Raw genomic sequence first — 144179 nt, 5'->3', positions numbered from 1 at the left:
TCGCCACAGAGGTACTGCACCTTCTCCTAAGGTGTGGTGCCCCACCGTCTGGGTAAGTTGGGAGCTCCTTTCCAGACTCCAACACTCGCACCCCACACAACAGGGTAGTTCTGCACAACCACATAGCGGCTCTGTACTTATAGAGTTGCAGAGCACCTTTGGTGGTTCCCTGCTTGAAACACTGGACGTGCTGGGAGGTGGGTGGAGTTAGAATACATAAAAGACTGGGAAGGTTTAGAATTCGAGTTCAGTCTGCAGAGGTCAGTCTGACGGGAGGTCAGGAAGTAAGGAAGCCACTCGGAGAGGAGTGGGGATCCCTGGAAGAAGGGATGGAGGAAGGAGTGCTGCAGCTGCCTCAGTGACCTGAGCCAGCTGGCACGGGAAAGGAGAGAAAGGAGAAAGACGTAGAACTGTAACCTAAGCATCCATAAGAAAGAGAGTCAAGTACGGAACGAAGGAGTAGAGAACAGAGAGGAGAAGTGGGTTGGAAGAGGAACACTGCCTATAGGTTCTCAGCGCAAGGCCGGGGCCCGGTCCCCGAGGTTGTTTGGACACTTATGGTTCTGCAGCAGACACCGGTGGAGTAGTTGGCTGTAAATTCATTACTCCCATCCAAGACTTGAGGCACAACAGCAACACAGATAGAGAGCCGGGAGTGAGGCGTCCCCGAAGCAGGCTACAGCTGTCTGCCGTGCAAGTAGAGTTCTAGGAACAACTCTTAGGAGGCATTCCAGGGTTACTAAGTACTGGAGTGCTTCACACCACAAGGCGCATTGGCGGAGTCATTCAGGAAGGTACATGTTGGCGGAGTGTTGGAGAGGAGAGCCCTGACTTGCCCGGGAGGTTGATTGAGTCTTTACCCCGGAGGACACGGCGTGGAGGCACCACGAACTGAGTAAAGCTTTGAAACTGCAAGCTCTGGTGTCCTCCATTTATTTGTGCGCTAACATCTGGGTACCAGCATCCATACCATCCTGCGCCTCTCCTGATCCATAGCACCTACACTGCCCTGGGACTACAGCTCCACCTGTGGGGAGCTACACCATCTTTGCTGCACCACACCATCAGTCCCGGCGAATCTGCATGCAGGGTGGGCTTAACACCTCCCTTGCCAAACACCACAGGTGGCGTCATGAACTATTCACATAAACTACATTAAAAACCACCATTGATTTGGGCGCCCAGGGCCATGGACCAGGTCACCGCTGCTGTGACACATCCCCCTGACACCAGCCCGGTACCGAGTACCCCAGTAGATACACCTTCTACCTTGTTTTACAGTACCATATAGCTGGTGGTATGTTGGGTACATTTTCACAAAAATGAGGAAGTATGGTGGAAGACGCCATGGAAGTGGGCGGGGGTTGCCAGCTGGTCCCGATGGTGGTGGTGGTGGTGTTGCATCTGTTGGTAGCGGCAAAAGCACAATAGCACCTAAGGCAGGAGGTGTTGAGCCTGCGTCATCGTCTGGCTCCACAAGGCCTCAAAGGCTCTCTTTTCTGGGAGTAGGTAAACCACTTTTAAAGCCTGAGCTTCAGGAACAAGTTTTGGCTTACATTGCTGGTACAGCCTTCTGCTCTCTCGCCTCCTCTTCTGAAGTTTCAAAAAATAAAAGCACTAAGTCGTCAGTGGAGGCTCCTGGTCAGGAGCAACACCTTTCCTTGTGTCCTTCACCCCTACCACACTACCAATTACTCCATGGAGCTCTTTTCACATACCATGCCTGGGTTAGCAAGTCAAATCATGAATTCCCCAGTCCAAGATGAATCTGACATGGAGTGTGGGTGGCCAGCCAGGGCAGTGGGGTTAATCGGTACCGGGCCGGTGTCTCAGAGGGATGTGTCATGTTGGTGGTGATGACACGTTCCGTGGCCCTGGGCGTCCATGCAAAGGGGTGAATAGCGTTTATAGGTGAATGATACGTGACGCCACCTGTGGTTTCTGATCAGATTGATCCACGCTGCAGTGTCGCTTCTCTGGGACAGATGTTGTGGTGCAGCTAAGATGTAGAAGCCCTGCACAGGTAGGGCCATAGTCACAGGGCAGATGAAAGAGTTGGTAGATGGTGTGCAATGCAGGATGTAGCAGAGCCGTGCACCAGGCGCAGGAGAAAGATGACAGACACAGTCGTGCAGTTCCTTTACCTGTACTTGGTAAGTGCCGTCCAGGACCCAGAGTGCAGATGGAGAAGGAGTTGGTCAGCCTGGAAGCAAATTAGGAATTCTCTCTCTGCAGATAGGTAGTGTGGCCTCCGTTCTAGCGCTTATCTGAGGTACTCGCAGTACTGAGTTCACTGAAGTTCCCCCTGTTGACTCTCTTTTGGAACTTTCTCGTATGGCAGGCAGCCATAGCCTTTTCCTTCTGGCTCACACACGTCGCTGCTGGGGCCTCCGAGCCTTAGTTGGGAACAGAGCATTTACAGCTGCTACTTCCTCCGGTTTCTGCTGCAGGACCGTCAGTGTCCCTACAAACTCGGAGTCCTGAATCCCGACCATGCGCTCCAGCTAGGAGTGAGCCTTAACTCTGCTCATCCTCCAGCTCCCCTTCTCACGTCCACACACTTCCCCTTCCCTTCACAGACTGCCCTAACTTACTTCCTCCCGACCACAGAGAGCAGCTCCTCAGCAATCAGGTTCAGAGGTCTCCCTGCTGGCCTGGAGTGGGAACTGTGTGGTGTGTTGGTTTAACTGCTAGAGAGATCCTTCGTTGCTCCCAAGCATGACATCACACTCCCTAGGAGGAAGGGAATGCCATGGTGGCGACCGTACTCCTGGGGGCGCCACAAGTGCACTGATGCCCAGCCACTGCTAGATGATTCTGCTGGTACATTGACCCAGACCACTACATTCCCCTCGCACTCTACACAACCAGAATCTGACCCTGATGAAACTTAGGTTCCCCTTCCCGCATACTATACCACCTTACACGGTAACAAAGAGGAAGGTGCAGATGAAAGTGCAGGTTCCTTGAGCGGGTGGGGGGGGCATACTCATGGGCGACGGCACTGGCCCCTCATAGTACGCAAAAGTGTCTCTGCCGGTGGGAGGGCCCACCCGCCGTCAGACACCCCGCTGTACTATGAGGGGCCCTGTGCCAGTGCCGACGCCAAAGAGTGGGCCCCCCTGCTTGCTCAGGATCACAGCACTTGCAAAGTTGAAATACTTACCTCTCCCTGCTCCACCGCCGTGACATCTTCCGCGTTTCCTGACAGTGACATTCTGGTCAGAGAGCGCGATGACATCACGTCTGTATGCCCTCTGCCTAAACTGTCCAAATGCAGTGAGATGGAAGATGGGGAAGACGAGGAGTCCAGACTAGTACAGGGATTCCCTAGCGAGGTGACTTAATTGTTTTCAACGTTGGGACAGCTATTTTTGCGGAGCACTATACTCTGGAGAATGATATATGAGGCCCACCATACACTGGAGCATTCCAAAGGTGGACATCAGACACTGGAGCAGCATTTACAGGGCCCATTATGCACTGGAGCATTAGAAATGGGGCCCATTATATATGGAGCATTATTTGGGCCCATAAGACAGTGGAGCTTCATCCATGGAGCCCACCATATACTGTAGCATTATGTGGAGCTCATCATATACTTTTTCAAACATTATATGGGACCAATGATTCTGTATGGAGAAATATATATGGGCCTCATTAGTCTGTATAGCGCACTATGCGGTGGCCATAATACTGTATGGAGTAATATACTGTCCGATTTTGGAGCTATTGGAGAATTTAAAATGGATATCAGTCATGAGATGTAAGAAGTGAAGTATTTTTCATTGTACTATACCGCTTATTTCTCTGCCGTATCAGAGGATCATGAATTGTGGCATGTGTTAAAAGAGCCCAGTGACACTCTTTGGCCCAGGGCCCACGAAAATCTGGAGCCGGGCCCACCAAAATCTGGAGCCAGCCCTACCCCCCCCCACAACTTTAGCCTAATAACCCCCAGTTTTCAATGCCTAACTATTATTATAAAGTAAATTAAGGTTGACAAGCTTAAGTAATAAGAATTGATGTTTTGGGCATTAAAATGGGCACTGTAGGTGTGTTTCCTGTCCTCCACTCACTGCCGACTTTTTTTCCCCATTGACTTGTATTGGGTTTCGTGTTTCAGTCGGCCTTCGACTTTTCACGATAATTGGCCGATTTCGTTCGACCCGACTTTTGAGAAAGTCGGGTATCATGAAACCCGGCTCGACCCGAAAAAAGGCAAAGTCGCTCATCTCTAGTCATCACATGAGGCTCTCTTTTACATCATTGCTTTCAACCGTATCGGTGGGGAAGGGGCACTGGCACCAAGCCACCCTGACTCACGGGCCACGTAGCAGCTACGTGGTCTGCCAATACTGTTGAATGTACGATGTAAGGATATTAGGTTTAGCATATGAGATAGGAAATAATTAATGATAGAACTAGCCCAGTGGGTGGGCACTATTGTTGATAAAAAGGGGACACTTCCTGATAGAGAGAGTTCACAACGAGTTAGTGAAGTGCATAGGGAAGGTCAAGTCCACGTGCGGTGGGCTACTAGCAACAGCATGTGTCACTTATTCCAGGCAGTGGGAGGCGTTACTGGGATCCCGAGCAATCGTTTCTGTCATATCCAGAGCCTAAGTTCTGGCATAGAAGCTGGTAGACACATCGTTTCCTCTGGCATACAGTGTAAGGTGGTCAGGGACCTACCGCATAGACGGAAAGTGTTGGCCTGTACCAGGAGCACTGCCAAAGTGGATGAGAAATTCCTGAGACTGACAGAATCAGTGGGCTTGGGGGCATTGCCGGATGAGCTAACAAAAGAACTTGTATTAAGGAGAAAGGAAACGTGAATTGCTGTGCCCTATCCCACCTGTCACCACCTAATGAACTTGAACAGTAAATGTTTGACTGTTGAAAAAAACTTGGTGTTCCCTGAATTGTCTGTGGCGGCTCCTGAGGATGGAAGCCTGGAGGCAGCGGAGGACTGTGGCCTACAAGTGTGGTGTGAAACACCCTAAACCCTACAGCACACTGGGACTGGAACACAGCTTGTCTGTAAAAGTGCCAGAGCGAAACCGGACAGCGGCTCGGTCATGACTACCGCTCTGCAGCACTTTGCAGTCCCACAGGAGTCCATGGGGTCATAAAAAAAATGTTCTCAGAAATATCTCTTTTGACTATGTTTTTGAGGCATCCATTAAAAAAAATGATTGTGTATAAAGAACGGGCACCGATGACTGGTTTTGGAAGTTATAGCAGAACCTTAAAATATTTACTATTCATCCTAGTCTTTCTAGACAAGTCCCTAGTGAGATTCCTAGAGGCTGATGAAGGCCAATATGATTTCAGACTGAGAAAATATTTTTGACTTTAGGCTAACGTGGCTTGTGTCCTAGTCCCACTCCTTCCTTGCTCCCAAAGATATATCCATCCGTGGTTGGCAGTAAGACTTCATGTTAGTACATTAGGTCTAATAATACAGCCAGCAGTCGAAGAGAGATGAAATTATGACACCACATCTTTTCTGGGATCTCAATGTATTCTTGCCTAGGAGGACAACAACGTTCCATTTTAATCCTGTATTCTTTGGCTGCCGGTGAAAATGTTGGCTAGAAATTCAGTATGTACGGTAAATTCCTAAACAAACCTTAATGTATATTCATTTTCTGCTAGATTTTGTTTAGGAAAAACATTTCCTCTGAGTCCGTCTGTTAGGAATTGTTTATGTTCTCATTATTCTCAATGCTCAGCTGCTCATGGACGGCTCCATGCATTTTTTACATATGATGAAGCAGCTGAATCCAATTCATTCTATCACTTTCCTATCCTGCTGTTTTACATGGTCAAGGTAACAAAGACCCCAGGAAAACTATTCAGTTTCCTCAAGTATATGATGTTTTCGCAAATTAGTATCTCAAGAGTTAAAGTACTTGGGTAATCCCTAGGTTTTAAAGGGTTCATTAACCTCCTTGATCAACTGCAATCAATGGGAAAATATGGCATCAAGTGTGGAAATTCACTGCAGAGCCTCCACTGAAGAAATTAAGTATTACCCAGTGTCCCATTAAATCAATGGGTTGTCTGTGTAATGCATGAGAGGACAAGTCCTCCAGAGTAGGAGACGCTCTTTATAACCACTCTTCACTCTAACTACACAATGGCCAACACTTACTCCATACCAATGTAGAGCTGTAGCTGTGTTTACCTTCATCCAAGGCAAAAGGCTGACTGCCCCCTATTCTTCCCATTAACTACACTCCTGACCTATGAGCAGTTCCCCAGTGTAGAATACTAGTATAGAATTAGCAATGTTAGTATTACATTTCTTAAAGGGAAAATGTCATTATAAATAACGCTGTTAACCTGCAGATACGGGGTTAATCTGCAGGTTTATACTCACCGAGGTGGGCGGTCCGGTCCGATGGGTGTTGCGGTCCGGTCCGACGCCTCCCTTCTTCATGCGATGCAGTCCTCTTCTCCCGTCCTGAAATGGCTCCGGCGCAGGCTCATTGCTCTGCCATGTTGAGGGCAGAGCAGAATTCTGCAGTGTGCAGGCGCCAGACCTCTCCCGACGCCTGCGCACTGCAGGTCTCTGCTCTGCCCTCAACATGGCAGAGCAATGCGCCTGCACCGGAGCCATTTCAGGACGGGAGAAGAGGACGTCATCGCATGAAGAAGGGAGGCGCCGGACGGAACGGCGACACCCATCGGACCGGACCGCCCACCTTGGTGAGTATAATATAACGTGTTTTTCTTCTCTTTCAGGATACATCGGAATGCTGTAGATAAGCCCCCAATGTCTATGCCGGCAGCTGAAAGGCCAAAAAAAGGGTGACAGATTCCCTTTAAGTTATGTTTCCCATTGATCACATAGAAGCGCATGTGAAGTGACACCTATCACTTTTTTATAGCAATGTAGTAATCGTAGGCACGCGGGATGCAGTGACGAGACAGGAGACGAGATGAACTTAAGATGCATCTTTTATATATATGCCTATGGGGCTATCTCGAGCAACCAAACAAGCTAACAATAGTTATCCTCACAGGGATCAAAACAAGAATACACTGGTAACACGAACACGACTAACCCGGTAAAGACCGGTCACTATAGGGCCACGGTATGGCCAAGTACAGGTCCTGAGTATTAACTACAACGTGTCACTTATCCTCTCAGGCGATCGGCAGAGTGGTGGTCGGTGATGCTTTGACGTTTCAGCCGCTGGGCCCAGCCGACAAAGATCTGGCGAAAGACTTCGGGCGTTCCCACGCCCAGATGAAGTGGGGGCACAGCAGGCCCCTGGAGAGTTCCTCTGTGTTGCACCTCCGGCAGAGGCGGGACGGCGTTGCCCTGGGACCAGAAGGTGTAGGCCGCAGCCACAAGCTGGGGACGGGCAGTGGCAGCCGCAGGTGACGGCGAACAGTCCACAGCCGTGGGCCGGAGCCGAGCTGCCGGGGCTGCGGGCGGCAGCGGACAGGCCGCAACCGCAGGCTGGATCAAAGCGGTGGCGACCGCAGGCAGCAGCGGACAGGCCGCAGCCGCGGGCTGGAGTCGGGCGGTGGCGGTCGCGGGTGGCAGCGGACAGGCTGCAGCCGCGGGCATCAGAGGACAGGCCGCAGCCGCGGGCTGGAGTTGGGCAGTGGCGGCTGTGAGGAGCACGGTTGGACGGTGTCTCTCTGCTGGACAGCTCGGTGCCATCACCCTTCTGTCTGCGGTGAGTCTCCCTTCAGTCTCTCCAGTCGCTACTCTCCCCTTCTTGCTCCGGCTCTCACTCTGGCTCTCTGGCGCCCTCTAGCTTCATTGCTCCTTCTCTCCTGCTCCGTCGACTGCCCTCTGCTGGCGTCCTCAGCCCCTTTTATACTGGCTCCACCTCCAACCTTTCTAGAACTCTGTGTTCCGCCTCCTAATTATGTCCCCCGAAAACAGTCCCCCTAGGAGCCTTGGTGACAGTCGCCTTGGTTCCGGCCCGGTTACACAGCGGGGACTCCTCCTCCTACAGCACAACACAACAGCAGGTAGAAGAATCAGATTTAGTTAAAACCAGAAGTTTGCATATACTATATAAAAAGACACATATGCATGTTTTTCTCAATATCTGAAATGAAATCAGAATAAACCTTTCCAGTTTTAGGTCTATTAGGATTTCCATAATTATTAATATTTTCCCAAATGACAGAATAATGAGAGAGAGAGAGAGAGAGAGAGAGAATGTTTTAACCCCTTAGTTATGAAGCTAAATTTTTTAAATCTGACCAGTGTCACTTTTTGTGGTAATAACTCTGGAATGCTTTAACAAATCCCAGTGATTTAGAGACACATTGTACTTTATGATAATGGTAAATTTAGGTCAATACGTTTTGTTTTTATTTATAAAAAATATCACAAATTTGAGAAAAATGTTGAAAAATTATCAATTTTCAAACTTTGAATGATTATCCCTTTAATCCAGATAGTCATACCACACAAAAACATTCATAATTAACATTTTCCGCATGTCTGCTTTAGATCAGCACCATTTGTAAAATGTTCTTTTATTTTGTTAACATTTTAGGAGGTTTAAAAATGTAGCAGTAATTTTTAATTTTATCAAGGAAATTTATCAAATTTATTTTTTTTTCGGGACGTATCCAGGTTTAAACTGACTTTGGGGGTCCTATATATTGGAAAAACCCCAAAAGTTATACCATTTTAAAAACAAAACCCCCTGACATATTGAAAACTGCAGCCAGGTAGTTTATTAGCCTTTCAGGTGATTTTCAGAAATTTATGCAAAGTGACATGACAGAAATGAAAAAGTGTATCTTTACCACCTAAATGTCGCTGACTTCTGAACAGGTTACAACAGCCGTCAGACTCTAAGGCCACTATTTGGTCCTGAATTGCCATGGCAATCATCAGGAACACACAATCATGATTTTAGGGTACGGATGGGGATAAAGAGGAAGTCCCCACACTCTGTTAACTATTTATATGATGTTGCCACTATTGACAGCAGCATCTAAGGGGTTAAACATATATGGACAGTGCAAACACTGATCGTGGCTGATGCAGTAAGTTGTCAACTATAGTGTGCAGCCGACAGCTGCTGGATTGTCACCTGTATGGGGATGCTATTCTCTTATATCTCACGTCAGTTAAAAGACGTATTGGCGGTCATTAAGGGGTTAAGACATTTTTATTACTTACTGCAAAGTCAAAAAGTTTACATACATTAAGATTACTATACCTTTAAACAATTCTGGACTGCCTAAATGGTGATGTCCTTTGTTTGGAAGCTTCTGATTTTTTTGGCAACATTTGAGTTAATTAGAGACAAAATAGATGGTATCATGAGAAAAGAAGATTATGTGGCAATACTGAAGCAACATCTCTAGACATCAGCCAGGAAGTTAAAGCGTGGGCAGAAATGGGTCTTCCAAATGGACAATGACTCGAAGCATATTGACAAAATGGTAACCAAATGGCTTAAAGATAACAAAGTCAATGTTTTGGAGTGGCCATCAGAAAACCCTGATCTCAATCCTATTGAAAATTTATGGGCAAAGCTGAAAAGGCGACCTACAAACCTGGATCAGTTACACCAGTTTTGTCAGGAGGAATGGGCCCAAATTTCGACCAACTATTGTGAGAAGTTTGTGGAAGGATATCCGAAACGTTTGACCCAAGTTATTCAAGTTAAAAGGCAATGCTACCAAATACTAATGAAATGTATGTAAGCTTTTGACTTTGCAGTAATAAAATTGCTTTTATTATTATTATACATTTTTATAGCGCCATTTATTCCATGGCGCTTTACATGTGAAAAGGGGCAAATATAGACAAGTACAATAAACATGAGCAATATAAGACACACATAAGTACAGATGGAGAGAGGACCCGGCCCGCGAGGGCTTACATTCTACAGGGGAAAACATTCTCTCTCAGATTTATTTGTCAAATATTAATAACTAGCTGAAGAGCCCGGCATTGCCCTGGCATAGTAACTAACTGTGGTTAGTTATAACAAATTATAATGATTATCCTCCATCCCATAGTCCAGTGCCCATATACCCATCATACATTTCCTCCATCCCATAGTCCCATGCCCATATACCCATCATACATATCTGCCATCCCATAGTCCTATGCCCATATACCCATCATACATATCCTCCATCCCATAGTCCCGTGCCCAAATATCCATCATACATATCCGCCATCCCATAGTCCCGTGCCCATATATCCATCATACATATCCGCCATCCCATAGTCCCGTGCCCATATACCCATCATACATTTCCTCCATCCCATTGTCCCGTGCCCATATACCCATCATACTTATCCTCCATCGCATAGTCCAGTGCCCATATACCCATCATGCATATCCTCCATCCCATAGTCCCGTGCCCATATTTTACTGGAGGTATGATGTTCCTTTTATGAAATGCTGTGTTACTTCTATGCCAGATGTAATGGGAAATAAACATTCCAAAAAGTTCAACTTTTGTCTAATCAGTCCACAGAGTATTCTCCCAAAAGTCTTTGGGACCATCTGGCAAAACTAAGATGCATCTTTGGAATGCTCTCCAGGGCCTTGGGGTACTTGGTACTGGGTCACTTCTTAAAGGGGCAGTGTCACGGCAGCGGTGAACGGGTCCGTGGTCTTGGGTGTCCAATAAAAGGGGATATTTACAAAGGAAAAATAAAGAGTTTGTAAAGTGTTCGTGATGCCATCTGTGGTGTCTGATCAGAGGTGACCAGCGCTGCAGGGCAGATCCTCTGGAACTGATGGTGATGCAGCAGAGTTGGTATAGCTCTCCACAGGCAGAGCTTTGTCCCAGGGCAGTTATAGTAATGAAGATGTTGTGTTTGAGGATGATAGATGTAGCAGAATTGGATAGATGATGCAGGAATAACTAGGGGACACAACAGAGTAAGTTTCCTTTACCTTTTACTGAGCATGTAGGTACAGTCCAGGGCTCAGGGTTCAGATGGTTCTGGAGACGGTCAGCCCGAAAGCAATGTGGGAATCTCCTTATTCAGGTGGGTTGTGAGGCCTCCTCTCTAGCGCTATCCTCTGAGGTACTTGCTGCTGTGAACTCTATTCAAGTTCCTCTCTCTGTCTGCTACTTAGGTAGAACTCCACTCGAATGACAGGCAGCTGTAGACTGCTTCAGGGAACGCTCCTATATGGTGTCTCTGGCTCACACGGGCTGCTATGTCATTGAGTCTCAGTTGGGGACAGAAGATCTGTGGTCTTCTGTCCTCCAGATGCTGCTGTAGGGACTTTAGTACCCACACAGCCTCGGACTCCGGCGTTCAAGCCTGGGGGTGTGCTCCTCTATGGCTCCTGTCCCCAGCTTTTGTCCGCACATCCTCTCTCTTCCCTGTTCAGATACTAACTCCTCACTAACGTCCTGCTTCTGACCAGAGAGAGCAGCTCCCCTAAAGTCAGGTTTAGAGCTCCCCATGCAAGCCTAGAGCAGGAACTGTGTTGTATGCTGGAACTACCTGATAAAGGGATCCCTTCTTTGCTTCCAGGCATGACATTCCTCTCCCCTGGAGGGAGGCAAGGCCACTGTGGCAACCAAACTCCTGGGGTGCCACATCTTTATGTTCTCATTGCTCAAAGGTGGTTTATGTCTTGAAACTCTGCCATGCAGGCCATTTTTGACCAGTTTCTTTCTTATGCTGGAGTCATTAACAATGACCTTAACTGAGGCAAGTGAGTAACTTTGGATGTTGTTGTGGGATCTTTTGTGATCTCTTGGATGAGTCATCACTGCGCTCTTCGGGCAATTTTGGTCATCTGGCCACTCCTGGCCAAGTTCATCATTGTTCCATGTTTTTGCCATTTGTGGATAATGGCTCTAAATGTGGTTTGCTGAAGTCCCAAAACTTTAGAAGTGGCTTTATAACATTTTCCAGACTGATAGATCTCAATAACTTTGTGTTTCATTTAGTCCAGAATTTATTTGGATCGTGGCACAATGTCTAGCTTTTGAGGATCTTTTGTACTTCACTTTGTCAGGCACGTCTTGTTTAAAGGGAATCTGTCACCCCATTTTAGCCCTACAGTATAAGCTGCGGCCACCGACATCAGGGGCTTATCTACAGCATTCTGTAATGCTGTAGATAAGCCCCCCGATGTAACCTGAGATATCAAAAACAAGTTAGATTATACTCACCCTGGCATCCGGTCCGGTCCGATGTGTGTCGCCCTGTTGAGGGCAGAGTAAAGTACTGCAGTGCACAGGCGCCGGACCTCTCTGACCTTTCCCGGCGCCTGCGCACTGCAGTACTTTACTCTGCCCTCAACAAGGCAGATAAAGTACGCCTTCGCAGGAGCCGCGGCAGAAGTAAGAAGGAAAACAGCATCGTATGAAGATGGGAGGCGCCGGACCGGACCGCGACAACCACCGCACCCACACCCGCCCCCCCCGGTGAGTATAATCTAACTCGTTTTTCTTATCTTTCAGGTTACATCTGGGGCTTATCTACAGCATTACAGAATGCTGCCGGCACCACCCTGATGGTGGTGCCGGCAGCTGATTGGGCTAAAATGGGGAGACAGATTCCCTTTAACTGATTTCTATTTAATTGATTTCTTGATTGAGAACAGGTCTGGCAGTAATGAGGTCTGAGTGTGGCTTGGAAGCTGGAACTTAGCCTCCCAAAGATGTGATAAATCACAGTTATTTTGTCACGGCTGCGGCCGCAGACGTGGCCCAGCAGGCGCCTCCATGCTGACGGCACGGGGCAGGCGTCCCCCGGGGACGCAATATGGACCCTCTATACCACAGAGGGGGACCTGGGCCTACCCGAACTAAGGAAGGGCAGCAACCGGGATTCTGTGGCAGCTGAGCATGTGGACAAGGACACGTAGGACTTGATGACACCGCACAACTTCAGGTATAAATAAAGTAAAGTTTACGTAAAGTCACAGTACATAGACAAAACCAGGATACACGAGGTCATCAGGACACACGAGGTCATCAGGATACACGAGGTCATCAGGACATCAGGATACTCGAGGTCATCCAGATGCAGGCAGGACATCAGGGTCACCCACAGGACATCAGAGTCACCGGCAGACATCAGACGGGAGTCGTTTGGTTCTGGACATCCAACATGACCTACAGGCACCACTGCAGTCATCCAGCTCCAGGCTCCAGGCAGCGGTCATCAGGTTCCAGACTGCGGTCATCAGGCTCCAGGCATTGGACCTAGGAAGGAACTCAAGCGTGATGGTACTAACACCGCAGGATTGCTGGGCCTGCATGGAGCGAGCACCACATGATAGTCAGAGCACAGCATAATAGATGCCCAGCAGGAACACCGGTTGCAAGAGTCTCAGAGTCACAGGGTGCGGAGCTCCAAACAGAGGGATTCCAGGAACATAACACAGCAGACAGTTCAGACATAGGCAGGTAAGGGAAAGGTACAGGATCGAGTATTCAAGCCTGGATACACCGCCTCCAGGCCAGGGCGAATTTAGACAGGGTCAGGTACATGACAGGTACAGGATCAGGGTTTCAGGCCCGAATATACCGCCTCCGGGGTAGGGCGAGGGAACAGGACAAAGCAGGAATCAAGGCAGGGAATTTGGTACCATAACCGAGACAGACGAGGTCCAGAGACACAGACACAAGACACACATGGCAACGTCCAGGAGCTTTGTGAGTAGCTCTGGCCCCGCCCATAGGGCAGGTAAGTTTATAAAGGAGCTGCCCCTCAGCAATTGGCTGGGGACAGCATTTCAAGTACACACACTAACCCTGATAAAAGCAGGGAAGATGTGGCTGCGCACGCCCTAAGCACACACAGAAACCATTGCAGCACAATCAGTGGAGGAACTGCAGCCTAGAGCACCTGGCATTGTCTGCAAGCCTAGACACACATGGAAAGTCATGCACCAGCTGCAAGTGACCTCACAACCCGCGGACAGCTTCCACAGTGGTGACCAGGGACCGCACATGTGAATGGTCAAGCAGCAGAGCAAAGACCTAACACCACATGTGCAGCTACGCAGCAGAGCAGGGAACTGAGCAGGCTCCACACAGGTAAAAGACAGCAGTAACCCAGCTCAATTAGGGGGAAAGGAGTAAGGGGTTAAAGCAAAAAATATGCATTGTCACACCGACAATCAAATACAAACAGAATGGCGTGACATATTTATGTTTAAGGGGGAATCACTTTTTCACACTGGGCCCTGTAGGTTTGGATTTCTTTTTCCCTTAATAATAAATAAAGATATTAATTTAAAAAACTGCATTTTGTGCTTACTTGTGTTGTTTTTTCTAATATTTACATTTGTTTGGTAATCTGAAACATTTACGTGTGACAAATAGGTAAAAGAACAGGAAATCAGGAAGGGGCAGACACTATTTCACACAACTGTATATAATAGTGTTTATATGGTATACAATTTGTGTAAAATTGCCTTTATTATATGTTGTGTAAGTAACATTGTTTACATAGTGGTTGTAATCATGTATATGTACAGTATTTAGTATGTACAGTTGTGGCCAAAAGTATTGACACCCCTGCAATTCTGTCAGATAATACTCAGTTTCTTCCTGAAAATGATTGCAAACACAAATTCTTTGGTATTATTATCTTCATTTAATTTTTCTTAAATGAAAAAACACAAAAAGAATTGTCCTAAAGCCAAATTGGATATAATTCCACACCAAACAAAAAAAAAAAAGAGGGTGGACAAAAGTATTGGCACTGTTCGAAAAATCATGTGATGCTTCTCTATTTTGTGTAATTAACAGCACCTGTAACTTACCTGTGGCACCTAACAGGTGTTGGCAATAACTAAATCACACTTGCAGCCAGTTGACATGGATTAAAGTTGACTCAACCTCTGTCCTGTGTCCTTGTGTGTACCACATTGAGCATGGAGAAAAGAAAGAAGACCAAAGAACTGTCTGAGAATGTCATGGCACCGGCTCCCGCTCCTCCTATTTACCTGCTTCTCAGCGCCTCCCCGCGCCCGGCCTCCGGCTCCCTCGGCGTCGGGCATGAGCACACAGCGCGCGGCCTCCTGGGTAAGGTGACGCACTGGCCCCGCCCCCAACATGGCGGCGCCCACCGCTACTTATGCCCGGCGCCTGCTCAGTTAAGACGCCTGATTGTCTTATGCGGTGACGCTGTCTGCTGCAGTGCTCTCTGCGTCCTCAGGCCCTTTCTCTTCCTCTGTCCATGCTTGCTAGCACCTTGGTTCTGCCTGTTCCACTGCCTGCTGGTTCTCAGTCTGTCTCTCCTGTACTCTGCCCTCCCAGTCTCCCTAGGGCTTTCCCTCCTCGGTCCTGCCTCTTGCTTTCCCCCTCTCCATCTCGGTTATCTGCAGTGCTACATCTTGTGCTTCTCTACCGTTACAGCCTCCGGTCCTGTGCTCCTCCGGCTCTCCGGTCCTGTACCCCACTGGGTCCCTGCCTTGCCCAGTGGCCTGCCTGTTGTCCACATCTGTGCCTGCTTCCTATTGCCTCAGTCCTCCCTTTGGTTCCGGCAGTTGCGGCTCTATCCCCTGGAGGCCTGTCCCTAACACTCCCTGTATAGGGGTGGTCCTCACCTGGGCACTCACCTTCGGGGGCTCTGGAGTCATGACCCAGAGGGTCCACTTTCAGGTGCTCCTTTAATTTCTCTCAACACCGTAACAGCACAATCAGGCCATGGACCCCGCTGGAGCCTCGGCCGCGCAGAAGGACTTAGTTTTCCTTCGGGAGAATCTGACGCGCATGATGTCCTTCATGAAAACTATGGACTCACGCCTGTCCACTCTCCAGTCCTCTGATCCCGGAAACGCCGCCCAGTTGGCTGGCTTGGAACAGGAATTGGCGCAGCAGCGTGACACCCAGTCGCATATCCTCAGCTACATGGCCTCGGTGGATGGGCGGTTGCTCGCTCTGCACTCGGCCGCATCTGCTCCCCCACCCGCTAGTTCCCATCCCCCTCCACGGTTGGCCAAACCACCCCGATATAGCGGAGACGCCAAGTTATGTCGAGGTTTTTTAAATCAGTGCCGTCTCCATTTTGAACTGCTGCCCCAGCAGTATCCCACTGACCGAGCCAAAGTGGCCTTCATCATCTCTCATCTTGAGGGGGACGCCTTGCCTTGGGTCAATCCGCTCTGGGAACGTGATGACCCAGTAGTTACTCAGCTTTCTGTTTTTTTGGATACGTTTCGTCGAGTTTTCGACGAACCGGGCCGTTTAGCCTCCACCACTGAGGCTTTATTTAACCTATGTCAGGGTTCTTTAACGGTGGGCCAGTATGCTATCCAGTTCAGAACTCTCTCCTCAGACCTAGGTTGGAATAATGAGGCCTTGGTGGGGGCCTTCTGGCGAGGCCTCTCTAGTCGTATAAAGGATGAGCTCGCTGGTCGTGACACCCCAACGGCTCTCGAGGATTTGATCTCGTTGGCTACGCGAATTGACCTCCGCTTTCAAGAGCATGCTAGGGAGAGAAGGGCCTCTTGTCCATTTTCTTCTGTCCGCAAGCCACCCAGTCCTCGACCTAGGAGTCTCCCTGCACCTCCGGCACCCGAACCTATGCAGGTGGATCGCCTAAAGCTCTCTGACCAGCGTCGCAGGGAGAGGAGCCTCCATGGTCAATGTTTCTACTGCGGTAGCGGCTCCCATCTCATCCGAACCTGTCCGGAACGTCCGGAAAACATCTCCGCCTAGGCCAGGTAAGAGAGGCCTCCCTAGGTGTATATGATACCTCTCTCCCCCTCACTTTGTCTGTCCTCTTACATGTTGGTGGGAAGCGTGCTTCCCTGGTGGCCTATCTGGACTCGGGTGCCGCCGGGAATTTCATTAGGCTAGACAAGGTTAATAAGCTTTCTGTTCCCGTGAGGGCTTTGCAAAAACCGCAAGTTCTCGCCTCCGTAGATGGTCGACCCCTGCTAGAAACGGTTACTCTAGTTACTCACGAAGTAGAATTGCAAGTAGGAGCGCTGCACAAGGAAAAGAATACGTTTTACATCTTAGCAGGCATTTCTCACCCTATCCTGCTTGGGCTTCCTTGGCTGCGGCTCCACGAGCCCACCTTAGATTGGCATAATGGCAACGTCTTGTGCTGGGGGGAGTCTTGTCGGGCTCGGTGTCTGCTGTCGGTGCATCCCGTAGGTGACCCCGTCCTTCCCTTGTCCCCCAGGGATTGCCATCGGTGTACCATGATTTTTTTGGATGTTTTTGACAAAAAAGAGCCTGAGACTCTTCCTCCACACCGTCCCTACGACTGCCCCATCGAGCTTGTTCCTGGTACCATTCCGCCCTGTGGTAGGATTTATCCTCTCTCTCCGGCAGAGACCCAAGCCATGTCTGAGTACATCCAGGACAACTTGGCCAGGGGCTTCATTCAGAAATCTTTGTCCCCTGCAGGAGCAGGCTTCTTTTTCATAAAAAAGAAAGATGGGTCTCTGCGCCCGTGCATCGACTATCGTGGCTTAAACCGTATCACGGTGAAGAATAAATATCCACTACCACTCATCTCTGAACTTTTTGATCGCTTGAAAGGGGCGCGTGTTTTCACCAACCTTGATCTTCGAGGGGCCTATAACCTGGTTCGCATACGCTCCGGGACGAGTGGAAGACTGCGTTTAACACACGCGATGGACACTACGAGTATCTAGTTATGCCCTTTGGGCTTTGCAATGCATCGGCAGTATTCCAAGAACTCGTTAATGATGTCTTTTGAGATCTCCTTTACTCCTGTGTCGTGGTCTACCTTGACGACATCTTGGTCTTCTCCCCTGATCTGGCCACACATCGCCGAGACGTCCGCCAAGTCCTTCTACGTCTCAGAGAAAACCATCTATTTGCCAAGTTGGAGAAATGCCTCTTTGAGCAAACTTCATTGCCTTTTCTTGGTTTTAATGTTTCGAACTCAGGTCTCGAGATGTACCCTGAGAAAGTCTCAGCAGTTCTCAATTGGCCGCGTCCATCCGGAGTCAAGGCAATTTGGCGTTTTTTGGGTTTTGCCAATTATTATAGGCAATTAATTCCTCATTTTTCTTCCTTGACTAAACCCATCTCAGCTCTTGTCCGCAAAGGGGCAGATTCCAATCATTGGCCCTCTGAAGCTGAAGTAGCCTTCGCAACCCTGAAGCAAGAATTCGCTAAGTCTCCGGTACTTCATCGCCCGGATGCCAGCAGGCCATTCATCCTCGAGGTGGACGCATCCTCGGTGGGAGTTGGAGCAGTTCTCCTGCAGAAATCCTCCTCGGGCCGCACTCTTACTTGTGGATTCTTTTCGAAGACTTTCTCCGCTCCCGAACATAACTATGCAGTTGGAGATAGAGAACTCTTAGCCATAAAGATGGCTCTTGAGGAATGGTGCCATCTTCTCGAGGATGCTCTCCACCCATTCATCATTTTTACGGATCACAAGAATTTGGCCTATCTTCAGTCCACAAAGAGACTCAGCCCTCGACAGGCCAGATGGTCACTGTTTTTCAAGAGATTTGACTTTGAGCTCCATTTCTGACCCGGGGAGAAGAACATCAAGGCGGATGCTCTTTCACGGTCCTTCCTGTCTGTTGACAAGGAGGAGGGTCCAAACCATCTCATTGACCCTGCCAAGATCCTTACTGTAGCCCCTGTAAGCCTGGTCTCCCCACCATCTGGTAAGACCTTTGTTCGGAGTGGAGATCGATTAAAAGTCTTACGCTGGAGTCACTCTTCAAGATTCTCTGGACATGCCGGAATTAACAAGACTCTCTCGCTTGTCTCCCGCCATTACTGGTGGCCTTCGCTTCGCAAGGATGTTCGAGACTTTATTGTCTCCTGTCCTTCTTGCGCCCAGAACAAGGTTCCCCGGCATGCTCCCGCGGGACTCCTGCATCCGTTATCAGTACCTGCAACCCCATGGACTCATATTGCTATGGATTTCATCACTAACTTGCCTCCTTTCCAAAATGGCCCACTTCATCGCTCTGCCAGGTCTACCTACCGCTCCCGAATTGGCGAAGATCTTTTTGCGTCACATTTTTCGCCTTCATGGTTTTCCTCAACATATTGCCTCGGATCGAGGAGTCCAATTTACCTCCCGCTTTTGGCGAGCTCTCTGCGGATTACTGAAGATAACATTGGATTTCTCCTCAGCCTATCACCCTCAGTCGAATGGTCAAGTCGAGCGAGTCAACCAAGCCTTAACATCTTACCTTCGCCACTTTTCCAATGCTCATCACGACGACTGGGTCTCTCTCCTTCCTTGGGCAGAATTTGCCTACAACCACCATCCAAGTGAAGCCTCTTCCAAATCTCCTTTTTGTGGTTTTCGGTCAACACCCCGGCATTCCTCTTGCCGTGTCCCCCACCTCGGGTGTGCCGGCAGCAGATTCCTTGTCCATAGACTTCTCTCAGATTTGGAGGGAGACCAAAAAGGCCCTTGATAGTGCCAGCCTCAGAATGAAACGATATGCCGATAGGAGACGGATAGACCTTTCCCCGTATCACCCTGGGGATAAAGTTTGGTTAGCTTCTCAATATATCAGGTTGAAAATTCCCTCTTACAAGTTAGGTCCACGTTACATTGGTCCCTTTGAGGTCGTAAGCTGGATCAACAACGTGGCCTACAAGTTAAAATTACCCGCCTCACTAAAGATTCCCAACACCTTCCATGTATCTCTCCTTAAGCCAGCCGTGTTTAACCACTTTTATTCTGCACCTCCTCAAACCTCCCAACCATGTAGCGCGGATAATACATTTGAGGTGCGGGATATTTTGGCTAGAAAGACTGTTAAAGGGAAAACTCTGTTTTTGGTGGATTGGAAGGGCTTTGGTCCTGAGGAAAGATCATGGGAACCCCAGGAGAATATTGATGCTTCCCACATCATGAGACGGTTCCTCTCCAACATTAGGAGGAGGGGGCGTAAAGAGGGGGGTACTGTCATGGCACCGGCTCCCGCTCCTCCTATTTACCTCTCTGCATGCTCTGCCCGGCGCGCTCCTGCTTCTCGGCGCCTCCCCGCGCCCAGCCTCCGGCTCCCTCGGCGTCAGGCACGAGCACACAGCGCACGGCCTCCTGGGTAAGGTGACACGCTGGCCCCGCCCCAAACATGGCGGCGCCCACCACTGCTTATGCCCGGCGCCTGCTCAGGTAAGACGCCTGATTGTCTTATGCGGTGACGCTGTCTGCTGCAGTGCTCTCTGCATCCTCAGGCCCTTTATCTTCCTCTGTCCGTGCCTGCTAGCGCCTTGGTTCTGCCTGTTCCACTGCCTGCTGGTTCTCAGTCTGTCTCTCCTGTACTCTGCTCTCCCAGTCTCCCTAGGGCTTTCCCTCCTCGGTCCTGCCTCTTGCTTTCCTCATCTCCGTCTCGGTTATCTGCAGTGCTACATCTTGTGCTTCTCTACCATTACAGCCTCCGGTCCTGTGCTCCTCCGGCTCTCCGGTCCTGTACCCAACTGGGTCCCTGCCTTGCCCAGTGGCCTGCCTGTCGTCCACGTCTGTGCCTGCTTCCTATTGCCTCAGTCATCCCTTTGGTTCCGGCAGTTGCGGCTCTATCCCCTGGAGGCCTGTCCCTAACACTCCCTGTATAGGGGGTGGTCCTCACCTGGGCACTCGCCTTCGGGGGCTCTGGAGTCGTGATCCAGAGGGTCCACTTTCAGGTGCTCCTTTATTTTCTCTCAACACCGTAACAGCGGACTTGAGAAACCAAATTGTGAGGAAGCATGAGCAATCTCAAGGCTACAAGTCCATCTCAATAGACCTGAATGTTCCTGTGTCTACCGTGCGCAGTGTCATCAAGAAGTTTAAAGCCCATGGCACTGTGGCTAACCTCCCTAGATGTCGACGGAAAAGAAAAATTGACAAGAGATTTCAACGCAAGATTGTGCGGATGTTGGATGAAGAACCTCGACTAACATCCAAACAAGTTCAAGTTGCCCTGCAGTCCGAGGGTACAACAGTGTCAACCCGTACTATCCGTCGGCATCTGAATGAAAAGGGACTTTATGGTAGGAGACCCAGGAAGACCCCACTTCTTACCCCGAGACATAAAAAAGCCAGGCTGGAATTTGCCAAAACTTACCTGAAAAAGCCTAAAACGTTTTGGAAGAATGTTCTCTGGTCAGATGAGACAAAAGTAGAGCTTTTTGGGCAAAGGCATCAACATAGAGTTTACAGGAGAAAAAAAGAGGCATTCAAAGAAAAGAACTCGGTCCCTACAGTCAAACATGGCGGAGGTTCCCTGATGTTTTGGGGTTGCTTTGCTGCCTCTGGCACTGGACTGCTTGACCATGTGCATGGCTTTATGAAGTCTGAAGACTACCAACAAATTTTGCAGCATTATGTAGGGCCCAGTGTGAGAAAGATGGGTCTCCCTCAGAGGTCATGGGTCTTCCAGCAGCTCAATGGCCCAAAACACACTTAAAAAAGCACTAGAAAATGGTTTGAGAGAAAGCACTGGAGACTTCTAAGGTGGCCAGCAATGAGTCCAGACCTGAATCCTGAATCCCATAGAACACCTGTGGAGAGATCTAAGAATGGCAGTTTGGAGAAGGCACCCTTCAAATATCAGGGACCTGGAGCAGTTTGCCAAAGAAGAATGGTCTAAAATTCCAGCAGAGCATTGTAAGAAACTCATTAATGGTTACCGGAAGCGGTTGGTTGCAGTTATTTTGGCTAAAGGTTGTGCAACCAAGTATTAGGTTGAGGGTGTCAATACTTTTGTCTGGCCCATTTTTGGAGTTTTGTGTGAAATGATCAATGTTTTGCTTTTTGCTTCATTCTCTTTTGTGTTTTTTCATTTAAGACAAATTAAATAAAGTTAATAATACCAAAGAATTTGTGTTTGCAATCATTTTCAGGAAGAAACTGAGTATTATCTGACAGAATTGCAGGGGTGTCAATACTTTTGGCCACAACTGTATGTACATGAGTGCATGTGGATATACTAAATATGATTCTTGGTATCTATGGTCAGGCCTGGGATTCATGATCTGTCCTTCCTAACAGATTCCCCATTTGTCATTGCTATAGTTAACTGCCTGCCCCTGTTAAATAATCATGGTATGACATGCATTCTGAACTTTATGTGCTAAGGGGAGCATGAAGAAACTTTCAAGAGCGGAGGACCATGTGCCCTATACAACGCAGCTAGACGTGCATTACGGTATTGGGTTCTTTGGTTTTTCAAAGTGCAGGGTGCTGTTATATGCAACCAAGTAATCACAAAATTTGTTACCAGAAGTATATTAACCCCTTCCCGACCTGTGACACAGCGTATGCGTCATGAAAGTCGGTGCCAATCCGACAAATGCTGTGTCATGAATTGATTGTGTTCCTGCGGGTCAGGTGACCGGGGTCAATGAAAGGTCACCCAACCCGCAGGGACAGGAAGTCTTGTACTTCACCCCGGGGGGGTGGCTTTGCCCCCTCATGGCTACGAAAGTGAAACAGCCAATCAGAGCAATTGTAATATTTCACCAATGATATTTGATGAAATATTACAATCCAGTCATGGCCGATGCTGCAATATCATCGACCAAGGCTGGAGACCATGATCTGCCTCCCTCACCGACTGACGAGGGTGATCTGCCCTCCGCTCCCCCCATCTTCCAAAATGGCAGGCGCATACGCAGTGCACCCGCTGAATCTGCCGGCCGGCAGATTCATTCATTCATTCATTCCAGGTACATTTTGATCACTGTGATAAACCCTATCACAGTGACCAAAATAAAAAAAAGTAAATAAACGTCCCCATTTATCACCCCCATAGGTAGGCAAAAATAATGAAATAAAGAAAATATATTTGTCAAGACTGCGGCCGTGGCCCAGCAGGCTCCTCCACGCCGACGGCAAGGGGCGAGCATCCCCCAGGGTCGCAATATGGACCCTCTATACCACAGAGATGGACCCGAGCATACCCAAACTAGGGAAGGGCAGCGACCGGGAATCTGTGGCAGCTGAGCATGTGGACAAAGAAGAAGACACGTAGGACTTGATAGCACCGCACAACTTCAGGTATAAAGAACGTAAAGTTTACTAAAGTAAAGTCACACAGTACATAGCCGAAACAGGGCTATGCCAGGCTCCCGATTCCACACCTCCCAGAAGGGTACCACCCATCGGACCCCAAGGCACCAACGAATCACCGAGGCACAGATAGGAGGGACATCGGGACACAGGCAGGACATAAGGGTACATGAGGACATCAGGACACAGGCTGGACATCAGGACATCAGGACACAGGCTGGACATCAAGACATCAGGATACAGGCTGGACATCAGGACACAGACTGGACATCAGGACATCAGAGTCACCGGCAGACATCAGACAGGAGTCGTTCGGTTCCGGACATCCGACACGACCTACTGGCACCAATGCAGTCATCAAGCTCCAGGCAGCGGTCATCAGGTTCCAGACTGCGGTCGTCAGGCTCCGGGCATCGGACCTAGGAAGGAACTCAAGCATGATGGTGCTAGAACCGCAGGATTGCTGGAGAACCGCAGGATTGCTGGGCCTGCATGGATCTAGCACCGCATGGTAGTCAGTTTACTAAAGTAAAGTCACACAGTACATAGACGAAACAGGGCTACGCCAGGCTCCCGATTCCACACCTCCCAGAAGGGTACCACCCAGTGGACCCCAAGGCACCAACGGATCACCGAGCCACAGATAGTTGGGACATCGGAACACAGGCAGGACATAAGGGTACATGAGGACATCAGGACATAGGCTGGACATCAGGACATCAGGACACAGGCTGGACATCAGGACATCAGGACACAGGCTGGACATCAGGACATCAGGACACAGGTTGGACATCAGGACATCAGGACACAGGCTGGACATCAGTACATCAGGACACAGGCTGAACATCTGGACACAGGCTGGACATCAGGACATCAGAGTCACCGGCAGACATCAGACAGGAGTCGTTCTGTTCTGGACATCCGACACGACCTACAGGCACCAATGCAGTCATCAAGCTCCAGGCAGGTCATCAGGTTCCAGACTGCAGTCGTCAGGCTCCGGGCATCGGACCTAGGAAGGAACTCAAGCGTGATGGTGCTAGAACTGCAGGATTGCTGGGCCTGCATGGAGCTAGCACCGCATGGTAGTCAGAGCACAGGGTAGTAAATACTCAGCAGGAACACCGGTTACAAGAGACTCAGAGTCACTGGGTGCAAGGCTCCAGACACAGAGGGATTTCAGAAACATAACAGCAGACACAGTTTAGACAGGGTCAGGTACAGGACAGGTACAGGATCAAGCATTCAGGCCTGGATATACTGACTCCAGGGCAGGGCGCAGGAAAAGGACAAAGCATGAATCAAGGCAGGGACTTTGGTACCAAAGCAGAGACAGGAGAGGTCCAGGGACACAGACACAAAACACACATGGCAAAGTTCAGGAGCTTTGTGAGTGGCTCTGGCAACGCCCAGCAGGGAAGGAGAAGTTTATAAAGGAGCTGCCCCTCAGCAATTGGCTGGGGACAGCATTTCAAGTACACACACTAACCCTGATAAAAGCAGGGGAGGTGTGGCTGTGCACGCCCTAAGCACAAACAGAAACTATTACTGCACAGTCAGTGCAGGAACTGAGGTTTAGAGCACCTGGCAGCATCTGCAAGCCTAGACACACATGGAAAGTCATGCACCAGCTGCAAATGATCTCGCAACCCGTGGACAGCTTCCACAGCGGCAACCAGGGACCGCAAATGCGGATGGTCAAGCAGCAGGGGAAAGACCTGGCAACACATGCACGGCTACACAGCACAGCAGGGAACTGAGCAGGCTCCACACAGGTAACAGCCAATAGTATCCCAGCTCAATTAGGGGGAAAGGAGCAAAGGGTTAAAAGCAAAGACATGCATTGTCACGCCGGCAACCAAGTACAGACAGAACGGCATGACAATATTTATTTTTATTTTTCCATTAGGGTTAGGGTTAGGGTTAGAACTAGGGTTAGGGTTGGAATTAGGGTTAGGGTTAGGGTTGGAATTAGGGTTAGTTTTAGGGTTGGAATTAGGGTTAGGGTTAGTGTTAGAATTAGGGTTAGGGTTGGAATTAGGGTTAGGGTTAGAATTAGGTTTAGGGTTAAAGTTAAGGTTAGGTGCTATGAATGGGTCACCGAGGAGAATAGCAGGACCAGGCTAAGCCACCAGAAAACCACAGAGGTTGGTAACTAAGTGGATTGCAGACCCCTGATCCTATCCACACAACTAGCAGTAGCCCTGGAGCATACCTACGATGCCCTAGATGCCTCAGCACAGCCGGAGAGCTAACGCGGCCTAAAGCAAGAAAGGTGAAATCTAAACTGCCCCGGAGTAGACCCCAAAGGAATAGATAGCCCCCAAACATATATTGCCGGTGAGACAAGATGAAAACATAAACGCAGGCAGAAAAATAGACTGAGCAAATGATGGGGCCCAAACTGACTAGACAGGACAGGAAAGGAAAGACACTGTCTGCAATCACGCAAAAAACCCTGAAAAATCCAACACGCCTGATGCACAAAAAAACACTGAAGTCACACGACTTCACCCCCACTATATCAGCACTCTGGTTTATACTGAAAGCAAAGCAAAAAGACCAATATAACAGGGGACAGAGCAAACTGACACAAGCAGTAACATATGGGCGGTGATCCAGCACAGCCCCAGCAGGAGCAAGCTGACCCGCACAAAGCAGAGATAGACAAAACCAGGTCAAATGCAAAAAGATTAGCAAATGAACCACTTAGCTGAACCATGCAGGAACAGAGCAGGAGACATCAGACCTCAGAAGGCACAGGAAGAAAATCACCATCAGGGATTGAAGGAAGTCAGCTGTCTTAAATACACCAGTCAGAAACCCCAGATCTCCAATCGTCATCATCATTATCAGGTGGCAAGCCTCTATCAATCTGACCAGCTCCACTACCTCCAGTAACCACCAGAGGGAGCCCAGAAAGAGAACTCGCAACACCTCTGTCAATCTGACCAGCTCCACTACCTTCAGTAACCACCAGAGGGAGCCCAGAAAGAGAATTCACAACAGTACCCCCCCCTTGAGGAGGGGTCACCAAATCCTCATCCACACCACCAGGCCGTTCAGGATGGGCCCGGTGAAAAGCACGAACCAATCTCTCGGCATGAATGTCAGAAGCAGAGACCCAAGAATTATCCTCCTGGCCATAACTGGTATGGACGGTGGAGCACGCTATATATATATAAATAAAGCTTGTTCGCCGCCCGGGGTCCACCGTGCGGTAGGTGTAGAAACCGCTGCTAGAGAGGCAGAGCACAATGGCGGTAGTGTGCACAGGATTGTAACTGCACCCAGTGTACTAAAGCAAGCTCTGTTAAAGTCACAGAGCTGCAAGCTTTAAAGCATACAAAACCGCTGAGTCTGTTCTAGGTCACAGACTTCAGCGGAGCAGACACGGTATTTAAAAGTCACAGGAGTAGCCTTAGACGTCAGGACTAAGGAGGAAAAAAAGTCTCGCCTACCGACTCACAGTCAGACCATTGCGGGGCGCTGTCTTCCTGGGAAGCAGCGAGTAGATGGTGACAACCGCATATGGACTCTTGAGCCAGACATGTCTCAGAAATGGCACGAGACACCTCTATGGGTTCGGGAGGTAGAACCTCTGGCTCGGGCAGGTCCAGAGGCTCAAAAAACTTGGGAGCCGGAGTACCGCTCCATACCACGCTCCGAAAAACGGAGGTCAATATGGAAGGAGATAGAGATTAGCTCCTCCAAAGTGGTAGGGATCTCTCTAGTGGAGAGAGCATCCTTCATGTGCTCAGCTAACCCTCTCCAAAAAACTGAGATCAGTGCCTTGTCAGACCACTCTATCTCAGACTACAGTGTCCGAAAACGGATGGCGTATTGACTCACTGAGAGTGATCCCTGAGACAAGGCGAGCAGTTGGAGAGAGGTATCGTGTGTAACCCGTGGACCGAGAAACACCTGCTTGATAGCTGTTAGCAGATTAGCTGCAGTCCGAACATCTGGGTCACCACGCTTCCATAGCGGCATAGCCCATTCCAGCGCCTTGCCCGACAGTAGGGATATAATAAAGGCCACCTTGGCCCGCTCTGTAGGGAATTGTGCAGCCAGCAGCTCCAGGTGAATCGAGCACTGGCTGATAAAACCCCTGCAGGAGGCGCCAGACTGCAACCGCAGCGCAGCGGGAACTGAGCCGCAGGAAAAGCACCGCTATGCTGCAAGCGCGATGCAGGACGCTTAGCTGCTGGAAAGATGGAGCTTGTGCGCGCTGGCGCTAGTGCAGATACTGACTGCATACCACACACTCACACAGACGTATTATCAGAGGGAAGGGGTTTCTTAATGAGTCAGTCACCAGTCCAAGCATCCATCACCATACACACAGCAGCAGTAAGAAAATACTAGAGCATGGCGGAACAGCTATGCACACTTTTTATAGCGTACAGGACCTTCCGGAAATCTCCAGAGCCCAGAGCAGAACCAATGAAATCAGGAGCAGGACCTGAGCACCTGACTCCTGAACTCCAATAAGAGCTCATCCCGTGAGCATGCTCAGAAGCTGGGAAAAAGGACTTAGCCTCTGGAGATAAATGTCAGAATCTGTGTACCTGCATAGGCATAGAAGGACCCAGATTCCTAACAATAACCCTTTCACTTGACCAAGTACTGGAGTCTCCGTCTAGCCAAACGAGAATCCAATATCTTCTCTACCTCGTACTCCAAATTACCTTTAACCAATACAGGGTCACGAGGTGCCGCCATGGGAACTACTGACTCCACAAACCTCTTCAACAAAGATTTATGAAAAATGTTATGAATCTTAAACGTAACTGGAAGAGCCAAATGGAAAGAAACGGAGTTAAGGATTTCCAAAATCTTGTAAGAACCAATGAATCTTGGCTTTAATTTTGGAGACGCAACCTTCATAGGAATATTTTTTGAAGACAACCAAACCATATCACCCACTTTAAACCGGGGACCAATGGTCCTATGCCGGTTGGAAAACCGTTGGGCTTTTTCCTGAGAGTGGGACAACTTATCCACTACTTGGTCCCAAATCTGCTGCATTCTCTCTACCACAGAATCCACACTTGGGCAGGCCAAAGATTCCACCTGCCCTGAAGAAAATCGAGGTTGAAACCCAAAGTTACAGAAAAAAGGCGACATCAAAGTGGCAGAACTAGCCCTATTGTTTAGCGCGAATTCGGCCAAGGGCAAAAATGAAACCCAGTCATCCTGATCAGCAGATATGAAACATCTCAAATAGGATTCCAAAGTCTGATTTGTTCTCTCAGTCTGCCCATTGGTCTGAGGATGAAATGCAGAGGAGAAAGATAACTGATTTCCCAGTTTGGAACAAAAAGCTTTCCAAAATCTGGAAACAAACTGGACTCCTCTGTCCGACACAATGTTCTCAGGAATCCCGTGCAAACAAACCACCTGTTGTAACAACAAGGGCACCAACTCAGAAGAAGATGGCAACTTTGGCAGTGGTACAAGATGGACCATCTTAAGGCCCCTTTACATTTAGCGATGCACCAGCGATCAGACCAGAGATCCGACCCAGTCAGGATCGCTGGTGCATCGCTAAATGATCGCTAGTGAGCTTTCACACCTGGAGATCTCACAGCGATGCAGCAGGGACGCAGCGCACGATACTCACCTTTCACACACAGCGATCCTGACGTCCTCCCGCCCGCCTCCACGCGTCGCTCGTCGGCGCCAGCAGGAAGGCCAGCAGGAAGCGGACGACGAGAAATGGAGCCGGACATTCTTGCGCGATCAGCGATGGACAGCGGGGGAGCCAGTCGGAGGTAAGTATCACACATAGCGATATCGCTAGCGATATCGCTATAACGTCACAAAATCGGTGACGTTATAGCGATATCGCTAGCGATATCGGTGACGTTATAGCGATATCGCTAGCGATATCGCTATGTGTAAAACCCCCTTTAGAAAATCTATCACAGATCACCCAGATAACAGTCATTCTCTGAGAGACAGGAAGATCAGAAATAAAATCCATTGAGATATAGGTCCATGGCCTCCTGGGCACCGGCAGGGGCATCAACAAACCACTAGAATGAGAACACGGCTTGGACCGAGAACAAGTCCCACAGGACTGCACAAAATTCCTGACATCACGAGATAAGGCAGGCCACCAAAAGACAGACTCACCAAATCTCTGGTACCAAAAATATCAGGATGACCAGCCAACGGGGAGCAATGCATTTCAGACATTACTCTTTTCCTCCACTGGTCAGGGACATACAATTTTCCCATAGGGCAACGTTCAGGTTTGTCCTCCTGAAATTCCTCCAGGGCACATCTCAAATTGGGTGAGATGATGGAAAGAACTACACCCTCATTTAGAATGGTAGCAGGCTCAGTCACATCAAGAGAATCCGCAAAGAAACTCCTAGAAAGGGCGTCCGCCTTAACATTCTTAGTGCCCGGAAGAAAAGAGACCACAAAATTAAAACGCGTGAAAAACAAGGCCCACCTAGACTGTCTAGGATTCAAGTGTTTGGCTGATTCAAGATAAATCAAGTTCTTGTAGTCGGTGAGGACCACAACTTGATGTCTAGCTCCCTCCAACCAATGTCTCCACTCTTCAAATGCCCATTTCATGGCCAACAATTCCTGAATCCCCATGTCATAGTTACATTCAGATGGGGAAAATTTTCGAGAAAAGAAGGCACAGGGATTCATCTTAGAAGTCAACGGATCGCTTTGGGACAAAACGGCTCCTGCACCAATCTCAGAATCATCTACCTCCACCTGAAATGGGAGTGAGATATCAGGTTGCCGTAGAACCGGAGCAGAAGTGAATCTCCGCTTAAGCTCCTGAAATGCCAAGACTGCCTCTGGGGACCAATTCACCACATCAGCAACAAATCAGTCAGTGGTTTAACAATACCAGAAAAATTACTTATAAATGTACGGTAGAAACTAGCAAAACCCAAAAACTTCTGGAGAGCCTTCAAAGAAGTGGGCTGAATCCAATCATAAATGGCCTGTAACTTGGCCAGGTCCATTTCAATAGCAGACTGGGACAAAATGAATCCCAAAAAAGAAATCCTCTGTACACCAAAGAGACACTTCGATCCCTTAACATACAGAGAATTTTCCCTCAAAATCCGGAACACAGTCCGGACATGTTCCACATGAGAATCCCAATCACTGGAAAAGATCAAAATATCATCCAGATAAATGATCAAAAACTTATCCACAAAGTCCTAGAAAATATCGTTCATAAAAGATTGGAAGACAGAAGGGGCTTTAGTGAGCCCAAAAGGCATCACCAGGTACTCAAAATGTCCCTCTGGGGTATTAAACGCCATCTTCCATTCATCCCCGTGCTTGAAGCGAATAAGATTATACGCCCCCCTGAGGTCAAGTTTGGTAAACCAACAGGCACTTTTAACTCTGGAAAATAAATCAGAAATCAGGGGTAACGGGTACTGATATTTAACAGTGATTTTGTTAAGGGAATGATAAACAATACATGGCCTTAATGAGCCATCTTTCTTGGCCACAAAAAAAAACCCCAGCAACTAAAGGTGAAGAGGATGGTCTAATATGACCCTTTTCCAACAACTACTTGATATAAGATCGCATAGCATCATGTTTGGGTACCGATAAGATGAAAATACGACCCTTGGGAAATTTACACCCGGGCATCAACTCAATTGCACAGTCATAACTCCTATGAGGAGGCAAAGACGCAGACTTACTCTCACTAAATACAGTGGTGGCCAAAATTATTGGCACCCCTGCAATTCTGTCAGATAATACTCATTTTCTTCCTGAAAATGATTGCAATCACAAATTCTTTGGTATTATTATCTTCATTTAATTTGATTGCAAGGAAAAAACACAAAAGAGAATGAAGCAAAAATCAAATCATTGAACATTTCACACAAAACTCCAAAAATGGGCCAGACAAAAGTATTGGCACCCTCAGCCTAATACTTGGTTGCACAACCTTTAGCCAAAATAACTGCCAACAACCGCTTCTGGTAACCATCAATGAGTTTCTTACAATGCTCTGCTGGAATTTTAGACCATTCTTCTTTGGCAAACTGCTCCAGGTCCCTGATATTTGAAGGGTGCCTTCTCCAAACTGCCATTTTTAGATCTCTCCACAGGTGTTCTATGGGATTCAGGTCTGAACTCATTGCTGGCCACCTTAGAAGTCTCCAGTGCTTTCTCTCAAACCATTTTCTAGTGCTTTTTGAAGTGTGTTTTGGGTCATTGTCCTGCTGGAAGACCCATGACCTCTGAGGGAGACCCATCTTTCTCACACTGGGCCCTACATTATGCTGCAAAATTTGTTGGTAGTCTTCAGACTTCATAAAGCCATGCACACGGTCAAGCAGTCCAGTGCCAGAGGCAGCAAAGCAACCCCAAAACATCAGGGAACCTCCGCCATGTTTGACTGTAGGGACTGTGTTCTTTTCTTTGAATGCCTCTTTTTTTTTCCTGTAAACTCTATGTTGATGCCTTTTCCCAAAAAGCTCTACTTTTGTCTCATCTGACCAGAGAACATTCTTCCAAAACGTTTTAGGCTTTTTCAGGGAAGTTTTGGCAAACTCCAGCCTGGCTTTTTTATGTCTCGGGGTAAGAAGTGGGGTCTTCCTGGGTCTCCTACCATACAGTCCCTTTTCATTCAGATGCCGACGGATAGTACGGGTTGACACTGTTGTACCCTCGGACTGCAGGGCAGCTTGAACTTGTTTGGATGTTAGTCGAGGTTCTTTATCCACTATCCGCACAATCTTGCGTTGAAATCTCTTGTCAATTTTTATTTTCCGTCCACATCTAGGGAGGTTAGCCACAGTGCCATGGGCTTTAAACTTCTTGATGACACTGTGCACGGTAGACACAGGAACATTCAGGTCTTTGGAGATGGACTTGTAGCCTTGAGATTGCTCATGCTTCCTCACAATTTGGTTTCTCAAGTCCTCAGACAGTTCTTTGGTCTTCTTTCTTTTCTCCATGCTCAATGTGGTACACGCAAGGACACAGGACAGAGGTTGAGTCAACTTTAATGCATGTCTACTGGCTGCAAGTGTGATTTAGTTATTGCCAACACCTGTTAGGTGCCATAGGTAAGTTACAGGTGCTGTTAATTACACAAATTAGAGAAGCATCACATGATTTTTCAAACAGTGCCAATACTTTTGTCCACCCCTTTTTTATGTTTGGTGTGGAATTATATCCAATTGGGCTTTAGGACAATTCTTTTTTGTTTTTTTCATTTAAGACAAATTAAATGAAGAAAATAATACCAAAGAATTTGTGATTGCAATCGTTTTCAGGAAGAAAATGAGTATTATCTGACAGAATTGCAGGGGTGCCAATACTTTTGGCCACCACTGTACATCAGAAAAATCAGACAAATAGTCAGAAATATCTTGAGACTGGGGAGAGGTGGAGAAAATAGAAGTGTCCCTAAGAGCACATTGACAATCCCAACTCACCACAGATAAAGATTTCCAGTCCAAAACAGGATTATGAGTTTGCAACCAAGGAAAACCCAGAACAGGGCGCAGGAAAAGGACAAAGCATGAATCAAGGCAGGGACTTTGGTACCAAAGCAGAGACAGGAGAGGTCCAGGGACACAGACACAAAACACACATGGCAAAGTTCAGGAGCTTTGTGAGTGGCTCTGGCAATGCCCAGCAGGGAAGGAGAAGTTTATAAAGGAGCTGCCCCTCAGCAATTGGCTGGGGACAGCATTTCAAGTACACACACTAACCCTGATAAAAGCAGGGGAGGTGTGGCTGTGCACGCCCTAAGCACAAACAGAAACTATTACTGCACAGTCAGTGCAGGAACTGAGGTTTAGAGCACCTGGCAGCATCTGCAAGCCTAGACACACATGGAAAGTCATGCACCAGCTGCAAATGATCTCGCAACCCGTGGACAGCTTCCACAGCGGCAACCAGGGACCGCAAATGCGGATGGTCAAGCAGCAGAGGAAAGACCTGGCAACACATGCACGGCTACACAGCACAGCAGGGAACTGAGCAGGCTCCACACAGGTAACAGCCAATAGTATCCCAGCTCAATTAGGGGGAAAGGAGCAAAGGGTTAAAAGCAAAGACATGCATTGTCACGCCGGCAACCAAGTACAGACAGAACGGCATGACAATATTTATTTTTATTTTTCCATTAGGGTTAGGGTTAGGGTTAGAACTAGGGTTAGGGTTGGAATTAGGGTTAGGGTTAGGGTTGGAATTAGGGTTAGTTTTAGGGTTGGAATTAGGGTTAGGGTTAGTGTTAGAATTAGGGTTAGGGTTGGAATTAGGGTTAGGGTTAGAATTAGGTTTAGGGTTAAAGTTAAGGTTAGGTGTTATGAATGGGTCACCGAGGAGAATAGCAGGACCAGGCTAAGCCACCAGAAAACCACAGAGGTTGGTAACTAAGTGGATTGCAGACCCCTGATCCTATCCACACAACTAGCAGTAGCCATGGAGCATACCTACGATGCCCTAGATGCCTCAGCACAGCCGGAGAGCTAACTCGGCCTAAAGCAAGAAAGGTGAAATCTAAACTGCCCCGGAGTAGACCCCAAAGGAATAGATAGCCCCCAAACATATATTGCCGGTGAGACAAGATGAAAACATAAACGCAGGCAGAAAAATAGACTGAGCAAATGATGGGGCCCAAACTGACTAGACAGGACAGGAAAGGAAAGACACTGTCTGCAATCACACAAAAAAAACGGAAAAATCCAACACGCCTGATGCACAAAAAAACACTGAAGTCACACGACTTCGCCCCCACTATATCAGCACTCTGGTTTATACTGAAAGCAAAGCAAAAAGACCAATATAACAGGGGACAGAGCAAACTGACACAAGCAGTAACATATGGGCGGTGATCCAGCACAGCCCCAGCAGGAGCAAGCTGACCCGCACAAAGCAGAGATAGACAAAACCAGGTCAAATGCAAAAAGATTAGCAAATGAACCACTTAGCTGAACCATGCAGGAACAGAGCAGGAGACATCAGACCTCAGAAGGCACAGGAAGAAAATCACCATCAGGGATTGAAGGAAGTCAGCTGTCTTAAATACACCAGTCAGAAACCCCAGATCTCCAATCGTCATCATCATTATCAGGTGGCAAGCCTCTATCAATCTGACCAGCTCCACTACCTCCAGTAACCACCAGAGGGAGCCCAGAAAGAGAACTCGCAACACCTCTGTCAATCTGACCAGCTCCACTACCTTCAGTAACCACCAGAGGGAGCCCAGAAAGAGAATTCACAACAGTACCCCCCCCTTGAGGAGGGGTCACCAAATCCTCATCCACACCACCAGGCCGTTCAGGATGGGCCCGGTGAAAAGCACGAACCAATCTCTCGGCATGAATGTCAGAAGCAGAGACCCAAGAATTATCCTCCTGGCCATAACTAGTATGGACGGTGGAGCACGCTATATATATATATAAATAAAGCTTGTTCGCCGCCCGGGGTCCACCGTGCGGTAGGTGTAGAAACCGCTGCTAGAGAGGCAGAGCACAAAGACGGTAGTGTGCACAGGATTGTAACTGCACCCAGTGTACTAAAGCAAGCTCTGTTAAAGTCACAGAGCTGCAAGCTTTAAAGCATACAAAACCGCTGAGTCTGTTCTAGGTCACAGACTTCAGCGGAGCAGACACGGTATTTAAAAGTCACAGGAGTAGCCTTAGACGTCAGGACTAAGGAGGAAAAAAAGTCTCGCCTACCGACTCACAGACAGACCATTGCGGGGCGCTGTCTTCCTGGGAAGCAGCGAGTAGATGGTGACAACCGCATATGGACTCTTGAGCCAGACATGTCTCAGAAATGGCACGAGACACCTCTATGGGTTCGGGAGGTAGAACCTCTGGCTCGGGCAGGTCCAGAGGCTCAAAAAATTTGGGAGCCGGAGTACCGCTCCATACCACGCTCCGAAAAACGGAGGTCAATTACGGAAGGAGATAGAGATTAGCTCTAGTGGAGAGAGCATCCTTCATGTGCTCAGCTAACCCTCTCCAAAAAACTGAGATCAGTGCCTTGTCAGACCACTCTATCTCAGACGACAGTGTCCGAAAACGGATGGCGTATTGACTCACTGAGAGTGATCCCTGAGACAAGGCGAGCAGTTGGAGAGAGGTATCGTGTGTAACCCGTGGACCGAGAAACACCTGCTTGATAGCTGTTAGCAGATTAGCTGCAGTCCGAACATCTGGGTCACCACGCTTCCATAGCGGCATAGCCCATTCCAGCGCCTTGCCCGACAGTAGGGATATAATAAAGGCCACCTTGGCCCGCTCTGTAGGGAATTGTGCAGCCAGCAGCTCCAGGTGAATCGAGCACTGGCTGATAAAACCCCTGCAGGAGGCGCCAGACTGCAACCGCAGCGCAGCGGGAACTGAGCCGCAGGAAAAGCACAGCTATGCTGCAAGCGCGATGCAGGACGCTTAGCTGCTGGAAAGATGGAGCTTGTGCATGCTGGCGCTAGTGCAGATACTGACTGCATACCACACACTCACACAGATGTATTATCAGAGGGAAGGGGTTTCTTACTGAGTCAGTCACCAGTCCAAGCATCCATCACCATACACACAGCAGCAGTAAGAAAATACTAGAGCATGGCGGAACAGCTATGCACACTTTTTATAGCGTACGGGACCTTCCGGAAATCTCCAGAGCCCAGAGCAGAACCAATGAAATCAGGTGCAGGACCTGAGCACCTGACTCCTGAACTCCAATAAGAGCTCATCCCGTGAGCATGCTCAGAAGCTGGGAAAAAGGACTTAGCCTCTGGAGATAAATGTCAGAATCTGTGTGCCTGCATAGGCATAGAAGGACCCAGATTCCTAACAATAACCCTTTCACTTGACCAAGTACTGGAGTCTCCGTCTAGCCAAATGAGAATCCAATATCTTCTCTACCTCGTACTCCAAATTACCTTTAACCAATACAGGGTCACGAGGTGCCGCCATGGGAACTACTGACTCCACAAACCTCTTCAACAAAGATTTATGAAAAATGTTATGAATCTTAAACGTAACTGGAAGAGCCAAATGGAAAGAAACGGAGTTAAGGATTTCCAAAATCTTGTAAGAACCAATGAATCTTGGGCAGGCCAAAGATTCCACCTGCCCTGAAGAAAATCGAGGTTGAAACCCAAAGTTACAGAAAAAAGGCGACATCAAAGTGGCAAAACTAGCCCTATTGTTTAGCGCGAATTCGGCCAAGGGCAAAAATGAAACCCAGTCATCCTGATCAGCAGATATGAAACATCTCAGATAGGATTCCAAAGTCTGATTTGTTCTCTCAGTCTGCCCATTGGTCTGAGGATGAAATGCAGAGGAGAAAGATAACTGATTTCCCAGTTTGGAACAAAAAGCTTTCCAAAATCTGGAAACAAACTGGACTCCTCTGTCCGACACAATGTTCTCAGGAATCCCGTGCAAACAAACCACCTGTTGTAACAACAAGGGCACCAACTCAGAAGAAGATGGCAACTTTGGCAGTGGTACAAGATGGACCATCTTAAGGCCCCTTTACATTTAGCGATGCACCAGCGATCAGACCAGAGATCCGACCCAGTCAGGATCGCTGGTGCATCGCTAAATGATCGCTAGTGAGCTTTCACACCTGGAGATCTCACAGCGATGCAGCAGGGACGCAGCGCACGATACTCACCTTTCACACACAGCGATCCTGACGTCCTCCCGCCCGCCTCCACGCGTCGCTCGTCGGCGCCAGCAGGAAGGCCAGCAGGAAGCGGACGACGAGAAATGGAGCCGGACATTCTTGCGCGATCAGCGATGGACAGCGGGGGAGCCAGTCGGAGGTAAGTATCACACATAGCGATATCGCTAGCGATATCGCTATAACGTCACAAAATCGGTGACGTTATAGCGATATCGCTAGCGATATCGTTATGTGTAAAACCCCCTTTAGAAAATCTATCACAGATCACCCAGATAACAGTCATTCTCTGAGAGACAGGAAGATCAGAAATAAAATCCATTGAGATATAGGTCCATGGCCTCCTGGGCACCGGCAGGGGCATCAACAAACCACTAGAATGAGAACACGGCTTGGACCGAGAACAAGTCCCACAGGACTGCACAAAATTCCTGACATCACGAGATAAGGCAGGCCACCAAAAGACAGACTCACCAAATCTCTGGTACCAAAAATATCAGGATGACCAGCCAACGGGGAGCAATGCATTTCAGACATTACTCTTTTCCTCCACTGGTCAGGGACATACAATTTTCTCATAGGACAACGTTCAGGTTTGTCCTCCTGAAATTCCTCCAGGGCACATCTCAAATTGGGTGAGATGATGGAAAGAACTACACCCTCATTTAGAATGGTAGCAGGCTCAGTCACATCAAGAGAATCCGCAAAGAAACTCCTAGAAAGGGCGTCCGCCTTAACATTCTTAGTGCCCGGAAGAAAAGAGACCACAAAATTAAAACGCGTGAAAAACAAGGCCCACCTAGACTGTCTAGGATTCAAGTGTTTGGCTGATTCAAGATAAATCAAGTTCTTGTAGTCGGTGAGGACCACAACTTGATGTCTAGCTCCCTCCAACCAATGTCTCCACTCTTCAAATGCCCATTTCATGGCCAACAATTCCTGAATCCCCATGTCATAGTTACATTCAGATGGGGAAAATTTTCGAGAAAAGAAGGCACAGGGATTCATCTTAGAAGTCAACGGATCGCTTTGGGACAAAACGGCTCCTGCACCAATCTCAGAATCATCTACCTCCACCTGAAATGGGAGTGAGATATCAGGTTGCCGTAGAACCGGAGCAGAAGTGAATCTCCGCTTAAGCTCCTGAAATGCCAAGACTGCCTCTGGGGACCAATTCACCACATCAGCAACAAATCAGTCAGTGGTTTAACAATACCAGAAAAATTACTTATAAATGTACGGTAGAAACTAGCAAAACCCAAAAACTTCTGGAGAGCCTTCAAAGAAGTGGGCTGAATCCAATCATAAATGGCCTGTAACTTGGCCAGGTCCATTTCAATAGCAGACTGGGACAAAATGAATCCCAAAAAAGAAATCCTCTGTACGCCAAAGAGACACTTCGATCCCTTAACATACAGAGAATTTTCCCTCAAAATCCGGAACACAGTCCGGACATGTTCCACATGAGAATCCCAATCACTGGAAAAGATCAAAATATCATCCAGATAAATGATCAAAAACTTATCCACAAAGTCCTAGAAAATATCGTTCATAAAAGATTGGAAGACAGAAGGGGCTTTAGTGAGCCCAAAAGGCATCACCAGGTACTCAAAATGTCCCTCTGGGGTATTAAACGCCATCTTCCATTCATCCCCGTGCTTGAAGCGAATAAGATTATACGCCCCCCTGAGGTCAAGTTTGGTAAACCAACAGGCACTTTTAACTCTGGAAAATAAATCAGAAATCAGGGGTAACGGGTACTGATATTTAACAGTGATTTTGTTAAGGGAATGATAAACAATACATGGCCTTAATGAGCCATCTTTCTTGGCCACAAAAAACCCCCCAGCAACTAAAGGTGAAGAGGATGGTCTAATATGACCCTTCTCCAACAACTACTTGATATAAGATCGCATAGCATCATGTTTGGGTACCGATAAGATGAAAATACGACCCTTGGGAAATTTACACCCGGGCATCAACTCAATTGCACAGTCATAACTCCTATGAGGAGGCAAAGACGCAGACTTACTCTCACTAAATACAGTGGTGGCCAAAATTATTGGCACCCCTGCAATTCTGTCAGATAATACTCATTTTCTTCCTGAAAATGATTGCAATCACAAATTCTTTGGTATTATTATCTTCATTTAATTTGATTGCAAGGAAAAAACACAAAAGAGAATGAAGCAAAAATCAAATCATTGAACATTTCACACAAAACTCCAAAAATGGGCCAGACAAAAGTATTGGCACCCTCAGCCTAATACTTGGTTGCACAACCTTTAGCCAAAATAACTGCCAACAACCGCTTCTGGTAACCATCAATGAGTTTCTTACAATGCTCTGCTGGAATTTTAGACCATTCTTCTTTGGCAAACTGCTCCAGGTCCCTGATATTTGAAGGGTGCCTTCTCCAAACTGCCATTTTTAGATCTCTCCACAGGTGTTCTATGGGATTCAGGTCTGGACTCATTGCTGGCCACCTTAGAAGTCTCCAGTGCTTTCTCTCAAACCATTTTCTAGTGCTTTTTGAAGTGTGTTTTGGGTCATTGTCCTGCTGGAAGACCCATGACCTCTGAGGGAGACCCATCTTTCTCACACTGGGCCCTACATTATGCTGCAAAATTTGTTGGTAGTCTTCAGACTTCATAAAGCCATGCACACGGTCAAGCAGTCCAGTGCCAGAGGCAGCAAAGCAACCCCAAAACATCAGGGAACCTCCGCCATGTTTGACTGTAGGGACTGTGTTCTTTTCTTTGAATGCCTCTTTTTTTTTCCTGTAAACTCTATGTTGATGCCTTTTCCCAAAAAGCTCTACTTTTGTCTCATCTGACCAGAGAACATTCTTCCAAAACGTTTTAGGCTTTTTCAGGGAAGTTTTGGCAAACTCCAGCCTGGCTTTTTTATGTCTCGGGGTAAGAAGTGGGGTCTTCCTGGGTCTCCTACCATACAGTCCCTTTTCATTCAGATGCCGACGGAGAGTACGGGTTGACACTGTTGTACCCTCGGACTGCAGGGCAGCTTGAACTTGTTTGGATGTTAGTCGAGGTTCTTTATCCACCATCCGCACAATCTTGCGTTGAAATCTCTTGTCAATTTTTCTTTTCCGTCCACATCTAGGGAGGTTAGCCACAGTGCCATGGGCTTTAAACTTCTTGATGACACTGTGCACGGTAGACACAGGAACATTCAGGTCTTTGGAGATGGACTTGTAGCCTTGAGATTGCTCATGCTTCCTCACAATTTGGTTTCTCAAGTCCTCAGACAGTTCTTTGGTCTTCTTTCTTTTCTACATGCTCAATGTGGTACACGCAAGGACACAGGACAGAGGTTGAGTCAACTTTAATGCATGTCTACTGGCTGCAAGTGTGATTTAGTTATTGCCAACACCTGTTAGGTGCCACAGGTAAGTTACAGGTGCTGTTAATTACACAAATTAGAGAAGCATCACATGATTTTTCAAACAGTGCCAATACTTTTGTCCACCCCTTTTTTATGTTTGGTGTGGAATTATATCCAATTGGGCTTTAGGACAATTCTTTTTTGTTTTTTTCATTTAAGACAAATTAAATGAAGAAAATAATACCAAAGAATTTGTGATTGCAATCGTTTTCAGGAAGAAAATGAGTATTATCTGACAGAATTGCAGGGGTGCCAATACTTTTGGCCACCACTGTACATCAGAAAAATCAGACAAATAGTCAGAAATATCTTGAGACTGGGGAGAGGTGGAGAAAATAGGAGTGTCCCTAAGAGCACATTGACAATCCCAACTCACCACAGATAAAGATTTCCAGTCCAAAACAGGATTATGAGTTTGCAACCAAGGAAAACCCAGAACAATAGTATCATGCAAATTGTGCAACACCAAAAATTTACAATTCTCTTGTTGGTCCAGGGCGACCCGCATTATCACCTGGATCCAAAACTGGGGTTTATTCTCCGCTAAAGGAGTAGCATCAATACCCCTCAAAGGGATAGGAGTCCGCAGGGGTATCATGGGAAATCCACAACGTTTGGCAAAGTCAAAATCCATCAGATTCAAAGCTGCTCCTGAATCAACAAAAGCCTTAGCGGAAAATGTAGATAAGGAGCAGATCAAGGTAATCGCCAAAAGGAACTTAGGCTGTACACTGCCCACCGCAAATGCGTGTGCAAAACGCTTTTCTCATTTAGGGCAGACAGAAATAGTATGAAAGGCGTCCCCACAGAAAAAACACAACTTATTACGCCTTCTAAACTCCTGATGTTGCACCCTAGACAAAACCCTATCGCATTGCATGGGTTCAGAAGTTTGTTCGAAAGGCGGCAACGCCTCTCGTGTAATTTTACGTTCACGTAAACGCCGATCAATTTGAATGGCCAATGAGATAGAGTCATCAAGACCAGAGGGGACAGGAAATCCCATCATAACATCTTTTACGGTTTCTGCCAATCCCTTCTGAAAGAGAGCTGCTAGGGCATCGTCATTCCATTTAGTAAGGACCGCCCACTTTCAGAATTTTTGACAATATAACTCTGCAGAATCCTGACTGTTATGAATGAGTCACCATAGGAGGCAAAAGCAGAAATACAAGCTAAGTCCAGAAAACCAGAGAAGTTGGCAACTATCAGATTGCAGACCCCTGAACCTATCAACACAACTAGCAGTAGCCGTGGGGGGTTCCTACGATGCCCTAGACCCCCTCGATCACAGCCGGAGAATTACATAGGCCTAAAGAAAGAAAGGGGAAATCTAAACTGCCCCAGAGCAGACCTCAAAGCAATAGGCAGCCCCCAACATATAATGACGGTGAAGCAAGATGAAAATACTAACACAGACAGAAAGATAGACTGAGCAAAAACTACCTAGATAGGAAAGGACAGGAAGGCTGCTGTCTGCAATCTGCCAAAACCCTATCAAAGACATAAGCCAACAAGCTGATATGAAAAAGGCCCTGAAGCAGCTAGGCTTCAAAAACTAAATCAGCACTCAGGTATTTTCAGAAGACAGAGCTAAATGAATTCAGCACACCCCAGCAGGGAATGGCAGAAATCCAGAAAAACAAAGCAAAACAAAGTCAAAGCACCAAAGCAAAAGGCAGAGCAGCAAACTTAGCTTTAGAGGAGCAGGAATTCAGACTGGTCTCCAAGGATCCCACAGAGAAATCACCCGCAGGGCAGAAGGGCGTCGGCAGCCTTATATCCAGTCAGTAACTCCACTCAGCCAGTCATCATCATCAGCCTCAGGTGTTTGATAATCAGGCTCACTACCTTTCTTTACCAGAAGAGGGAGTTCCTCGGGCCTCAGTAATGAAGGGGAAAATGAACTCACAACACCTGACCCTGGTTCAATGCCAATAAGGTTTTTTCAGCTTGATCAATAGCTTTAGGTTCATCATACAACAACCCCAGGTCTTGAAAAAAACGCATCCACATTAGCCAGAATAGGATCTCCGGGTATCAAAGAAAAGGCCCAATCCTGGGGATCGCCGCGCAGCAGGGAGATGACAATTTTAACCTGCTGTACAGAGCTCCCCGATGAGTTAGGTTTCAAAGCAAAAAATAGTTTACAGTTATTCTTAAAATTCAAAAATTTAGACCGATCCCCAGAAAACACATCAGGAGCAGAGATTTTTGGTTCAACAGCAGATGATTGAGCAAGATAGGCAGAAATTCCCTGCACTTCAGCAGCGAGCTGCTCAACACGATCAGGCAATTGCTTAGTCTCCATTTAGACAAAAAAAAATATCCTCCTATGGACCCAGAAAAAAAAGAGAAAAAAATATACAAAATAAATTCTGACACTTTTTTTTTTTTCAATTCTTTCCTTCTTCAGAGTACTCTAGAGTCTACAGTAAGGCTGGTGATTCTGTTATGAATGGTCACCAAGGAGGATAGCAGGACTAGGCTAAGCCACCAGAAAACCACAGAGGTTGGTAACTAAGCGGATTGCAGACCCCTGATCCTATTCACACAACTAGCTGTAGCCGTGGAGTGTACCTACGATGTCCTAGATGCCTCGGCACAGCCAGAGAGCTAACTCAGCCTAAAGCAAGAAAGGTGAAATCTAAACTGCCCCGGAACAGACCCCAAAGGAATAGATAGCCCCCAAACATATATTGCCGGTGAGACAAGATGAAAACATAAACGCAGGCAGAAAAATAGACTGAGCAAATGATGGGGCCCAAACTGACTAGACAGGACAGGAAAGGAAAGACACTGTCTGCAATCACACAAAAAACCCGGAAAAATCCAACACGCCTGATGCACAAAAAAACACTGAAGTCACACGACTTCGCCCCCACTATATCAGCACTCTGGTTTATACTGAAAGCAAAGCAAAAAGACCAATATAACAGGGGACAGAGCAAACTGACACAAGCAGTAACATATGGGCGGTGATCCAGCACAGCCCCAGCAGGAGCAAGCTGACCCGCACAAAGCAGAGATAGACAAAACCAGGTCAAATGCAAAAAGATTAGCAAATGAACCACTTAGCTGAACTATGCAGGAACAGAGCAGTAGACATCAGACCTCAGAAGGCACAGGAAGAAAATCACCAGCAGGGATTGAAGGAAGTCAGCTGTCTTAAATACACCAGTCAGAAACCCCAGATCTCCAATCATCATCATCATTATCAGGTGGCAAGCCTCTGTCAATCTGACCAGCTCCACTACCTCCAGTAACCACCAGTGCGAGCCCAGAAAGAGAAATCGCAAGACCTCTGTCAATCTGACCAGCTCCACTACCTTCAGTGACCACCAGAGGGAGCCCAGAAAGAGAATTCACAACAGTTAGGGTTGGAATTATGGTTACGGTTAGGAATAGAATTAGGGTTAGGGTTAGAATTAGGGTTAGGGTTGGAATTGGAGTTAGAGTTGGAATTAGGGCTAGGGTTGGAATTAGGGTTGGGATTACGGTTGGGGTTGGAATTAGGGTTAGGATGGGAATTAGGGCTAAGATTATGGATAGAGGTGTGTTGGGGTTGAGGTTGGGATTAGGGTTAGTCTTGTGGTTAGGGTTGGGATTAGGGTTAGGGGTGTGTTGGGGTTAGGGTTGTGGTTAGGGTTAGGGGTGTGTTGGGGTTAGGGTTGAGTTAGAATTGAGGGGTTTCCACTATTTAGGCACTACTTCCCTTCCGAGCCCCGACTTGTGCCCAAACAGTGGTTCCCCCCACATATGGGGTACCAGCGTACTCAGGACAAACTGGACAACAACTTTTGGTGTCCAATTTCTCCTGTTACCCATGTGAAAATAAAAAATTGCGGGCTAAAAAATCATTTTTTGAGGAAAAAAAATGATTTTTTTATTTTCACGGCTCTGCGATATAAACTTCTGTGAAGCACTTGGGGGTTCAGAGTGCTCACCACACATCTAGATAAGTTTTTTGGGGGTCTAGTTTTCAAAATGGGGTCACTTGTGGGGGAGCCCCAATGTTTAGGCACACAGGGGCTCTCCATACGCGATATGGTGTGCGCTAACGATTGGAGCTAATTTTCCATTCAAAAAGTCAAATGGCGCTCCTTCCCTTCTGAGTCTTGCCGTGCGCCCAAACAGTGGTTCCCCCCCACATATGGGGTTTCAGCATACTCAGGACAAATTGGACAACAACTTTTGGGTCCACTTTCTCCTTTTACTCTTGGGAAAATAAAAAAAATTGTTGCTAAAAGATCATTTTTGTAACTAAAAAGTTAAATGTTCATTTTATTTCCTTCATTGTTGCTTCTGCTGCTGTGAAACACCTGAAGGGTTAATAAACTTCTTGAATGTGGTTTTGATCAGCTTGAGAGGTGCAGTTTTTAGAATGGTGTCACTTTGGGGTATTTTCTGCCATATAGACCCCTCAAACTGACTTCAAATGTGATGTGGTCCCTAAAGAAAATGGTTTTGTAAATTTTGTTGTAAAAATGAGAAGTTGCTGGTCAACTTTTAACCCTTATAACTTCCTAACAAAAAAAATTTTGTTTCCAAAATTGTTCTGATGTAAAGTAGACACGTGGGAAATTTTATTTATTAATTATTTTTTGTCCCATAACTCTCCAGTTTAACAGAATAAAAATTCAAAATTTGAAAATTGCGAAATTTTCAAAATTTTTGCCAAATTTCCGATTTTTTCACAAATAAACGCAAATATTATTTACCTAAATTTACTACTAACACGAAGCCCAATATGTCATGAAAAAACATTCTCAGAATCGCTAAGATCCGTTGAAGCATTCCTGAGTTACTACCTCATAAAGGGACACTGGTCAGAATTGCAAAAAAAATGGCCAGGTCAATTAAGGTCATAATAGGCTGGGTCAAGAAGGGGCTAATACAATGGTAATACTAGGTACTTCATAATTAAAAAGTAATGTTTTATTGATACAAAAATTAAAAGAAATTTAAAATGTACAAAGAGAAAGGTGCTAGATCATGAAAGGAGGGACATAATCCCAAGGAGTACCACAGATCTTAAACCTTAAGATCAAGCCCTTACTCAGAACCTCAAGATGTGACTGAGTGAGATCATACGAAGAGAGATTGATCACTTGAAGGCCAGCAGCACGGCCCTCATTTGCGCGTCCTGTATCGCTTTTATTTCTGGCAGACTGACGAGTCACTATACGTCTAGAGGTAAGATCACGTGTTAAATTCCCACTATAATTAGAGGTCTGTGGTCTCACATCTTCTTCCACAGAAATATTCGACTTAGTAGATGTTGACCTTGATCTTGAGCGTGATGAGTTCCTATATGGATAACGAGAACGTTCGACCGAATTTCGCCATCTACTGTATATACTTTAGAAGTTGTTTTATCCTGGATGTCTCTCTTTAATTTTTTAGTTTTTTGAGTCTGGATGTCCGACACCCATTTCTAGAGGTCGGCATCGAGCTCATCATTAAACTTTTTCAACAGATCACTAGTAAGATCTTTTTGCAATTGTACTTGTAAAATTTCAATTTCACTCTCAAGAGAGTTCAGCATTTTTAAATCGTATTCTCTTAGTAGGTCCAAAAAACCTTTAGAACAAGCATTAACCAGGCTCTCCCATTTATCCTTAAAATCATTGTCTAGGATTGGAAAAGACGGGAAGACCTGGATACGAAGTCCCCTAGGGATCAGATTCTTTTGAATATACTTGTCTAGGAACTCGCAGTTCCACCAAACTCGTGTGCGTTTTCTCAAGAGATCCCTGAACTTTGCCTTGGTCTCCTGTAAATCAATGCCACATTCACCACTGTTCCCATTATCACCCTCCTGGAAGGCATCATTTAATTGCGCACGCCAGGTGTGGTCGCGCGCACGGAAATCCATAGTAGGGCTGAAGATTTCTGTAGAAAACACAGAGAGCACAGTTAGTAATACAACATAGCCCAATACTTTACACAAAGCAGTTGGCAGTAACCTACAGTCATGGCCCGCCGTAATAATAAATGGTTCCACTCCATAAGCATATAAAATAAACGGAGAAAACGTGGAGTGATTGAATCCAGAAAGATTTTTTTATATAAAAATATCAAACTTTATTATACATATACAAAAATACAATATTCATAGCAAAATTGCATATAAAATGTGACACCAAAAAAGCCAGAGAGGGAGACTCATGGAATGAGCCAGAGCACCAAATTAATCCGTCCGCTAAATGGTAACCCCGGTGGAGTGTGAGCAGAATGTCACTACCTGTATACACTCCAATTACCACCATAATAGGTGAGAAGCGGTAAAGGGCTTCCAGGGCTCACCATACATAGTGGAGGAAACAGCAATAATAATCTCACGTTATATAATTAAGTCATAATGACACAAAAGTAAAGTAGTGAGAACGCTTACCAACTAGTGCTCAGGTGACACAGACTGTGAGAGAGATCTCCGACGCGCGTTTCGCGCTTACAGATAGCGCTTTCTCAAGGAGATACAAGTGAAGCTGGCACAGGACCTTTTGTATCTATAGTAACGGTCACATGTGCAACCATGTGACAGAGATGGCCCAGCAGCGGCCGCGCGCGCAGGTGCAAAAAGCAACCGCTCCCACGCTACAAACCTATGTGGCACCTGTGGCACCGCCCGCATGGGGAGGAACACGGGGAGCACATACCGCATACGCACAGCCGCAGTATAACGGCATGATCCTAAACAGAAATTTTGGTGTCACATTTTATATGCAATTTTGCTATGAGTATTGTATTTTTGTATATGTATAATAAAGTTTGATATTTTTATATAAAAAAATCTTTCTGGATTCAATCACTCCACGTTATCTCCGTTTATTTATTATTGCTAATCATGTAGGTTCTATTTGGGCAGTTGAATCTTTCAATGTTAGCTATGACAGGTGTCCCTTGTAGACAGGGCCACACTGGCCATCTGGCAATTCTGGGAAATGCCAGAAGGGCCTGTCTGGTCATGGGCTGCCTTGTGTGCTAGGTTGTTAACAGAATCAGTGTTCTCAAGACACCCATACTGTTAAGAGTTGTGATGGAGCACAAAGTCGCTAACTCCGTCACTTACTCCAGCATGCCACGGCTATCATTAGAAATATTGGTCTTGTAATAAATCTTGCTCTCCTCCATCCAGGGTAATATTAGTAATATATCCCATCTGGTTCATGGGGACAGGGACAACATGGGCCTGCGTGATTTCAAATGCCATAACTGAATTTCAGCCCCAGTCCGTACCTGCTTGTAGACCTCTATCATTGTGTCCCTCTGATTAGAATGATCATCTATTGCTAACATAGCTCTAAACATTTAATTATTTGATTGTCATCTACTGTATATCATGTATAGAAATACGGATGATTTACTGCTAACTGTATTGGAGTGTTATAGTTGGGTATTATGGAATCCCTAGACCAACCATTTTGCAGTAATCAAGCAGTAGTTTTTTGTAGATATGGCCAAACTGACAACTATTTGTCATTATTACTCAATATTAGACCCTATCGATATGTAGTGATGCAGGCAGTTGACAAGGAAATAATAACACCCAGTTTCTCAATGTATTAAGGCTGCATTGACAAGTTGCAATAATGATGTGTTTTGCTGCATCTGATGCAAAACACTGTCTCGCCACAATTTGCAAAAAATGCTGCATCCTGGGAACGCAGCCTAAAAAGGATTGTTCTGTGCTCCTCACTTCTGCATCTGAAAGCTAGTGTCGCAAATCTTGTCAGGTGGACAGGACATGTGAACAGTCGCCAACTATTGGGTGCCTGTCCGAGTCTGATGAAAAGAACAGGTAAATTATACCTGACAAATGTGTACATTTATATAAAGGTATACCTGCCAAATTTGAATACACATATAAAAGTATACCTGATGAATATGAGGTATTCCTGCAAAAAATGCAGACTTATATGAAAGTAGATACCACACTTCTTAGCATGTATGAGTAGAAGTGATATCATTAGGTCTGTTTCTGGATGAGTGAGTATACTCGTTAGGATTCGGTACTCGGCGAGTAATGCGGTACTCACGGTACTTGAATCCTAGCGAGTCAATTTCACTACTCGCCTCGCAATATTCGGATCTTCCGCCAGGCATGTGTTAGCCAATCACAGTAAAGCCGTCGCCTTCTTTGTAGTGGCATTACTGTGATTGTCTAGCTGCAGCGTCACTGTATTGCTGGAGCCACTGGAGAACGGTCTCATCAGCTGATGCGCCTGCTCTCCATGGGAGATCGACGTGGGACCCTTGTTATTAATGGGAATACGGCGGAAAGGTGAGTATAGGTCGCTTTATTATTTTAATTTTTTACAGGTGATCGATGGCTTCAGGGAATTAGGTGTGTGCGGTGAGTATGTACTCTATGTTATGTGTTGTATGTTATGTGTATGTGCTGTATGTTATATGTTGTATGTTCTCTGTGTCTTTTTTTTTTTTTTTACATTCACCAAATTAGCCGGATGATGGGAATACTACTTTCCCATCTTCCGCTAATGCTGTCACTGTAGTGGGCATAGTCGGATGGGACAAATAGTCCCATCGGACGATGCTTGCACAGCCCGCAGAGCACTGGCACAGGCCGCACAGGCCCCGGACAGCACTGGCAGAAGTCACAGAGCCCTGCACAGCCCCACACACACACACAGCCCCACAGACCCCTGTAGGGTTCGAGCAGGCTCACAGGATGCAGTGACGAGACACGAGACTGAATGTGGGGTGAAATAAACTTTTATAAGTTTTAAAGCCGCAAGGGCTAAAACTGATTAAATCAGACAAAACGGGAAACACTTATTTGTCCTCGCAGGGACTCGTAAAACAACATTAAAAAAAACAAAAAGGGTCCTTATTTTCTCTATAATACACTTAGCCTTCCGGGCGTCGCTCGAGTTCACGACCACTCAGGGGTTGCAGATGTGGCTGCCTTGTAATCCACGACTTCCCGGAAGGACTTGTGCTTGTCCAGCCCCGAAGAGACCAGAACGATGGGGCGCAGCAGGCCCTTAAGAAACTGGACGGTGGGGCGCAACGAGCCCTGTAGTAACCGGAACGATGGGGCACAACAGGCCCTGAAGAAACCGGAACGATGGGGCACAACAGGCCCTGAAGAAACTGGGCGGTGGGGCGCAACGGGCCCTGAAGAAATGGGGTCGGTGGGGCACAACGGGCCCTGAAGAAGCTGGCACGGTGGGGCACAACAGGCCCTGAAGAAATGGGGTCGGTGGGGCACAACGGGCCCTGAAGAGGCTGGCACGGTGGGGGCACAACAGGCCCTGAAGAAACTGTTCAGGGGGTCAATCTCCCAGGCATCCGTTTAGAGGCGCTCGTTCCCCAGCCAGGTCATGACGCAGTTTCAAAAAAAGACATAAACGTTAACAAATTCTGCTCAGTGTCCCCTCAGTAACCGGGACGGGCTCTGCGGCCGCTTATAGCGAGGTGACGTCCCCTGAGGTCGGTGATGACGGGGCCGCAGCTGTGGGAGAAGACAGGGGGGCAGTGTCCTGGCCACTGTACCGGATTGCTGTGTCGTCGCAGCGGTCGCCTGAGATCCCGGTCCTGTCACACCACGGAGGGAATCAGCGGCCGTCACTTTATCTGAATCTTTGCGGGGGGAAACTCCCGGGGAGAGTCTCTTACGCGTCAACCTTCGGTCAGTCTCAAATTTCCCTTTTTCAGTCTCCTGCCTGTCTCTCTTTTCCACACCGTCAGTTGCCACAGTCCTCTCTCTGCCGCACGGCTTCCTCTCTCCTGTCAGGCTCTCTGCCAACTGCCACCTCAGCGCGTCCCCTGCTCCTTTTACCCTCGCCCCGCCCCCTGTTGCCCTGACAACTTCAGTCGCATGTCTCCCTTTGTAATCCCCCTGATGTGGTTTCTTCAACAACCCTGATGGCGGTCCCCCTGGTTCCAGCCCAATCACTGTATGGGGGTCCTCCTCCCCACATTCCCCCACCCTGTAAGCTAGCCAGTCCTCGGGCGAGGGTGTTAGTCTATTGAGATTGGTCTGTAAAGGTGTCAATATTTGTTGCCATACGAACTGGTCTTGTTCATACCGTTCGGGGGGTTTGCCGGCTGTTGACCGCTCTGAGCGTCTAAGTTCGACTGGGGTGGAATCTTCTGGGGTGGTGGACGTCGGTGAGCTGCAAGATGCCGGTGGGTTAATTGTGTCAACTGGCTCATTATTGGGTGGAGGGCCCTTGGGAACTGGAGGGAAATCCTCGTCGTCTGAGTCCCAGCATATGGACTCCGGTTCGGATGTCCTCGGGACGGGTTCCAGTTGCTTCGGGTCGGAAGAAATACACAGGCGTAACATATTACGATGCACAATGCGAGTAGGCAGTGTTTCATCCTGCTCGGGCTGTATTTCGTACACAGGTCCTTCTGAATGGATACGGCGTAGTACCCGATAAGGACTCTCTTCCCAACGTGACTCCAGTTTATTCTGGGGGCGTTGATCTAGTACAAGCACACGGTCCCCGCTTTGGAGATGGGGAGGGGAGGTTGTATTCTTCCCGGGGTGTTCCCAGTCTTGAAGTTTGGTATGTACAATTCGGTGAAGAGTTTGCAACCTGTGGCGATGATTTCGGACCCAAGACGACACTCCGGTCCAGGGCCGAGGCTCTTCGGGGTCCAACTCTACCTCCGTGATCCCTTTACCCTCTCGTCCGAACAGCAGGAAATAAGGAGTATAGCCCGTTACTCGATGTACCCGATTATTATAAACCCACACTAATTCAGAAACATATTCAGGCCAACGAGCTTTCTTGTCACTCTCCAGAGTGCGTAGCATTTGAATCAATGTCTGATTAAATCGCTCACAAGCCCCATTCCCTTGCGGGTGATATGGTGTGGTCCGGGATTTATCAATCCCATAAAGATGATGTAGTTCCTCCATAACTTTCCCCAAAAAACATGCTCCCTGGTCGGAATGTATGCGCTGAGGACAGCCGTACACTTGTATAAAATTTCTGCAAATTGCGGAGGCGGCTGACTCCGCGGTCTGGTCTCGAGTAGGGGTGACCACAGCGAATTTAGTGAAATGATCCACCATGACGAGGCAGTGTTCGTATCCCTGGAATGCGGGACCAATGTGCAGATAATCCACCGTCAAGAGCTCCAAGGGTTCTGAAGTCACAATCGTCTGTGTTGCGGCCCTCTGAGCAGGCGGTTTGGCCAATTCACATAAGCGGCAAGTACGACAAACTTCGTCCACAACAGCCGACAAGCGTGGGTGATAAACTTTCTGTTGTAACCATTGCAAAGTAAGTCTTTTTGACTCCAAAGTGGGCCCCTTTTTCGTGAGCCTCTCGAGCCAGTTCGTGTAGTTTAGCTCCGGGCGTAACCACCTGCCAAACAGTCGTTGAGGTTGTTTGCGAAGTGATCTTACGGTACAGTAATCCCCTTCGGATAATCAGTCTCTCCCATTGTCGCAGCATCAGCGACAGGTCTTGGGTCAAAGCTTGTCGTTGAGTATCAGTGGGTAATTGACCAGCGGCGACCCATGTCCGGAGAAGTCCAACTTATTCATCTTCTTGTTGCTGTTGTATCCACTTATTACGAGATTGTTCCAGGATGCCCCTGTGGGCCTCTGGGGAAGATACTTTTGCATCAACATTGGTGAGCACGGCAGCGGTAAGAGCGAACGGTATTTCCTCTCCTTCTAATTCTTCGTCTCGATTCTGTCCAGGAGTTGTATGTCGAATCCTAGAGAGAGCATCTGCATGAACATTCTCGGCCCCTCTTTTGTAAATAATCTTGTAATTGTACTTCGCCATTCGGGCCACCCATCGCTGCTCCAAAGCCCCCAACTTGGCGTTTTCCAAATGAGCCAGTGGGTTATTGTCAGTTCGCACTACCACCTCGGAGCCCGCTAGGTACTCTGCGAATCTCTCCGTCATAGCCCACACCACTGCGAGGAGCTCGAGCTTAAAAGAGCTGTAATTGTCAGGGTTACGCTCGGAGTCATGGAGTGAACGGCTTCCATATGCGATCACCCTTTCCCGGCCATCCTGAACTTGTGACAACACAGCTCCTAGCCCGTGAAGACTCCCGTCAGTGTGCAGGATGAACGGCTGAGAAAAATCCGCATAAGCCAACACTGGGGCATCCGAGAGTGCAGCCTTGAGATCTCGGAAGGCCTCTTCCTGAGGGTGTTGCCACTGGATTTTTCGCCCATTGGCCCCAGCGGGAGCCCCCTTCAGCAGGTCATGTAGGGCTCGAGCTCGACATGCAAAATTCTTTACGAAACGACGGTAATATCCAGCCAACCCCAGAAAAGCCCGCACGTCTTTCACCGTCTCGGGGGTAGGCCATTCCTGGATAGCAGCAATCTTCTCCCGGGATGGCCTCACACCTTCTGCCGAAATGACATGACCCAGATACTCAATCTGAGAGCGAAATAGGTGACATTTCTGAGGCTTCACCTTCAACCCGTACTTTTGCAGCCGGCTGAGTACCTGTCCCAACCGCTTCAGGTGGTCCTCGAAGGAGGCGGCATAGACGATGATGTCGTCCAGGTAGATCAACGTGGCCTCAAAATTGAGATCCCCTAGACATCGCTCCATCAATCGCTGAAATGTCCCGGGGGCGTTGGCCAGCCCGAATGGCATTCGATTAAACTCAAACAGTCCCATGGGCACTATGAACGCCGTCTTAGCTCTGTCCTCTTCTGACATAGGCACCTGCCAGTACCCACTGGCCAAGTCCAGGGTCGAAAAATATGTTGCTTTACCCAATGCAGACAGAGATTCTTCTATGCGGGGCAGTGGGTATGAGTCTTTAATAGTGCAAGCATTCAATTTACGATAATCAACACAGAATCGTAGTGTACCATCTTTCTTCCGGACCAACACGATGGGGGCCGCCCAAGGGCTTTGACTTTCCCGTATCACCCCTTTTTGTAGCATCTGAGCCAGCAAAGTTTTCACCTCCTGATAGAGTTGTGGCGGGATCTGTCGATATCGTTCTCGGATAGGGGCCGCTCCTGCTGTGGGGATCTCATGAGTGATGGCGGTGGTACACCCAAAGTCGTCCTCATGACTAGCAAATACTTCATGGTACTGTCCCAGCAATGCTTTCACTTGTGAAAGTTGGGCCGCAGTTAGTCCAGAAAGCTCGGCCCGCATCTGCTCCAAAATATTTCGGCCCTTCTCTTGTGTCGAGACTTCGTGGGCCTGTAGGGTTCGTATTGTTACCTCCCCAGGATCCTCGGGGTGTACTCGTAATTGAACCGCAGCAGCGGGCAGCACTTCTTCTAGAGGCTTTACTAGTTTGGCCAGTACAGTCCGTGCTTTCAGAATGATATCTCGGTCTTCAAGGTTAACGCAGCGGACCAGGGCGGTTCCTTTTCGCACCGTAGCGAGGGAACGGGCCACCAGTATGCCAGGAGGTAAGTGCTCTGAGTGACACGGCTCCACCTGCACCTCTACGCCTTCCAAAGGTATCGGGGCCCGAATTGGCAGGGCCACCACTGTCTGTCCAGGAGGCAGCACAAGCAGGGGTGCCGCTGTCGCGATGACCTTGCCCAGAGCCTCACCCTCCTGGCAGTCCCGATGCACCCGCGCACCTCGCACCAGCTGCTGGAATACCTGTCCCTGAGCTGTGCGAGAACCCCACTGCTTCAGTGTCCTTTGTGTGGGATCATTAAGCAACAGGTTACCAAACTCTTTTAAAATATTCATGCCTAGGGTGACGGGGTGTCATTGATCAGCTTCTCCTTGAGTCAGCACCACCCCTCTGCGGCCGAGGGGTTTACCGCACAACGTCACCTGCACCCACACTACCCCGGCAACCGGAACCGGCAGTTGGTTGGCGGCTACTAGTCTAATCATGGGCCCCCACTGAGGCCTTGCTGCCTCCGGAAAGTTTTGTTGAAAGTACGCTGCGGGCATAGTGGTTACTTGTGACCCAGTGTCCACCAGACACCGGACGGCCCGGCCCTCTACTTCTGCCCAAACTTCAGGACACTTTGCTACCAAATCTTCGGGACTTCCACCACCCCTAGTTGTGGTTTTCGGCTCCGAGCGGCGTCCCCCCAGCCCGGAGCCCTTTAGTTTAATGGCCGCCGGGGTGGGTATCTCCCACGCCGCGGACACTCTCGGGCGAAGTGGCCTGGTTCTCCACACTCATAACACCGGGCCGGTAGAGATTGACCACCTCGCGGAGAGCGTGACCCCCAGGGACCGGGATTAGCACTGGGTCGTCCAGTCTCCGGTTCGGTTCTTCTCTTTACTTCAGCCAACTCGCTCTTTATATTTTTCAATTCACGCTTCATCTCCTCCACCCATTGAGGTTCCTCAACTGTGTTCGAGGAGGCCTCCACACCTCGGACCTTCCCCACGGGGACCGCCATCCCCTGCTCTTGCTCCTGAACCCGTGCCTGACTTCCCACTTCTGAAAAGTCGATTTGGGGATTCATTCTGATCCGTTCCCTTAAAGCCTGCTTTATCAGTGGATCTCGCAGTCCAGTCACCAGTAGGTCACGTAGGGTTATGTCAACAGGTCCTACCCCTACCCCATCTTTTCTTTCAATAGCCGTATGCAACTCTTGGAGTACATTCATATACTGAGTAATCGTCTCCCCCTCTGCCTGCATCCGGCTAAACAGTCGGGTCCTTAACTCTCCCACATTAGTGGGATCCCCGTGGGTCTGTTCCACTATCTGCAACACCTTTTCAAAAGTGTTGCGGTGCCCCGGGGGTTTCAACATCACTGACCTCCGCACCTCCCCGTCTAGGGCCATGAGTGCCACTTCAGCTTCCAGGTCAGGGGTCATTGGGTGCATCCGAAAAAGCCCCCTCATCCGCTCTGTCCAGCTCCATAGCATAGTATTTGAGCCAGAGAATCTAGGCAGGTTGTTCAACATGGCCCCCAATGAGATGCCGGTACGGGGACCCTCATTATTTACAGAGCTTACAGCTCCCCCATGTTCGGGGCTACCACTGTCCGCGCTCGGAGACTGCATCCTGCCGACTACGCCAAGTGTAGGGTTCGAGCAGGCTCACAGGATGCAGTGACGAGACACGAGACTGAATGTGGGGTGAAATAAACTTTTATAAGTTTTAAAGCCGCAAGGGCTAAAACTGATTAAATCAGACAAAACGGGAAACACTTATTTGTCCTCGCAGGGACTCGTAAAACAACATTAAAAAAAACAAAAAGGGTCCTTATTTTCTCTATAATACACTTAGCCTTCCGGGCGTCGCTCGAGTTCACGACCACTCAGGGGTTGCAGATGTGGCTGCCTTGTAATCCACGACTTCCCGGAAGGACTTGTGCTTGTCCAGCCCCGAAGAGACCAGAACGATGGGGCGCAGCAGGCCCTTAAGAAACTGGACGGTGGGGCGCAACGGGCCCTGTAGTAACCGGAACGATGGGGCACAACAGGCCCTGAAGAAACCGGAACGATGGGGCACAACAGGCCCTGAAGAAACTGGGCGGTGGGGCGCAACGGGCCCTGAAGAAATGGGGTCGGTGGGGCACAACGGGCCCTGAAGAAGCTGGCACGGTGGGGCACAACAGGCCCTGAAGAAATGGGGTCGGTGGGGCACAACGGGCCCTGAAGAGGCTGGCACGGTGGGGGCACAACAGGCCCTGAAGAAACTGTTCAGGGGGTCAATCTCCCAGGCATCCGTTTAGAGGTGCTCGTTCCCCAGCCAGGTCATGACGCAGTTTCAAAAAAAGACATAAACGTTAACAAATTCTGCTCAGTGTCCCCTCAGTAACCGGGACGGGCTCTGCGGCCGCTTATAGCGAGGTGACGTCCCCTGAGGTCGGTGATGACGGGGCCGCAGCTGTGGGAGAAGACAGGGGGGCAGTGTCCTGGCCACTGTACCGGATTGCTGTGTCGTCGCAGCGGTCGCCTGAGATCCCGGTCCTGTCACACCACGGAGGGAATCAGCGGCCGTCACTTTATCTGAATCTTTGCGGGGGGAAACTCCCGGGGAGAGTCTCTTACGCGTCAACCTTCGGTCAGTCTCAAATTTCCCTTTTTCAGTCTCCTGCCTGTCTCTCTTTTCCACACCGTCAGTTGCCACAGTCCTCTCTCTGCCGCACGGCTTCCTCTCTCCTGTCAGGCTCTCTGCCAACTGCCACCTCAGCGCGTCCCCTGCTCCTTTTACCCTCGCCCCGCCCCCTGTTGCCCTGACAACTTCAGTCGCATGTCTCCCTTTGTAATCCCCCTGATGTGGTTTCTTCAACAACCCTGATGGCGGTCCCCCTGGTTCCAGCCCAATCACTGTATGGGGGTCCTCCTCCCCACACCCCCACACACATTCTCCACGCACACATAGTCTCCGCCCGCACACATTCTCCGCCTATTACTCGCACTTCCCATAGACTTACATTGGACTCGTTACGAATACCCAAGTATTAGGAGCTACTCGTAATGAGTACAGCGAGTCCGAGTATTTCACTACTCGCTCATCCCTAGTGCTGTTCACTTCACAATTCAGAATTGAGGAAACATAGACAACCCCTAGAAAAGAAAATAATATACCACGTCATTGCCTCCCTCAATCTAAAAAATTGAATGTGGGATTGAATGTTTTCAATGTTGAAAAGTGTATATCGTTGGAACTTCACTACCACCTTTTGAGACCACCACATTCATGTATTTTAGTGTAATGCAACATTGTGAGACATGACGTGCTAATGTTTCAAGACAATGCTCCAGGTGCTGGAGAATACATTGTTTGTTTCCAATCCAGATCATGGAAACAAATAAGTCAATGTTTATTTGTTTTAAATATTTTAGATGCCAGCAGGATCAGCTTGCATCTCCATTAGCATGTAAGACATCACACGAAGCGGGAAGAGAAAAAGTTTGACCAGACTCAAGACGTAGCCGTATTTCATATGAAGGCCACATGCACACATTCAGCAATTGGTGAGTTTTTTACCCCAGTATTTGTAAGCCAAAACCAGGAGTGGGTGAAAACTGCAGAAGTGGTGCAAATATTTCTATTATGCTTTTCCTCTGATTGTTCCACTCCTGGTTTTGGCTTACAAATACTGGGGTAAAAAACTCACCAAATACTCAATGTGTGCACAAGGCCGAAGACTCACAAGGGAAGGATATTACATCAAGTGGCTAGAAATCCAGTGCTCCGATGATAGGGCCATGCCATAACTTCTAGAACATGTAAATAGGGAAAATAAGTCCTTACCAAAAGGCACTGGCATCAGGCTCATGTACTCCACTTCTAGGAAGTTAAAGTCCAAATAAAAACCCAGTAGCCAGTGAGAAAATTGCAAGATTTCTAATTTATTTTTTATTAAAGATTGTGATATGGAAAAAAAATACCAAATATTTTTTCAAGAAATACATTGAATGCAGAAAAAAGGTGTTAAGGTAAATTTGTTAGGAGAGGGGCAGCTGCCTATCTATAGTCTATCTATAATGCCTCCTTTGGATCATCCAGATGGTCATTAGTGAACTTTAAACAGGCCTGGACATGTGCTGGGGTGAGCAGGGGGGACATTGCGTGCCTGCAGGATTTTAATCCATGATGGTGTAGTACGGGTGCCGACTTGGGGGAGTGGTCACTTTCAGCTGCGAGACGGACTGACGACAGACGCAGAAACTCGTTCAACCAGGTCCAACTTTATTGGGTGTCCTCTTGACATCCACAGCAAACACGACAGCTTCTGCTCCTAGGCCCAGGTACCTGTCACCTCCTCCTACTCCTGTTGGCGAAGACCCTCCGGGTTCTTTCACCGTGGCTGCCGTTAGGCCCACGGCCACAGCGCTTTCCCCGGCCGAGTCTGCCTGCTGCAACACTTACTGCTCCTTCAGTGTCCAGCCGTCTGGTACCCCAGGCTTCCTTTAGTCTGCAGTTGTCCTGTAAGGGCCACCCCCCTTCCAAGTCTCTGTCTCTCTTCTCTCTCTTTCCTGAGCTCTTCCTCCCTCTGTCCTCTCCTGAGCTCTTCTCTCTTCTGTCTCCTCCTGGGAGTCTGTCTACCCCTGGGACTCTCTTTCCTTTTATCTCCTTAATCTGGAAATCCCCTTCTCAGTCCCGTAGCTCCGCCCACCATGACTCTGCGTATCCTAGCTTCAGCTGCTGTTAGGTTCCTTTACTCACTATCCTTTGTCTCCATCTAGTGGACAAAACCCGGTACTACACCGTCTTTTTACTAATTCTAGCTGTTTCCTTAAATATGTATATGAATTCTCATCAAACAGTGTACACAACATATTTTACATGTTCCTTCTTCATCAGACAGGTCCACATGTCAGTCCACCCCACCACAATGGCATAGTGTGTTACCAACTATAATGTTTGAGACTGTGGTCCTAGCTCTCTTCAGGCCATTGACCAGGTCCTCCCATGTAGTTTTGGGCTGATTCCTGACCTTTCTCAGAATCATCCTTATCGCATGTGGTGAAATCTTGCATGGAGACCCAGACTGAGGAAGACTAACAGTCATCTTAAATTTCTTCCATTTTCTAATAATTGTGCCAACAGTTGTTACCTTCTCACCAAGCTGCTTGCCTATTGTCGTGTAGCCCATCCCAGCCTTGCGCAGGTCTACAATTTTTGTCCCTGGTGTCCTTAAACTGTTCTTTGCTTTGGTCTTGGCCATGGTAGAGAGGTTGGTGTGTGATTGATGGAGTTTGTGGGCAGGTGTCTTTTATACAGGTAACGAGTTCAAACACACGCAATGAATACAGGTAATGAGTGCAGAGTAGGAGGGCTTCTTAAAGAAAAACTAACAGGTCCGTGAGAGCCAGATTTCTTGCTTGTTGGTAGGTTATCAAATACTTATTTAATGCAATAAAATGCAATTTGCTTATTTAATAATCATGCAATGTGACTTTCTGTTTTTTATTTTTAGATTGGTCTCTCAATTGAAGTTTCTCTATGATAAAAATTACAGACCTCTCCATTCTTTGTAGGTGGGAAAACTTTCAAAATCGGCAGTGTATCAAATACTTATTTTCCCTACTATATATACCAGAAACCAAATATCCTAAAAGAAATTGCGTGAAACTAGCTTACTCATTCAAACCCTTTGGAGACAGTCTACAAAATTGGGATCCAATGTACTTCTTTTTGTGCTAGCCATTTTTTCCAGTTCCCACCCCTTTGATCAATACTTACTTTGTCCATGCCACTTACCCTGGGCTTACAAATATCAAAATTACCATCACATCCAAACATAAATTAGGTGTGAACAGGTGCTTACCTAGAGTAGCCAACTCATATACAATCAAACAAATAAAGCAGCACTCTGTAGCACTGTAGCATGCAAGCATGAAGTATGAAATATACACACATAGACATCTTTGATTCTAGGGCAATCCAACCAAAATTGGCACAACCTTTTTCTAATGTGTGTGGTCATTTTAAGAACGAGATTTCTGAAGCATTAGAAAAACATACAGTGGGAAAAAAAAGTATCTAGTCAGCCACCAATTGTGCAAGTTCTTCCACTTAAAAAGATGAGAGAGGCCTGTAATTGACATCATAGGTAGACCACAACTATGAGAGTAAAAATGAGAAAACAAATCCAGAAAATCACCTTGTCTGATTTGGCAAGATTTATTTTGCAAATTATGGTGGAAAATACGTATTTGGTCACCTAAAAACATGCAAGATTTCTGGCTCTCACAGACCTGTAACTTCTTCTGTAAAAGGCTCCTCTGTCCTCCACTCATTACCAGTAGTAATGGCACCTGTTTGAACTTGTAATCAGTATAAAAGACACCTGTCCACAACCTCAAACAGTCACTCTACAAACTCCACTATGGTGAAGACCAAAGAGCCGTCAAAGGACACCAGAAACAGAATTGTAACCCTGCACCAGGCTGAGAAGACGGAATCTGCAACAGGCAAGCAGCTTGATGTGATGAAATAAACTGTAGGAATGGAAGACATACCAGACCACTAATAATCTCCCTCGATCTGGGCCCAAAACACAAGATCTCACTCCCTAGGGTCAAAATGATTAAAAGAACGGTGAGCAAAAATCCAATAACCACACGGGGGACCTAGTGAATGACCTGCATAGAGCTGGGACCACCATGACAAAGGCTACCATCAGCAACACACTACGTCACCAGGGACTCAGATCCTGCAGTTCCAGACTTGTCCCCCTGCATAAATCAGTACATGTCCAGGCCCATACTCCAGAAGAGTATTGGGAGAATGTCATATGGTCTGATGAAAGTAAAGTAGAACTCTTTGGTAGAAACAAAACTCATTGTGTTTGGAGGAGACAGAATGCTGAGTTGCATCCAAAGAACACATACCTACTGTGAAGAATGGGGATAGCAACATCATGCTTTGGGGCTGTTTCTCTGCAAAGGGACCAGAACGACTGATCTGTGTACATGAAAGAATGAATGGGGCCATGTATCAAGAGATTTTGAGTGCAAACCTCTTTCCATCAGCAAGGGCATTGAAGATGAAATGAGAATGAGTCTTTCAGCATGATAATGATCCCAAGCACACCACCAGGGCAATGATGGAGTGGCTTCGTAAGAAGCATATGAATGCCCTGGAGTGGCCTAGCCAGTCTCCAGATCTCAACCGCATAGAAAGCCTTTGGAGGAATTTGAAAGTCCGTGTTTTCCAGCGACAGGCCCAAAACATCACTGCTCTAGAGAAGATCTGCATGAAGGAATGGGCCAACATACCACCAAAAGTGTGTGCCAACCTTGTGAACACTTACAGAAAACATTTGACCTCTGTCATTGCCAACAAAGGATATATAGCAAAATATTGAGAGAGGAATTTTGTTAATTACCAAATACTAATTTTCAACAATAATTTGCAAAATAAATCTTGCCAAATCAGACAAGGTGATTTCCTGTATTTGTTTTCTCATTTTGACTCTCATAGTTGTGGTCTACCTATGATGTCAATTACAGGCCTCTCTCATCTTTTTAAATGGGAGAATTTACACAATTGGTGGCTGACTAGATACTTTTTTCCCCACTGTATTTGGGGCAACTGAGATTTTTTGTAAATAACTCTATGTACCTGAATATGAAACAAGAGCTAATGGTAATGAATACGTTCTGTACACCTAGTTTCGCAGAAGTTGCATGGAAAAACTATCATTTGTCCTTTTTTTCCTCGAATATTGCCAGTAGTTCTCCTGCCAATAATTTACACTGAATGTTTATTTTTCCTAGAATTCAGACTTTCTGATAAATCTTGATTAACCAAATAAGTGGAAGCAGGCTACCTAAACTATCCATGCCTGTGTGTAAGATCAGTGCCAGTTCAAGTCCTGTGGGCCTCAGGGTAAGCTTTAGATACTCCTCATTCATTATAACCAAAATATTATGCCCCTCTCTTCAAAGATTGGTGCAATTGGGGAATGGGCTCATAAAAAGTCTATTGCGTAAATAAAGAAGTTCCGAGCACAGTCATTTAGAAATGAAGGGGAACTGCGTGTTGCTGATCATTTCAACGCTTTTGTTTTCATGGTCAGAGGTGGTGTTAGGGCACAGCTATATAGTCTCCCAGGATTGCAATAGTTAGGCTGGAGTCACACTAGCGAAAAAATCGGACGAATGCAATGCGATAAAAAAATCGCATTGCATTCGTCCCAATGTTATTCTATGGGGCAGCTCCCATCATCCGATTTTTTGTCGGAACGTTTCCTTGGACTGAGACAATCGCAGCATGCTGCGATTGTCACCGATTTTCGGATCGGACTCGCCAATGCAAGTCTATGGATGCGATTAAAAATCGGATTACAAACGGACCACTAGTGTGACTTGCAATTAAATCGCAAGACTTCTCCAGGTCAACAGGAAAGAGCATCAGGCATTGGCATTGGATGTCAATTGGATGCTTAGATGCGAATAAAATCGGTTCATCGCCGGAAATTCGGATGACAGACGGATCCCTGGACAAGAAACCTTTGTGCGATTTCGTACTGTAAAAATCGGACCGATTTTTTAATCGTTGTGTGTGACTCCAGCCTTAGACAAAGGTTTGGACTGGCCCATTGGAGAACAGGAGAATCCTCCGGTGGGCCCCTGTGCAAGACAGGCCCACCACACTCCTATATGAGCAGTACTTGACACAATATACTTGAATCACTATGTACAGACAAAGGCGGCATCTTATTCATTTAATAATATACGCGGCTCATTGTTACGGTATATAAAATTGTGATTGAAGATGTCACATTTGCATGTAGATAAAAAGGGCGGTCTGGAGTTGGTTACTGGTGGGCCCTTGGCACCCCAGTTCAACATTTACACCCTTGTGTAAAATCCTGCATACGCATTAGATAGCTATTGGCTGACATTTAATTATATTTCTCCTATACGCGGGAACATTGAGCTCATTTGAGCGCCCCTGTGTCTCTGTGAGAGCACGTCTGCCAGCAGGTTATCTCCCAGAGTAGAAAAGTAGTGCTTATTGAAATTCCAATGGCCTTATTCTTCTCTACCGACATCATCTATTAGGGGATAGGAAGCCCCAATACACATTAGTGCAGCAGCTTATCCCACTGGGTTATGCCAACCTTAGTATAATGTGTATGAGGGCTTTTAGGCTGTGTGCACACGCTGCGGATTAGGTGCGGATTCATCCGCGTGGATTTTGTAAAATCCGCAGGTGAAACCGCAGGTCAAAAGACCTGCGGTTTTACCTGCGGATTGCTCTGCGGTTTTGCCCTGCGGTTTTTCATCTCCTCAATGGAGGAGATGGCAAACCGCAGGGGAATCCGCAGAAAGAATTGACATGTCAATTCTTTCTGCGGATTGAAAACCGCAGATAATCCGAGCGGAAAATTCCGCACCGTCTGCACTGCGGTTTTTGATTCCCATAGGGAATCATGGTACTGTACACCGCAGCAAAAACTGCTGCGGGTCCGCAGCGGCCAAAACCGCTGTGGAACCGCAGCAAAATCCGCAGCGTGTGCACACAGCCTTAGAGTGTGCCTCAGTGGACATACAAAGTTTATTGCTAAGCACTAGTTTAGGGGAGAAGTCCCACAGAGTAGTCATCATTTGTCTGTCTGTGATGTCTCCTGTTCTTCTTGCTGCAGACTCATTGCAGGTGTTATTGAGGAGTTGATTGTGCAGTAATTCCTCCTCCTCCAATTCCAAGGGAGGAGTCAGCATTTGTATATGCCCTGAGCATACTTGCATTTATTTAATTAACTCATTCTTCACTGTTCTTGAAGTCCGGTCTTTCATGGGATTTGAACAGCCAACCTCTTGCATGACCAGAGGCTGCAAGGTTAAGGCTGAGTTCACACGTGGCGTTTTTTTCGCGTTTCCGCGGCGGTTTTAACCGCGCGATTTTGCCGCGAAAACGCGAAAAATAAGCATCCCATGCATTCCTATGGGATTCCGCAATGCTGTGCTAATGCTGCGGTTTTTACCGCGGCGGAATCGCTTTGCGGTAAAAACCGCAGCATGCTCATTAATTTGCGGAATCGCGGCGATCCCGCACCCATAGGAATGCATTGTTCCGCTTACTTCCCGCATGTGGCTGTGCACACCATGCGGAAAGTAAGCAGAACAATTGCGGATGGTACCCACGGTCCGGAGGAGAGAAGACTGTCCTCCTGGCTTTGGGTACCATATCCCTGTAAAAAATAGAATTTAAAATAAAAAATATTGTTATTCTCACCCTCCGACGTCCCGCGCAGTCTTCCCGCTTCTCTCCACGCTCTCGTTCCCAGTAGTCCTTTGCGAAAATGCTCGCGATGACGTCCCTTCTCGCGGGATCGCGAAGTCTCGCGGTCATTCGTGCGACGTCATCGCGAATGACCGCGAGACGTCGCGATCCCGCGAGAACTGACGTCATCGCGGGCATTTTCGCAAAGGATTACTGGGAACGGCTGCGCGGGACGTCGGAGGGTGAGAATAACACCGTTTTTTATTTTTTTTTTACATTCTATCTTTTACTATTGATGCCGCATAGGCGGCCTCAGTAGTAAAAAGTTGGTCACACTCGTCAAACACTATGTTTGACGAGTGTGACCAACCTGTCAATCAGTTCTCCAAGCGATGCTACAGATCGCTTGGAAAACGCTAGCATTTTGCAAGCTAAATACGCTTGCAAAATGCTAGTTTTTCCGCGGGAAAATCGCGGGAATTTAAAATGCGATTTTCCCGCGGACTGGAATTCCGGAATTCTCGCGGTAATTTCCGCAAGATTTCCGGTACGTGTGCACTTAGCCTAAGTGTAGGAGAATTTTCTCTATTTAAAAATGACTGATATTCTTCATTACAGGCACATTGTAGTGGTACATAGAGCTGCTCGGTAATTGGTGAAATAAAATGGTATGGCTATTTTTTTCTCTGTTAAATCATAAAAATGTACTGCTGAGGCCGTGGGCACTCATAATGTAAATGCTGCATTTTTTTCTGTTGCTTTTTATCACAACGTTTTCTGCAGGTTCCCTCTCCAACCTACTCAACAGCAATATTCTCTGAATATTGCATTTTTGCTGCTTTTCCCCCTTTATTTGACATATTTTGATGTAAGATGGCTATGCAAAGTTTACTGTAAAGCACCAGTTTGTGGGAGATGTCCAACTTCCACTCTTTGTCTGTGATATCTCCTTTTCTTCTTCTTGCACAGGCTCATTGCATGTGTTAAGGCTTGGTTCACATTAGCATTTGAGTCTGTAGCGTATCATCCGCATCTGCAAACGCATGAAAAAACGCATGCAAAACGCATGTTTAAGCAGCGTTTTCATACGTATCATCTTACGCATGACGGGGAAAAAACGCTGTGTGTGAATGCGTTTGTATGCGTTTTTGCATGTGTTTGCGTTGTTTATGCGCATGCGTTCGATATGACATCAGACAAAATGGGCGTGTCTCATCGGATTTCTATATGTATTTTGAATAACGCATGTGTACTCCTGTCCTTGGGTACGCATGCCTTCCCATAGACAGTAATGCATTTTTTTTACATACTCATCCGCATGCGCATGCCTGTGCATATTTGACGGATTTTTGACGCATCAAAAAATGCAACATGTTGCGTTTGCTGGACACCGCTGCAGACCGCGAAGTGACCCATCTGCAAGCGAACGCATACAAACACATGTCCCTGTGTACACCATGTTAAATATGACGCATGTGGATCTAATGCTGCGTGCACAGACGCAAATGTGAAACCAGCCTTAGTCAGGAGTTCATTGCACAGTAGTTCCTTCTCCTCCAATTTCAAGGGAGGAGTCAGCATTTTTCTATGCCCTGTACATGTTTGCATTTAATTAACTCATTCTTCACTGTTCTTGAAGTCTGGTCATCCCTGGGATTTGAACATCCAACCACTTGCTTGGCAAGCAGCAATGGACCTGGACCAGAGGCTGCAAGGTTAAAGGGAATCTGTCAGCAGGTTTTTCTATGTAATCTTAAGACAACAGGCGATAGCGGGTGAAACACACAATTCAGTGATGTTTTACTTGTCAAAGTGCGTGCTGTTGTTTACTAACTGTTAAGGATTTATCATTAAGATGTTAACATGATATTCACTGGGCAAGTTCCTTCCTATGAAAAGTAACTCTTTGTCTATGGACTTTTTACATGGAGTGCCTGATGTGTATGGTGTTGACTTTCTCAGTTCTGCTTCATTCTAAATGTAAAATCTCTAATTGTGTCAGAACTTTTGCACCCGGTAAGCGGTGTGACCCATCATTGGATTTAGAGACTCTTTGCCTACAGTATGCTACTCTCATATCATATAGCAAAAACCTGCTGACAGATTCCCTTCAAGTGTAGGAAAATTTTCTCTACTGGAATTTGACTGGTATTTTTCACTACAGGTACAGTGTACTTTTACATAGAATTGCTCGGCAACTGATGTAATAAAATGATGTGACTAATTTTTTATTCTCCATTAAATCCATAAAAAATTATAAAAATGTACTGCAAAGGCCATGTTCACACATAATGTAAATACTGCACTTTTTTCTGCTGCTTTTTATCAGAAAGTTATCTGCATGCTCACATTCCAAACTACTCAATGGCAATCTTCTCTGATTATTGCATTTTTGCAGCTTTTTTATGCCTTTTTCCCTTTATTTGATGCATTTGGGTGCAGATTGTATGCAGTGTTTTTAATGCGTGTTCATATTACAGAAAGACGTTGATTCTGCACTGTATGAGAATTTGTCCGAAGGTCATAGGTAGCTGAATAAAATGGTACCTATAAACCTGCAAGCCTATCTCTTGTTCCAGAAAAATCATACTCGTGTATAAGCCGACTCGTGTATAAGCCGACCCTCTTAATTTTACCACAAAAAACTGGGAAAACTTATTGACTGGCGTATAAGCCTAGGGTGGAAAATGCAGCAACTACTGGTAAATTTCAAAAATAAAAATAGATATCAATAAAAGTAAAATTAATTGAGACATCAGTAGGTTAAATGTTTTGAATAACTATATTGAATCAGGAGCCCCATATAATGCTCCATAAAGTTCATGATGGCCCCATAAGATGCTCCAAACAAAATGTGCCACATATAATGCTGCACAAAGGTTAATAATGGCCCCATAAGATGCTCCATAGAATAATATGCCCTATATGCTGCTCCATAAAGGTTATGGCCCTATAAGATGTTCCATAGATTATGCCCCATTTGCTGCCCCAAAAGATGCTCCATAGAATATCCCCCATATGCTGCCCACATAAAATGCTCCATTGAATATGCCCCCATATGCTGCCCCCATAAGATGCTCCATAGAATATATCCCCTGTGGCACCCTGCGTTTTTAACACCACAAAAGGGTTAAATATGTACTGTTTTGTATGTGATTTGTAAGCCTTGAGAGTTATTCTTTCTCTGCTAGAGACCACAACACACCCACACAATTTGCCTCACTCCCTCACTTGTCTGAAGCTGAGAGCTTTGCAGACACACCCTAACTGGGAGGGGGAGGAGCAAAGTTGTTTCAGTGAACAAGGAGGAGGAAGAATGTCTTGGATGCCATGCTAAGACATGTGCTCGATCCAGCAGTGAGAGCTAAGAAGCATCAGGGACCATCCCCTAGACCATCCATGCTTTCAGAGCAGGGTGGTAAGCTGAGAGATTGTGTGGATTTATACAACCAACGGCATCATGTTTTCTCCCCGGAAAACTGCAACAACCTAGGATCAGTGAAGGATAGTGCAAGTGGGAACTTGAGCTGCTCACACACAGGATCCATGCTGCAAGTTGCCAAAGAAGAAATGCACTGTGAGTAGAGGCTATATCGGAAGTTTTAGACTCTGGGAAGCCTTGGTCCCAGAAGGGATTAGAATAGCAGGAAGTTACACTGAGTCACAGCAGGGAAAGATAATTCCCATTCTCCAGAGCAGACTATAAACTGGTGAGAGTTGTAATATCTTCTCTGAACTGCACCTGAACTACAATAAATGATAAAGTGACTTTCCTTGTCTCCTGCCTTATTACTCCGTGCCTTCTACTTGCATCACAATCTCTGGGGGTCTGCCCTGGTTGGAGAGGGTTTAACATCTGCACTGCCACCACCATCTACTCCCCCAGGGATCATCTGCAGTGCCGGCTATACTACAGTCAAACACTCCAACAGGCGTCACGAATCACTATATAAACTTTATCCCCATCCAATTCTACCCCTTTTTTCATGACCGCCTGGGGCAATGGACCGGGTCACCGCCACTGTGACATCTCCCATTGAAGTTAACGGGCTCAGTACCAAGTATCCCACGGCCCCTCGGGCGCGTCACCCCCATATGCTGCCTCCATAAGATGCTCCATTGAATATGCCCCCATAAGATGCTCCATTGAATATGTCCCCACATGCTGCCCCCTAAAAAAATGGGCTAAAAATCTCAGCTTATACGCGAGTATATACGGTAGTTGTAATCTACAGGACCCTGTAGATTTGGATTTCTTTTCCCTTAATAATAGAGATCTTCTTAATTTAAAAACTGCATTTTGTGTTTAGTTGTGTTATCTTTGCCTAATATTTAAATTTACTTGGTGATCTGAAACATTTAAGTGTTACAAACATGCAAAAGAATAGGAAGTCAGGAATGGAGCAAACACTTTTTCACACAACTATATATAATAAGGATAAGGAGTATGGGCCCGACACTGATCTACAAGAGAATCTGCCTCCAGAGCTTGTTTTATATGAAAGGTGGATTTACCAGTGTGACATGTAATGGCTGCTCTCCTGATCTCGCTGCAGAGCTGTGTGTGATTATACCTGACACATCTGCAGGCTCCTCTCAGTGCATCAGCTTCCATCTCACAGGCAGAGAGTGTTACATCACAAGAGCTGCAGCAAATGTATGTGTAAGAAGATACAAATCAGTTCTGGTATTTTGTGTTAGTTACACGTCTCACACTGGTAACACCCACTTTTATTAAAAATCAACTCTGGGGCAGACTCTCATAGAGATCAGGTACCTGTCCATAGATCTTAACAGCTCATTTGCATATAAGAAAAATATGGATTTCTCTGGAATAAGACATTGGATCACAGATATCACTTTATTCTGCTTCCAATGCCTGTATACCTATACAGACAGCTTAGGAGGGTTGACACTATGATGAAAGGGTATAACTAGGTGTGGATAAGAGCGGTGCCAAATAATTTTCTATGCCCACTGCATAGTTTCTCTCTCTTTATGTTCTATAAAAGTGGGTTTGTATAATTTAACTTTTAGATGGTGGCCTGAGGGCAGCTCTCGCGAGAGATAAAGGTGGACTTGTAGTTATTGAGTCTCCTGGTTGGGACCAAAAACATGGCTTCAGGAAATGTGTTGTGCTCATGGATATCTTATACACAATATCTTATATTGTGGATAGGTCATTCTGGTATACTGGGATGAAGTTACAAACTGTAAGGGTGCATGGACATTACACCATGACGTTCCAGTGGACAAGGAATGCAAGACCAATCATATGCATATATATACCGTGTTTCCCCGAATATAAGACAGTGTCTTACATTCTTTTGACCCCCAAAAGTCCCACTATGTCTTACTTTCGGGGTATGTCTTATATTAGAAAAAAAAAAGACGATTTTTGTTTTAACCAAAAAATAACATTTATTAACAAGCTGAACAGTGTGGTGTTCACCACAAAACAGTTTTATTAAACCAAGTGCCCAAGAAAGTGCCAAGAATGTCTTGTTACAACCGTATCATGATGGTATTTCCATGTATAACATGTAAAACAGTCTGAATAAGTTATACTGGAAGATAAAACAAGATTTATTCGATGACAACCATGTCATCATCTTCAGGAACATCATCGTAAACATCCACACTCTGAGGTTCCTGTGGATTTTCTTGGGACTCTCGGGAATCTATTTCCGCCTGAATCATTGGCCCATATCTCTCATGGGTAGCAATGGCACTATCCTGAAGTGAGCAGGCCTTTTCCAGGTAGCCAGCTCGCAGTGAATTTTCAATGCAGGTGTCACTGATCTTATCCCATGAATTCTCCACCCAGTTCACAATCTCAGGCAGTTTTGGCTTAACAAAGTTCCCACGTACGTTCCTCTCCATATGGTTTTCAATGTAATCATTGATTTCCGCACGCAGATTGTCCTTGAAGGGCTTGTTTATGGCGATATCCAGAGTCTGGAGATAAGCCGTCATCCCTGCCGGAATCATGATCTGGTCGATACGTCGCTCATGAAGGAAGTTTTTCATGTCTTAAGGCTAGTTTCACACTTGCTTTTTTTTGCAGCGCGTTTTTCCCGCAAAAAAACGCATTGAAAAAACGCATACATAAGCATACAACTGCTGCGTTTTTTTCAGGCATTTTTATGAGCATGCATGAAAAAAACGCAGCGTTTTTATGCGTTTGTATGCGTTTTTACCGTGTTTGCGTTTTTTTCCAACATTTTTAGGTGGCCCCTCACACTACCCAAACCATGACTTTACTAACCCTAACCCTGACCCTAACCCTAACCCTGACCCTAACCCTGACCCTAACCCTTAACCAAATCATACTTAACCCTAACCCAAACCCTAAACCCTAACTAACCCTAACCCTGACCCTAACCCTAACCCTGACCCTAACCCTTAACAAAACCATACTTAACCCTAACCCTGACCCTAACCCTGACCCTAACCCTTAACCAAACCATACTTAACCCTAACCCTGACCCTAACCCTTAACCAAACCATACTTAACCCTAATCCTGACCCTAACCCTGACCCTAACCCTAACCCTAACCCTTAACAAAACCATACTTAACCCTAATCCTGACCCTAACCCTGACCCTAATCCTTAACAAAACCATACTTAACCCTAACCCTGACCCTAACCCTAACCCTGACCCTAACCCTGACCCTAACCCTTAACAAAACCATACTTAACCCTAACCCTGACCCTAACCCTAACCCTGACCCAAACCCCAACCCTAACCCTGACCCTGACCATAACCCTAACCCTAAACCCCCTTAACTAACCCTAACTCTAACCCAAACCCCTAAATTCCATGGTTAAAAAAAAAAACGCATATGCAAAAAAACGCATACATGAGCATGCCAGTGCGCACATATGCGCATCCATAGGCTATAATGGCCATTTTTAGCGCAAAACGTGTGCATATGTGCGCATGCGCTTTTTTGCAGGGCCAAAAAATGCAACATGCTGCGTCTGGAAAATACCAACGCACACCCCAAAAAAACGCAGCGCATGAAAATCGCATACATGCGCTTACCAGCGCGCAGGTATGCGCACCCATGTTAAATATAGGGGAAAAAACGCATGCGCAGGTATGCGTTTTTTTCCAGCGCTAAAAAACGCAAATGTGAAACCAGCCTTAGCCCGGTGTGTGCTGGCTGCATCCCAGATCAGCATCCCTCTTTTGCTCCCTCGCATAACAAGCGGCAGCATTAAATCAAGCCACTTCCTTATAACCGCTTGTGTGGCCCAGGCTTTTTCCGTTTCCAGCACATAAATACCAGAAACCCGCTCTATCTTGTCCTTCTTGCCCTTTGAAATCAGCAAAGGTGTGACTTTAGTGCCATCCAGACGAATCGCCAAAATGCAGGTGACACGTGCACTTTCATAAGCGGTGGAGGGAACGTACACTGAGGAGGCACCTCATTGATCAACGGTGGTTTGAGCTGCTTGGCCCATGAACACAGCAGTTTCATCCATGGCGATCATGTGGCAAAGATTGTATTTGGAGAAGTCAGTGTCATCCACAAACTTCTTGTAGGCAAATGCACGTTTCACAATCTCTGCATCTTCCAGCCTAAAGAGGGTCGTGGATCTTCTCAGAGACAGGTCATTGCGTTCCATGAAGTTATCCACCCAGTGCTGTGATGCCTTGAATTGTTCAGGGGTAATGTCAAACTGTGGTGCCACAGCAAGGGCATACTCCTGAATCTGAGCCCTGGTCACCACCAATGTCTTCGCTCTCCTGTCAGCAACTCACTCACACACCAGGCTTTCCAGCTCGGGATACATTGGCTGCCGACCACATCCAACCTTACGCCTTTTAGCCATTCCACTCTCCGCTTTCTCACTCAGGTTAGTGTATTCTGCACGCCATTTTTGGAACAGTCGGTGATCCAACATCTTCTCCTTGCAGAACTCCACTACATTTTTTCCCCAAGATTCTTCAACCATGGCTTTTTTATACTCCACAGAGTAGCTCTTCCTTTTACTCGGACCGGAACCACTCATGTCTGGGGGCAAAAATATAGCGTATAAGCATTGCTTATGGTTCCGTATCACAGTCACCCATACAGTCCCATACAGTATCCCACAGCAGCCTGCCATACAGAAGGGTTGCTGCCATTACAGTACGGTATCCCACAGCCTGCCATTGTACGGTATCCCACAGCCTGCCATTGTACAGTATCCCACAGCCTGCCATTGTACAGTATCCCACAGCCTGCCATTGTACAGTATCCCACAGCCTGCCATTGTACAGTATCCCACAGCCTGCCATTGTACAGTATCCCACAGCCTGCCATTGTACAGTATCCCACAGCCTGCCATTACGGTATGGTACAGTATCCCACAGCCATTGCTTACCGGATGGCGATTCCTCTGCGGTGCGGGACAGGGCAGGGCAGGCTTCTTCTTCCTCATGCAGGGGGACACTGGCCAATGAGCGGTGACGTCAGGGCGGCGGCTGGCGGGCGGGCTCACAGAAGCCGCTGGGCCAATCAGAGAGGCCCTGACTTCTGCCCGGGGGACACAGGCACCGGTACCGGTATGTTAAACCTAATGCATTATACCGGTACCGCACAACGTCTTACTTTCGGGGCACCGCTGATCCGCTATGTCTTATAAACGGGGGATGTCTTACATTAGGCATCCCCCATTATTCCCCTAGTACGTCTTACATTCGGGGGTGTCTTATATTCGGGGAAAGACGGTATATATATATATATATATATATATATATATATATAGTATATATATATTGGGGTTGGTGGAGTGTACATCTTTGCTCAGTGCAATCTCTTCTAATGTGGTCAAAAATGTGCTGAGACCAAACTGACAGAGGGCAGAGCTCGGATTGGTGCAGAAGTGAGTCGGGAGTGCCAGGCTGAGTATGGTGATCACACAGTTTCCTTGACCATAGTGAGCGTTGATGCCAAATGTGCCATGCATTTCTGACTAATGCATAATCATGCTAGTGTGCCACTGGATTCAAATGTTCCACCTCAAGCAAATAAATTACCATATTTACTTCCATAGGAACTGTGATTGAAATTCCTTGTTAGAATAGCAACCATTGATGGGGGAGTAACTTGTTACTAGCAGTATTTCCGGATTCTGTTACTGGCTGTGACTCCCTAAGAGCCATCAAACTTTAAGTGCACATCTGAATGAAACTAAAATAATTTATGTGTTTTAAAAGGGCATCCGAATTGCATCGGGTTCTACCAATTGCCTAACATGTTGATTCAGTGGAAGGCAAAAACCCCATGAAGCAGATACTAATAGCTCTAGATCAAGACAGGTGCAAGCGACTGTATTATGCAACTCACTGATCAGAGTTTGATCAGAGTGTAATCATAGTGTGATCCGATTTTCTCAAATGAGAAGATGAAGAAACAAATTTCTCCATCTTCTTGAAGATGTGATCAGAGTGCAGTCCAATGTTTTCCACAGGTTCATTGACTTCCATATCCGAGTGCGATCTGAATATCATATCAAATTCAGGTGGCCCGAGGAAAAAATCCAACATGTGCATGGCTCCATAGCATAACGTTGTTCCAGGTGTTTTCCGATATTTTGTCGGATCACAATTGGATCAATATGGTTGTCTGCATGAGACCCTTAGGGGAAAAGTTCCTTTATGACTCCACATACGACAATCAAACGAGTCCCCAGGATCACAGAATTTAGTACTTAGAACCTGTAATATAATATTTTTTCAAGAAAGGCATCCAGAACCTTACTACTTTTGTAGTATATCAACCATTACATAGTTCAGATTAAGATCATTTTATAGATCTAATTACTTACTTTACAGAATCCAAAAAATTTGACTGTGCTTTGCTTGTAGGCACTGGAGGCACCTACCTTCAGTGAACTGTCAATGAAAGGCAAGATGGTTTCCCTTACCCCAATTTATAGAATCGAAAATTCAATTGTATATTCACTTTTCTTTAAGGGGTCAAGAACAAATCCAGCAGGGGACTTTATAACTCAACACTGTGTCTACTGTACTGTTGTGATGTACAGAAATCAACATCATAGAAGACCGGTGTGGAAACAGTGTTTTTTTATTTTTTTCACATCAGATTTCACACAAAATAGATATGTAAAAAATGCTACATCGTATTAAAGGCTGACATTAACCCTTGTCGAGACGTTTCCACTCTTCTGGCAAATGTCTTCAACTTTCCTTGGTTGAGAAGACAGTTTTGTTATATGAGAATCAAGCAGGTACATGCTTGATCAAGAGATAAGGAGACTTTTACAAAATAGCATGTCTTAAAAACAACTAAAAAAAAAGATTAAAATACCAAAATCTACTATAACATTGAAAAAACACAGAAAATACTTAAGTTAATGTCCACCTTTAAACGCGGGTTTGGCTTTTAGAGCCTAAAGGAATATATAGAGCAATAAAATAACATGTTATTGCTATACATATTTTTATAGCAGTCAGCAATACATAAGCCACTTATTCTTGGAATAGCCGTCCCTCTTGACATGACTATTTTACTAAATATTTGTACACCCCATTCAGCAACATCTTTTCTTAGAATTCTACGTTGTGCTGGTACTCTGCAGTCCCTTCTAGAAATTTATGAATAAATTGATGATAATTGTTACCAGTTCGAGGTCTCAACACTAGAAGGAGCCTGAACGTTTTCTGCATACTGGGTCATTCTTGTATTTAATGTTTATACAGTATGCCATAAGCTCCCCCTAGTGGTGACTAGGGGCAGCCAAAATTTTAGAATATAACTATATGTTTGAAGTGGTTGAGAAAAATGAAACTCCAACCACTATAAGAATAAATTAATCCGCAGACAAATTTCAACCTAAAATAGAATTGGCACACACTTAAAGGGAATCTGTCACCCCTTTTTTCGAATATGAGCTGCCAGCACTGCCATCAGGGGCTTATCTACAGCATTCTGTAATGCTGTAGATAAGCCCCCGATGTAACCTGAAAGAGAAGAAAAAATAGTTAGATTATACTCACCGGGGGGGCGGTCCGGTCCGATGGGTGTCGCGGTCCGGTCCAGCACCTCACATCTTCATATGATGCCATCCTCTTCTTTCCTTCCTGTCATGGCTCCTGCGCAGATGCACTTCTCTGCTCTACTGAGAGCAGAGCAGAGCCCTTCAGTGTGCAGGCGCCGGGAGAGGTCCGGCACCTGCGCACTGCAGTATTCTGCTCTGCCCTCAACAGAGCAGAGCAGTGCGCCTGCTCTGGAGCCACGACAGGCAGCAAAGAAGAGGACAGCATCGTATGAAGATGGGAGGCGCCTGACCGCAACAACCATTGGACCAAGACCGGACCTCCTCTTGGTGAGTATAATATAACTCTTTTTTTCTTCTCTTTCAGGTTGCATCGGGGGCTTGTCTACAGCTTTACAGAATGCTGTAGAAAAGTTCCTGATGTTGGTGCCGGCAGCTCATATTCGAAAAAAGGGGTGACAGATTCCCTTTAAAAGATGAAGGCTTACTTTACGTTAGCTTTTACTTTCTAAACAATAGTGAGAAATGGTTGATCAGACAGTGTCCACCAGTCCCCAGTCAGGTACAATGGTGAGATGATTTGATTAGCCAACTAAAAGCAATCCTCAAAGACATAGAATCTATTCACCGATTGTATATTAATGGCCAGTGAATGAACGTCATTATATAGAGTCACTCCCCGTAAGACAAACGCCATACAATTCCTCTGTGCTGATATACAGTTTGTTGGCTGCTATTGGTAAGGATAGAAGTCAAACATGATGAAAAAAAATATCTTATAATTACACTGTGCAAGTCTATTCCAGGCACTATTCGCATTGCTCATTCTATTTGCTGCATATAAGAACATCCCCATCCCATCCCGCCCCCATAAGCTTATAATGTGTGGTTTATATAATACAGCAGGAAAGTATGAGTGAAATATTAAATGTTTGCTATTTTTAAAGATGTTATTATTGGGCCAAAGGTGGCACGAAAATAAAAATACAAAATTAAAAAAATAGACACCTATTAGATATACTGGTGCCAGTGTCCCCCACTGGTCTCCTGTCCTCCTCTTCCGGCGGGAACCATGAAGTGGTAGCTGCAGCCAATCAGTGGCCCTGATCACCTACAGCCATGACTTTCTGTTGAGTCCGCAGTACCTGGGGCCCATAAACGAAGTCTTTAAAAGTTGTGAACAATCACTTTAACTAATGGGGCAAAATTGTGTAATCGATCACTCTGTTGGCGTAGCATCGTATAGAATTTTGAAATGAGGAAAAAGGCAAAAAGGTAGCTCCCACCATCTTCTATAGGCTTAGATAAGCTCATTTATATGTAGCCAGAAGGGGAGAAGCCTGCAGTCAGCTGCACCCTTGAGCCTTACCCCCATTACCAACACATTTTTAAGCATAGTCCTTTGTAACACGGGAACATGTTCTTGTGTTTTGCTGTCCGTGTTTTGGGAAACTTGACTCTCTTGACAGATTCTCTTTTTCGCTAACTAATCAGCCTTAACAGTCCCGCTCATTCTCTCACAGTTGAGTTCGATTCCTGTGATGCAAAGTGCCACTCACTATGACACTTTACACGAGCCAACAGGTCCATTTTTTAAACGACTGTCCTATGAGCTGATCCACAAAAAGGTGTGGCCTATGTAGATTTGGACAAATAAGTGTCTTTAGGCTGGAAACAACATTGGGTCTAAAGCAAGTTTAAAAATGTCCTGTTTTTTGGGCCTTAAATCTTTTATGCAATAAGGTACCAATTGCATAAATTTCACTTTCAGAATTCCACAAATCATATAGGAACAAACTGACCAAACATAACCTCATCATGCTATACCTTCTATAGTTTCACAAGTCTTCTACACTACTTATAATTGCTCATCTAAAGCTCCTAAAAATAAAACCCATCTATGTTGCACAAGCTAATTTTTTTCAATGCAGTAAACTCTACCTCACATACTTGAGCCCAAAGTTTCCTCCTTACCTATGATTATTAAATAGAAAAAAAAGTATAATGTCTTTTCTTGCCACCCATAAATCTCCCTAAAGCCCACCCATGCCAGCTGTCTTGCCAGAGTTAACTTCAGATCATCTGGATTATGTTCCTCAAAAGGCTGTAAATTCTTCGGGCAAGAATGAATGATGTAGTCTAGATATGACGTTAAGAAGACTCCATGTGCCCCCACTTAGTGCTAGATCTCTTTTCTTAGAGTAATGTGGGGAGTTGGATTTCAGTAGAGAAGATTCACTGCTCTTTATTTTCTGATGTGCTCTGAGCTCTGTTGACAGTCTGGATCATGGTTAGGATCATAAGGCAAAGGCAGCGTGAGTCCAGTTCTCCGATCAACACACCTGCATTTTCCACGTTGTCCATCGAGAGCTGGGTGGCACTAAGAGAAAAGAGTCAATCATGTCAGTCGAAAGAAGTTAAATGTAAATTTCCCTTTTTCACTCTACTTTAGTTCCAGATATATTTTGACATCCTTACCTCACCCCACTCTCGCAACCTCTGCCACCAAGTGCCGCTGCACTTACTCTCTTATAAGTGCTGGAGATAGAGTAGGCAGTGATGTTGGCAGCACTGGGTGGTATAGGTACCATCCCTGCAAAATATATAAACATCCTTTCTGTGCTGGACAGTGCACTAGCAGCCCATCTAAGGGTATTGATAAGTGTTTCGGAATTTGGCACATCAAGCCAGGAGTAATATAAAAAATTAGTCTTTGTCAGACGTCCATTATAACATGAACCAATTCTGGTGAGACATAAAAATCTCACATCTAATTAGACGTGAAGCCTTCTGGATTCTTAGTCTGAATGTCCACATGGTATGAGTTTTAAGAATAATCTCTTTTATATGCATTGAGATATTATATTTGTGAATTTATATAGAAATGTTTTTTGTTCTCATTTTCAGTATAAGTTGATTCTGCATTTGAATATCTGTATTGGGGTTTTTAATAGGTTGGCTCTAAAACTCCTGATAATTGGTCTGTTTATATTTAAATAGGATCACATTTATTCTTTGACGCAGAAATGCATCAAGATTTTAATGTCTTACCAGAACGGGTTAGTCTTTTAATGGACTTCTAATAAAGGCTCATTTTTTATATCACTCCTGGTTAGATGTGCAGAATTCCTAACCACTTAGTTGCTGAGCTGCACCAACGGAATTCGAGGCAACCACGGTTATTTATCCTGAATTCCTTCTTTACTATAAGGCTATTGACGTTGCAGGGAATTGTGGTAGTAACCGGTTTGTTTGCATTTCTATTGCTATTTTCCAGTTATCAATCGAGAATTGATAACTAAGCGCTTAGTTACCTGCTGTTTACCCTGGATACCAGCTCCCAGCGTGAGCACACTGGTATCCAGGGTAAACAGCGGGTAACTAAGCGACGCGCGCTCTTAGTTACCTGCTATTTACCTTGGATACCAGCGTCCTCGCTGGTCCTGATCGCTGGTGAGTCTGCCTGTTTGACAGCTCACCAACGATCATGTAGCGACGCACCAGGGAGCCTGACCAAGTCGCATCGTTGTCGGGATCGCTGGTGCGTCGTTTAGTGTAACGGGACCTTATAAGACCAGCCCAACTTACAATTAAGTTTAACTCAGTTACTGCTTTGGATAATAATATTGGTGTCATAATAAGCTTGGATATTGGGGAGACTAAAATCCCCTTTTTATTTTTAAAAAGAGGTGACTTCACTATTATCAAAATATCAGAGAAATTCACATCCAGAATTGTATCCAATGGTTTCGTATTTTTTTTCCTAAATATTTTATATTTTTACATTTTCCCAAGAGAAGAACAATTCTTTTTAAATTGTATTTTTTTAAATTATTATCCACAAAATATGTATTTTAAACTTATTGATATTTATTTTATAATACGAGATTGCTGAGAAGTTTGTAATTAACTCTAAAACAGCGTGGAGGGATTAAGTGGGTAGGTGATTGTGATTATGGTGACATATATGGCTGCATAATGGGAACATCTGAGGCCAGGATGAGAGGACATATTTGGGGGCATGATGCAGACATGTGGGGCCAGGATGAGAGGACATATGGGGGGAGGGCAAGATGGAAACATGTGGGACCAGGATGAGAGGACATATGGGGGGTAGGATGGAGACATGTAGGGCCAGGATGAGAGGACATATGGGGGCAGGATGGAGACATGTGGGGGTATTATGAGAGGACATCTGGGGGCATGATGGAAACATGTGGGGCTAGGATGAGAGGACATATGTGGGGGGTAGAATATAGACATGTGGGGCCAGGGTGAGATGACATATGGGGGAAGAGGGCAGGATGGAGACATGTGGGGGAAGAATGAGAGGACATACTGTATATGGGGGCATGATGGGGACATGTGGGGTCAGGATGAGGTTACATATGTGGGGGCATGATGGAGACATGTGGGACCAGGATGTGAGGACATAAATAGGGGCATGATGGAAACGTGGGGCCAGGATGAGAGGGCATATGGAAGGTAATGATGAAATCATGTGGAGCCAGGATGAGAGGACATATGGGGGAGTCAGGATAGAGATATGTGGGGCCAGAATGAGAGGACATATATGGGGTCAGGATGGAGATATGTGGGGCCAGGATGAAAGGACATATGGGGTGGCATGATGGAAACATGTGGAACCAGGATGAGAGGACACATGTGGGGGACAGGATGGAAACGTGGGGCCAGGATAAGAAGACATATGGGGGGGCAGGATGGAGACATTGGGAGCCAGGATGAGAGGATATAAATGGAGGCAGGGTGGAGACATGTCAGATCCAGGATGACATGACATATAATGGGGGCATGATGGAGACATATGGGACCAGGGTGAGAGGACATATGTGAGGGGCATGATGGAGACATGTAGGGCCAGGATGAGAGGACATATATGGGGGCATGATCGAGACATGCGAGACCCGGATGAGAGGTCATATATAGGGGCATGATGGAAACATGTTGGGCCAGGATGAGAGGACATATGGGGGCATCATGGAGACATGTGGGGCCAGGATGTGAGGACATATGGGGTGGCATGATGGAGACATGTGGGGCCAAATGAGAGAACATATGGTGGGTAAATGATGGAGACATGTGGGGGCAGTATGAGAGGACATATATGGCTGCATGATGGAAACGTGGGGTCAGGATGAATGGACATATATGGGGGCATGATGGAGATATGTGGGGAGAGGATGAGAGTACATATATGGGGGCATGATGGAGACATCTGGGGCCAGGATGAGAGGACATATGGGAGGGGCATGATAGAGACACGTTGGGCCAGGATGATAGGACACATGGGGGGAGGGCAGGATGGAGACATGTGGGGCCTGAATGAGAGTACATAAATGGAGTCATGATGGAGACATGTGGGGCCAAGATGAGAGGACATATGGGGTGGCAGGATGGAGACAAGTGGAACCAGGATGAGAGGACACATGTGGGGGGAAGGATGGAGACATGTGGAGCTAGGATGAGAGGACACATGTGGTGGCCAGGATGAGAGGACATATGGAGGGTAGGATTGAGACATGTGGGGCCAGGATGAGAAGACATTAATGGGGGCAGGATGGAGGCATGTCGGGTCCGGGATGACAGGACATATATTGGGGGCATGATGGAGACGTGGGGCCAGGATGAGAGGACATACAGTATGTGAGGGGCGTGATGGAGACATGTGAGGGGGCAGGATGGAAACATGTGGGACCAGGATGAGAGGAAATATATGGGGGCAGGATGGAGACATGTGGGGGACGGATTGGAGGCATGATGGAGACATGTGGGGGGCAGAATGGAGACATGGGGGAGCAGGATGGAGACATGTGGGGAGGCAGGATGGAGACATGTGGGTGCAGTAGACTGCTGTTATACTCGTAGCTTAAACATAACCTTTCCCTCTTAACCAATACAATTAAAACACAAACAATTTGACCTTTTTGTGTATGGGGTAGGCCACGGCTCTTATTATTATCTTTGTTTATCAAAAAACTTTTAACCGCTCTCTCATATTTCCATCATTTTTTTAAAACTCTCCAACACGGTATGTACCTCTGGACTTCCGGAGGACAAGTACGTCGTTGGAACAAACTCAGAACTTGTACTTTTTCACCGCCAGCCATGACTTCACATTTCTCCAGCTCTTCTTTCCTTATTATTTCACAATTTACATAAATGAAAATTAATCAAAAGAAAATCCTAACTTATCAATTTTTTTTTTTTTAGGGAGGGTGGGAGGGAAACGCTGTCAGCGGTGTCCGGTGAAGAGGAAAGGCACAGGGATGGGAAGAACCTTATACCCCGAACTATTCCATATAACTTAACTGAGCAGGGGTATAAAAAGGGGAGGAGAAAAAAAAAAGGAGGCATAATCCTATAATAACATACCACCCAGTAACTCTGTCTCCTCCCCAACCTTTACACAGATGAGCTTTCACAATTTAACTTATCACATACCTACACTTATTAGAGAACTGAGGGAAAGGGGGGTTATCTCACACTTTACCCACAGTCAGGGACCACATCTTTATACAGCTCGTGGTCCTACAAGAGAGAACTTATGGAGGGAGGGCATGATGGAGACATGTAGGGGCAGTATGAGAGGACATATATGGAGGCATGTTTGAGACATGTGGGGCCAGGATGAGAGGACATATGGGGTGCCAGGATGGAGACAAGTGGAACCAGGATGAGAGGACACATGTGGGGGGAAGGATGGAGACATGTGGAGCTAGGATGAGAGGACACATGTGGTGGCCAGGATGAGAGGACATATGGAGGGTAGGATGGAGACATGTGGGGCCAGGATGAGAGGAAATATATGGGGGCAGAATGGAGACATGTGGGGGCAGGATTGGAGGCATGATGGAGACATGTGGGGGGCAGGATGGAGACATGTGGGTGCAGTAGGCTGCTGTTATACCCGTAGCTTAAACATAACCTTTCCCTCTTAACCAATACAATTAAAACACAATTTGACCTTTTTGTGGATGGGGTAGGCCACGGATTTTATTATTATCTTTGTTTATCAACAAACTTTTAACCGCTCTCTCATATTTCCATCAATTTTTTAAAACTCTCCAACACGGTATGTACCTCCGGACTCCCGGAGGACAAGTACGTTGTTGGAACAAACTCAGAACTTGTATTTTTTTACCGCCAGCCATGACTTCACATTTCTCCAGCTCTTCTTTCCTTACTATTTCACAATTGACATAGAAGAAAATGAATCAAAAGAAAATCATTTTTTTGTTAGGGAGGGTGGGAGGGAAACGCTGTCAGCGGTGTCCGGTGAAGAGGAAAGGCACAGGGATGGGAAGAACCTTATACCCCAAACTATTCCATATAACTTAACTGAGCAGGGGTATGAAAAGGGGAGGAGAAAGAAAAGGGGGCATAATCCTATAATAACATACCACCCAGTAAGTCTGTCTCCTCCCCCACCTTTACACAGATGAGCTTTCACAATTTAACTTATCGCATACCTACACTTATTAGAGAACTGAGGGAAAGGGGGTTATCGCACACTTTACCCACAATCAGGGACCACATCTTTATACAGCTCGTGGTCCTACATGAGAGAACTTATGGAGGGAGGGCATGATGAAGACATGTAGGGGCAGTATGAGAGGACTTATACGGGGGCATGTTTGAGACATGTGGGGCCAGGATGAGAGGACATATGTGGGGGTGGCATGATGGAGACATGTGAGGCCAGGATGAGAGGACATATGGGGTGGCATGATGGAGACATGTGAGACCAGGATGAGAGGATACATGGGGGCAGGATGTAGACATGTAGGGCCAGGATGAGAGGACATAAGGGGGGCATGATGAAGACATTTAAATATATTAAAAAAATAGAAATTATTTTGTAATTATCTACTGTATTTCATTTTTTATGTATTTTTTTTTACCTGAAATAATGCAATTTTCACACTGACCTAGAGGCCTAATATTAGGCTTATGTTTGCTATTCTTTTTAGCGGCTCATGGACAGTAGGTCCTGTGACATTATCTTGTGTAGGAAAATTTTTTAGGCTTGCTATGACATAGGCTAAGGTCATTGTTAAAAGGGTTATCTGGGACTTTTATTATTTTTGCACATGACTAAGAACTAATAAACAGGCAGTTGATAACTACATGCCTGATATGCCTAGTGCCTCTCTGCCAGCTCAAAGTGGTCACGGATCTCTACTACGGCTTCTGCTGACATCACGTTGACAGAGCAGTTTCCTTCTCTTCCACACTGCTCTGTTGACCGTTGTGTCTCTTCTGAAATCATGCTGATTGACAGCCGGCTTCTCGCTACTTAACTGTGGGATGCCGACTGCCTATCAGCATGGCGTCTGCAGTGATGCCCTATTTACAGAGCAGACCGGAAGTTGAACAGCTGCTCTGCTGACAAGAGGTGGAATGAGTTCAATGTAAAATCACTGCACACGTGGAATATGCTCAAAGTGAACTTTTTATTTATTTATTTTGACGGTGATGAAGCGACAGCTGACGTTTCGGCCTACCAAAGGCCTTTATCACATAGTCGCCCTTTTAAAGTAGAGTTTCGGTGGTCACTGGCTAGAAATGATCACTGCTAGGCAATGTTTCAGAGGGAAGTGAACTGTCCGATATGATCATAGGAACTGCTTCCAAAGGATCCTGTGGGAAAGACCAGGCTATAATCGGTAGAGATAACATCAGATCAGTATGGAAATTATATCTGATGATATAGAGGTGTACCCCTAGGGGAAGTTACTTACAATGATTGGTGGCGCAGTGGGAATAACCAGGAGTGATTGGTGGCGCAGATATAATTTCCATACTGATCTGATGTTATCTCTACCGATTATAGCCTGGTCTTTCCCACAGGATCCTTTGGAAGCAGTTCCTATGATCATATCGGACAGTTCACTTCCCTCTGAAACATTGCCTAGCAGTGATCATTTCTAGCCGGTGACCACCGAAACTCTACTTTAAAAGGGCGACTATGTGATAAAGGCCTTTGGTAGGCCGAAACGTCAGCTGTCGCTTCATCACCGTCAAAATAAATAAATAAAAAGTTCACTTTGAGCATATTCCACGTGTGCAGTGATTTTACATTGAACTCATGTCTATGGGGCTACTGGCTCCTTTTCACTAGCACCGAAAACTCAACTCTCCAGTCGAGTGCTAACCATCCCCAATATCTAAGAGGTGGAATGAAGCATGAAAATTGCTGGCTTAGCCAGTAGAGAATGTCCCCATGCAGAGCAAGCAGCTAGACTACCTGCGTGTTATTTCTTAGCCCATACAAAAAAATAATAAAAGTCCTGGCTAACCATTTTAAATGAGGAGGAATTGAGCTGTGACATCTCCTATTGTGAATGGTGGATCTTGTTTTATCTGCCGTTATGAATAGAGTTGAGCGAAACGGGTCGAAAAATTTCAAAAGTCGCCGACTTTTGGCAAAGTCGGGTTTCATGAAACGAAACCCGACCCTAGGATGAGGTCGGCCACGAGGTCGGCGACTTACGCGCCAAAGTCGCGTTTCAAAAGTTTGTTTTGCGCTCTTTTTCAGCCAATCAGGATCCACGGACACTGTAGGCAACGTGATGACATAGGCACGGGTCACCACCATCTTTCAGAAGGGCATGCAAGTGATTGGCTTGCTTTGGTGGGCGTCACAGGGGGTATAAAAGGGCGTGCACGCCGACCGCCATCTTACTTCTGCCGATCTTAGCATAGGGAGAGGTTGCTGCTGATTCTGTAGGGAGAGTGTTAGGCAGGGAAGAAAAAAAAAAAACTGCTTCTGCTGCTAGCGATTGTGCCTGTACAATACACCAGTCACTGTGTGTGCAGTGCAAGGGGAGGCTATATTGTGGTGTATCAGTGGTGTTGGTTGTTGGGCTGCCTTCTAAGGCTTCCTGACAGCTGCATTGCTGTTTACCCACTGCTCTGCAAACTGCTTTTTTAAAAGCAATCCCAATTTTTTTTTTGTCCTGCTGAGGTACTGAGCTGCAAACTGCTTTTTTAAAAGCAATCCCAATTTTTTTTTTGTCCTGCTGAGGTACTGAGCTGCAAACTGCTTTTTTAAAAGCAATCCCAATTTTTTTTTTTTGTCCTGCTGAGGTACTGAGCTGCAAACTGCTTTTTTAAAAGCAATCCCAATTTTTTTTTTGTCCTGCTGAGGTACTGAGCTGCAAACTGCTTTTTTAAAAGCAATCCCAATTTTTTTTTTTTGTCCTGCTGAGGTACTGAGCGTGCATTTTTTCACACCATACAGCGGTGTACGCTCCTCACACAGTACCGTGTAACGGCTGTTATCACAGCCACAGTGAAGCTATCTGTGTCACTCTGTGAGAATAAGTCGAGGACATGTTCCGTTCTTACAGACCTGCACTCTAGGGAGATTCCTACTCTGCCCAATTCTACATACACCTTGTAGTTTGTGATACACTAGCCAATTTCTGCCTGTGACATAGCGTTGTGATATTCAGTGGGCCTCACACAATCCAAAAGTGTCCAGTGTCCACAAGTGTCTGCAGAAATTCAAAATCTCACTTATCCTCTAGTCACTTTGGTCACAGCTGTGCCATCGAGCCTGTGACATAGCGCTCAGATATTCAGTGGGCCTCACACAATCCAAAAGTGTCCAGTGTCCACAAGTGTCTGCAGAAATTCAAAATCTCACTTATCCTCTAGTCACAGCTGTACCATCGAGCCTGTGACATAGCGCTCAGATATTTAGTGGGCCTCACACAATCCAAAAGTGTCCAGTGTCCACTAGTGTGTGCAGAAATTCAAAATCTCACTTATCCTCTAGTCACTTTGGTCACAGCTGTGCCATCGAGCCTGTGACATAGCGCTCAGATATTCAGTGGGCCTCACACAATCCAAAAGTGTCCAGTGTCCACAAGTGTCTGCAGAAATTCAAAATCTCACTTATCCTCTAGTCACAGCTGTACCATCGAGCCTGTGACATAGCGCTCAGATATTTAGTGGGCCTCACACAATCCAAAAGTGTCCAGTGTCCACTAGTGTGTGCAGAAATTCAAAATCTCACTTATCCTCTAGTCACTTTGGTCACAGCTGTGCCATCGAGCCTGTGACATAGCGCTCAGATATTCAGTGGGCCTCACACAATCCAAAAGTGTCCAGTGTCCACTAGTGTGAGCAGAAATTCAAAATCTCCCCTGTCCTATAGACACCTTGTACCTTGTTTTACATTACTATATAGTTTGTTGGATTTTGTCTACATTTCTACCAAAAATGAGGAAGGCTGGTGGAAGAGGCCGTGGAATTGGGCGGGGGTTGGCAGCTGGTAATGATGGTGTTGGTGGTGGATCTGATGGTAGTGGTAAGAGCAAAATAGGACCGAATGCAGGAGGTGTTGAGCCTGCGTCATCGTCTGGCTCCATAAGGCTTCGAAGGCTTAGTTTTCTAGGAGTTGGCAAACCGCTTTTAAAGCCAGAGCATCAGGAAAAAGTTTTGTCTTACATTGCTGACTCAGCCTCCAGCTCTATCGCCTCCTCTTCTTCAGTTGTAAAAAGTAAAAGCACTGAGTCGTCATTGGAGGCTCATGTTCATGAACCACACCTTTCCTTGTGTCCTTCACCCCAACCAAGATTGAAGGATGACGCAGGCCATACTACTGATTACTCCATGGAGCTGTTTTCACATACCATGCCTGGATTATCAAGTCAAATGGTGAATTACCCAGGCCAAGATGAATCTGACATGGAGTGCACTGATGCACAGCCGCTGATGGATGATTCTGCTGGTACATTCACTCAGAGCACTACATTGTCCTCGCAGTGTACAGAGCCAGATTCTGACCCTGATGAGACTCAGGTGCCCCTTCCCACACACTATACCACCATACACGGTGACACAGAGGAAGGTGCACATGACATTGAAGAGGAGGTGATGGATGACCCAGTTGTTGACCCAGATTGGCATCCATTGGGGGAAGAGGGTGCTGCTTCCAATAGCTCAGATGAGGAGCATCCACAGCAGACATCGACATCGCAACAGCTGTTATCTGGCAGGCCCGGAGCACTCCAAAGACAGGTTCCAAAAATCAAAAGAGTTGCTGGACAGCTTGTCCAGAGGGTCAAAAGATCACAGCGTGCTAGGCCGCAAAATGTCTGCCAAAGTAGGAAGAGTGCAGTGTGGCACTTTTTTGAACAAAATCCTCATGATCAGGCCAAGGTTATCTGTAAGAAGTGCACAAAGACCTTTAGCCGAGGGAAAAATCTGAAAAATTTGAATACCAGTTGCATGCTTAGACATTTAAACACCATGCACTTGCAAGCGTGGACACAACACCAAACCTCAAGTGCCACATGTGCAACTGATCACAACGAAGGTAGTCAGCAACGCTACATTGTTTCCCCCACTGTAAGCCCACCGGTTAGCACAGCAGCAAATGTTGAGGTGTCGTTGCAAGGCCACAGCAGTCAGGGAATCCCACTGTTATATCAACGAAAGACTGATTCTAGGCCATCAGAAAGAACACCAACTCCATCACCATCATCAACCCTCTCTCAGTCCGCCCTGTCCACCGCTACTTCCACCATATGCAGCTCTCAAGTCCAGCTCACCCTCCCAGACACTATGAGTAGGTCAAGAAAGTACTCAGTCTCTCATCCGCGTACACTGGGTTTGAACGCCCACATTGCCAAACTAATCTCGTTTGAGATGATGCCCTTTCGGTTGGTGGAAAGTGCATCTTTCCGCGAACTCATGGCCTATGCAGTACCACGCTATGACCTACCCAGTCGCCACTTCTTCTCTCGCAAAGCCATCCCAGCCCTCCACCATCATGTGAAAGACCGCATTGTCCATGCACTCAAGCAGTCAGTGAGCGGAAAGGTGCACCTCACAACTGATGCATGGTCCAGTCGGCATGGCCAGGGCCGTTACGTGTCCATCACTGCGCACTGGGTTAATGTGGTGGATGCAGGGTCCACAGGGGACAATGGTGGTGGGACAGTGCTGCCTAGCCCACGGTATAGGAAACAGTTGGCTGTAGGCGTTCGACCCTCCTCCTCCTCCAGAAGCGAAAGCTCGTCCACAGAGCGCAGTCGTACGAGCACTCCATCTGCAGCTGCCACTGTTGCACACGAGGTGTCCCCCTATCGAGCAGCTAGTGGAAAGCGTCAGCAGGCTGTGTTGCAGATGATGTGTTTGGGCGACAGACACACCGCCGAGGTGCTGGCCGAGTACTTGAAGCGACAAACTGAGTCATGGCTGGGCAGTGTACATCTTGAGGCAGGCAAGGTAGTTAGTGATAACGGCCGTAATTTTGTGGCAGCCATAGCCCTTTCAAAACTCAGCCACATACCTTGCTTGGCTCACACCTTGAACCTGGTGGTGCAGTGCTTCCTCAAAAATTATCCGGAGTTAACAGCCCTGCTCCAGAAGGTGCGAAGACTGTGCGCGCACATCCCCCGGTCGCCTGTACACTCCGTTCGTATGCAGAAGCTGCAGCGATTGCTCCACCTTCCCAACCACCGCCTCATTATCGACATTGCAACAAGGTGGAACTCCACCCTGCACATGGTGGAGCGGCTGTGCGAGCAGAGGCAGGCCATAATGCATTTGTGGGAGGATACACGGCCAGGCACTTTGAGAGCAGACATGGAGTTGACAGGTGTGCAGTGGTCGAAGCTGAAAGACCTCTGTAAAGTCCTTCAGTGTTTTGAGGAATGCACACGGCTGGTAAGCGCAGACGACGCCATCCTAAGCATGAGCATCCCACTTATGCGTCTGCTCATGCAAACTTTGACGCACCTTAAGGAGCAGGCTTCTGCAGCCAATGTTGATGAGGAGGAAGAGGAGGAGGGAATCCTTGATGACATTCAGCCATTGTCTGCTCAGGGACCTCTCCTGGATGAGGTGGAGGAAGAAGAGGAGGAGGAGGAGGATGATGGGAATGATTACTTAGGGGAGGAGGATGCATCTCGTGGGGCAAGTGAAAATGTTGGCGTGGCAAGGTGTGGTACAAGGTTTGTGCGTGACTGGAGGGATGTGGATTTGCCAGAAAGTGCTCCCCCAACCAGCACTCGCAGTGCATCATTGACACCGGGAACATTGGCCCACATGTCAGATTATGCCTTGCAGATCCTAAAAAGGGACCCCCGCATTGCCAAAATGATGAACGATGATGACTACTGGTTGGCCAGCATCCTGGATCCACGCTATAAAGGCAAATTACAAAACATCATGCCACAGGAGAACCTTGACCTAATATTGGCTAATAAACAAGCAACTCTGTTAAATCGGTTGCTTGAGGCATTCCCAGCACACAGCAGCGGTGATGGTTCTCACACGAGCCGTACGGGCTGGGGTCAGCTTGGCAGAGGTGTTCGTGGTGCACACAGCAGAAGTGGCGTTGGAGACGGGTTTCATGACAATGTTGTGGACTGATTTTTCAAGTACCGCTCACACAACTGGTAATACTGCATCCATGGAAAGTGACAGGAGACAGCAGTTGTCAACTATGGTTACAAACTACTTTTCCTCCCATATCGATGTTCTCCCACACAGGTCATTCCCCTTTGACTATTGGGCCGCTAAACTGGACACCTGGCCTGAATTGGCACAATATGCCTTACAGGAGCTCGCTTGCCCAGCTGCAAGTGTGCTATCGGAAAGAGTCTTCAGTGCAGCTGGATCAATCCTGACAGAAAAAAGGACCCGTCTGTCAACCCAAAATGTGGATGATCTAACCTTCATTAAAATGAACCACGCATGGGTTTCCAAGGATTTTGTCCCACCTTCCCCTGATGACACATAGGGTGACAGAAAAATGGCTTGCTTTGGTCCACCTCTTCCTGGGACTTGACCTATTTCGCCTTTTGCATCAGCTGAATGTCCAACATCAACATATGCCACTTTCTAAAACTCCCTAACTGTGCTGCCTCCCCCCCCCATGGCCGGGGTCACCACCTAGCGCACGACACCGTGCGAGTGCCGTTGCCCTGGACAGGTGGGTAGGCCGACTCTTGGGCGCGGGCACTGGCACAGGGTCCCTCATAGTGCAATCAAGTGTCTCTGACGGTGGTGGTGCACACCCGCCGTCAGACACACCGCCGTACTATGAGGGGCCCAGTGCCAGTACCGACGCCCACGAGTGGGCCCCCCTTGCTTGGGCAGGGCCCCAGCATTTGCAATCTTTACCTCTCCCTGCTCCTCCGCTGTGTAGTCTGGGCCGTCAAATCCATACTGTGCCTGACACCGTTTGAGCCTGCCTCCTGATGTATAGACATATATTTTGAATGTGTATGCTATCCATACATGTTATCTGGGGATACGGTACCCTTTCTAACCTTTGTGCAATCACGTGCAATCCATACTGGGCCTTACACCGTCTGAGCCTGCCTCCTGATGTATAGACATATATTTTGAATGTGTACGCTATCCATACATGTTATCTGGGGATACGGTACCCTTTCTAACCTTTGTGCAATCATGTGCAATCCATACTGGGCCTAACACCGTCTGAGCCTGCCTCCTGCTGTATAGACATATATTTTGAATGTGTACGCTATCCATACATGTTATCTGGGGATACGGTACCCTTTCTCACCTTTGTGCAATCACGTGTAATCCATACTGGGCGTGAGAACGGCTGGCGAGCTGTTAAGCAAGCTACAGCACCTGTGGTTTGCACACGTAAGTTTTTCATTTTTTCAGGAATGACGGTTAGGCCTAATTCCGGAACTGCGGTTGACCTGCACTTACTGGGAAATCATTGTTCGCGGGTAATAATTGTAATCAGTGATCCCCATCACTAACGTTGTTCAGCGGGTTATCTGCACCTGTAAGCGACAAATGCTGGCCTTTTCCGTGTAGCGCACATGCAGCCACGGACATGTAAGGGCATGACACACCAGTTATTGGCCAATCTCATGTGCCATAGAATCATCATAGAATCATAGAATCGTAGAGTTGGAAGGGACCTCCTGGGCCATCTGGTCCAACCCCCTGCTCAAAGCAGGATTCGCTAAATCATCCCAGTCAGATGTCTGTCCAGCCTCTGTTTGAAGACTTCCATTGAAGGAGAACTCACCACTTCTCGTGGCAGCCTGTTCCACTCATTGATCACTCTAACTGTCAAAAAGTTTTTTCTAATATCTAATCTGTGTCTCCTCCCATTCAGTTTCATCCCATTGCTTCTAGTCTTTCCTTGTGCAAATGAGAATAAAGTTGATCCTTCTACAATGTGACAGCCCTTTAGATATTTGTAGACAGCTATTAAGTCTCCTCTCAGTCTTCTCTTTTGCAAACTAAACATTCCCAAATCCTGCAACCTTTCCTCATAAGACAGGGTTTGCAGACCGGTCACCATTCTGGTCGCTCTTTTCTGAACTTGCTCCAGTTTGTTGATGTCTTTTTTAAAATGTGGTGCCCAAAACTGGACACAATATTCCAGATGAGGTCTGACCAAAGAGGAGTAGAGGGAAATAATGACTTCACGTGATCTAGACTGTATGCTTCTGTTAATACATCCTAGAATTGCATTTGCCTTTTTTGCTGCTGCATCACACTGTTGACTCATATTCAGTCTGTGATCTATTAGTATACCCAAGTCTTTTTCACATGTGCTGTCACTTAGCCCTATTCCTCCCATTCTATATATGCTTTTTCCATTTTTATTGCCCAGATGTAGTACTTTGCATTTCTCCCTGTTAAAAACCATTCTGTTAGTTGCTGCCCACTTCTCCAGTTTATTTAAATCTTTTTGAATCCTCTCTCTCTCTTCTCTAGTATTAGCTATCCCTCCTAGCTTTGTGTCATCAGCAAATTTAGTCAGTTTACCCTCAATTCCTTCATCTAAATCGTTGATAAAGATGTTGAACAATACAGGGCCCAGGACAGAGCCCTGTGGTACCCCACTTGAGACATTCTTCCAACTGGATGTGCAGCCATTTACGACCACTCTTTGGGTCCGATCACTAAGCCAGTTATGAATCCACCTAACAGTTGCCTTGTCCATTCCATACTTAATCATTTTTTCAATAAGGATTGTATGAGAGACTTTGTCAAATGCTTTGCTGAAGTCAAGATATACTATATCTACAGCATTTCCTTGATCCACCCAATCAGTGATACCGTCATAGAAGGAAATTAAGTTAGTCTGACATGACTTATTAGTTACAAACCCATGCTGACTCTGTTTAATCACTTCATTCTTATCCAGGTATTGACATACATGTTGTTTAATAATTAAGTAAGCCGGACTCGGACCGCGGGGCATGACGGAGTCTCGTTCGTTAACGGAATTAAGCTTGCAATGTGTGCATCTGTTCTGTAGCTGGCATGGTTGAGGTTTCCCAGGTGGAGTCGAATTTAACCGTAGGCTCCACTCCTGGTGGTGCCCTTCTGGACATTCCTTTAAGGTTCAGCTTTGCAACCATACTGCCCACGTAAAACAAACACTTTGCCTTCATGAACGCTGTTTGGAGGGTCATGACTCGTGGGAATAACGCCGCCCAATCAGTTAACCTGCTAGAGAGATCGTTCGTTGCTCCCAAGCATGACATCACACTCCCTAGGAAGAAGGTAATGCCACTGTGGCGACCGTACTCCTGGGGGCGACAAAAGTGCACTGATGCCCAGCCACTGCTCGATGAATCTGCTGGTACATTGACCCAGACCACTACATTCCCCTCGCACGCTACACGGCCTGAATCTGACCCTGATGAAACTCAGGTTACCCTTCCCATATACAGTTCCATCTTACACGGTGACAAAGAGGAAGCTGCAGATGAAAGTGCAGGTTCGGCCCACCCGCCATCAGACACACCACCGTACTATCAGGGGCCCTGTGCCAGTGCCGTCGCCAACGAGTGGGCCCCCCCTGCTTGCTCAGGATCACAGCACTTGCAAAGTTGAAATACTGTGCAGTGAGATGGAAGATGGGGATGACGAGGAGTCCAGACAAGTACAGGGATTCCCTAGCGAGGAGACTTATTTGATTGTTTTCAATGTTGGGACAGCAATTTTTGGGGAGCACTATACTCTGGAGAATGATAGATGGGGCCCACCATACACTGGAACATTCCAAAGGTGGACATCAGACACTGGAGCAGCATTTACAGGGCCCATTATACATTAGAGCATTAGAAATGGGGCCCATTATGTTTGGAGCATTATTTGGGCCCATAAGACAGTGGAGCTTCATCCATGGGGACCAACATATACTGTAGCATTATGTGGAGCTCATCATATACTGTTTCAAACATTATATGGGACCAATGATTCTGTATGGAGAAATAGATGGGCCTCGTCATGAGATGTAAAAAGTGAGGTATTTTTCATTGTACTATACCGCTATTTCTCTGCCGTATCGGAGCATGATGAGTTGTGGTATGTGTTAAAGGGGCGCTCTTTCACCCAGGGCACATGAAAACCTGCAGCCAGCCCTCCCCCCCACAACTGTAGCCAAATAACCCCCATTTTTCAGTGCGTAACTTGTATTATGAAGTTAATTAAGGTTGACAAGCTTAAGTAAGAAGAATTGATGCTTTTGGCATTCAAATGGGCACTGTAGGTGTGTTTCCTGTCCTCCTCTCACTGCCGACTTTTATTCCCCATTGACTTACATTGGGTTTCGTGTTTCGGGACGACCCCGACTTTTCCCTATAATCGGACGATCTTGCTCGACCCGACTTTTGGAAAAGTCGGGTTTCACGAAACGAAACGCGACCCTAAAAAAACAAAAGTCGCTCAACTCTAGTTATGAATCCTGTCTGTGATGACAACGACTGTTAAAAAGTGATCTCTATAGAGTAGAACAGGAAGTAAAAAGGATCAATGTACCTGTTTAGGGTTAAAGCTTCCATCCCGGTCACAATTTGGAATTGGGTAATTTAGAAAATCTTCCTGCGTCTTGGTCTTTAGAGATGCCAATCTTTCTAATGCTACGTTCAATGCCGTGTGGCAAGTGCCCTAGGAGGAAAAACAATTCAAGTTAAACACCACCAAGATAATGAGGAGACCCCTCCAAGATTTTGGAAACAAGCCTACTTTCTTCCACAAACAGCGCTATGCCTGTCTATAGGTTGTGCCTGGTACTGCAGCTCAGCACCATTAAAGTAAATGAGTAACTCAAACAATCAGTGGACAGCTTAGCAATTCTCAACATACCATTTGTACAGGAAGATTATTGAAGTTTTTTTGGCCCCCAGAGTGCTTTTTCATTTTGTGCTTTAAATTCTGGTTTGCTTTTGCCTGTTCTTTTTGGATGCAGATCTTGTCGTTGGTAGGACAGGGATTTAAGTTGATATTTATATTGTCATCTTCAGCTGAAAAAAAACCATCAACACGATTTAGTGTTAAAACTATTTATCCATGCAATATTCTATGAAGGTCCTAAAATGTTTTCATTGCAATAAACTGGCCTAAATCTAACCACAAATATTACATAGATTTTCTGGTAATGTCCAATATGGGAGAATCCTCGTTGAGTATAGATGAGAGGATCAATTTGATGCTAATTTTTGTCACATTTTTCGGAATTGGTTAAACCTGCCGAATTCAGATCATTTGCTTTTCGCTTTGTTCATATCTGCTAAAATGGCTGCCATGATGATAGAATTTGCAGAACATTGCATCAGCCAGTGAAGGCTCAAATTACTTCAGGTGCAGTTGGACAGGTTTCTTCATAATGAATTGCAGTTATCACACAGTATAGTACAATAAATCAGGAGATACTACCATAACCTATATAAAAGCAGAGGCAGGGATTGCAGCAGCCATTTTGTGGTCTGGATGAGCTCACAGCATAGCAATACAGATAGGAAGAGAAAGCCGTAAAACACTGAACTAATTGTACACACAGTGTGTGACAGCACAACTGGGAAGTACGGTAACCATTTGCTTACCCATAGCCATGTGTGCTCATGTCACTTTGACATTTCTTACGCTGTCTTTGCATTATAGAGCTTGAAATGGATTGGATACAATCTAGAAGACCTCAGAGTATCATAACTGTCTTTTCAGGGCAATTAGAGGGTTTGGAATATTTTTGATACAATTTTTTGGAAAGATATTAAGCCAAGCTGGCGAATTAGAATTTCATAAAGATTCCCTTTTCTTGAGTAACCATATACCATGGAGATTACTACATCTTACAATCAAGAAATTGTTTCTTACCTTTTTGTGCATTTAATCTAGAAAATGGAGAATACCTCTGCATCTATTTGAGCCTTTATGGCAGCAATCGGAGGCCATATAGTTCCTACTAGGGAGCCATGTGGCATCTGTGAAGTACTGTACAAGCTCCCATACATCTCTGCCATGTTCATGAAGCCGTAAGGTGCATAATTTACATAAAAACAATCACTCACACTGATATCTTTGTAATTAAAGTCTTATTCATGTGAAATTAAGTCTGAGTATTTGGTGATTTTTCATGTTGCAGATTTCCTGCACCATTTCTTCAGATATGTCCTAAAATAGATTAATTGCATTTTTTTACATGCGTTTTTATCATAATTTTGACAATGTGTTTTTTGTGTCTTTTTGGTAGGTCATGTTTTAAATAAAACTGCTCTGTTTTTGACACTTCCTGGTATTTGGCTTTGACAAAACTTTTATTAATAAAAGGAGAATACCACATACAACCAGTGGAAGAGAGTGGTGCGGTTTTTAGAAAAAGCCGCCATGCTTTTCTAATTCTTTGAACTTTTCCTCAGTTTTATTGGCTAGGGTTAGAGCGGGTTTCAAACATTACATCTTATTTCTGTGGTGTAAACACGTGTTTTAAACAATGGTGATTCCAACACATTTCGTATCTATAATATTTAGATTGACTTTTCCAAAAAAAAGAGTTGTTCCGAATAGCCTGTTGCTGGCAAAAGAAGATTTACATATATGCGGTCACGTGCCAACTAGACGTACACGGCCTTGCTCAATACACCTGAATTTAGTAAAGCTGTCTAGTGGGAATGTGGCAGAAAGTGTGCAAATCTCCATCTTTTAAATATATCTGTGATTGGAATATTTCTGTATTACATAAATCTGCACCAATGTCTCAATTTGACACCCCTCTTTCGTTTAATTTTCCAAGATGTTTCATCCAACAGTTATTTAGTCTCAGTTTTCGAGATCCCCCCTCTTATGTTCGTCACCTGATTTAAAGGGAATTTGTTAGCAGGTTTATGCTATGTAATCTGAGAGCAGCATAATGTAGAGTCAGAGACCTTGATTCCAGTAATGTGTCACTTACTGGCCGGTGTATTGTTGCTTCAATAAAATCAGAGTTTTATCAGCACGCGATTATTACTAGAGAACTAATTGTCTTGAGTCATGTAGTCCTCCTGCTTTGTGTAACCCCAGCTCCATCAGTGATTAGCAATGCAGAGTGTACAGAAAAAGCTGCCAATCACAGCTGTGGGCGGGGTTAAACAGAACTCGGCATTACAGAACTGCTAGATCTGCAGCAGATAAAACAGGGATTTTATCAAAATGATAGCAAGCAGATTAGTATATGACACATTATTGGAGTCAGGGTATAAGCCCTTACATCATTCTGTTCTCAGATTACAGAGCAAAACCTGGTGAAAAATTCCCTTTAAGAGGGCTGGTGGTCTAACTCAGTTCAATAGCTAAGCCAGCCCCCTTTATGACATTGATTATCTAGCCTCAATGTCTTTTGTCAAAGGGTACAATATAATAAGCAACTGGTAAATGGTTCTTGGGATTGATGTGCTGGAAGTGGAAGAGTGTCATGATCCAGGACGGGGTTTCGCTTTGGCCCTCCTGATCAGACTGGGGGTTAATTGTTCCGCCTCTCTATGGCAGAGGGTGGCTATTTAATGCTCACTGGACCTAGGTCCGGTGTGAGTTATACTCCTGCCCTCAGCTGAGTTAGCTGACTGTGTGCCTTGTGCCTGATATCTTGCTTGCTTGTTTGGTTTTGATCCGGTTCTGTCCCTGTTACGAGTTCTGCCTGCCCCTCTTGTACTGCGCTACCTCTCGTGTATGACTCTCTGCTTGTGACCCAACTTCTCTCTGCTCGCCCCCTTGGTACCACGTCGCCCTCTTGTGTATGACCTTTGGCTTTGTCTGACTACCCGTCTGTTTGTCCCTCCTGTGCCTCGTTTGCCCGTACTGTTGTGACCTCCGTTTTGCCTGACTCTGAGTTGTTGTATGGTGTCCTGTCATATCTGAAAGCAGGACGCTAAGCCCCTCCCCCTTGCAGTCACCTGACCATAGGTCCTGTGCCAGCTTGCTAACTTCAGTGTCCGCAGGTCCTGTGCCTCTTTACTTTCCGGCGCTGACTGGACCCTGACACTAATAGTTTGACGCACGCATTGTCACCTCTGCTGCCTTGCTCCACAGGTATCTTTTAGCACTGTTTCTGTACTCAGGACACACACACTGGCTCTGTGAGCGAGTGTAGTGCGGCGTCTCTGACAAAGATGAGCAAACGTAAGGATTAGGGTGCCAATCTCCGCGGTTAGGTAGAAATAGTGAGGGTAAGAAACCCCCAACATCTTTTCCCTTCCTGATTTTTTTATCATCCTGGTCTTTTTGTGGAAATTTAGCCTTTCACTATTTCTGACCCCATACTGTACATGGCATACAGTGCATACTACACTGGGTTTTTATACATTGCTTTTAACCTGATAATAAAGTCTATTTTTTTATTTTTTTTTTTTCCTGGCTGGTGTATTAGTTGACCCCCTTTTTCACATTCCTAAGACTGTTGTTCTTTGAGGAAGCCAAGACTAGGCCGGCTGTTCTGGTCCCAAAGAACTGTAGCACAAATTGCGGTACAACATTAGCAGGTAGTTTTATTGTTTTGGCTGATAAGTCTGTATACTACACATAGATATGTGCATGTAAAGTATATATCTGTAATGCTTATTTGGATCCTTTGTGTGTTTTGATTCTGAAATGTAAAAATTACTGTCTGTTCCTCTAATACGAGATGGCAGAGAACATAGCGAGTTAAGGGATATGCAGCCTGATACACACTGACACAGACAGAAAGGAGCCAGGAAAAGTGTTAACGCTTTGGGGAGTTGCTGCTTTTGGCAAATTTACTAGTAAAACAGCATCAAAGCTGCATTGCAAACCCCAGTGTTGGGTCCAAGGTGTTAATGGGGTCACCCTCAGCTCCTATACCTCCCCCACCACACTGTCTGCTTTCTGCTGTCCTGCAGCCCCTGTTCTCTTATGAGCTCATGGAAAGTCTGGCAGGCCCTCTAGAAGGTGCTGGCTGGTCCATGTGTATTTCTCTGGAGCATAGCTGGCGTGACATCCATCCAAGATGGTAATCTCAGAAAGCAGGTTGGAGCCTGGCCAGATTGGCAAGTGATTTTCCTTCTTTATGGGCAACAGGGGAGGATGTAAGGAATTTTAACGTTTTGGCTGCTGGTTGACTGTGCAGGAGGATACAGAGTTTTTTCCAAGTGATTTCTATCTTAGAATTATTCCTGTGCAATTTCTTTGAACAGATAATCATGTAAGAAAATATCAAAGTAACGGATTTCTGGTATTAAAATTTCCCTTCTTTAAAGGGAATCTGTCACCTCAATCCTGGGATGTATATGACCTATTAATATGGGCATACAGGTAATAGAAATGTTACACTAGTCCTACTTGTATGCCTCATATTAATGGTCTTGTTGCTGAGAAATGTTATATTCTGTCTTTACGCTAATGATTTCTTCCAGGCTCCGGGGCGTGTGGTGCCTGAAAGAAATCCTTGCCTCCTCTCCTCATTATAATACAACCCCCCTTAATCAGCATCAGTTTGGCCCTGGAAACCCGCGCCTGCGCCCAGCACGCCCTCAAAAATCCATATCTCTTCTTCACTTCGATGGGCACTTTACTCGGGGGATCTTGTGCTCAGGCGCTGGCGACTTCTGCTTTAGTGACCTCCGGTGCGCGCTGATAAGGTGCTCTCCCCACTTTCTCCTTGCATAGTCATTGCTATGTTCACATGGTTCCTAGCCTTAACTATGCAGGGAGGAAGTGGGGAGAGCATCTTATCAGCGCGCATGCCAGAGATCACAGTGACTTGCCCGCGCAGAAGGTCCCTGAATGCAGCGCCCAGAGAAGGAAGGAAAAGGCACATATTATGGAGGGAGTGCAGGGCACAGGCGCAGATTCCAGCACCACAACTGACATACATAAGATGGGGTAGTATTATAATGAAGAGAGGAGGCAGGGATTTCGTCCAGGCACCGTAAGCCTGGAAGAAATCATTAAATCCTATTGAGCTTTTTTTGGACTCCGTGCGATGCTTAATAATATACAAAATTACAGTTGTGATAAAAGATCAATGTTTTATTGCCAACGCGTTTCGAAGTATAAGCTACTTCTTCCTCGGGGGATGTCTGTCATGTCTGTGACTCGCACTGATCAGCAGAACAAAGCACTTCACAATATTCCCTTGCAGAGTTGAGCACCAGTGCATATGCCCATATGTTCCATTCATTCTTTATTGGGCTGTCAGAAAAAGCTGAGCACACTTCTTTGTAGCCCCATAGAGAAAGAATGGAATGGTGGTTAGGCAATCGCACTAACAGCCTATTCTAAAAGGCAATAATAGGGATGTAAGTGCCGGGCAAAACCTCAAGAAAAACAATAATTGGGGTCAGGAAATCACAAAAACAAACCAAGAAAAAGAAACCCCTAAAAAATAACTTTTAATTCAATAATTAAAGGTTAAAAATGCCCAAAAACAGTAAGGTGCTCAAATAGGTCAAATATATGTCCACACAAAATTCAATCTAAATAGATACAATAGTATTGCTTTAGCAAGTAATCTTTCTGCATTGTGTCTATGTCAAATTGTGTTTAATTTTCATCATGAGAAATTAATCAGAGAAAATTTGTGGAAAAGTGAAGATGGACACATCTGTAAGAAGATTCCTCCAATGATAAGCTAACCACTGGGACCTTCTGTCATCCACAGCAGGGGCGGATACCGCATATGCACCCAGAGCAGCTGCACCAGGGCCCGAAGGTGGAGGGGGGCCCTTGCAGGGCGGCTAACACCAAGGGCAATCTGGCCTGTTTATCTGACCCTGAGGCTCCAGGGGGCCCCTGGCCAGATTGCCCTCATGTGTGGCGGGCAGGGAGCTGCAGAGATCCGTCCTTCATTTTTTGCCCGCACTTCCTGTCTGACACAGTAGCGCGGCTAGATGATGTCAGCATTCAGCGTGTGTTTGTGTCAAAGAGAAAGCTGCCGGCGACAAAGATACTGTGGCTGCAGGGAACATGCAGAGAGGTGAGTGATGCTGTGAGTATGGTGCTGTGTGGGTGTGTCTGCCTGTGGGCAATGTGCGGAGAGGTGAGTGGTGTTGTGTGTTTGTGTAACGTGCAGAGAGGTGAGTGGTGTGTGTAGGATATGGAAAGGGCAATGATGGGGGTGGTGGGGGAGAAAGCAATGATGGAGGTGGTGGAAAGGGCAATGATGGGGGTGGGAGGGAGAAGGCAGTGATGGAGAGGGAAATGATGCGGGTGGTGGTGGACAAAGCAATGATAAGGGAGGTGAAAAGGGCAATGATGGGGTGGTGGGGGAGAATGCAATGATGGTGGAGGGTCACATTCCGTGGATCTGTTTATACCAAGGAATGTGACGGTTACAAGGCGGCATTCTCTGCGTCTGGAGAAGGTTTTTCCACCAACATAGAAAAGGATTCTTTACTGTTAGGGCAGTGAGAATCTGGAATTCCTTGCCTAAGGAGGTGGTGATGGCGAACTCAGTCGAGGGGTTCAAGATAGGCCTGGATATCTTCCTGGAGCGTAACAATATTGTATTAGGTTCTTTAGAAGGATGTAGATCTGAGGATTTATTCTGATGGAATATATGCTGAATTGGATGGACAAATGTCGTTTTTCGGCCTTGCTAACTATGTTACTATGTTACTATGAGGGAGAGAACAATGATGGAGGTAGTGGAGAGGGTAATGATGGAGGTGGTGGATAGGGCAATGATCGAAGTGATAGGGGATGTCAATGATTGGGGTGGTTGAGAGGGCAATTATGGGGGTGGTGGAAAGGGCAAGGATTGAGGTGGGTAGGATGTTAGATATGGATGTAAAATGAATTGGTTGGTGGAGGAGGGTGCTAAGCCCCTGATAGCATCCTCATTCATTGTGATGCTATCGGGGACTTAAACTTTATTGGGGAGAGGGAGAGGAGGGGGTAAGGTGCATAGGACACTTTATAATGAACTGAAAGGTTGGAGAAGCCGCTGTCAGGGACTTGTAATGAATTGTGAGGTGGCAGAAGATGCTCAGTACCAGATAGCATCTTCTCCCACCCCCAAATTCATTCTGATGCTATCAAGTACTTATAACGAGTGATACAGGACAGGTACTAAAGCTATGTGCACATGTTCAGGATTTGCAGGAGAAAATTCTGCTGCATATCCTAATGTGCTGGCAGGAAGAAAGTTGTCATGCTTTTGTTATGTATTTTTCCCCATTAGTATGGGTGAAATACGCTGCTAGAATTGACATTTAATCTGCTGCAAATCATCTGCAAGGAAAAAATAAGCAATGTGTGCATTAGTCTTCAGGGATCTCATTCACTAGTCTTACAGTTAATTGGGGAGAGTTACAGATTGAATAATTTATATTACTGGGAGTCAGAGATTATAGCTAATGGTGGACACAGTGTTGCTTATCACTTAAAGTTTTTAATGGTGCATGGCTAATAGTATATTAATGGTGTGGCACATATCTGTATTCGGGGGGGAGACACATGTATGTATACAATGTACGTGACCTTCTTATTTTCAGGGCTGTGAAGATCATCGTGACAAGACAAGTCGTGGCTGGGAGATGTGGACATTAAGGTCTGACCAGATGGAGAAGAAACAGGAGACAAGTGTAATCAGACGAGACGTCAGCGTTAAGTACCTGGATGTACCGTAGATATTATTCTGTATCTGCACTGTGTGATTTGGAGTGATAATGTTTTTTTGGAAAATCCCTTATTCTACAGTCTCACATTTGTGTGAAATGTCCGTGTGTTTCCAAGTTTTGTTACCAGATGGCACATGGGCTCATAGAGTTTTTTCGGTCCAGTCACACATACATGAAAATCACGGATCTGAGAATGAGATCTGTGAGGGTCAGAAAATGTTCTGTTCTGATCCGATTTTGAGGATCAGAAAAGGATATGCTGAATGCGTCTGTAAAAGCGGGCAGCACACTGACACTGCGCACGGATACAGGAATGTAGCCTTATTATGTATCGCACAGTCCCTTAGTATATAGTGCACTCACTTATTCTGTATAGCACAGTCCCTTAGTATATAGTGTACTCCTGTATAGCACAGTCCCTTGGTATATAGAGTACTTAGTTATTGTGTAAAGCACAGTCTTAGTATATAGTGCACTCACTTATGTATTGCACAGTCTCTTAGTAAATAGGGTACTCACTTATTATGCATAGCACAGTCTCTTAGTATATAGTGTACTCACTTATTATGTATAGCACAGTCCCTTAGTATATAATGTACTCACTTATGTATAGCACAGTCCCTTAGTATATAGTGTACTCACTTATGAATTGCACAGTCCCTTAGTATATAGTGTACTCTTATTATGTATAACACCGTCCTTAGTGACAGTTTCCGCATTTATTATGTATAACACCGTCCCTTTTTGCGTACCATTCTCTCTAATTATATATGGTGCCATCCCTAATTATATAGCTTCCTCTGCTGTTATGTACAGCACTGTCTCTTACATAGTGTATTCTTGTTATTTTTGCTATTCACAGCGCCCTCTTTTATTACATAGTCCCCTCTCTTGTGTGATATAAAATGACTACTGATGGAGCAGCATGTGACCAGACGACCAGTTCATCCACTCCTCCATTAGAAAAGAGGCTTTCCCAGGCGCTTTCAGCCATCATTGCATTATACCTCTAATAAGACAGGACTGTATGTAATAAAGACAGGGCTCTATATAATCCCTTGCCCTATCCTGGATTGCCTCTTACCTTTCCGACCGCACATTTAGCGTTTCCCACTCCCACACTACCTCCTCATCCTGCCCTCTCTCTGTTGGAGTCCCCCAAGGCTCTGTCCTGGGGCCCCTACTTTTTCCATCTATACCCTTGGCCTAGGACAACTCATAAAGTCCCATGGCTTCCAGTACCTCCTGTATATGGACGACACATCTACCTCTGTGGCCCAGATGTCATCTCTCTGCTGTCCAGAATCCCGGAGTCTATCAGCCATATCCTCCTTCACCTCTCACTTCCTAAAACTCAATGTAGACAAAACCGAACTCATCATCTTTCCTCCATCTCACGTATCTTCCCTGCTCAATCTATCTATTATGGTAAACGGCATCACGCTCTCTCCCGCACCTGAAATCTGCTGCCTCGGAGTAACTCTCGACTCTGCCCTGTCCTTCAAACCACACGTCCAAACTCTTGCCACCTCATTTCGCCTCCAACTCAAAAATATTTCCAGAATCCGTCCCTTCCTCAACCCTCAATCTACTAAAACCCTTGTGCATGTCCTCATCTCGCGCCTTGATTACTGCAACACCCTCCTCTGTGGCCTCCTCACCAACTCTCTTGCACCACTCCAGTCTGTCCTCAACTCTGCTGACCAACTAATCCACCTCTCTCCTCGCTACTTCCCTGTCTCTCCCCTCTGCAAATCCCTCCACTGGCTCCCAATTCCCAAACGAATCCAGTTCAAACTACTAACACTGACCTACAAAGCCATCCACAACCTGTCACCTCCCTATATCTCCCAATATCTTCGCTCATGTAATCTTCGATCCTCCCAAGATCGCCTACTCTCCTCCACACTTATTCGTTCCTCACACAACTGCCTCCAAGATTTCTCCCGAATATCCCCCATCCTCTGTAATTCCACGCCTCAACATGCCCGATTATCCACCACCCTCGGATCCTTCAGACGGAACCTGAAAACCCATCTCTTCAGGAAAGCTTACAGCCTGCAATAACCATTCTGCCGCCTCACCACCACCCAAGCTGCTGCACCCTGACCTTCTGTCTCTTCCCCATTATCCCGTAGAATGTAAGTCCGCAAGGACAGGGTCCTCTCCCCTCTGTACCAGTCTGTCATTGCAAATTTGTTTACTGTAAACGATATCTATAACTTTGGAACTCCTTCTCATGTACAGCACCATGGAATTAATGGCGCTATATAAATAAATAATAATAATACGGTAATATTAATCCAGTATATAAGGGACAATGCTGTACATCACAAGAGAGGGCACTGTGTAATAAGGGGCGGCAATATAAAGTTGAGATCAAAAGTTTACATACCTCTTCAGAATTTTTGCTTTCTTGGCCTTTTTTGAGAGAATTTGAATGGTAGCACCAAAACTTTTTCTCCACTCATGGTTAGTGGTTGGGAGAAGCCATTTACAGATGCTTTTCTATCCACTATTTTGGGGGCTATCCTGACTTTACCAAATAATAAACTGATGAAATGTTTCTTCAAATATTATCTGTTTCAATATCACCCTTCATAAGTCTCACTTCACCTCCCCAGATTTCCGAGTGCTTTATCTTCCCACTCATGGCACTTTGCTTGCAGGTGATGTGTGCCTAGCCCACATGCGTTTCCTCCTGATATCCAGGAAATCCTTGCAGATTACTCCCTGCCGAAGCTTTATTGCTTTAAACTCTAGGAATGTGTGGCCAGTCTCCAGCTCTCTCTCCTGATCAACTTCCAGCTGCTGAGAGGGCTCTAGACCTTCTCCTTCTTCTACCTCCTCCTGTCTTACAAGGGAAAATTATTTCAGCTTTTTTTTTTTTTTTTACAGCATTTCTGATTATGTTAGTCATCGCCTTCATATAGGAAAGTAATTCAACCTGCAGCCTCTCTGTCTTGTTACAGCTTTACATTTTCTATAAGGTTGAAATATATAATTTCTCTGTGCAACTTTTAACGTGAAAAATAAAACAGTCAGATTGTACTGTGACTATAACGTAATAACACCATAAAACCTCTTTCTATACCTGCCCCTATTACTCCATATCTATATTTCATCTTATTGCTCCATTTATAACCTCAACTGGTTATGAAATGTGTGAAAATTGTGAAACGCGTCGGCGCCTTATCGTGTCTATATTGGTTTCCCTCAATCATGTTTTTCTATTGTTTGTCTTTTTCCTAACCGGTTAACAAGTATTATAGTATATTGCCTAGTATTGAATATCTACGTTTTCTGTTTTTCATGAAGTACATTTTGTTTTTTTCTGCATTTTTGTACATTTTGGTTTAATTTATTGCATTAAATAGTGAATTTTTATTGACGAAGTGTTGCTATTCTATATCTGAGAAGATATTACATTAATTTTCAGGGACTCATGTGTAGTAGTAACATACAGTAGCTTCTGTCTATAATGAAACAGACCATGTTCCGGATGTCAGCAAATTCTCCTATGGTACGTGAAGCAATGAGACTCCTCTACAGGTCCTATGTCTCGTTTTGTACAATATACAGATGTTTGAGCCCTGAAATTCCTCTAATAGTAAAGAAATTCTTCTGGTCTTTTTAAGAAAACAGGTGGGAATTTAGGAGGTGATATATGGTGCAGAGAGGTGGGTGAAGGGATCTCTGTCAGCTCATTAAAACCTGTGGCTATGGTAGCATGCCAAAGTAAATGTGCTCTGGTTTGTCAACCTTTAACATTTTCATAGCTGGCCTCTAGAGGATTTTTGTGACTGAAATGTTGAGGAAGAAAAATATTGCAACATTATATTATCTATTATACTTTCTTATATAAAATATCTTGTAGGACTTCTCCGAAAAAGAAGAAGGTCTCCATTATTGGTTCCCAATATATCTTGACATTTTAGAGATGCCCCTGAACTGTTACCTGGAGAGAACCGTTTCATTCACTAACAGATCCTGATCTAAAGGTACTGTCACACTTAGCGATGTACCAGCGATCCCGACCAGCGATATGACGAGAAGTCGAGAAGACTGAAGGAAGCTGATATGAGACCTGAGAAAGTGTGTTTAGTTTTGGATGACTAAGCTAGATTCCCGTATTTAGTGGAGTTTGCACCAAAGTATATAAGAGTGCATATTTTTTGCCCTTACCCCTCTACTGCCTCCATTGAGAAATGTGTCTGGAAGCACCAGTAGGCGAGATAAGTTTATCACTGGATGCTGCATTTCGCATTGGCAGCAACCAAAGTTACAAAACTCAGTCTCCTCAGTTGTTGCCTATGCAGAGCTCAGCAGCCTATGACAAGCTCATCTTGACTGCTGCGCTCTGCATAGGCAACAACTGAGATAATAGAAGATGAGCAGCTAATGATTGAAGACAGTATAGAACCATGTGCAATCCACATGATTCAATATTGTCTTCATTCATTACGAAGAGCTTCAAGTTTTCCACATCTCATAACCCTAACTAGGACAAGGGATTGGTTTAGGGTTATGTCAAGGAGTGACTGGCCCAGTGTGACACGACCCATCGATTGGTCGGTCACCAAAAAATACAGCAACTCAACACCGATGGAATAAGGGAGAGGAAGGTCCTAACAATAGGGAACCAGGGATGGTCACCTCCTGAGCTCCACCCTGAGCCTGTCCCTGCTCTCACTTATCACCCTATGCAGGTCCTTACCCCTGCCAACGTCAGGATACCTCGTCCCTAAACTGTCACCTCAATCTGCCCTCGCTAGTGTACTGGCCCGGCTTAGGACGCTAGCCTAGCCACTACTGCTAAGAAACACAAGAGGAGGGGAACAGACACGGAAATGATGAGGTAACAAGAGGACAGCACTTAGCTTAATCACCGCTGCAAACTCCACACCACAGATAGCACAGCAACAGGACTCCAATACACCAAACTTGGCTTGTACACCAGAGAGCAGAAAAAAATAGTTTGCACTTTGACCTCCTATCATTACATCAATATTTTCCTCAAATTACAATACATGTGCTTGAAGGGTAAAGGGTTCATTACTGGACTGGAGGAAGGTCCACCGCAAGTGCTAACGTTTCATGGATTAGGGTTGAAGATGGTCTACTGGACCTGCGCAGTCTTGGTGCAACGTCCCATAATATTGCCAGATGTACTTTTCACCTTTTGTATGCAGAAACCAATAAAGAAATTCCTTGGAGATAACTGTCTGGTGCCTTTTTTTTTTTTTTATTGGTTCATGGGCGCAAAACACTTGCCTTGCCTCAGGCATTGGCAACCCACTCTACACCACTGATCACACACAATAAGAAATTTCAAAGTCATAAGGCGAGTATAGATGACCCACAGAAGGTGAACATACCATTGAGAAGGATTGAGAATAAAGCATACATTGCATCACCGGCCCTATATTTAGTTTCTTGGTATTTGTGGGCAATGACACAACACGGTGTTTGTATCTGGTTAACATTTAACTGTCCTAACAGAGGGTCACATTTAAGGTCACAGCAAGAACGAAGTCTCATTTATCCTCACTGTTTGATATAATGGACTTGTCCTAACTTTCCCTCTTACATTTTTATGTTCATTTGTTTTTAGTAGAAAACTTAAATCTTCAAGGGGAAGTCTAATATCGATATCAGACAAAATAACTGCATGCACCTTATCTTGTAAATTGTAAAGGTAAGCAGTTGGAGGAAATCTCCAAAATTCCTCGTCTCCTTGGACTTCTTCTCCTGTAACCATACACCCTTTTTTGATCGCTCAGCTATTTTTGGGACCGATATAGAAATGAATGCAGAGAGACCAAATGCACTTCTACTTTTCCATTGACAGCAGCATAGACAGGGATCAACGGAGCCCTATTTTCAAGATAACTGCATTTTTCAAGTAGATGTGGCATAAATGTCTGAGGTGGGGATAACCCTTTACCATCCACTAAACCAAGGCAAGCCTTTGGGAAAGGGTATCCAGCACTCATTACATCCATCCACCTGGCTTCTAGGTAGGAAGAAAATGTTCAGGGCTCCAATCTTTACAGAGACTGCTCTGTTAGTAAACTGATGTCCAAACCTGACAAGAAAAGATTGTTTGGCCAAGGAATATTCCCCCGTGAACGTCTCTTTAATATGTCCATAAAAGCCCTCATACACATTAGAATAAAGTCGGTTGAACCTGCAAATATTGACCGATTTGGTAGGACAACTGATCATTGGAGGAGATGTCAATTGGGCATGACTGATTTAAGACTGCTGATGATCACAATGTTCAACTGGAGAAAAGCTACCGGCCTATATTTCAGCCGGCAGTTACTCATAGGGAACAAAGACGCTCGCAGCCAAACAAGTGCTCCTTCGTATGGGAGAGTGGGCTTAGATGGCTATCGGATGAATGATCAGCCTAAGCATTGCTCAGCTGACATCTGTCTAATGTCTATGGTTGGCTTTAGGTTAAGCCAAATGGCACTTGTCTGATTTCCTTATAAACTCAAACTTAGTGGCTTAAAGGGTTTGTTTGTGTTTAAAAAAGATATTTTGTGCTTGAAGATTCCTAAATTGACTGCAAGATGCATGCAGCGCCACCACTGGAGAAATAAAGTATTACATGATTCCTGGTGAAATTAACAGGCTGATTGTGCAAAGCATGAATGAAACAGGGTCTCTAGAATAAGGGATATTCTTTACAGCCGCTTTCCACTTTAGCTAATAAAAAAAGGGAGTCACCTGTCCATTTACTCAGTGTTCTCCGTAATTTGGGTTTTCACAAAAGATGTTGAAAATCAGAAGTTCAGCCACACATTGATCACAGCCACTAAGAGCAACTTCCAAAATCAAGGCATTATACATCCTAATTGTCATTATGAAGCCCTCAAGATATGGTCTCATGTAGCTATTAAATGGTTTGTCCGGCATTAATCTACAAGTCTGCAGCAGCGGATGCATGACAGCAAGTGTGCAATATGCATACATTCAATCACGTGCCGACTAGACTTACGCAGCCTCACTAAATGGAAGTGCATGTACATGTCTAGTTGGAATGTGGCTGGAAGTATGCAAATCGCATAGTTGAGGGCATCAGAGAATCCTTTCAATGTGAGGATTAACAAGTCTGCAGTTACGTAGAGTGACTGCAGACTTCCACCCAAAGGCTGTACAAACATTTTAAATATGAAATGTTATATAAATGTATATATGCTGTATATACTTACAGTACATGAAACAGACAATATGGATAGAATAAAAAAAATGTTTTCCATTGCCTTCACTTTCCATTTCTCATCTGTTAACAATATCAAATTATTTGTATCTTTACAGGATCTGATGCAGGTATACTGTAAGAATAAAAAAGCTGAAACAGCAGAGATCATAGAAGATGTGACACCGATGAGACAGACTATACATGTAAAGTTTTAACTCCTTCACCCCATAGCCCATTTTCATTTTTTCGATTATGTTTTTTCCTCCCCTTCTTCCCAGAGCCATAATTCTTTTATTTTTATGTTTTCAAGACGAGTTGTACTTTTGATTAACACGATTCATTTTACCAAATATTGTACTCGAAAACGGGGAAAAAAAACACCAAGTGCAGTGAAATTGTGAAAAAAAAACACAATTCTGAAATTTTGGGGGGGAATTGTTTTACGGTGTACATTTTATGATAAGAAATTACCATGCAGTATGATGCTCCCCATCAATACAATTACGGCGATACCAAACATGTCCCGTTTTGTTTTTTAATTTAGTGGTGAAAAAAGAACCCTGAAGTTTGCAAAAAAACTGTTTTTGGAGTTGTGCAGCTATCTGAGACCTTTTACTTTTCATCTGATGGTGCTGTATAATAGATTATTTTTAGGGGGGCAAGACAATGTTTTTATTAGTTCCATATTCGGATAGATGTACCTTTTTGGTTGTTTGTTACAGTATTTTTTGTGGAATTGCGGCGATAAAAAGTAATTTTGGCGTTCTTCAATTTTTTCTGTTTACACTGTTTACCGTGTTTACTAATTAGATTAATTGTTTTTAGATTTTGATAGATCAGACTTTTCTGAAAGCGGACACCACATGTGTATTTTTTAAAAAATGTATTTTTTTTTCATTTTCAATGTGGTCAGAGAGGGATGATTAGAACTTTAATTTTTTTTATCTTTTTCATATTTTATAAAACTTGTTTTAATTTTTATTGGCTTAGTTAGCGCTTAACCCCTTCACCCCCAAGGGTGGTTTGCACGTTCATGACCGGGCCAATTTTTACAATTCTGACCACTGTACCTTTATGAGGTCATAACTCTGGAACGCTTCCATGGATCCCGGTGATTCTGACAATGTTTTCTCATGACATATTGTACTTCATGTTAGTGGTAAAATTTCATTCAACTAACTTGCGTTTATTTGTGAAAAAAATGGAAATTTGTCAAAAATTTTGAAAATTTCGCAATTTTCCAACTTTGAATTTTTATGCCCTTAAATCACAGAGATATGGCACACAAAAAAACTTAATAACTAACATTTCCCACATGTTTGCTTTACATCAGCACAATTTTGGAACCAAAATTTTTTTTTGTTAGGAAGTTATAAGGGTTAAAAGTTGACCAGCGATTTCTCATTTTTACAACACCATTTTATTTTTAGGACCACATCACATTTGAAGCCACTTTGAGGGGTCTATATGATAGAAAATACCCAAAAGTGACACCATTCTAAAAACTGCACCCCTTAAGGTGCTCAAAACCACATTCAAGAAGTTTATTAACCCTTTAGGTGCGTCACAGGAATTTTTTTGAATATTTTAAAAAAAATGAACATCTAACTTTTTTCACAAAAAAAATACTTCAGGTTCAATTTTTTTTATTTTACCAAGGGTAACAGGAGAAATTGGACTGCTAAAGTTATTGTGCAATTTGTCCTGAGTACGCTGATACCTGATTTGTGGGGGGGAACGACTGTTTCGGCGCATGGCAGAGCTCAGAATGGAAGGAGCGCCGTTTGACTTTTTCAATGCAAAATTGGCTGGAATTCAGATCGGACGCCATGTCACGTTTGGAGAGTCCCTGATGTACCTAAACAGTGGAAACCCCCTACAAGTGACCCCATTTTGGAAATTAGACCCCCCAAGGAACTTATCTAGATATGTGCTGAGAACTTTGAACCCAAAAAGGGCTTTACAGAAGTTTATAACGTACAGCGGTACAATTAAAAAATCATATTTTTTCCACAAAAATCATCTTTTCACCCCAATTTTTATTTTCCCAAGGGTAACAGGACCCTAAAAGTTATTGTGCAATTTGTCCTGAGTACGCTGATACCCCACATGTGGGGGTAAACCACTATTTGGGAGCATGGCAGAGCTCGGAAGGGAAGCAGCGCCATTTGACGTCTTTGGCTGGAATTGAGATCGGACACCATGTCGCGATTGGAAAACCCCTGATGTACCTAAACAGTGGAAACCCCCCACAAATGACACCATTTTGTAAACTAGACCCCCCCAAGGAACTTATCTAGATGTGTGGTGAGCACTTTGAACCCCCAGTGCTTCACAGAAGTTTATAACGCCCGGGCGTGAAAATAAAAAAATTGTATTTTTTCCACAAACATGATCTTTTAGTCACCATTTTTTTATTTTCCCAAGGGTAACAGGAGAAATTGGACCCCAAAAGTTGTTGTCCAATTTGTCCTGAGAACGCCGACACCCCATATGTGGGAGAAAACTACTGTATGGACACACGTCAGGGCTCGGAAGGGAAGTAGTGACGTTGTGGAATGCAGACTTTGATGGAATGGTCTGCGGGTGTCATGTTGCCTTTGGAGAGCCCCTAATGTACCTAAACAGTGGAAACCCCCGACAAATGACCCCATTTTGAAAAATGGACCCCCTAAGGAACTTATCTAGATGTGAGGTGAGCACTTTGAACCCCCAAGGGCTTCACAGAAGTTTATAATGCCCGGGCATGAAAATAAAAAAATCGTATTTTTTCCACAAACATGATCAATTAGTCCCCAATTTTTTCACTTTCCCAAGGGTAACAGGAGAAATTGGGCCCCAAAAGTTGTTGTCCAATTTGTCATGAGTACGCTGACACCCCTTATGTGGGAGAAAACTACTGTATGGACACACGTCGGGGTTCGGAAGGGAAGCAGTGACGTTTTGGAATGTAGACTTTGATGGAATGGTCTGCGGGTGTCATGTGCGTTTGGAGAGCCCCTGATATACCTAAACTATTGAAACTCCCCACAACTGACCCCATGTTGGACACTAGACCCCCCACGGAACTCATCTAGATGTGTGGTGAGCACTTTGAACCCCCAAGTGCTTCACAGAAGTTTATAACGCTCGGACGTGAAAATAAAAAAAACATTTTTTTCCACAAAAATGATATTTTTGCCCCCAATTTTTTATTTTCCTAAGGTTAACAGGAGAAATTGGACCCCAAAAATTGTTTTGCAATTTGTTCTGAGTAGGCTGATACCCTACATGTGGGGGTAAAACACTGTTTGGGCGCATGGCAGAGCTTGGAAGGGAAGGAGCACCATTTGACTTTTTCAACTCAGAATTGGCTGGAATTGAGATCAGACGCCATGTTGCATTTGGAGAGCCCCTGATGTGCCCAAACAGTGGAAACCCCCAATTCTAACTCCAACCCGAACCCCAACACACCCCTAACCCTAATCTCAGCCCTAACCCTAACCCTAGCCCTAACGGAAAAATGGAAATAAATACATTTTTTTTATTTTATTATTTTTCCCTAACTAAGGGGGTGATAACGGGGGGTTTGATTTACTATTTATGGCGGTTTTTATATTTGGCAGCTGTCGCACGCTAAAACACGCTTTTTATTGTAAAAATAGTTTTTGCATCACCACATATTGAGAGCTATAATTTTTCCGTATTTTGACCCACCGAGTCATGTGAGGTCTTATTTTTTGCAGGACGAGTTGACGTTTTTATTGGTACCATTTTCGGGCACGTGACATTTTTTGATTGCTTTTTATTCCGATTTTGGGGACGCAGAATGAACAAAAACCAGCGTTTCATGAATTTCTTTTGGGGGAGTGCGTTTACACCGTTCCGCGTGCGGTAAAAATTGATAAAGCGGTTTTATTCTTTGGGTCAGTACGGTTACAGCAATACCTCATTTAGGTCATTTTTTTATGTTTTGTCAGTTTTATGCAATGAAAACTATTTTATATAAAAAATAATTATTTTTGCATCGCTTTATTCTGCAAGCTATAACTTTTTATTTTTTTGCGGATGATGCTGTGTGGTGGCTCGTTTTTTGCGGGACAAGATGTCGTTTTCAGCGGTACCATGGATATTTATATGCGTCTTTTTGATTGCGCGTTATTACACATTTTGTTTGGCGGTATGATAATAAATCATTATTTTTTGCTTCGTTTTTTATTTTTATTTTTTAAGGGGTTCGCTAAAGGGGTTAACTAATGGGAGAGTTTTATAGGGCGGGTTGTTACGGACGCGGCGATACCTAATATGTGTACTTTTATTGTTTGTTTTTTTTATTTCCAAAAAATGGATTTATTTGGGGGAATATTTTTTTTTTTCTAATTTATTTGGCTATTTTTTTAAAAATTATTTTAACACTTTTTTTTTTTTTTTTTTAACTTTATTAAATAGTTCCAGGTGGGACATCACTGTCCTGTGACAGATCGCCGATCTGTCACATCACAGATCACTGTGACAGATCAGCAATCTGTCACAGGCATTGAAGAAGACTTCCTCTTGCCTGCGCTTTGCAGGCACTGAGGAAGCCAGCTTCCTGCAGGCCCCCGAAGGCCCCCGTCGCCATCTTGGATTCGGGGGCCTGCAGGAAAGGAGCCCCCCGCAGCAGCGCTGCACATTGCGCTGCTGTGGGGGGCTTAGGGAAGCACGGAGGGAGCCCCCTCCCTGCCGATGCTTCCCTTTAACCCCCGGTACACCGCGATCGTGTTTGATCGCGGTGTGCAAGGGGTTAACGTGTCGGGGGCGGTCCGTGACCGCCCCTGACACATTGTGCCGGGTGTCAGCTGTGATAATCAGTTGACACCCGGCCGCGATCAGCGGCGCTCACCACGTGGGCGCCGCTGATCACAGTAGACGTACTATCCCGTCCATGGGCATAGGGGCCCGGGTCCCATGGACAGGATAGTACGTCTGATGTCAGAAAGGGGTTAAAGATGTGATCATCCGATCGCTTGTGCCATATCCAGCGATGCCACAGCATCGGTGCATATAGCAGAAATCAGTTTCCTTTGAAGCTTGGCCATAGGCAAGGTTTCAAATGAGTTCATGACAGCCCATCAGCAACCCACAATCACATCACGGGCGCGCCGATGAGACACGCTCGCATGTTGGTGCATTTTAAATGCTGATGTCAGAGATTGTCACCACATTTTACCTATATAAACTATTAATATGGGCATAGAGGTCATACTGCTGAAAACAGTCCTCCCAGTATGTCTCATATCAGATGCCTTGTTGTTAAGAAATCATCATTGGTAATTTGTAAATGCGGGAGCCCACACATTTTTTTACAACGAATTAACCCCTTAAATTAACATCTACACCTCCCTAATTTTAAACATCAACCCTCATCTGATTACTAATGAAAGACATACAAAAAAAACATGAAATGAAATGGTTTACTGTATGTAAACCATGTGTCGTTTCTTGTCGGGTTGGGGAATGATTTGACAAAAGCCGGCAACTGAATTAGCGGCTATTCTGCTATGAAGAACTCTGTGAAATATATATATATATATATATATATATATATATATATATATATATTATATATGTGTCTCAATGACATGAATATATATATATATATATATATATATATATTCATTCTATGTGTCTATATCTATTCTTTCGTTTGTGTTATAAAACCTGTCAGTGTGAGTTTACTGTATAGCGCACTGAATTGCCGGCTTTTCTAAAGGACACCGGGTGCGTATTTCTCGCAAGTCACATGTGTGGTCCGTGTGTAATGTGTATTTTTAGCGCACCCATAGACTTGCATTGGCGTACTACGGGCGTAGTACGCTGACAATCGCAGCATGCTGCGATTGGCACGGACCGTAGAATACAGACGAGAAATATACGGCTGATGGGAGCGGCCCCATAGAGAATCATTTGTCCGTGTGTAATGCGTGCTTTTAACGCCTCTCACTCGTCCGTATTCCTCTCTAGTGTGACCCCAGCCTAACTGACACATCTGCAGGTTCATCTCAGCTTCAGCCTCCAGCTCAGAGGCAGACAGGGCTGCTATATTGTTACAATACAGCAGAGCTCAGAGAGCTGCAAAAAAAATTTTTGCAAGAAGACAAATTCCATTTCTCCTGTTCTGTATTAGTTACTTGTCTCACACTGGGAACTCCCCCTTATATTTAAAACAACCTCTGGAGGCATCTTCAGGCAGAGTACTCCTCATAGCCTGGAAGAGGTCATTTATATAAAGTGATAAAAGATGATTTCTCAACAACAACACAACTGATATGAGACACACAGGGAGGACTTATTCAGCAGTCTATAACCTGTATGCCCATATTAATAGTTTAGATTTAGGTCAAATATGGTGACAGATTTAAACTGAGGATTGTAAGTGGAGAACCTCTTCCTATTGATAACAGCACAATGCTGATTATTGGGGATTGATGCACAGGCAATGGGCATAGGCAATGCTTTTCTGCAGCCAAAACCTATTTTCTGGGCAGTAAAAACGCAGCAGTCAATATACCCATTTTGCAGCGTTTTTGTGGCGTTTTGTCCACATTTCTTGCAGCATTTGTTAGGTACATGTCTGCTTTGTCTACAGTACATGTTTAATAAAGTTAGTTTTAACCCTTTAACCCCCGGAACTTTTCTCGGTTTAGCGTTTTTGTTTTTCTCTCCCCTTCTTCCCAGAGCCATAGCTTTTTTATTTTTCCATCAATGTGGCCATGTAAGGGCTTATTTTTTCAGGGTTGAGTTGTTCTTTTGAATGACACCATTGGTTTTACCATGTCATGTATTAGAAAACAGGGAAAAAATTCCAAGTGCGGTGAAATGGCAAAAAAAGTGCAATCCCACACTTGTTTTTTGTTTGTTTTTTTTACTAGGCTCACTAAATGCTAAAACTGACCCGCCATTATGATTCCCCAGGTCATTACGAGTTCATAGACACCAAACATTTCCAGGTTCTTTTTTATCTAAGTGGTGAAAAAAATTCCAAACTTTGTTTAAAAAAAATTGCACAATTTTCTTATACCCGTAGCGCCTCCATTTTTCGTGATGTCAGGGTGAGGAATTATTTGTTGCGTGCCAACCTGATGTTTTTAATGATACCATTTTGGTGCAGATACGATCTGTTGATCACCCATTATTGCATTTTAATGCAATGTTGTGGCGACCAAAAAAACGTAATTCTGGTGTTTTGACTTTTTTCTCGCTACACCGTTTAGTGATCAGGTTAATCCTTTTTTTTATTGATAGCGGCGATACCTAATATGTGTATGTTTGATTTTTTTAAATTGTTTTATTTTGAATGGGGCAAAAGGAGGGTGATTTGAACTTTTACATTTTTTTAATATTTTTAATAACATTTTTTTTTACTTTTGGCATGCTTCAGTAGTCTCCATGGGAGTCTAGAAGCTGCCACAACCAGTTTGACTCTGCTACATACAGGAGATGATCAAATAGCCTCTATATAGCAGAATTACTCACTTGCTATGCGCGCCGACCACCAAGTGGCGCTCACAGCAAGCCGGCTTTGGTTGTCATGCCAACAAACCGGTGACCCGCGACCACATGACACGAGTCACTGGTGGGTGGGTTTCGATGGCCGGAAGCGCGAGTTAAATGCCATTGTCAGCGTTTGACAGCGGCATTTAACTAGTTAATAGCCACGGGTAGATCGCGATTCCACCCGCAGCTATTGCGGGCACATATCAGCTGTTCAAACAGCTGACATGTGTCGGGAAAGATGTGCGCTCAGCACCGGAGCCCACATCAAAGGAAAGGAGTCTGACATCGGTGTACTATTATAACCAATTTGTAATGGAGACAAAGACCCAAATAAATCGGTCACCTTTCTTTTTTTATCTTGTGGTATTCGCTGCTCCAAATTAATGAAAATGGTGCACACAGCTCATGAATTTGTGATAAAGTAAAAAATAGTTTTTTTTCCCTGTCTTTAACTATTTTTGATACTTTTTAGTGAAAAAAGTTGCATGGTTTTGCAAATATTTGAAATGAAAAAAAAATAAAAATTATCAGAAATAACTGGTGTTCATAAAATCATTTACTCCAAGAGGACTAGAGCACATTTGACACAATTTTTGTGACTTTCTGCAAAGTCGCACGTGATAGATTAAGCAAAAATATCTGGAAACCCTAAATCACAGCCATAGTAGAGAACTAAAATAAAAATGCAGGTCAACACATATAAAACAAACTTAAAAATGGTGCAAGTGAAAGATGAATTTTGTGCAAACAAAAAAAAAAGAACAAAAAATCCCCAAGACACATGCAATAATGCAACAATGAGTCCAACAGTGTGTACAAGACTCAAACATAGAGGCTCCTCTAATTGGTTCCTGAACAGAGCCTGGAATGTAGCATCTTGTACAGATAGTAATAGCCTCCTCCACAAGAATTCGTGCATTGCCTGTGTATCTGATTTTAGTATACACTATAAAGAGATAATTGGAACGATGTACAGATAAAGGCGACATCCTATTCATGTAACAATCTGCCCAGTTCATTATTATAGAAATTTGTGATTGAGGATAATGTCACATTTGAAAAGTGGGGCCCTGGAGTTGGTTACGGTGGTCCATTGGCACCCAATCCAACACTGACCGTGTTCTAGCTATATCCAGGTTTAGGGTATTGAAAACAGTCCACAAACCGCACTGGGGCAGTTACCAAAGACATAAACCACTTACTAGAGAAAATATGTGGATCTTTAAAATGGAAACCAGGATCAAGAAAGTAAGGCCTGATTTAAACTATCACTAGTGATTTATTTTCAACAATACATTTGCGTGTTCTTGAGCCTTATATATCTATGCTCCTAATGATTTTATATGTTTTTCCCTTTAAATAGTTAAAATTATGATTTCATTACAAACATGAGCTACATCTAATATACGAATACTAAGGCATAATGCTGACAGGCGTAGGTTTGCTACTCTGCAGTGTGGCCACATCTCTATAACACTACCTTTCTTAAAGGGAACCTGTCAGCAGTTTTGGCCGATATAAGATGCGGCCACTGCCTTTCAGGGCTTATCTGCAGCATTCTATAATTCTGTAGATAAGCCCCAGGTCCAACCTGCAAGATAAGAAAAATAAGTTTTATTATACTCACCCGGGTGGCGGTCCAGTACAGACAAGTCTGATGGGTGTCGCAGGGCTTCGCTGACCTTTCCCAGCGCCTGCGCACTGCAGTACTATACTCTGCCCTCAACAGGACAGAGAAGTACGCCTGCGCAGGAGTGCGATGCCGGGGAGCAACGAAGCAAGTAGGAGAGCGGCATCGTAAGATGATGGGAGGTGCCAGACCTGGACCTGCGACACCCATCGGACCAGACCGACCCCCGGGTGAGTATAATAAAACATATTTTTCTTATCTTGCAGGTCAGATGGGGTGCTTATCTGCAGCATTATAGAATGTTGTAGATAAGCCCTGAAAGGCGGCGGCTGCATCTTATAGCGGCCAAAACTGCTGACAGGTTCCCTTTAAGCAATAAAACAAAGGATATTTTTTAACCTATGATTGTTCCTGATGGGCACTTGGAATTTTCTGCTTACGGTGAGACCTAAGGTTCCACCCAGCAAGACCTTTACCTCTTGATTTTGAAAGTTGAGTAGGTTAATGGCAGTATTATCTGCTCTCTAGCAAATATTTCACATAATCCCTGTAATTCTCCTACTGTAGTTCCCTGAATTATGTCACCCTTTATCTCTCTGTGGAATCCACGTGAACATTTCATGAAAAGAGTCGCTTCCAAAACATAATGTTGCTCCTTTATGAAATTCTTGGCCTCTGTATCAGAGATATAGGCCTTTTTATTTGGTGCTGATTTTTATGTTTTTTACCAAGAGGGCATGGCCACAGTATTCACTAGTATCACCCTGTGTGTCACACCCCTTGGAAGTAGCATAAAAAGTAGCACTAAATAAAGTGGGTGATATCTCTGGAACCGCATGACGGATTATATATTTTAAAAAGTGGAATACTCGGGAGAGTAGCGGAACAAGAAAAATCAAAAACTGGCCACTGTTGACCAAATGACAGAATCGATTTAAGGTTGTTGCATTTTTCTTCAAGTTATGGTCCATTTCCCCTTATCTCTCTCAGAGCTCACTCTCTACAATGCACCATCACTCCATTTCCCACCCAGACTCAGAATATGCTGCAGGAACACTCACTTTCCACCCACTCTGGACTCAGGGCACCTCACTTTCTACCCATTCTGGACTCTTTGCGCCTCACTTTCCACTCACTCTGGACTCTTGGCGCCTCACTTTCCATCCACTCTGGACTCTTGGCGCCTCACTTTCCATCCACCCACTCTGGACTCTTGGCACCTCACTTTCTACCTACTCTGGACTCTCGGTGCCTCACTTTCCACCCACTCTGGACCCTTGGCGCCTCACTTTCCACCCATTCTGGACTCTTTGGCCCTCACTTTCTACCCACTCTGGACTCTTTGCGCCTCACTTTCGACTCACTCTGGACTCTTGGCGCCTTACTTTCTACCCACTCTGGACTCTCAGTGCCTCACTTTCCACCCACTCTGGACCCTTGGCGCCTCACTTTCCACCACCTTGCCACTCTGCACTCTTGGCGCAGGGAGTCTCTTGCTACAGACCTGCTTGTCCCAAGTATAGCAAAACTGCTCTGCTGCCACTATAGTAGGGCTTACAATACTTTGTCCTAGTGAGGTCTCTAACTTCCCTGGGTTGTCCCACCTAAATATGGTACCCCACAGGATAGGTAAATAGTGTGTGATCGTTGGCTGGGACCCTAACTAATCTAGATGGGGCTCTGGAGTTCACTGATTAGAGCGATGCACATGCGCAGTACCAGTCTATTGTCTCCAGGACTGATGGTGACAGCCAATTACTATGCTCAGCTATATTTGTCCATAAACTTTAAAAAAAGTGATCGTATGGCCATCACTAAGGCTGGTTTCACACTTGCGTTTTTTTTCGCGGGATTTTAGCACTAAAAAACGCATGCGGTTTTTTTCCCTATACTTTGCATGGGATGCGCTTATGTGCGCATACACATGCGTTTGTATGCGTTTTTCCGCGCATGCGTTTTTTTGCGGTATGCGCTCGGGCGCACAAAATGCATCCTGTTGCATTTTTTGGGCGTCCGACTTGCCTCAAAAAAACGCATGCGCGCGCAATGCGTTTTTTTACAGCAAGACACCCATTATAAGTCTATGGGTGCGCATTGGCATGCTTATGTATGCGTTTTTTTGCGCATGCGTTTTTTTTTTTACCATTAGTTGGACAATGGAATTTAGGGGTTTGGGTTAGAGTTAGGGTTAGTTAAGGGGGTTTAGGGCTAGGGTTAGGGTTAGCTAGGGTTTAGAGTCAGGGTTAGGGTTAGGGTTAGTATGGTTTGGTTAAGGGTTAGGGTTAGGGTCAGGGTTAGGGTTAGTAAAGTCATGGTTTGGGTTAGTGTGAGGGGCCACCTAATGTTGGAAAAAAACGCAAACGCGGTAAAAACGCACTAAAAACGCATACAAACGCATAAAAACGCTGCTTTTTTTTCCCATGCATGCTCATAAAAATGCTTGAAAAAAACGCAGCATTTGTATGCGTTTTTTCAATGCGTTTTTTTGCGGGAAAAACGCGCTGCAAAAAAAAGCAAGTGTGAAATTAGCCTAAGTTCAATCTGGGGGCTCCATTCTTATATTATTGGGTGTGGTGGGAGTCCTAGCAGTGGGATCCCCAGTGATCAGGCACGCTTCGCCTAACTTATAGATAATAAGTTGCTTTGGTGGGACAACCACTTTAGAGGGGTTGTTCGCTTTCAAAAAATCTTGCTCCCAGGTGCAATTTTGTTATAAAAAGCAAGCAAACCATTCTTTACTCACCATCCCCAGGTACATCAATGAGTCTTAGCCGAGGCTCAAAGTGTCTGATATTGGCTGCAGCGCTGACGTCATGTCGATAACTTGGCCGCCAATGAGTGAGCTCAAGGGCTCTGCCATGCAGATGGAATAACCCACTCAGGGCCGCCGAACTCACTGAGTGACATCAGCACTGCAGCCAATACCAGACACCGGGACCAGCGGCAGAGACTCAGCGTTGGACCTGGGGAAGGTGAAAATAGCTTTTTATTACAAACTGTGCCAATGTATTAAGGTTTTTTAAAAATGGTCAACCCCTTTATGTAGGGCACATAAAAGACAGCACCCCTTATTAAAAGGGACATGGAATGAGACTGTTTTGACCATCAAGTTGCGTTTTATAGGGCGCGGCACCTTTGCAGCTGTTAGTGATTAGGCAACCATGCAAAATATTGGGGTAGTGGCCACAAGAACCTATGGAGACACAGAGTTTCATCCATGTTAAAGGGGATGTCGACTTTCAGAAAAGTTTTTCCACCATCCCCGGGTCCATCATTGAATCTCTGCAGCTATTCCTAGTGTCTGTTGTTATCTACAGTGCTGACATGAGGTCGACAGCGCGGCAGCCAATTAGTAAGCTAAACAGCTCCGTGCCGCTGAGCTCAGTAACTGTCTCCAACTCTGTGGATATGATGTCAGCACTGCAGACATAACAGACACTGGGGCACAGATGCAGAGCCAGACCTGGGGAAAGTGAGTAAAGCACAATATATTTTTAATACTAATGGAGAATACAGAAAAAACGTTTCTGATAGGCGTCAACCCCTTTAAGCATCCATTGTTCTTTTTATCCATCCGTTTCAGGAGCCCATGGATCTTACTAAAGCGAACACAATGGGAGAGATTTACTAAGGTAAATGTTGAGAAGTCTAGTGCAATTTACACTAAAATCTATTTTACATGGAATAAACCACACTTATGTGCCTTAGACATTTTTTGGCGCCATTTTCAGACAAGGTAGCATGGGCAGGCATAATTAGGGCATGGCTTTACTGGAAAGGGCCATTGAGATGCGACACCAAGCACCAACATGTGCCAAGATTTGGGTACAAACTTAAATTAAACCAACTAATAGGTGGCGTAAACGTGCACAGATGCACCAACTGTATCATCCAGCGTGTGCCATTGTGGCCATTTTAACATCATCTAGATTTACACAGTCTAAAGTGTCTTTCCCACATCTCACAGCCAGGACTCTGGACCCAGCGGCCATCTATTATCAGTCACATAAAACATTAGCGCGCTCGGAATAACACTGAGCACATTAGGGGATATTTCTTTTCTAACTTTTCCAGCTCTGGTTCTGCTCAGTACAGTGCTCCCTGACACGACGCTGTCTGTAATGCCCGGGTATGTTTAGCTCCTATTTATTTCATCATCTTATTTGGTAACAGTTTCAGTCATCGTCCTGTACTAAAATGTTACCCAGGCCTCGTCCTGCGTGGCTGACATACTACAGATGTCCCAGAGCTGCACCCCCCAGCCTCACATGATTTACCTGCACTGCTTTGTTATTCCACCGATGACACTTTGTGATCATGACGAGATGTCCTAATGGCCAACTCTGCTCTGCTGCCTATGACAACCGCAATCCACTACATTATGACACATGTATTAACTGAATGATAGACAGCATTGAACAGAAATAACCAGGCCAATCATATGCCCTTTAGGCCTGGGCGCTATGTCCCCAACCTCATTGATTTCCCATGGCAAAAAAATTGCAACAATATCAAATATAACCGGTCTGTTAATATTTCCAAAGAAGACCATTACGGTTGTAATAACCTGCAGGTACGGAGGATGTCGCCACGGATCTGAGACACACCAAGAGTTAATGGGTTTATTTACAAGGATATTCACTCCACGCAGGGAAAAGCAACACCCCCATTCTGGCCGTATCTCCTCCGTGAAGTGCCGGACGAAATATCCTTCAGGCATGGTAGTAACCTGAGAGACAGTGTCTACTAGGCAACATACTGCTCGGCCGTTTATCTCGGCCCAGACCAAGGTACACATGAAAACGAGGTTGGTGGGACTTTCATTACTCCTTCTCAAATTATCAGGCTCTGGGCGGCGCCCCGCAAGCTCGGAGCCGTCTAGTTTAAGGGATGTTGCTGGAAAGGTCGGCTCCACTGGTTGAACCACCTAGCTATATGGCTGGGTTCTCCACCGTTGTAACACGCGGGAGGTCCTCTTCGCTGGAGGGACACTAGCCTCACCTTGAGGGGCGGCCTCTCTGTCTCGCACCAGTGGACTGGACTCTATGACAGGGGTTCTCTTGGATTCAGCCAATTCTTCACGGATCTGTTTAATCTCCTTCCTCAAGTCTTCCACCCATTGGGGGGGCAGTGGCTGTGGTGGCGGCTACCTCCCCGCTCCGGACCTTCCCCACCGTCACTATCACTCCTTGCTCCTGCGTGCGCGCCTCACTCCCGACCTCAGAGAAAGTCATGCTTGGCTTTACCGGCATGCGCTCTCGCAGTGTCTGCTTCATCATCACGTCACGCAAACCCGTCACCAGCTGGTCTCGCAGCACAGTGTCAATCGGCCCTACGCCTATGCCGTCCTGCAGTCCTTCCGGATAATGGCAGTGTGGAGTTCCTGCAGGGCATTGATAAACTGTGTCACCGTCTCCCCCTCTCTTTGAACCAGGTGTAACACTCGCATGTGCAGTTCCCCTACATCAGTGGGGGGTCCCCATGCGTCTCCTCAAGTATAAGTAGAACTTTACTCAGGGTATCTCTCGCCTGGGGGGTCTAAGCATGACAGAGTCCCGTGCCTCCCCCTCCAGGGCCATCACTGCTATCTCTGCGCTCTGTCCAACTCCACATAACATTGTTCCCAGAAAATTTTGGCAAATTATTTAACATGGCTGCCAGAGAGATGCTAGACCTGGGGACTCCCCCAACAGCTTGATCTGCCACCTCCACGCCGTTGTGCGACATCCTGCCGACTACGCCACTTGTAATAACCTGCAGGTACGGAGGATGTCGCCATGAATCTGAGACACACCAAGAGTTAAAGGGTTAATTTACAATGATATTCACTCCACGGTAATACGGTATTTAAAGTAATAAACGAAAGCAGAATAAACTTATCAGTCTGAAGAAGGCTTGATTGAAGGGTTTAGTTCTCCAACGATGGCACCATCAACAGCGGCACATGCAGTCTCTCAAGTCTCTGTCCAGGAAGAAGAAACGACCTCTGGGGTAAACAATAGGGCACTGGGCAGTGAGAAGGGGTCCTGCTCTCACAGCTCTTAGTCTCAAGTCCACACTCAGTATGTGTCTCCGCAGGAACATTACCACGCTCCTTGGTCAGTTCAGCTACTTATCTCAGGGGCTCTGGTCGGTCACTGCGCATGCTGGGTCTGTCACTGCGCACGCTGGGTCTGCAGGCACAAGCATCGGTCTCAGACTTGTCAGAGGAGTCTGGTGGGTCCACATTCTCACATAGGGTGCTCACTGCGTGCTGCCGGTCTGTCTCAGTCCTCAGTCGGAGGGTTCTCTCTCTCCAGGGAAGTGGTGCAGCTCGCAGCCCTTTCTCTCTGCCACGCTGTGCTTTTGCGCCCTGACTGCCTTCTGCTTCCTGCGCGCAGCCCCCTCTAACGGGTCCCTGCCCCCCCCCACAGTCACAGGGAAGGGTTGGTCCAGGTCTGTTTACCTTTCCCCAGGAAACGCTGCTGCCTGGCCAGGTGGTTCCGGACACAGAGCAGGAGAGGTAACCCCACTTAGGTTCCTCCTCCTCTTCACCCCCTTAGGCTGGTTTCACATTTGCGTTTTTTTGTGCTGGAAAAAAACGCATACCTGCGCATGCGTTTTTTCCCCCTATATTTAATATGGGTGGGCATACCTGCGTGCTGGCATGCGCACGTATGCGATTTTCATGCGCTGCGTTTTTTTGGGGTGTGCGTTTGTATTTTCCAGACGCAGCATGTTGCATTTTTTGGCCCTGCAAAAAAGCGCATGCGCACGTATGCGCACGTTTTGCGCTAAAAATGGCCATTATAGCCTATGGATGCGCATACGTGCGCATTGGCATGCTTATGTATGCGTTTTTTTGCACATGCGTTTTTTTTTTTTAACATTAGTTTAGACAATGGAATTTAGGGGTTTGGGTTAGAGTTAGGGTTAGTTAAGGGGTTTAGGGTTAGGGTCAGGGTCAGGGTTAGGGTTAGGATCAGGGTATGGTTTGGTTAAGGGTTAGGGTCAGGGTCAGGGTTAGGGTTAGGATTAGGGTATGGTTTGGTTAAGGGTTAGGGTTAGGGTTAGGGTATGGTTTGGTTAAGGGTTAGGGTTAGGGTTAGGGTATTGTTTGGTTAAGGGTTAGGGTTAGGGTATGGTTTGGTTAAGGGTTAGGGTTAGGGTTAGTAAAGTCATGGTTTGGGTTAGTGTGAGGGGCCACCTAATGTTTGGAAAAAACGCAAACGCGGTAAAAACGCACTAAAAACGCTTACAAACGCATAAAAACGCTGCGTTTTTTTCATGCATGCTCATAAAAATGCTTGAAAAAAACGCAGCAGTTGTATGCTTTTGTATGCGTTTTTTCAATGCGTTTTTTTGCGGGAAAAACGCGCTGCAAAAAAAAGCAAGTGTGAAACTAGCCTTACATTGTTACATTAATTTATTATGCTTACTTATCATATACACCATCATATTGCTCAGTGCTTTACAGATATTGTAATCTCTGTCCCCGATGGGGCTCACAATCTAATTCCCTATCAATACGTCTTTGGAACGAAGGAGGAAACCGGAGAACCCGGAGGAAACCCACGTAGACAAGGGGAGAACATACAAACTCCTTGCAGATGTTGTCCTTTGTGGGATTTGAACCCAGGCCTTTAGCGCTGCAAAAAAACAGTGCTAACCACTGAGCCACCGTGCTGTAGTATCTTCTGACTACGGTAGTAAGTAATTTAGCTTTCCTCCAGTAGGAAGAAAACGGTCTCTCTCAATCTATGTAAACTATAGGTCAATTCAACCATTAATGGAGACCTGTCACTAGATTTGTGCTGCCCAAAACCACAGGTAGCATGAATCCGAGCCTGGAAGCACGACTGCAGCCTGGTATATTTGTCATAGAAAATATCCTCGAAAGAGCTGGCTAGCACCATAGCCTGAGACTAGTCCGGAGCTGCATATGACTGACTTCTCCTTATCCTGCTGCAATTCATTGACAGGTTTCTCCCATGTGTATACTTAGCGAAAGACCTGTCAGTCACATGCAGCAAAGCTGGAAAATGCCGCCCGGGGGCTACACTGGACTAATATCTCTACCTATGGTCCCCATCCATATCTTCTAAATTTTTCTATTTTTATATACTATTTTCTCTGAGACACAGAAGTGTTTCATAGACAGTACACATCACACAGCCATGCTCTGCTTCATGGTAGCTTGGACAGTATGAATCAAGTGACAGGTTTCCTTTAAAGAGGCTCTGCCAGCAAAGAATGACTGATCAAACCAAGCACAGTGCTCGGTGCAGCATGGTGGAGCCAATCGTTTATATACACCTTCCATGCTGCTTGATTTCCATCCATCTCCACCCTTCCCTGGCCCTATGAAGTCAGATCTGTCAATCAAAGAAGATGGGTGTAGGAATGAAAGGAAAACAAGTACGTGTGAAGGTGTATATAAATGTTTTGCCCCTCCATGATGCACAGAGCGGCAGGACTTAGTTTGTCCAGTCATTCTCAGCTGACAGAGTCCCTTTATCCCCTTCATGATATACTGTATGTCGTATATAGTGCATATATCCAATATGCCTCCCTTCTTAGTAGCGGGACCTCTAGTCCTTCTTGATTATGCTTCATTATTTCATCTAACAACGTCCATTTAAGTTCACAGACTTGATGTTTATTTTTTTTAATATGTACTACTGTTGTTTCTCCATGTTTTTTGCCTATTTACTTAACCCCCTATGGTTTTTTACTTTATCTTTAGTTTTTTGTCCAAATGTTCTAATTGCACAAAGATGTTCTGCTAGGCCAACTTTAACTGTCCTTGATGTCTGTCCTATGTGTGCCATCCCACATGGGCATTTTAGTAAGTAGATAGCTTGTTTACTTTTGCAAGCAAAAAAAAATTTAATAATGATTTTTTTTGCCACTCGTGGGATGGGTAACATAGTTACCTTTAATAACAACTGGACAATTTTGACAGCTGAGACACAGAAAAGTTCAAGATTTATGTGTAGATAGAAACATTTGTTTTAATATCTTTGGTTTTCAAACATGTGCCCGGATAAAATCAATGTTGCAAACATGGAGGTTCTTTAAAGCACCACTCCTGCGGGGTGGGTTTAAATATACAGTGGAGTGGTGCTTCAAATGTAATTCCCCTGCGCTCTCTCTCATACTCACCGTTTTCTAGTGTCTCTCCTGTCAGTCTCCGGCAAAAAGTGACTTGCCAGCAACTCATGTTTCATGGAGCTGTGAGGAGGTCACTTTTCAATACAAGCCTATGAGAGCCTCATTCTGGCCTCATTCTGGCTCTCATGGACTTGATTAAGGGCTTGTGGCATAGCTTCTGACTTCCGGACAGTGAGAAACTGCGCTCACAAGATGGCGCCGTGAGACTAGAGAGGTGCCGAAAAACGGTGAAGACGCCAGGGGTGAGTATATGACTGGGGTCTTGCATTTAAAGCGCCACTCTAGGGCTAAAAGTAAGGCAAACGGTGGAGTGGCACTTTAAACAGCTTGCCATAGTTACTATCAGACCGGGGTCACACTAACCGACGCAAAATACGGTCAGTATTTTACATGCATAATACGGATGAATGGCCCCTAAACAGTGCTCCGTATGTCATCCGTAATCAAGGTGTGGTCGCGTATTTTGCGCATGTATGCATCCGTATGTAATCCGTATGGCATCCGTATGGCGAGATTGGCACGGAGCCTAGAATACGGATGAGAAATATACGGCTGATGGGAGCAAACTCATAGAGAATCATTTGTCCGTGTGTAATGCGTGCTTTTAGCGCCTCTCACTCGGCCGTATTCCTCGACAGTGTGACCCCGGCCTCATATTGTAGCAAGTTCATATATGTACCGTAAGTATTGTTTGAAGTACTACATTTGCATGACAATTATAGGCAAAGAGCTACTATCTTGTGTTTTTTTGTGTTTATAATTCCTACCCATCTTTTTTCCCCTATTTCGTGACTAGTTTTTCTATACTTTTCTTCTGGAATCCTCTTTGTACGAATTTGTCAGCTATTATATGTTTATGCTCTGCATAATCTGAATCATGTGAACGGATTCTCGGGAATCTACTAAACTGACTTCTAGGAATATCTTTAAATAATTGTGGAGCGTGAAAACTCCTATGCAATAAGTTATTTTTATCTGTTTCTGTTATGTGTAGAACTGCCTTACGTTCATTGCTATCTGCCATTACTTTTACATCTAGAAAATGTAATGTCTGTTGATTCTTTTCCAAAGTGAAATGAATCAACTGATATACAGTAATAAAGGGAATCTGTCAGCAGGTTTTTGCTATGGTATCTGAGAGCACCATAATGGAGGAGCAGAAACTCTGATTACAGGGATGTGTTACTTACTGGACTGTGAGTTGCTGTTTCAATACAACCAGTGTTTTATCAGCAGAAGATTAACACTACAGGACAACTTGGCATTTGCCTCCTAGTCCAACCTCGCCCTCAACACTCTTTTTAGCAAATCTTTTTTGTGCTCAAATTTATTTTTTAAAAAATACTGTCTAGCTCATAGATGGAACATTTCTTGGAAACACTAGCTGTGGCCTATTGATGAGACTTTTTTAATTATTGGTTAATATTTTCTCTGTACAGTCAAGTTCCCTGGTTTTTATGGTACCGTGAACACTGTCAAAATGAACCCCCCCAAAATGGTGCACAGCATTTTTTCACTATCTCAATTAAATAGGAACCTATATTTTTCATTACATTATTTGGTGTCATCCAAAACTACAATTTGTTCTGCAAAGGATCCTGGAAAGATAACAAAGTTATGGCTCTTGGAAGAAGAGGAGTAAAGAACAGAAGTGCAAAAACAAAAAATGGCTGCATTAAAGAGCCATGAAACATTGTTAGGATTTTAGGCAATGCAGGGTTCTCTTCCAAAAGGAAGGGACGGTAACGGACTTACAGGGGACATGTATATATGGATTTCCGGAAAATGGAGGAACCCCATTTTGTTCTCTCCATAGAGCAGCATCTCTGTGTATGGTACATCAAGTTTTATGAAGTTATTTAACCATACAGCGAAACATTAACAGAAAATCTCATAGACTGGGTTATGCCTGCAGCGGGGCTCAAAGGGACGCTGAATGGCGCAAGGTTCCAAAGAAAACCAAAGAGGAAATCCACATGATGCTCCACCACAATCGGCCTTGCCCTAGGCATAACACAGTATTAGTTATGCCTGGACGGTTTCTTTAAAAATTATTTTCTTATTTCTTCATGTCCATGTTGCTGTTGATTGGGTACAGCTTTGTCTCCCCTGCTGTTGTAAAACTACAATTCCCAGCATGTACCAACACCCTACTGTAATAATAAAGTGGATAGTGGCAGTAAAGATAGTCTACTTAGTTTTTGGGTTCAATGGGTTTTATAAGTGACAACCTCTCTGAAGCAGAAATATGCTTACATCTATTGTCCCTTCCCTTCCCCCATTCTTGTTAGCAGGCTGTACGACCTACATTAGGCAACAGGGGGCGATGGTGAGCACAGAATGTAGAGCAACCAATTAATAATACATATGAGCAGCATCGGTCCAATAGTCTATTACATATAGTAGTTTCACGACTTTCTCCCCAAAAATGATGTTGGGAAAAGAAGGGTGTGGACTTGGTAAATGTGAGGATACGGCCACTTACTAAAGACTATAGCACGAATGGATGTAGAGCGGAGTCCACAGCTCTAAGAGATAGAGACTTTTTCCAGCATGGAGCACTGGTTGTGTCGATATTGTTATGTTTTATTAGATATTTTATTGCTGTTTTATTAGTGATTTTCTTGCTCGTCAGTTCATCCTCAGGAATCAATGTTTCCATTCAGTGACAGTAAGCAGAGGAAGACGAGCAGGCTGGATCTTATGTATACCTAAGGCCAAACAGGAGATTGCTAAAGGTACATGTAAAGCAATCATCCTATCAATCTGTTGTTCTGCCAGCCTAAAGGCCCCGTCACACTAAGCGACTTACCAGTGATCCCGACACCGATATCAAGGTGTCAGGATCGCTGGTAAGTCGCTATGTGATCGCTGGTGAGCTGTCACACAGACAGTTTCACCAGCGATCAGCACAGCGATGCCGAGCGCCCGGCATCGCTGGCCATCCCTGTAAAAAATAGAATCAAAATAAAAAATATAGTTATTCTCACCTTCCGACGTCCCGTTCAGCCATCCTGCCTCTCTCCACGCTCCGGTCCCAGTGATCCTTTGCGAGAATGACCGCGAGATGTCACAGTCTCGAGGGATAACAAAGTCTCGTGGTCATTCGTGCAAAGGATCACTGGGACCGGAGCGTGGAGAGAGGCGGGATGGCTGAACGGGACATCGGAAGGTGAGAATAACTATATTTTTAATTTTTTTATTATTTTTTACACCTGATCACTGGTCTCCCGCCTGTCACACACAGCGATGCGTGCTGGCCAGCAGGAGACCGCTTAGTGTGATGGGACCTTAAGCCCATTGTGTGGAAGGAGATAGTAGACTCAGGAGAGGTGACACCACAGGGGTCTCACATACAGCCCCATGTGATGGAATATGCTTTGTTCTGTGAGCTAAAGAAAATTGTTGAAGGGAGAGGGATAAAAAGACACATGGCATGAATCAGACAGTTGTTAAGCCCCTGTCATACATAGCGATCTCGCTAGCGAGATCGCTGCTGAGTCACAAGTTTTGTGACGCAACAGCGATCTCACCAGCGAGATTGCTGTGTGTGACAGCTATCAGCAACCGCCCCCCCTGCCAGTATCGCTGATCGCTGTGGAAACCTCTGGACATTTTTGGGGTCGCTGGTCTCCCGCTGGCCAGCACGCATCGCTGCGTGTGACAGGCGGGAGACCAGCGACCAGCGAGCAGGAGCTGGTAACTAGGGTAAACACAGGGTTTCTAAGGGGCGCACGCCCCTTAGAAACCTGATGTGTACCTTAGTTACCAGCTCCTTGCATCAGCGCGCTGGTAACTAAAGTACACAGCGACGCCGCGCGCTCGGTGTCGCTGGTGCTGATCGCTGGTGAAGCTGCTTGTTTGACAGCTCACCAGCAATCATGTAGCGACTCACCAGCGATCCTGACACGTTAATATCGTTGTCGGGATTGCTTGTGAGTCGCTATGTGTGATGGGGCCCTTAGAGTGGCTTAGAAGGGAGAGGACTCAAGCTGGGATGGATGGATGATCTATGGAGTTTTGAAGATTGATTGTTGACTGGAGGGGTATCCATGAGCTACAGTCATGATATCCATCGTCTGGAGGAACATAGGCTGTGACTGCACACTTTACCGGCTGGAGATACCAAAAGCTGTGGGCCAACCAAGAGTTGGGAGACAGTGGGTAACGCCTGGTACGGGACCAGTGGAACTACTGTTCTCAGATTGGAAACTTGTGGACTGAGGACTTTGTATTTTGGCCATCTACCTGGATTTGTTGTACAACCATGGATGTATGGAATAAAAAAAGAGTTGCATCGTTAACCTTCCTAGGTGATTTTTACAACCCACAACCTCACATCTCACATTAATGTCAAAGGAGGCTTCTCATAGGAACCAAGCTGTGCGCTCCTGTGCACTGGGGGGTGGGTATAGCTTTAACTCTGTAGAATAGCTATCAGTTATGTATAGGGGCTTTTAGAGGCTACTTTGGGATATTTGTGGCTGAGGGAGAACCAATGCAAATACTGGAAAAGAAAAGAACTTTTCCTTATTTCAGCCACAATGTAAGTAGGTGAGTGTAACACGAGCCCATGTTCCCGGTCTCGCTGAGTCTCTCTGTACCAGGAACCCCATGTTGATCTGTTTACTTTCTATGATCTGTTGACTTTTACTGTTTCACATTGAATTCTTTCACAAATATTGAATTCCAAAGTGCAAATAACAACAAGATACCGAGAATCCCTCAGACACCAGGTCCATTATTCAGTGCTAGTCAGGCACACAATAATCTCGGGGATTACACTGCACACCTGAGAGTGCTGCTATAATTGGGGATAAAGAAATTAGGAAATAACTGTCTTGTTTATGTTTTTAAAGGGATTGTCATAAGAAAATAGAATATTCAGAATTGAGAGTCCTCAGTGGTTGATACCTTTTAATGGCTAACTGAAATGATGGTAACACATTGCAAGCTTTCGAGACTACTCAGGTCTCTTCATCAGGCTGGACTAATACAACATCTGAAGAAGAGACCTGAGTAGTCTCGAAAGCTTGCAATGCGTTACCATCTTTTCAGTTAGCCATTAAAAGGTATCAACCATTGAGGACTCTCAATTCTGAATATTCTTCTATCTACTGGCTGACACGGTACAAAGATATACATCTTTCCTGTATCAAATCATAAGAAAATATGAAGTTATATGTAGAATAATGGATAACTTGCTAATTCCTGGAGCTCTAACTGCTGGCACTACCAACGATCCCAAGATCGGGGCTCTGAAACATTGATAATGGGGCTTTGCAGCCCAGTCCTGAATGGAGTGGATGTGCACGACCCCTACTCCATTCATTGCCCATGGGACAAAGAGCTGAGTGCTCTTCTCGTCAGTCCTGACAATGAATGGAGCAGAGGCCAAGCATGCCCACCTCTGCTCCATTTACAAAAGAGCGGCAGGGAAGTCTTCTCAGGGTTTCGGAGCACTTTTTTTTGGGATTGCTAGGGAGTCCCAGCATTTGGACCCCAGCAACCAAGTTAACCCTAGCCTGTTAATAGGGGAAAATTGATTTTTTGGGGGGAATAACCCTTTAAAAAAGTGCTGGAATGCAGGACTTATAGGGCTTATCTGAGAAGCAAAAAAAACTTGCATCAGTACCACTCTTCTGTACAGGCTATACCTAAAGTTACTGGTTTCTTCAGGTCAGTACTATAACGGTGATACCAACCACTTATGGTTTGGCTTTGTATTTTACATGGTGAAAAAATATGTGCTGCTGTTACAGGCAAATGCTGGCTATGTAAGATAACCAGTATATGCCAGGTATAGTGAAGATTCAGTATGTGTGCCGCACCATATACCTGTATCCAACTTTTGACCAGTATGATCAATGTCAGGAAGGGGTTAATCTCATCTTTGGCAATAATGTCTTCTTGTAGTTCTCGGGAAGCCAAAGACTGACTTCTTGTCCATACAGGTGAGCATGTATTGGTGCCTGGTGGTCAGACTGGAAATCACATGGCACAGTTGTGGGAGTAGTACCTTAAGTAAATGGGGATCAGCGCAATACAAGACTACATATGGACAGTAGGGGCGCTATTTCTGGTAAAATGTAGGCTGTTTTTTGTGATCTCAGGCTACCATTTTAAGTGGCTATACATAGTCTACTCCCACAACTGATTTGTAAGGAAAACCGTGATTATTGGATTCATAAGAAAAATTGATAAGAACCTAGGATTTTACATCATCTATGCTACGGGATAACGTCAAAGCAGGTATTGCTACAATTCCTTATTAGGAGGACATACTATATGTAAGTCCATAGAGCCAGCTACAGTGGTGTCTCCTAAGAGACCTAAGTAATACTGTGGCCACGGATTATTTTGGCCTCCTACACACTCCAGAAAGACATAAATACTTTTACCCCTAGGCCTGAAACAATGCATACAATTTTCACATTTTTTTGCCCAATAGTTCGTGATAACATGAGAATTTGACGTTCGTGCTCTAAACTTTCTGCAAATAGGAATAGCCATGACCTTGAGGTTTTGGGGGTTTTTTTAGAATCATATTCGCACTTGTTTCCTCCATCAGTTAGACCACACAGGTGTGTTTGATCCTGACTAAATTCACCGTCCGCTCACTGTGCAGGAAATTATAACACAACCTCATTCATATAGATGGAGATGTGTCGCAGCACACCCATTGGCATGGAAAGCTGCTGTTCAGCAAAAATGAAAAATGTCTAAGGAATCTCTACCCTTAATTTTTTCCAGTTGGTGTCGAGGACGATAAGGTTCTGAGATGGGACTAACTAAGGCCTTGTCAATGCAGTTAAATAAGTGACAAATCCCAAACCAGGCTAATTCTTCCCTTATGAAGTAGATGATGTCTGCAGCGTTGTCCTGGGCTGTAAGAAGCCTTGTGCATGATAACAACAGCCAAGTTTCTGGAGGAAAGACGTTAAAAAAAATCCAGCTCTGGGTTGACTCCAGCAAACCTTCCAACATTGCAAATTGCCAAATAGGGACATTTGCTGTATAGATTAAACAAAGAGATACTTATATATATTCATAGGCAGGAGGCCTGAGCTAGTCGAAAATGATTTAATTTGCAACCTTAGAGTGGTTGTCTCCCAAGAAGCATTTATAACATTAAACTGCGGATATGCCATAAAGGGATCTCGTGGGACAACCTCTCTAAAGTGTTTTCACACTACACATATTGTTTTTTCTTCATTTATCATATACGGTTGTGGTGCATACAGTAAATAGGTCCATAAGCTCCAATTCACCATGCAAAGGCCAATATTGTCTCCATTTGGCAGTATGAATTGGGGATCTTCATGGCTATGTACAGAATAGTGAACAGTATTATTTTTGTTGTTGCAATAGATGGCCATGTATGATGGATACCACAGTATCACATCCATCACAGCCTTCTATTAGTCAATTAGTCATTCATAATAGAAATTTTCCTGATGCATGCAGGAGGGAAAAAACAGTGTGAAAAAAAGCCTTAGCCTCAGAGAAGCTTATACAGCTCATCTGTGCCACCTGCCATTGGCCCACATGTGTGCAAGCCATCCCCTAGCTATGGTCCTGTGCTGGAGATGTATGGCATAGAGCAGTGTTAAGCTCCCTTATACACAATAGACTAATGTTGGCTGAAACCACCGATATCGACAGGTTCATCTGACACTCCAGTGTATGTAAGAGCTCTATACAATGAATTGTTGTGACAGTTAAGGAATAAGCATGTCTGATTTTCGACTGCCAATCCTTTTGTTCAGGAGAAAAGCCACCAGCAAACATGTCTGGTGGCAACGCTCTCTTAGAAAACCAAGGGAGCTCAGCCGAGCAAGAGCCGTCTGTACTATTGTTACCAAAACTTCCCTTGAGAAAAATGATGACTTGAAGAGCGAATCGTGCATTAGGTACTTCATTTTTTTCTCTGGTAACAAACCTAGTTGACTCCAATAATGGGTAAGGTGGTCTCTCCTTTTACTTGTCGGTAAATTTATTTTATGTAATGTCGGATACTTTGTGACCACTTTGGGAGACTCCACACAAGCGTGAGACATGCACATAAAGAGCCGTCTTGCACAGCGTGCCCACATCAGGCAGCGCCTTTCTGAATCCTGCTCGTATAGGTACTGTTCACATGATCAGGTTTTAAATACATTAGATAGGACTGCTCCGAGATGGGTATACCGTGGAGTGGCTTAGTATTCATTTTTTGCAAAAAACGTATCAACTAAATACCCTGTTTTAACTATCATCTTTTTACTAGCACTTGCTGTCTACTGTTATATATATTTTTTTTACAGCAGAGCATTTTTGCACGTTTGTCATACTGTGTTTTTTCTTTGTGTTTCAGTCTTTGGGTGGTGTGAACACTGTCCGACCGACCTGTACACTTTTGTGCATGTCTCATGTATTTTTAATCACTGGGTTTGGCAGACATTTTTAATAATTTTCTGGCAAAAGAAATTTTTTTTTATCAGATCAAATGGACATTTACACAGGCCAATTTTGGTCTGATTGGACAGAAGAAATGAGTAAATCGATTTGCTAACCCTGATCCTGCCCAAGTTAGTGGTCCATGGTTGCTGAACAAGGGACCTGTTAGCTGCCTCCCACCGGCCAGAATCCCCGGTGCCTCTTCTGATATGTGGGGCAGATGTCATCATTGTGGCTTGAAGACTCCCAACCATTGAGCAAAGCCACTAACATGGCTGCTGAACCAGGGTCATTCAAATCAACTTGCTCATCTCTATTAGAAATTGGTCAGCTAATTAATGTGTAAATGCACCTTTACACCAGACACACGGGACTGTTAGAAATATATTGGGGGAAATCCTGCTAGCATTACAGATGGTAGATTAAAAGAAAACTATAAATACACTAGCTGAAGAGCCCGGCACTGCCCGGGCATAGTAACTAACTGTGGTTAGTTATAGCAAATTATAACTATCCTCCATCCCATAGTCCCGTGCCCATATACCCATCATACATATCCACGATCCCATAGGTCCGTGCCTAAAAATGCATATAAAATGCTTGTTATTAACCAACCAGGTACCTTCCAAAGCAATTGGCGGATATATGAAAGTCAAATTGTGACATAATCAGTAAAATGAGAATAATCATGAATACCTAGTATTGAAATGCCTGCACAAATTCAATAATTTAAAAAAATAATCCTACCTATAGAATCAGGCGGTGTTTTATAGATACACACATATATATATATATATATATATATATACACAATGAAGGAAATAAGTGTTTGATCCCTTGCTGATTTTGTAAGTTTGCCCACTGACAAAGACATGAACAGTCTATAATTGTAAGAGTAGGTTAATTTTAACATTGAGAGATAGAATATCAAAAATAAAATCCAGAAAATCACATTTTATAAATTATAGAAATTTATTTGCATTTTGCAGTGGGAAATAAGTATTTGATCCCCTACCAACCATTAAGATTTCTGGCTCCTACAGACCAGTTAGACACTCATAATCAACTCGTTACCTGCATTAAAGAAAGCTGTCTTACATAGTCACCTTTAAAAAAGACTCCTGTCCACAAACTCAGTCAGACTCTAACCTCTACAACATAGGCAAGACCAAAGAGCTTTCTAATGATGTCAGGACAAGATCATAGACCTGCACAAAGCTGGAATGGGCTACAAAACCATAAGTAAGATGCTGGGTGAGAAGGAGACAACTTTTGGTGCAATAGTAAGAAAATTGAAGAAATACAAAAGGACTGTCAATCGACAATCTGGGGCACAATGCAAAATCTCACCTCGTGGGGTATCCTTGATCGTGAGGAAGGTGAGAAATCAGCCTAAAACTATACGGGGGTACTTGTTAATGATCTCAAGGCAGCTGGGACCACAGTCACCAAGAAAACCATTGGTAACACATTACAACTAGGGATGGGCGAATCTACTCGTTAGGACTCGTTACTCTGCGAGTAGTAGGGGACTCGCAGGAGTCGGTACTCTGCGAATTTCCAAGCGATTACTCGCACAGTAACGAGTCCAATACAAATCAATGGCAATCCTAGTTTTTTCAGAGTTTAATACAAGCAATCCTAGTTTCTTAGCGATTTTGTGTCCCCCTGCTGACACAAAATCGCTAAGAAACTAGAATTGCTTGTATTAAACTCTAAAAAAAAAAAAAATAGGAGTCTTAGCGATTTTGTGTCCCCCTGCTGACACAAAATCGCTAAGAAACTAGAATTGCTTGTATTAAACTCTGAAAAAAAATAGGAGTCTTATCTCTCTCTCTCTCTCTCTCTCTCTCTCAGCACAGGAATCGCTGCAATACTCGCATTCCCATTCATTAACATTGGACTCACTACACTTGCAACGAATAGCGAGTTTTGGACTCGTTACAGTCTAGCGATTCCAAGTATTTCAGGATTCGCCCATCCCTAATTACAACGTTAATGTTTAAAATCCTGCAATGTCCCACTGCTCAAGAAGGCTCATGTGCAGGCCCATCTGAAGTTTGCCAATGAACACCTGGATGATTCTGTGAGTGATTGGGAGAAGGTGCTGTGGTCAGGTGAGACAAAAATTGAGCTCTTTGCATTAACTCTACTCGTCGTGTCTGGAGGAAGAGAAATGCTGCCTATAACCCAAAGAACACTGTTCCCACTGTCAACATGGAGGTGGAAACATTATGTTTTGCTGTGTTTCTCTGCTAATGGCACAGGACTACTTCACCGCATCAATGGGAGAATGGATGGAGCCACGTACCGTAAAATCCTGAGTGACAACCTCCTTCCATCCATCAGGACATTAAAAATGGGTTGTGGCTGCTGGGTCTTACAGTAAGACAATGACACAAAACATACAGCTAAGGCCACAAAGGTGTGGCTCAAAAGGAAGCAAATTAAGGTCATGAAGTGGCCTAACCAGTCTCCGGACCTTAATCCCATAGAAAACTTATGGAGGGAGTTGAAGCTCCGAGTTGCCAAGTGACAGCCTCAAAATCTTAATGATTTAGAGATGATCTGCAAAGAGGAGTGGACTAATATTCCTCCTGACATGTGCGCAAACCTTATCATCAACTACAAAAAACGTTTGACTGCTGTACTTGCCAACAAGGGTTTTGCCACCAAGTATTAAGTCTTGTTTGCCAGAGGGATCAAATACTTATTTCTCACTGCAAAATGCAAATAAATTTATATAAGTTACACAATGTGATTTTCTGGATTTTGTTTTTGATATTCTAAATCTCAATGTTAAAATTAACCTTCCCTTAAAATTAAAGACTGTTCATGTCTTTGTCAGTGGGCAAACTTACAAAATCAGCAAGGGATCAAATAATTATTTCCTTCACTGTACATATAAAGCAGCCACAGGTGCTGCTGGTGTGACTACTACCTACATGATGAAAAAAAAATTTGATTGTACCCAAATAATATGTCCAATAAAGGATATTCCTATAGGAATTGGGACAGGGGCAGTATCCATCTCGTTGAGAGGTCCAGATGTTGTAGGCATCGTAGCTGTTGCTGCGTAAATTCTCTGCAGATCGAATATAATATATGATGCAGAACTGCTGTGCTAATTCTCTAAGGGAAATAAAAAATGAACCTGTCTCTTTAATCTTCCAAGAATTTCCATTTGCCTGTAAAGGTTGATGCAATTTCATGTGTAATTGTTCAATCCCCACCACAGTGCTTCATCTACCTCCATACACGACTTGTCATTTAATCCTATAACTATACATGCAGATGTGGAGCTGGGATTAGGGTCTTACAGAGCAGACATTATTTTTCCAGAATTAACCCTGTAGGGTAAGGTATGAGAAACAACCCTAGTTCATTCCCATCCATCACATCATATGCGGGTAGCTACACATTGCTATGAGCTATAAGCTATACTAGGAAATTTGGGGGCTAAAAGAGTTAAGAATTTCATTTGGTGCTATAGTATATCCTTTAGGCATTTCCTGCCTTTGAAGTGGGAGAGAGACAATTGCAAGTTCCTAAAGTCACAAGTTAAGAACAAGGTTGCATGAAGTTACTGTTTCCCTCCGCTTATTGTTTTTTTAATTCTCACCTGCTGTTGGGAACGTTCCCTGTATGGCTTCTATCTCCCCGATTTCAGTGCAGACCCCTTGTCCATGCATAAGGGTATGCAGGGGTCTTTCAGAACCTTTCATAGGGTAACAGCGAAGCCCTGAGCCACATCGGGCAGTGTAGACCCCACATGGCATCCCTTTTTGGAGGGCACAGGTGGCACAGCAACCGCATCCTGGTTCTCTCACCAGTTCCAGGCACCCAACAGGGTCCAAACAACGAATAAGCTTCTCCTGCGAGCAAGGGGGGCACTGTATGGCTTCATCAGCCCCTCCAAGAGATGCCAAAGAGATCAGGATCAAGGCAAGGTGGCACTGCCCCAGCATTGTACTGTGTGTGGCTTGCCGGTAAGGTTAAAGGTGAATGAGAGGGTATAGTTAGGGCACAGCTGGGAGCCTGGTTTAGAGTTAGCACACAGGAACATGAAATGATGTAGTCTTAGCTGTGCTGCTCTCCATAGCAAGAATGAAGGGGACTGAGGTTTTACTGCACTGAGCACATAGATGTGGACTTTATACTGGCTGTAAGCCACTCCTGCTCAGAGAAAGGGGGAGAGAGCGAGGACTGGGAATGAGAGAGGGACAGCATGAGATGTAGGAGAAAGGAGAGAGGTGGAAGATATTCATATGTAAAGAAAAAGCTGACAGCAAATATAATGCTTCATATACAGAACCAATAAACCATTTTCACACCCACAACGCTTTTTTTCCCAGGTTTTATTGTGTCTAGTCAAAATAATGGAAAGCATAACTATTCACGCCCTTAATTAAGCAGCAGCACCTTTGGCAGCCTTGAGTCTATAAATAGATCTCCACCAGCTTTGCACAAGAATGCTGCAGTTTTTCATTCAAGAAGAAATTTTTGCACTGTTCAAAAGAATGAAGATTTAAAGGGTTTTTCGCTGCTGGACAAATCTTTATCAAGGACTACAGGTGCTGCAAAAAGTAAAAAAAAACATTCTATATTCATTGTAAGGTGCACAGGGATGTAGTCAGGGCAAGGGGCTGCAGTGTTCCCACACCCTAGTACCCTACAAATAAAGTGTCCTGATTCCCGTGTGCTGTGAGTGTGGTGCAGTACAATCACGTTTCGGTTGCAGGCCTCCTCTGTCTCCACGATTCCGGATCCAGTAACATCTGCGCACAAATCAGGATCCTGTCACGATGCTGTTGTAGAGTGTCCAGGACCAGGGGCTCCTTCCCTGGCCCTAACGCTAGGGGGCACCCTAGCTCGCCCTGCTCCCCGGAGTACTTCTAATGGTGAAGTTGTCGGAGCCACGTACCTTGCCTTAGCTTCTGAATCTGCGCTCAGTCAGTACCCTTCCCCCACCCAGGGAAGAGGGGAGTATACCGTAGTGCACCAACCAGACTAACAATGTAATACGAACAGGGGTAATGAAAAATACCAAATACACTCACTCATACAGCAGAGGAATGTACCGGGGAGTGAGGGATGGGTTAAATCATATTAGAAAAAGCATTATCACACACTCAAAACTTAGCAAGAGTTACAGATAAATCCACCAAACGCCTTCTCCAAAAACAACCACTAACAACCTACAGCTATGCTGCAAATGTTATCTCTGACAATGAGTGCTAGCCAAAGTCCAGATTATATAGGAGATAGGAGTGGCTAGCAGTGCACAGCTGAGGGCCTTAACACAAGAAAGCTTTCAGGAGCTCTTAACTGAGCAGATTAACCCCTGCACAGCTAAAAGAAACTTGCACCATTTAATATGAAGGTGAAATGTTTCTAATCAGTGCATGAGTAAGAGAAATCAGACGCTGCGGTCTTCTGGCTCCTCTCTGTCATGGTAAACCCATGATAGGGACACTCACTTCTTGACAAACAGTTCAAGTTTACTTAGCATCTTGAGTTCAATTACAGTTACAGCACAGTACATTTCTACATTCTGTTTGTTCCACCTGAGCTACCCCTTTGCTTAATGGCTCCTTCGGCCCCTGTCCAGCTTTACAGATTTGATGAGTCCTGTCCCATCTCCCTCATGCGCTTTCCCATCTGGCTTCCCCTTTTTGGAAGGGAAATAAGAGATGTTTCCCAGTGCCTAGTTTGGGCCATAGGCCCTGGATGTTACAGAAATGTCCACTGAAGACAATTGCCGACATTCTCATACTGCCAAACAGTCTGTACTTCTTGTGTTCTTGTGTTTCCTCCAGCCCTCTGGCCTTGAAATCCTGCTAACACTTTATGTATTTCAGATGTAATCTCCAACTCTCATCTGTCTAGCTAAAACTAGGAAGTTCTGCCCTTTTTAACTGACCTTGCCACTTCCAATGCTGGGGCTGATCCCGAACACTTAACTGTATCCTATCGTCTGCAATTTACTTCCTACTTCCTATATCTAGTATGCCCACAAATGAATCAATGCTATTTCTAACTTAATCTCTATGTTCTATTCTATACCTATGCCCTAAACATAACCCTGTACATTCCCTATATATTATACATAAATCACACTATACATTTATCACAGTTCATTACATTAACCGTGCACATTGGTGCCTATAAAACTCTACGCAGTTCCACATATTAATCAAGTTACAAATATACAATAAAACCACACACTTTGTACAAACACTGTTTTGAGAGGGAGTGGCATATCACAGCCCTGTCACACCCTTACATCATCTCCAGGACCACTGCTGCTGCTCACTCTCAGCCCTCTGTCCCCCCCACCCCTCCTGGCACAGACAATGTCACATAACAGCTGCAGCCAGTCAGCCACCACTGATGAACTGTAGCCTTCATAATTTTGTCCACCGATAAACATTAGTTAGATATAACAGTGGTTGCCCAACTGAAATGCGAGCAATAATACCTATCAAAAAATCACATGGCAAAACGCAACAGCTACAACATAAGTTAGCATATGGCATAGCATATAATAGTACATATTTTGGCCTTAATATAATATTTGCATAGGAAGAATTTCTCTTTGGTATTCATGTGGTATCTCCACCGCAACAGGTTACAAAATAAGCCATAGCAACCAAAGCAACCTTTAAAGGGGTTCTCCATTATAATGTGATAAAATGGTCCCCGTAATATAACTCAAACTGCTGACCATCCTAGTCACGTGTGAGGAGGACTGAGGCTGGAGAAACACAGCTCCCGAGACCTGTGTCTCAACTGACAAAGCAGCTGTAATGTAAACATATACTGGAGTTGAGCTGAGCAGCAGTGCTATGACAAGGGAATAAATTTATGTTCTGAACTGAGTGTGCACAGAGGACTGAGGCTGGAGACTGTTCATGACTGCTCAGTCAGCTGAGAAGATTGTTTTCTTCTGATGTCACATCCCTTCTCCAGCAGCCTCGGTATGTTTGCTTATGGTACAGTTATTCTCTCAGTTGAGACCCATCCAAATTTGTAATTATGATTGGCTTCCACTTGAATTATGTGATGGGAGGCATTATATCAGAGTCTGGGAGAGCCTATTCAATTTTTGCAAGGATACTGTGTGGCGCCCCCAGGAATATGGCCACCACAGTGGCTTTGCCTTCCTCCAGGGAGGGTAATGCCAGGCTTGGAAGCAGTGAAGGGTCTCTCTCGCAGTTAACCTATACATGCAACACAGTTCCACTCCAGGCCAGCAGGGGGGACTCTGAACCGGAATTGAAGGGAAGAGTGCTCTCTGAGGGCCAAGAGGGAGGAGTGGTCAGTTAGTGTGAGGAGGGCCACGTGTGTAGACGTGTGGAGAGAAGCTGGAGGTTGAGCTGAGGAAAGAGAGCTCCCTCCCAGTGAGAGCGCATGAACTGGAGCCTGGTCTCCACGGTTGTACGGATACTAATGGTCCTGCAACAGACACCAGAGGAGTAGGAGGCTGTAAATGCCCTACCCCCATCTAAGACTCGGAGGCACAACAGCACGGAGTGAGCCAAGAGAGGAATAGCGGCTACAGCTGTCTGCCATACGAGGAGTGCTAGTAGAAGAGAATTAGGAGGAACTTCAGTGTAACTCAGTTCTAGAAGTACTTCACTCAAATAAGCGCTAGGGAAGGAGACTACACAGCCCATCTGCTGAGAGAGAATCCTGAGCTGCTTCCAGGCTAGCCTGCTCCGGTACCATCTGTAATCAGGACCCTGGACTGCATTTATCAAGTAAAGGTACAGAAATTGCACCATGCTGTGTCTTTGTCTGCTTCCTACCCTTCCGGCACTGCTACATCCCCGTGCCAACCACATCTACACTGCCCTGGGACTACAGCTTCACCTGTGGGGAGCTTTTACATCTTTGCTGCACCATACCATCAGTCCCAGTGGATCTGCATGTAGCGTCGGCTTAACATCTCACTTGCCGAACACCACAGGTGGCGTCACGAACTATTCATTTAATCAACTACATTCCACCATTCAAACTTCTCCTATAAATTGGGCGCCCAGGGCCATGGACCAGGTCACCGCTGCTGTGACACATTCTGGTGACACCGGCCCGGTACCGAGTACCCCACAGCAATGGGAGAGTGACCTAATGGCAGACAGGATTGGACTGGATTTAAAGTGGTTTTCCAGGTTTGTATACTGCATGTGAGGGCATCATATTGTGTTGGGGGGACAAAGTAGGGATTTCGCACTGTGTGGCAGAAATGGGGGGCATCAGACTGTGTGGGAGAATCATAATGTGTTGGGAAGACTGTGAGGGCATCACATTGCGTGGGGGTGACTATTTGGTCGTGTGATGTGGAGGCATCATTCTGTGTATGGGGAAATGTTCTATGGCGGAACTATACTGTAAGTGGGGAGTGTACTGTCAGGGCATCATGTGGGGAGCTATGGGCACATCATACTGTTTGAAAGGGTCAGTTGGAGAGGGATCATGATACTATGGGGGACCTCATACTCTGTGTGTGGGACATAGGTGAGGACCATTATATTGTGTGGTTCTCTATGAGGCATCATACTTTTTGAGGGGGACATGAGAGCATCATACTATGTGAGGGGCTGTGGTGGCATAATAGTGTGGATTGAGGGCACCATACTGTCTGGGTGGGCTGTGTGAGCATTATACTGTTTGTACAGCATCATTCTTTGTGTGCAGGTAATGTAGTGTCATCAT

The 144179-nt window shown here is 45.3% G+C and overlaps 1 protein-coding gene across 1 annotated transcript; it reads right to left on the bottom strand.

Moving 5' to 3' along the window:
* Positions 1-73682: 73682 nt before the first annotated feature.
* Positions 73683-139584, bottom strand: IGFBP4 (insulin like growth factor binding protein 4). The gene is made up of 4 exons (XM_073572631.1): positions 139084-139584; positions 93767-93924; positions 93440-93568; positions 73683-77009 (listed from the first exon to the last, which is right to left on the bottom strand). The coding sequence occupies exons 1-4, from the start codon at positions 139427-139429 to the stop codon at positions 76875-76877; spliced, it is 768 nt and encodes a 255-aa protein (XP_073428732.1). The 5' UTR covers positions 139430-139584; the 3' UTR covers positions 73683-76874.
* Between the last annotated feature and the right edge of the window lie 4595 nt (positions 139585-144179).

Source organism: Dendrobates tinctorius, unplaced genomic scaffold, assembly GCF_039654945.1.
Source record: "Dendrobates tinctorius isolate UK_male_01 unplaced genomic scaffold, ASM3965494v1 ptg000032l, whole genome shotgun sequence".
Lineage (NCBI taxonomy): Eukaryota > Metazoa > Chordata > Amphibia > Anura > Dendrobatidae > Dendrobates > Dendrobates tinctorius.
This window is presented reverse-complemented; position numbering and strand designations above follow the sequence as displayed.

Excerpts from the sequence above, each read along its gene's own strand:
- IGFBP4 (XM_073572631.1), bottom strand. The coding sequence starts at position 139,429 with ATGCTGGGGCAGTGCCACCTTGCCTTGATCCTGATCTCTTTGGCATCT. Across the intron at positions 93,925-139,083 it reads GGGAACGTTCCCAACAGCAG|CTGAAGATGACAATATAAAT; the intron begins GTGAGAATTAAA and ends GTTTTTTTTCAG. Across the intron at positions 93,569-93,766 it reads ATAATCTTCCTGTACAAATG|GGCACTTGCCACACGGCATT; the intron begins GTATGTTGAGAA and ends TTTTCCTCCTAG.